The 136,910-nt window shown below is 47.3% G+C and overlaps 1 protein-coding gene and 1 non-coding gene across 5 annotated transcripts; one reads left to right on the top strand and one right to left on the bottom strand.

The window, feature by feature from the left end:
• Positions 1-960: 960 nt before the first annotated feature.
• On the bottom strand, positions 961-1,047 carry TRNASTOP-UCA (transfer RNA opal suppressor (anticodon UCA)). Its single transcript has one exon. It is a non-coding gene; the product is annotated as a tRNA-Sec (tRNA).
• An 18,513-nt stretch (positions 1,048-19,560) lies between these two features.
• LOC112995939 (uncharacterized) lies at positions 19,561-97,876 on the top strand. Of its 4 annotated transcripts, XM_026121202.2 has the most exons (6): positions 19,561-19,929; positions 37,208-37,352; positions 56,711-56,786; positions 58,109-58,599; positions 81,641-81,694; positions 95,382-97,876. In XM_026121202.2, exons 2-6 carry the CDS (start codon positions 37,290-37,292, stop codon positions 95,508-95,510), a joined length of 813 nt encoding a protein of 270 aa, XP_025976987.1. In that variant the 5' UTR covers positions 19,561-19,929; positions 37,208-37,289; the 3' UTR covers positions 95,511-97,876. The 4 variants fall into 4 exon arrangements, with proteins under 4 accessions (XP_025976987.1, XP_025976986.1, XP_025976984.1 ...); XM_026121201.2 differs by lacking the exons at positions 19,561-19,929; positions 37,208-37,352 and adding an exon at positions 38,410-39,112 and having other exon boundaries at positions 81,644-81,694; XM_026121199.2 differs by lacking the exons at positions 19,561-19,929; positions 37,208-37,352 and adding an exon at positions 38,410-39,112.
• Positions 97,877-136,910: the final 39,034 nt, after the last annotated feature.

Here is a 136,910-nt window from a genome sequence, read left to right as displayed (position 1 = left end):
CAGATAACTGACTCAGTATTTCTTCTGTCCCCTGCAGGATTCACCTGGCAGAATCCCCCTTCCTGGCAGTGGCACCAGGAAACGATGAGGACGTGTCCTCAAAAAAGCCCCCATAGTGGGGCGGTTCGGAGTCCTGTCCTAACGAGAAGTTCTGCACATCATCTGCTGGAGTCGTTGCAATAGGATATCACAGAATAACTGCCTTCTGCTCAAAGAATATGTTTTTTAGCTTCACACTAACCTTTATTTTTCATGGGGCTGGGTGACATTATTAGCACCAGTGCTTACTGCTGAAGTGAAGCATCTTTGTTGTAGCGTGGGTGGGAGATGGGTTACAGTCAATATGGAGCAGATCTAGAGAATGGCTTCTGTTATTTACTTTTTTTCTGTTCTTGTAGGACGTGTGACACTGTTTAAAAAGATCTGCTCAGTAGAATCTAATTAAAATCGGAATTGTCACCCAGACACCCTTGGGAGATTTTGCTTGCTTCGGCTGTGCTGAGCACACCGCTATTTCATCAGTCCAGCATGAACCTACTCCAAGGGGACAGTCAAAAACAAGGCACCAGGCTTAGGGAAAAACAATGCATGAAAATACTTGATTTGCCGAGATGTCCAAATCAAAACATTCATGGGAATGGTGGAGATACATCACCTGTATCTCTCTCTATTTCCCCTTAGTGCCCATCTGAGCAGAGGGAAAGCAACGATGGGGCCCTCAGCAGGGAGCTGGGACATGGACACGGCCTCTTGCCCCATGGTTCAGTGTGCACCAAGAGCGAGTGTTCATAAGCAAAAGCTTGCCACAAACCACCATACGAGGAACTGCCAGCAAAAAGTAAGAGAGTAGCAAAAGTCCCGCTGGGCAGCACCCGGTGGGTGACCCGGGGCTGCCCCCGCTAATGGCGACCGGCCGCAGCAGTTAAACAGTCCCCAACACGACAAAAGCAGCAGCAGCCCCGCCCGAAAGGTGGAATTGAACCACTCTGTCGCTAGACAGCTACAGGTTTGAAGCCTGCACCCCAGACCACTGAGGGTCATCCGGGCAACTGCAACAGTGCCGCTCCGGCGCTATATAAAGCCCCGGCGCTGTGACACTTCTATGTTACGGCGGCCGGCCCTGCCGGCGCCGCGCGCTGCTTTCTGCCCTCGGCCGCACAGGGAAGCCCCGCGGGCGCCGGGGCCGCTCGCCAAGGCGGGATGGGAGGGCGCCGTCCCGCCCGCCGCCGCGCCCGCTGCCTGCCCAGAAGCGCCCGGGCGCCTATGCAAATATGAGGGCGGCGATTGGCTGCCGCCCCCCCCCCCCCCGCGCGGGGAGCCGAGGCGGAAGGTGCCGGCGGCGGGCCGAGCCGGGGGGCGGCCCCGGGGGCTGCAGGAAGGGGCCGCGCCGGTCCCCTGGCGGCGCCCCTGGCCCGGGGCGGACGGTGACTCACGGCGCTTCCCAGAAGGAGCGGGGCCGTGCCAGCAGGGCTGCCTGCGTGCGTGTCCGCGGCGGCAGCCGCCCCCCGCCCGCGCCGCCCTTCCCGGATCTCGGGGTCCCTTACAACATCGGCCGCCGCGGCTTGTGCAACGGGCCGGGGGCGCCCCGCCGCCGCCCCCCCGCCGCCGCTGCTCGCCCGCCGCCGGCGAGGCCTGTGCCCAGGCCCCGCGGCCCGGGGAGCCCCGCTCTGCCGCCGTGCTGCTGCGAGGGGCGCGGAGCCTGGTAGCTGGGCCAGCGGCTGCCGCGGGGCCTGTGCTCTCCGAAGTGCCCGCCGCGGAGGCCTGTGGCGGCGGCCCTCGCCTGCCCCTCGCCCGCCGGGGCCGGGCCGAGCGGTGTCCGCTCTTCCTGGCACTTCATGGGGTAACAGAGGAGGGGAGGTCTCCCGGGCAGACACTGCACCTTTCATCTGCGTCTTATGACACCCCAGAACAGTGGGTGGAAATTGCCTGGGGTGCGAGCGAGCGCGACGCCGGCACACCTTCATACGAGCTGCTCGGGTACGACCAGCACCCCGCAGCCAGAGCCGTGTCTCGGTTTGTGCACACATCCGACCAGGAAGGTTTGACCAACTCCGGCTAAAACTAGAGCCTGGCTGTACGTGTCCAGGCTTTGCCGGGGTGGGGGTTCCCTCTTCTGAGTACTAAACCAGTTGAGTGGCACTCATGGCGTGTTAGGAGCGTCTCAGGTGGGTGAGGGCCCCCAGGTCATTCTTGGGGGTGGTTTGAAAGCGTCCTGCGCTGTTGAGCAAAGGATGGGAAGGAAAGGAGTGAGCTCATTAAAGTCCTGAAACTGGACCGTGTCAGCCAGGTCGGGCTGCCTGACGCACACCAACTGCGTGCGGGACTGGAAAGCAGTCAGCTCCTGGGAGCGCACAAGCACGGAAGCAGCGTACTCGGCAGCAGAGGCAGGGAGCTGAGCTCTGCGCCTGGCCTGCCCGCCGGATTTGGGGCAAGTTGGCATTGCCTCCCCATGCGCCAGTCTGCCCATGCGTGCTCTAGCACCATTGTCTCAGCCCGGGCCTCTAGGCACTGCGATGGCATAACAGCGTTTGGGCTGGATCCATGACGGGATCGCTCATTTTCTGTGGTCATTTACCCCCAGGCAGAGCACAAGGCAGTGCAGAATCAGGCTCTTTGTCTGTGATTCAGCACATGTAATGTTGTCTTCACACTTTGTGCATTTCTCTGACTCAGACCTGCTTCCCACATACGTTAGTTGCCAGAGTACAGGTCCACATTTTCTCTTTGTATCAGCGGGGCTGCCCAGTTACTTAAGACCATATAAATATGACACACAGTATTTATCAGAGGAGAACAGAGCAATAGCTCATTTTGAGAAGTATCTTCTTTTTTTTTTTTTTTTTTCTTTTTTTTACAGTGGCTAATGCCAGATACTTTGGAGGAAGATATGAGTCTCCCATGAGATACCTTGCAGAACAATAATATCCTCTGGGAGGAAATTCCTTCCTGACCCCCAGCTGAGTATCAGTTTATGCCCTGAAGTATGAGGATTGAAGACACTTGTAATTTTATCCTAGCGAGTGTGTAACTATGGAGGCTATTTTCATAAATGTCTAAACCCTTAAAAAATTACGAAGTTATTTGCCTCGAGAGATTTCTCTGAAGTGGAGCCATTTCTGCAAATGCATGTGGTTTCCAGTGATTTTTAATTAGATGATTCTTTTTGGTGTAAGCAACAAATAAAACCGTAGGCCTGTTCCCCCTCTTGCTTGCCTCAGGGAAGTTCAGACTTAAAACTGGTAGTCGGTGGAATAACACCAGGGTAAAACTAGTACAGAACAGTACCAGCACCACAGCCTGAAGTTGGAGCAGTTTTGCAGATGTCAGCAAAACAGAACAAAGAATATATGGTGGGGCAGTATTGTTCCCACTCGTATCCAAGCAACTCTGTGGGGGACACAGCTGTGCTTTCAGTACATCGGTTTAAGTCATAAATTACCCTCTTCGAACTTAACCAGCATTGGTATCATCTGGCCCACTGACTTCCAGACACATGCATGAGTGTATCTGAGGACTTACTGTTTGTAGTGAACAATTTCTTTAGCACCTTAACTGTGATTTTTAAAACACATTTTTAACTCCTCAACCCAGAAGTAGGGTTTTTATCAAAAAGAGCTAGTTGGAACACTGCTCCTCTTTCTTGCTAATATCAGACAGGAATCTTTCTTCTCTTCTGTGTTTTTTAGAGGGCATGCTCCCCCTGTACATTCCTATCTCTTTACCTGATCCTTACACCAGTAGCAGGTGGCATAATATAGCAAGTTTCTTTGAAATAAAAATGCACGGGGTGAGGAACTGGGGGTGTGTGGGAGGAGGTACAGGGAAATTAGTCATGGGGAGGAAGAGGTTAGCACGGGGGTTTGAGGAAATTGGGTGGCCGCAGCAATCCCTCAGGCTTCCAACCAAGCCTGTCCTGATGTCTTCTGGGAGAAGCACGTCAGCTCAAAGATATGTTCCTTTCAGCCCAACGGCATGTGACCTTGCTGACGGATTCAAGCTGAACAAGAATAGCTGCCAGGAGTCGGAGGAGAAATTCCTAGCTCGTGTATTTCTTTTTTAAGTCTCGGCTTTAAAAACTCTTTCACTTTCTCTTTGCTTTCCTCTCTAGCATCTACCTTTTCTGGATTGTTTCCACTGCAAAGAATCACTTCAGGGGAAAGCATGCTTTGTAGTGTGAAAATACTACACATCTTTCTCTTGTTGTCCCTCAGTTTTTTAAGCAGATACATCTATCTTGTCTGCTGATCAATCTCCCTGTGCTTTCCAGAAAAAAAAAAACTATGCCAATTATTCAAGTCCAAATGAAAAATAACAGCCAGGCAAAATACTCCAGCCAACTAACCAAAGGATCCATTGGAAAGGCCAGGTCCTAACGCTGCTTAATTTGCAGTAAAGGGACATGCTGAGATAAAGAAGGCAGCAGTTTCTAAAGATCAAGCACTAGAGGAATGTGCCACAAGAGGGACAGGCAAAAATATAGGAAATGATGCTGGACCTCAAAGTTGATGGGAAAGTGGTAGCAAAGAAATTTTGAGAATTTTCTTCTTGACCGGATGCTAGTCTGTCTAGGTTCAGACCTACTTATAGAACGGAAGTTGTCTTAGCCACTAACTTCCCCAGCAGTGGTTGAAAATGACATTTCCAGGACCTTTGTGCATCTGTTTTTTAAAGGCCTTTGTTAGCTCTGACCCGTGAGGGGTCGGTGACGGGTTGCTGCCCTTGCCAGAAGCCGGTGGATTACCTGGCAAGAGGTGCTGGTCTCCTCCTGCGTGCAGGGGACAGCGGGTAGCTCCAGGCAATAGTTAGTGCAGTACCTCTGAGGGTACCAGGTTGTCTCAGCTGCTGCTCAATGTGTTTATGAGCTCCCAGGCACTGATAAGGAATCAGTGGGTTGTCTGCTGTCTGCAAGTTAAGATTCATCTCGGCTCCAGCCCTAACTAACAATACTGAATGTGTTACTGGGATATGAGAACCAGGCTGATGCATGTGACAACTAAAGCCCCAGACTTTTATCAAGGGCTCGTGATTTACGACTAGATTTATAAGACTAACAAAAAGGCAAATAGATACCTACTGGGACTTTCAAAAGCATGTAAGGTAACAGACCTGTTGTTATCAAAGGCTCCTAAGCACCTAATTTTCCTTTAGACATTTTTTGGAAATCCTTTAAACAGCTTCATCTTTAGACCAAGTGTCTTTGAAAATCTGACTCTTTGCTATTAAAAATACAGAACAAATTCAGTTTATCGGTTTAATAATGGGAAAAAATCCCTATCTTCTCGGTAATGCTCTTAATTAAAGTATTTCTCAGTGTCTTTGGACCTGATTTTCTACCTTATGCAGACAACTACACTACGCCAAATGGATGCAAAGCACTGCCAATTTAGGTTTGATTCAATGCCCATTCAAGTTAATGGAAATCCTCCCACGGAAATCAATGGGATTTGGTTCAGGCCCCAAAGTCAACGGGGAATTCTGATTTGGCAGTGTTTTACGCCTAGGCTGCACCAGTATAAGCAAATATTCAAGGTACAAAGCCGTGAAGAATTTGGAAGGGGTTTTGTAAGTGGCTTCTGGGGCAACCCATAGCCTACGGTATTTAAACAATTTGTAATGCCTGAAACTGTCCACCACGGAAGGCTTAAAACAGGTCAGTCAGAACTTTTCCCATTAGTTTTTTAAAGCACTCTTACCTCTTTTGCTCTCAAGAGCAAAAATATACTCTTGATTTTTTTTCCCGCAGCCTGACAGAACATGTAAGCGTCTTCAGCGCTTTGTTCTTACTTCTTCTTTTAATGACCAGGACCTGATTTGTGTCAGGAAAGATAAGCCTAGATCCCTACTGTATTAATAAATAATTATTTGGTGTAAGGTGGGGGATGAGAAGGGCTGTTATTCTTAGCAGCAGCAATGAAATTTCAGCAGCTGATGACGTCAGTGCTAAAATGTCAGTGTGAAACAGACTGGAACAAATTAAGAGGGTAGTGTCGTCACTGTGAGAGCCACGCTGCCCTCCGGAGGGACTGTGGTTGGATACTGCAGATGCAGTTTAGGAGATGGGGGACAGAGGCTTGTGTGAGCTTCTCAGAAGCATTCAAAAAAGTAACAACAATAATCTCCGTCCCAGAAAGGTCAAAGAAGATGCTATTTGAACATCCCCGCCCACTTCATGGCGTGAGCTAACAGCAAGGGAAGGGCCGTGTCTACAAACCAGATTCCAGGAACTAGTACAGAAAAAAAAAAAAAAAGTCAAATTGCCCATCTTCTAGTCACTTAACATGCTGGGCTAAATCCATCTCTGATGTCACTCCTGTGACTCAAATCAAGGAGGAATTTGGCCTGGGATGCCTTTTGCCATGATGTGTTTCTTAAGTGAGGGTGATGTGCTTGGAGTAGAGGTGATCCTGAAGCATTTTATTACTTAATTTACTGAGCTATTGCATTTGAAGAATGTCTTTAGGCTATCCAAAAATGCTGAAGTAAAGGTACATAAAGCTTTAATCAAATAGGGTAAAATTCCAGAACAAATGCATTCATGCTTGTTCTCAAAGGGTCCCTTTTTACACATTTCTTGGCTAGTCTTAGAAGGTGGTGATGTACCCGCCCTGCTCCAGTGCAGGGCATGGACACTGGCAGCAAGGTGGTATCTTGGGGTCCCCTGGAGCCCTGCATCTCCCTGGTTCTGCAGAGAAATTGCTGAGTCTGCAGGGGTTGTTGGGCTGTGGGACATGCTCTGGTCTGAGGGGGTTGTGACCATCCTGCCCTCCTTCAGGAAGACCTGTGCTGTTTTTCTGTAAAAATATGGAAAAAGCTTAGATTCACTGCATTAGTCTTTCTAGAAAAGTAGTACTGGTAACAAAACTACTCTGTGTTGTTTCACTTCTTTATAGAACTGCTGTTGTAGTGTCTGTGGAGATGATGTTACAGCAGACAGAGAAAAATGCATTCAGACATGTGCTTATCTATCAATCATACCAGCTGTTTCTGGCATGTGGCAACTGACTGACCACAGTAAGGAAAACGGGATGTAATCAGTTAGCAAAAGCACTCCTTTCTTAGCAAGGACGATAAGGATTATTGGCAAATGCACAGAGAGTTACGGGAACAGAGGAATTGGTGTGCTGAAGTCACTTCCTACTACCCGGGAGTCCCTGTGCTCTGAGCATTGTGTTTGCTTTCCTATTATGGATCTAGGGGTTTGTCTGCATTGGTTCAGACTTGTAAGAGCACTGACCCTGTCTCGGCAAACACAAAACTTTCTCAGCGATTAGCAATTGCTGTAGTCTTTTATTGAGTTTTGCGGGGAGGATCCAGGCTGACTGTGAGCAGTGAGAGTGATTCTTTGCCACATCTGTATACCAGCAAAACACCTTGCTTCAGAAATATTTGCAAAGAAAAGCATGACTTAATCAATTGAGGGAAGAGGTGTATGCCAACAGAAACACTCTTTTGCCAATATAAACTGCACTGCCACTTGAGGGGTTGGCTGGTGAGTATCAGCAATGCCTCTCTTTTGTCAGTGTGTGCCACAGCTTCACTGATTAGGTGTTGTACCAGCAGACAGGGTAGGAGGTTCTCAGCCAATGAGATCACTCAAGACTTTGCACCTCTGTATGAGGTGAGCCCCAGATCCCTCATCTCAGGAGGAAGCAGCACGCATTTCAGCTGCACCTGTATCAACAAAGAATTTATGTGAGCTGGATGTGAGATCCCAAATGCATAGCCGGTTGCTGACGCAGTCTTTTGATGGGAAAGTTGTGTGCTGCCTTGTACATGGTCAACACAGGCCTCACCACGTGACAATGCCTAGGGAGTATCTGATGTCATCAGGGGTCTTGTCTTGTAGCTTTGAGAACGTTCCCACTTTAGCCCTGCATGCGACTAATTGCAGTCTAGCACTGAGGGTAGGAGAATGCTGCTAGAAGAAGGCCTCCTTACCAGGAGGGCTGGAGAGGCTTGAGAAGGATGAGGCAGATGGGCCCCATAAAGACCATGTTGTTCTGCAGTCAGCATCTCAGCTCTAGGTATGTGATCAGTAAAAGCAGGGAAGGCAAAGGTTTAATGCTACCTGCGCCACCTCTTGCTTAGTCCAGATTTACTAGAGCTTTGGCGATATAGGAATTAAATGTCCACATAAGGAAAAAAGACTTCTACTTTTTGCTAGCTTTTTGGTTTTTTTCTTGCTGTGAAATTGGCCCCTAATCTGAATCACTGACAGGGAGTCAGCAGAGACAGAATGATTTTTTTCTGGATGCATTTGTAAATAGCTGTCTATATTTCTAAGACTTACCACTGTAGGAGACCCAAGATGATCTGTGATTTCTGCAATCTCCTCTGAGAGAGCAAGAGAGTGATTCCATGTGGTAGAGCCATACAGCTCATGACTCACAGCCCTGAGTCACAGCATTGGGACACTTCAGCATTCAGAAACACTAGTAGTGACAGAAATCAGGATGATGAGCAAGCAGCTGTTACTCATTCTCAGCTGGACACTGTAAGCATGTTTGTACCAGTCAGTATGGCTCTGGCTCTTCTCTGTCTCCTCTTGCAGACTTGCAGTCATCTGGATAGCATGGTGACATAGCTCACTTAACATTTGCCTCTGGGCAAGAGATGATCAAGTCTAGTCTCTGGTTCCCAGACTGTCCTGCTTGACTCTGTTAGTCTCAGCATTGAGCTATCATGCTAGTTTTCACTTTAGATTACTTCTTTCTTTCATCTCTGGAGATCAGCTCACTTTACAAACATGAACGCATTGATCTGTCGCATGGGGTTAGAAAGTACCTGTACCCTATTTTATACCTGGGGGAACTGAGACACAAATCATATAGGTAACTTGCTTTTCGTGACAAAGGAGATTTGCAGCAGGGCCAGGAAGAGAACCAGAAGTCTTCAATACCTCACTTAATCTTTAACCACTGAACTGTATGCTACATTTCATCCATCTCTTCCTCATGACATGGCAGCTTTGATAAAAACAAGAGCCCAGGAAATCACCCTGTTTATTCTATCTTGGCCTCTAAATGCCTGTGAAACTTTTTTTTTTAATTGAATTCTTTTCATGACCATCATCTTTGGTGCGGAAATGATTCCAAAGGACAAAGACTTGGTTGTGTGTGTGCACGTGTGTGTGTGGTCAGGAGGGAGGAAGAATAAAAAATCCATTTCCAGATGGTTGAAAGGATGCATAGCACTTTGCTATTGGCAAAAACAACCTCTTTCGTTTTCAGGATGTGTAAGTCACAGAATTGCAGCTGGAAAAAAAAAGGCAGAAAGAGAAGCAGGGAGGTAAAAATAAGAATTACTAATGAAAAATAACCCAGTTGAAATTTGAAAATCCAAATTCTTCATTTTTATTTAAATGGGTAAAATGTGCTTGCTGAAGATGATCTTTGCAGAGCAGGTTCAAATATGTATCATATCATTTTCTTGTTAGCTTCTTTGCTTTCCATTCCCAACTCTAGCCTCACAGGAAATTCAGTCCCTGGCAAGCTTCAGCTCCAGACAGGAAACATTCTGAGGAATTTCTTCCATACAGGTACTATATTTGCTTGGAGGGATAACATGGTGGAGATATTTACCACAGCTGGATTTAACTAGCAGAATATTATACATGTTGATTGAGTTGCTGGGAGTGATCTCTGTCTGCAGCCACCAGCATGCCATGTTTAAACAAATCATACTGCTCTGCCTGCCTGTAGGAAGATATGCATCAGATCTGGGCCTGATTCTCCTTCCTCTGACAGCTGCACGTCCCAACTTATGTCAAAGATACTCACTGATGTAAGAGAGTATCAGAGAATCAGGTCTATGCAGCATGTTTTTAATCACTTGACAAATTTGGTCTTATGCTATTTGCATGCACCTAAGCAGATATTTTGATAGGAGGACTGACTGACTGGGAAGGAGTGCAGGCTTATGCCTTTTGTTCACAGATGAAGAAAGCCCTGCTCTCGCCTTTGCTCTCTGAGGGGACCAAATATTGAGAGGAGTGAGCTGTAGCACCACACTGCCTTTCAGATGAGTTAGAGGTACTGAGTGTGACCTGGTGATACACTGCCTTCCTGCAGCCTTTGCATATTTTCTTGTCACTCTGGACATTTTTCCACCTTTCTCTGCAAGTTCAGAGCAGGCCTGTTCTGCTCATTAGTTCTGAGGAGATCAGAGCAGTCTTAGGCAGCTAAAAAACAAGTACCAGATCTCGCTTGGCCACTTTTCTGGGTAACTTCAGAATCATCAAAGAACAGGTGGACTGGATGTTTCTCTTGGGTAGTTCCTTAATGTACCCAAAAGAAATATTCCCTCAGAAGAATATTTGGTAAGGAATATTCCTTTCATACCCCCCTTCCCCCCAAAAAAGTGAGTGCCTCCCCCCAGTCTTTAATACAGTTCTCAGGATATAGGATATGTAGAAGAAAGACTCATGAGCCTGTATCATTGCTTCCCAAGAGACATGTGAGGGATTAAATATATGGCTGGGAACAATCCTGCGCTGGCAGGCAAACGGACTGTATGACCTGTCTCAAAGATCTATGATTCACTGCAAATACACAGAGTGTGCATGAAAATGTGTAGTAACATGCACTGATACCTTGCCTGCTATTACAGCGCAGCCTCCAGCCAGAGACAACCCGACCACATTTACAGGTGTGCTCTGGGAACGGGCTTTTTCTGTGGGGAGCAATGAAAGACAGAAGAATGCCTTCAAAGCCTGAAAGGTCTCTGTTCCACCCTGCCAAGCCATAGAAATGTAACTGCGTGCGCAGCGCTGAAGCATGGGTATTTTTTTTTTGTTTCTGGGGCAGGAAGCGCAAGTGCAGATCCTCCCACTTAATGCTATGGGGGGAAGAAAAGATTCACAGACTCCCCTGCAGTGTTAGTGAAAATACAGCTCTGGCCTTTAGTGCCCTTTGTTACATAAACACAAGTAGCGTAGACATATTAATCACCCTGCCGTTGAGGGAGGAACAGAGCAGCAACCTCAAATGCCACCCACTCCCCATTCTCGCTCCCATTCGATGTTGCTATTTTAAGCCACACATTATTTCCTGCTGTGATTTTATTTTTTTACCCAGCTTCTAATTCTGGCTCTGAGGTAAGCTGTGACATACGTATCCCTCCTCTCCCCCTCCCTGCCTTCCTCCTCCCCCTGCACCCACGTCCTCTTTGTTGCTGCCTTTTAGAAATTCTCTCTCCATGTCTCGTAGGCAGCCAGGTCCCAGAGGTTAGGTATTGACTGGTTGGAATAAAAGCAAAAGGACTGATATTCCTGCTTTTGGACTTAAGGGTAAATGGTATTGGGGCCATAGTTTGCAGGTCAGACTGCTTTAAAAGTGCTATTCCTGGCTCCCCATCCCCAGAGAGCCTAGAGCCTCAGAGAGACAGGAAGAAAAGGGTGCTGCTCGGCAGCTAGCGATGGGCCACGGCCATGGCCAGTATACTTCTCTGATGAGAGCTGGTATTACATAAGGGCTGTGTGCTTTGCAGCTCAGAAGAGAGAGGACAGAGCTCAGCTACCATCCAAGGGGTTTTTCTCCTGAGCCTGCTTCTGCAGCAATGGTAAGCAGGCTTCTAGCCCCCAAATCAAGCTGACTTGTGTCACCGCACAGGGCAGGCAATTGCCTCATTTTGCCTGTGCCGGTTAGCAGTTTGTGTCTGTCCTGTTCTGCTGTACACATGTCTCCTGTGGCTAAGAGCTGCAACCAGGTCAGCCCCGAGGAAGCCTGTAACTGTGTCAGTCTAGGGCAGAAGTACAGAGCTGGCAATCCCAGGAAGGGCCCAGTGCACCAGGCAGAGGTGGCTCTTTTCCTTATGTGTGTGCACTGCTGAGCAGTGATAAGAGCTCTGCTGGGGTAAGTTTGAGCCCTAAGAGGAAATGTGAGGCCTGCTTCTGCACCACAATTGAGGAACATTACAAGTTTATCCTCTTCGACACCCACTTTCCCCTGCTCTCCCTGCCAAGCAACCTGTCCTGAAAATCTCCTCTGCCTGGATGTGCGGTGCTGCAGACACATCCCTGCCAGAATAACAGCACGGGCTGGGCGGCAGGCAGGCTGCTGGCAAAACCCTGGGCCTTGCTTCCAAATCACAGAGAACAGAGAGGTCTGCCCTGCCCTCAGCTAACCCTGGTGTATATATTTCACACAAACAATCTCACGCCTTTCCCTTCCTGCGAGTTGCTTTCAGAGCTGCTGCACGTGGCCTTTGTCTGCCTGGTATTAGCAATAGCTGTAGGAAATCCCAGGCTGGGCGTCTACGTGTTCTCCATCCTCCCCTTCCCCAGATAAGGATTCCCGTTATGCCCTTGCTGAGGTTCTCGGAGAGGGGGAGAGGCAGAGAGAGCGAGAGCGAGAAGGCCTTTGCCAAGTGGTTTAATGTTAGTCACAGCTGCTGGAATTCTTTGCTGTGCTCTTACCAGGACCGTTATTTTTATTTTCACAGCTTGGTTTCCATGCCGGTCCCTGGAGAAGGCTGGGGATTCACATCCCTTCCCAAAAGAGGCTACATGCTAGCTTTGCACATTTGCACAGTTTATCATTTGTTTCGAAGTAGCAAGGAGAGCACTCAAGCCTGCAGTGCTAGGCAACAGTCCTATCTTAGGCCAGATCCTGGCCCTCAAATCCTTGCCTGCAAAGGGCTTACAGTTGAATCAAGCATCCCACTTTCCAGTGGAAGGAAGGGAGGGGAAAGAGCCAGACTCACAAAATGGAGTGATCATACCAGAATCAAATGACTGTTTTTCCAGCATACTGTGTCCTCATGTGTAGCTATTTTAAAAGTTCTTGCAGAATAACTTATCCCACAACAGCAATGCTGGAGAATTTCTCCCTGGAGACAAGTCCTCAGAAAGGATTCTAGTAAATTGTCTTCACAGAAAGTCACCCTGCTCTCGATGTCACACCCAGTGCTATTCAGTAGGAACCAGTCAGCAGCTGACTGGCGTTTGGTGTCCTGGGGGAAATGCGTTTGATGAGGACAGCCCTCCAAGGACCAATGCCTACGTGACAGCCACCATCCTCTCTGGGGTCCATTCTCAGCATCTTGTTGGTGGTCTGTGCAGAGGAATGAGGAGCTCACTGGGCAGGAGGACTCAGGAATGGAGAAGAATTCAGTCTACGCTGAGTGTTGCCTACTTGCTGGAACTATCCAGCAGAGGCCAACACTGGTATTAGCTCTGGTGGTCACTGGAAAAATAGCAAGGCTGGGAAGGAGCCTGAGATCTACAGATAAAATGGCTACGGGGTGGCAGTAACTGAGGGAAACTGGTGCAGTATGCCATATTTGTCATGGTATTCGACGCATGTGATAAATAACCCAGCTTAGAGTTTGGTCAGACAGTCAGACTGAATATTGCAAAAAAAAAAAAAAAACCAAAAAACAAAAAAAACAGATAGATCTTCAATACCCACAGTTAGGCATCTGGAAATGGCACAAGATGGTGGAGACTGCAGGGCCTGTGGACTTGCTGATACTGTCCACACAGCCCCAAAGTCTTTCTTTCCTTGCACATCTGGCTTCTATGATCCGTCTTGCTTTATGCGCTCTGCACAGTGGCAACCAGAGACAGAGTGGTCCAGCTCGTGTGGGGCAGATTTGGCAGGAGCACTGATTCAGTGAAGAGCTCCCTTGCAGCCAGTCTGAAATTGTTCTTTGTCCTGGCACCTCAGCCGTGCCTCATCTAGGTCAAGAGACGTGACTCAGGAAGACGTTCCCTGTGAGCTCTGATTAGATCTGCTCCTCCCAGGGCCCTTCAGCTGGGCTTGCTCCTTTTTCTCATTCCACACAAGGTTTTAAAAAACTGTGTTTGTAAACACCAGTCTCCAACTCGCTGCCTCCAGGGCTCTGGGCGGAAGGCCAGGGAGGGATCTAAGAGACGGCAGACAGTTTTAAGAGGCTGCAGCGTCCGACCGTGCCTTGGAGAGGGCACGCCTTGCAGTTAATAACCATGGTGGCAGGAGTCACCTACAGCACCAGCAGGTCTCAGCACTATTTCCTGGCTCCCTGAGGCTGAGCTTGGGCTTTACTGAAATGACCTCCTCACATGCCAAGGTAAATTCTGGGCCTCTCGAGCTAGCTCTGCTGGAATTAGTGGGGAGCTAAGATGTGCTGCCTCAAATGCATGTCTGAGGCGGGTGCTCTGAGACAATAAACAATACAGTGGACACGTGTTTGCATTTGACACAGTGCTAGTTAAATATTCACTCTCTTCCATTTCTCCTTCCCACAGTTTGCTTCAGAGAGCCTGGTCACGTTCATGGACTTGGGCACTCCTGTCCTAGTGGGGAAACAAGCGCCGGCTGTGGGATAGCAGCTGGTCACTGAACACAAGCCAGCGTGACCAGCAGTCTGAGGTGCCTTGTGAAGAGGGTCTGCCCAGACCTCCCATTCAAGGAGCCTCCCAGGCTCCCTTTGCCTTAATCCTTTTGAATATTGATTAATAAATGCCTCTGTTTGGAGCAGTGACAGAGCATGACCATGGAGGGAAGGTTAGAGCTGGGTGGGGATCAGAGATGGGCCCATCTCTTCCCACCAGCTGAAGTGTGACTCTACAGCATTTTGTGGGTGAGAGAGGAGAGATCTTCACCCAAACACAAGCCTGAACCTGTCCATATATCCAGGATTGCTTCTGTCCACATATTTACCAGCAGACACATTCAGGCACAGATTTAGTTGGAGCTGTAAAGCTCCTGGAAAGGAGGGGGCCTGATGTGCTTCACAAGGTCTAGGCAGAGAGGGGAGCATCTAACAGTCTGAGTGCACATGCAGGTTTGGGGCTGAGCTATGGCTGGGAAGCGGCCAGCAGTCTGGACAGGCAGCTTGCGCACCATTGGGTCAGCCTGCCTATACTTGAGCTCATGCTTCACCGTACAGATGCCACCTTTGTGCTCTGCATCCTGAAGGCCCAGAGCAGTGGTGGCTTTTGTTTCCCTTGAGAGGGAAGGGCTCCCACAGTTTCACACCAGCTTGGGCTCCCACAGTTTCACACCTTGTGTGACAGCTTGCACCTGGGTCACACATTACACCACTGTGCAAAGGACTTCACAGAGTGCCTGGCAGTGGCAAATCAGGCCAGGCTGATGGGGCTGAGAGAGAAAAAGAAAAGTCATGGCTCCTTTAAGGGAGGAAGCAGGCAGGACTGCGAGGGAAGGGAGCACTGGAAGCTGTGCTTTTCTCTCAGCGCCTCAGGGGCTGGTTACTAAATCTGGTTACTGGGCTTAAATAATGCAGCGTGGCAGAGCCCAGTGGGTTTGAACATTGTCATATCCACATAATCCTCTCCTAGGTGGCTGAGATCTCTTGTTCTCTGCTGCCGCTATCTGCACAGGAGTTTGAATGTGATGTGAAACTTCATCTTAAATAATTATAACTAGCAGAGAAGAGCCAAAGCTGCAAAGTCTCATCTATTCCAGTGTGCTCTGTCTATCCATGTAATTTCTAAGGTGCCAATCACCAAAGCATCCAAGCACCGTCTAATCTGGATCCGAGCTCCCTTGGTGCTCATGGAGGCTTGAATCCTAGTGTTTCATGTGAGCTCATCTCTAATTAGCAAGCACAGGGACAGAGCTGCATAACATGGGCAAATAAACCTCCTATTGATGTCAAGGTCTTCATGATCTACTGACAAAACGTCGAGAGGCTGAAGGAGTCACACCAAGGTCAGTCCTGGTCCATGAAATATTAGATCCTCTTTCCATTACCCCAGAGAAGGCAGGGGCAGATTTACTGAGTGCAGGGAGCCACAGTTCCCTGCCCAGGGTGCTGGACCCTTTCCCTTGCGTGATGTGGAAGTTGCTGCAGATCTGTATAGCTTATGCCTCCCCATCTGCATCAAGGCTGCATCCAGCTCCGGGGCAAGGAGAGAGAAGGCTCTCTGCCATCCTTGGCTGTGGATCCAAGCCTCTCTGTGCAGAGACAAGGAAGAAGCAAGTGATAGGAACCAGTGACCCTACTTGTTCCATGTAGGAGAAGGGGGAGGGAATGATGTGCCCAGCTGTCCTCTTGGCTCACCTATTTCCCCATACTTTCTGCAGACTTTGGGAGGCAGATTAAAACCCGCTGGATTACCACTCACTGCTAGTGCGATGGTGAAGGGACTCACTGTACCAAAGCTACTCATCTGGAGTGAAATCGGATTAGACCTTTCCTTAATTGCCAGGGAAGCAGCATTTGTCTCTTTCTAACAAGAACCTGCCAGGTTCAGACAGTGCCACAGTACTGCAATTACTTCCCCTCCATCAAGCTGCACTTAGGAGACTGCCCACAGTCTTCCTGATTTGACTTGACACTTGACAGCAGGTTTTCATGGCAGAGGATACTCAGTACTTACTAGGAGAGAGCCTTTCCAAATCCTGTTTATAAGCATCACATTTCAGTTCTTACAAGCGTGCAGGTCCTTTCCCCCCTCCCCCATTGATCAGCCCTATCCACCTTCCCCCGCAACTGCTGGAGTATTTTTAGTGACATTGAATAAATACATGTTAAATCTTTCTCCATTAGTGACATGTCAGAAATTAAAGTGGCATCAGCTGTAAAGCCTGCAGCTAAGCCAGCTTCTTATAGAGCATTTGCACATGGTTGCCCAAGAGGCTAGGAACAATGGTACCAGAATTGCTTTTTCTTCAATCCATCCATATTCTCTGCACACCCTTTCTGCTCCTCTTCCCCCATAAATACCACTGCCACCTTCTCCTGTTATTTATGCACCACCCTATCCCTAAACCTCCCCAACTTTATGTCTGGAAAGAATCTCTGGGTCACAAAGTTTGAGCCTCTCCAGTCACAGGCATCATGTCACAGAACTCCTGTTAGAGATTTCTCAAGCCACACCTTAAAAGCAGTTGGAAGTTTTCGGCCCTCGCTAAGCCCACTGGATAGCGATTCCAAAACTCCTCCAGTAGCTAGGACTTAGCAGGTAGGAACTTAACCATATCCATAACTAGACCTTCCATCCATGCCCACAACTGTCTTCATCTTCTTCCACACAATCTCCAATCTTATAAACTGTCTCCTCAGCTAACCTTTATCTCTGACCCTAAGCCATCCCCACTCTCTCTGTCATGCCACTTTAGTTCAAGCTTCATCTTCTCAGACATCCTGCCTCTCCCCCACTGCTTGTCTCACTTCACTCTTCCCCTGCCACCTGCTCCCCCACCACCTCATGTTCCCTTCTCCTGACTACCCGTCCTGTCCCTTTCCTTTCCTATCCCCCTCTTCAGGCTACCCCATCTCTTCAGTTGCTTCCTCAGTCAGAGATGGACATCTGTACAATCTCTGATGGTTCAAACATTTATTTCTCCTTGAGTTGCCCAGGGCAGGAGTTTGCTCTCCTTTGATGTTCCTCCTTCAGGTACCTGGTATGGATCAGCTTGGCATCCAGAGCTGGAAAAAAAGTCTGTGCAGCACTCACAGCCTGTGCAGCTTAGAATCAACTCAGAAACTGTGTCACAAAGGAGCATGTGGATAATGGATGAGGTGAAGCTTGAGGTAGAAGATGCTGAAATACTACAGCTATTGGGCAAGACAAAATATTTATAGCTGTGACCTGCAGGGTTGAGTGATTGTGCAGGGTAGGGAAAAGCTGCCATTAAAGAAGAGGGAAATTGCAAAACAAACATTCCCTTTGGATATTTAGTAGCACACCCAAAAGATTAACATTGATTATATCTCTCTATTAAGAAGCAAGATACCGAGCTGCTTTAATTAACTATGTGGGTTCTCCATCTTCAATTGCCTCTTCACAAGTATCAGGTGAGACATCAGGGCTGGTATTCCTAATGGCATAAAGTTAGGCTCTTCCAGTTAGCAGACTAATCCTGAGGCCCTGCTCTTCAAAGGTGTTTAGATTTCAGACAGCTGACATTATTTAGATGCTTAAATCTTTTAAAGCTCTGAGTCTTAGGAGCTAAGAGGGTGTCTAGGAACCTCCAGATTGCCTGGTTCAAGTCTAGTTTATGTCAGTCCTGATGAATAAATGTTACTGTTAGACAGCTGCATGATGTCAAATCTTTCTCTAAGGCTAGGTCATTCTATGGTTGCCTGATGTAGATTTTTAAATTTACTTTTAATTTTTTTTGCCCTTTGCTTCTGGAGGAGTGGGTGTTAGCTAATGTCAGACTCCAGATAATGACTTTGACAGATGTGTGTAGAGCTCAGATTGTTTTATAGCTATTAATTCATCTAGATGTGCCAGCCTGCTGCTTGATGGGTAAGTGTTTTGTTTCACTTGGGGGAATGGGACACAGGGAGAGTTGGTGCCTTTCCCAGACTTGCACAATAGCAGGCTCAGAATTAGGCCCTGTGCAAGTCCAATTACTCTGAGTTGCAAGCATTAACTGCTGGGCTGCCCACTTTTTATTGTAGGAATGGAATGAGGTGTTGAGAGCAAATGGGATGTCCTGGTTTGGATATGGTGGAGGTGCTGTCAGATTTTAGCAATTCAGTGGCCTTTTCAGAACAGTGCTCGAAGTCACAGCTTTCCCAGCACTTGGCAGCAGGTAAAGGTTGTGCACAGGTAAGGACTCCTGCCTCATTGTGCAGGAAGTCTATGGTGAGGGGAGCAAGAAGACGAGGTTGCAGAGAGCTAATCTTTACTTACTAACCTCCTACTTAATAACCTGCCTGGATTTTTCTATTGAACTCAGACCTTTTCTCTGGGTCCAGGGCTTCCCAGAGGGAAGGGAGATAACTCAATAATGGAACAGGCTTCTTCCCTAGACTTGCAACCAGGCAATGACAGGCTCCTTCCTTCCCTCCCTCCCAGTTCAGCACCTCTAGTCCTTCTGGAGCCAAGCCAAGCTCCTCAGATCTAGAAAAGCAAGTGACACTTCGAATCTTTGAGAGAGAAGAAAATGCAGCTCTGGTACTTGGGCTCTTCCCATCACTCCAGACCAAACGCATTCTGCCATCAGCCTGGCAAGCCAAGCCTGTAGCAGGGAGTCAGACTGTGTTCTTTCTGCCTTGTACAGCTCATTTAAAAACAGTGGACAGTTTGATTGGAGACTCTTGAAGCAGGATGGGGCCGGATTGCACCCCAACTACCTGGAGGCAATAAAGTGCCTGAAATGCTGTCAGCTCTTCACTCATTTCCTGGGTTCCTGTACTTCTCCCAACCATCAGAGTGTGGTGTCAGAAATCTTCAACCAGTCCAGTGCTCCACAGCTTAAGCAGATGCTGGGGAAATCAGCACTGACAGACCTGCTCTTATACCATGAGTGCAAACTCCTACAGAAACCTGAGATTTTTCTCAGAAAAGGAAGAGCCCTGGGACTCTGGCAGTGCACTGGGTGATGCCAAAACTGGAGTAGGATTTACTTAGGAAGGGTGCATGGGGCTGTGAGGATGACTTCTTGTAGAAAAGAGCTTTAGATGGAGCTAGAGGCTTTGAGTTCACCCAGTCACACCCAGATCTTGCTGGGCTGTGTTACACTGCATATGCAATGCTATTGGAGTGCAGAGGACTCTGAACTGTGAGGCCAGAACTGGGTAAGATAAAGGCTATTCAAAAGGATTTTAAGATATTCCTGTGTGTATATCTTTGCTGGAATTAGGGAGAGAAGGAGGACTTCCTAACTGCCTTTCCAGTTTGCACTGCTACAGCATTGTACCACTGCTGGCTTGCTGTGTGCTCTTATGGTTGTGAAGGTGCAAGGCAGCTGGCTAGTGTCACTTAATGAGTCTCAGGCATCACGTCAGTGGAGGACTGCTGACATTTGACCTGCTGTAGAAAAGCAGTCAAAAGAGCACCTGAGCTTTGATTAAAACCCTACGGCTTATGCCCTCAGAATGGCCAGAAAAGGAAACCTTTAAGACATAGTTCCAGCAGGTTTTGCACCTGGATAGGTCTGACGGACTCTGCCCACCACACCACCTTTGCCTGTTCTTTTGCCTCCATTGTGGGAGGAAGGAAGCAGACATGCCTTAAGGATTCAGGTAAGGCCACAGGGGAAAGCCATTGTGGGGGTAAGATTTTTAGTTGACTGAGGGACTATAGCAATGAAAGCTGGCATGAACTGAGGTGCCTAAAGCCTTTTCATTATATAGTAAAAGCACCTAGTGTCTTTGCTCCTCAGGGAAGTGCTCAGAGATAGTTGTCAGTCTGGCTGGCCCCTGCCCTTTAATCTGAATGTGCCCACACAGGCCAGGGGCTTTATTTTTGTGTTATGTGCTGTTTTCTTCCCACTCACTTGTGCTTTCCTCTCACATGCCTGTGGCTTCTTTTGATGATTTTTTCCCCCCTGTTTTGGCCTCTCTGTTGGGCAAACTTTGTGGTTTGCCACCTTTCCTTGCTCTTTTTCCTATGCCTTTGATGGTACAAGAAGGCCCCTTGTTGTTTCTGTATGAATTTCACTTTTGCTATGGCTGTGTATGATGCGCTAGAAAAATAACGTGCTAGCCCTTTTGTGGCCTATTTAGCAGTAAATTCAATGTCCAGCAAGTAATGTTCAGCAAGCAAATCCAAGGAATAATGTTTAAAAAAAGGCTGTTTGTATTCCATACCTCTCAATGCCATAAAGACAAAGACATTTGGCATTTCCTTCATGATAAAGCTATCAGCCATATTTATTTTGTACTCTGTTCTTAGGTGACACATTTTATCTGACGATTTCCAAGAACCTTGCCAATGCTACTTAATTAAATAAATTTCACATTGTTCCTGTGCAGTAGGCATTTTCCTCCATTTTGCAGCTTGGGGAGCCAAGGCATTTAAATGAAAATTGACTTTTGCAGAGCCACAAAATAAAACAGCCTCAAGAAACAGAACAAGAACTTCAGAGTCCTGACTCACTACCGTCATTGTCTTAATTAATGGCATGTTGTCTGCCTCTAGTTAGTCAGCATTCTGATCTCCCCCCCCCCCCCCCCCATTGGGTCATCATCATAAAAAAAGATCCAACTGTCATCTTAACCATATAATTAAAATGCCTGCCTACAGAGTGGCTTTCATCAGAAGTCTCCAACCCTTACAAAGGTGGATAAGATGCTGCCATATTAAAAATAACAAGGCACAGAGGAGATTAAGAAATGTGACCGAGGACTTGAAAAATGAAAGCTCACCATGTAACCCAGAAGTTCTGATTCTTGTTGTCTTGTTCTGAATCTTGGACCACAGTGTTTCCTCAGCTATTTCTTCCTGCAGTTTCCTAAGGTTTGCAAGAAGGAGGAGACGCTCTCTAGGCAACCTGCATACCTGCTGGCTGGTCTGTAAGAAACCGCAGAAATGACAGTTCCCAGCTGGAGTGGGTTTTATATAGCCCAGGTTGGTCAGCTGTGACTGTGTCCTGGAGTTTGGAAAACACTGATTCACTAACTCTTTTTCTCTAGCAACTAATGCTGTCAAAACAGGTACCGCCCTTTTCAATAGGGGAGATGAAGCAGTTGCAAGTGGCAAAGTAGACGTCAAATGACACTGTACTGAGCAGTACGTCTAGTAAGTCCTAGAAAAAGCCCTTTCTGCCCAGGTGGCCTGAAGACACTGGTGTTAGCACTGCTGTTTTTCCAGTAACCCAGTAGGATTTGGTGGGTGGAGGAAGGGGAAGGAACTTGGCCAGCTGTGACAATGGAAGAATCTTGGCAGGGGCTTGCACAGAGTCTTGCAACTTGCCTTGATGTCCCAACTTCTACAAGATGAGATTGCACCAAAGTGAGTGAAGCTCAGAAAGGGGTGTGTGAAGGAAATGGGGAACCATGAATCCTGGCTCCATGCGGCTGGCTGAGGCCTTGGGGTAAGAAGAGGGCTGAGACTGTGTTGCCCTTAACAAGCTGTACGCTGCTGTGTGACCGCAGTGATAGGAGGTGCCAAGACACTTCTCAGTCCCTATCACTTGATGGAGTTGTTTTTTGCGAGGGACACCCTTAAAATGGTCACCAGGGCTGCGAGAGTGAGGACCAGCCCCCTTGAGGTGGCTTTTTTTGGAGGCAACGGTTCCCAGCAGTGAGGGCTGGGGACCCGAGTGGATGCATGAGTGACATGGGGCAGCTGCCTCCGCCCCACTGGGCCAGAGCCCCGCTCCTCGACCTGCCGGGCCGTCGCTGCGTCCCCACCCCGCCAAGCCGACCGCTCCCAGCGGAGGTGCTGGAGGGGCGGGCGGGGCGGGCGGGCGGCCCCGGCTGCAGCGCCGGGGGAAGGCGCCCGCCCAGCCGTTAGGGCCGTTGGTGCGCCGCGGCGCCGGGCGCGGGCAGCTGTAGGTGCGCGCGCCGCTGCTGCCCCCTGCGGGGCGCGGGCCGTCGCTGCCGCTGCGAGGAGCCCTGCACGTGTCCCCAACACTCACCGGAAGGCGACCACGCAGAGGCCGGCAGGCCACACGAGGACAAGGCTGTTGGCGCATTTCAGGCCACAAACTTCCTCCTCATCTTCCCGCCCGGATGCCGCCTCGTCCTTCCCGCACAGCACCCAGAGCTCCCTGAGAGGCACCCGGTGCTTGAGCAGGAAGGTGGAGCCACATCTGCCGGGACGAAGAGCAGGGAGCGCCTTGGAGGCTGCGTGGTGGGGGCAGCCCCAGCAGGCCTCCCGGGGAGAGCCACGTCCTGGGCGCAGAGCCTCGTGGCAGCCAGCGCGGGGCTCGGGTGGCAGAAAGCAGCCTCCATCCCCGCCGGCACACAGGGCACTTTGGACAAGGCGCTGCTGCAAAGCGATGCGGGCAGGCGCTTTTTCAGGGGCTGCCGAAGAGGGTGGCAACGCGCGGAGCCTGCCCCTTTCCTCTCACACCTCCGCGCATTAAAGGAAAGGGTGTCCCTCCCCACAGCGCAGGTGCACCCACGCAGGGGACTGCAGGTGCTTTGGACCACAAGTCGTCGTCGGGAGCAAAGGGCATCCAGCCTGGATGAGGCAGTGAGCAGAGGAGGAAGGGCTCCTTCCAGGCGACTGAGTGCTGGACGCTTTGACCAGCAGCGTTTGGCGGTATTGCTATTGGTGGTGGAGGGGTGCTGCTGAGAGAGGAAGCAGTGGAAAGAGCAGCGCCAAGGAGGCACTTTGTGCTCCGGCGGGAGCAGCTCCGGGAAGCAGCGGTGCCCGGGGACGGGTGGCAGAGGCGGTGGCGGGGGGGGAAGGACGGCTGTGGCTGCTCTTCTTACCTGAACCTGGCAACGGCGACGGTGTCGGGGAAGAGCAGCAGGTGCCTGTCCCTCGTCCACTGGTGCCGGGTCACCTGCACACGGTTGCTGAGGAGCAGCTGGGGGCTCCTGCACGACACGAAGGCGCCGAGCGGCGCCGGGGACCGGGAGGCCACCCTGCCCCAGAGCCCGAGGCGGGCGCCAGGACCCCCATGGCTGGGGGTCCCGGGCTGCGCCTGGGTGCCGGGAGCGGGAGTGCCCCGGGCGCCACAGCAGTTCACCTGTCCCATGCCGCTGTGGCCGGACAGACCTGCGCGAAGCGGCACGCGTGTCCCTTTGCCGAGCAGTACCACCGGGCTGAGAGCTGCCTCTGCCCGTGCTGCCCTACAATGGCACAGTGCCGCAATGGGGACATGCCGGTGGCCGTGGCCGGGGTCCCTGTGATGCCACTGTGGCACATTGTGATGCGCCAGCCGCGGCGCGGGGCAGCGCCGGGGCGTGGGCCGGGGCTGCGGGTGCAAAGGGGACTCTGCCCGGCACCCCGGCATCTCCAGCGCCGCACGATTTTCCCGTCTGCGGTGCGGCAGCGCAGCTGGTGGGGCCGGGCACCGCTGCTGGCTCCTGCCATGGCCCCTTTGCTCTCCGGGCCTGGGCCCCACATGCCCAGCGCCGGCTCCTGCCGTGAAGAGGGTCTAGAAGACGCGCTCAGAGACGCGGAGCTGCCTCTGCGTGTGCTGATGGTGGCTCCCGGGGGGAGGCGCGTGCTGCCTGGGAGAAGGGAGCACGTGGGCTTGGTGGTGGAGGAGCTGCCGGCTTCAGCAGCTGGCTCTGTGTCGAGGAAAACCCCCAACACATAGGGCTCCCCACACAGCTGCAGCCTCCCCTGTTGTTGCTGGGACAGGAGGACTCGAGCTTTGGAGGCGGCAAGCAGGAGGTCTCAGCAGGGCCCAGACGGTGCCCCAGCTCCCAAGTTTCACACTTCCTCTGCACTCAGTCACAGTAGTGGTCAGCTGAGATTAGAGACCTGCCCTCCAGGTGCCAAAAGGTGGCATCCCCATGGGAAGGGGGAATCTCAGCTCCAGTCACAGTCAGGAAAGAGGTTAGGGAAAGAGTCTGCTGCCTAAACACCAGGACCGGCATCTACTTGTGGTGCCTTCAAAAATGGCTGTCGGTGCCCCGGCATACCCAAATGCCTGCGGACACCGACTTTCGGGCAGCTGAATCCCTGACCTCGACTCGGGGCTGTGCCAGGAGTCTGCAGGCAGAGAAACCCAAAGGCAGGCTGCGCAGGAGATGAGGCAGGCTCCCGTAAACGCTTGCCTGCAGATACCAAAATGGAAGTAGCCATGTGTGCAGTCCGCATGGGAGTGCCAGTCCAAATGCCTGTGAAACCTGCAGGCATGGTCTTTCTCTCAGCCTTGTTACGACCCAGGGTCGTAGAGATCCAGGTTTCGTGATTCCCTTGGGCTAAATTAAGGTGAAACAACACCAAGTGATCAGTTACACACTTTATTCATTAACACGGACCTAGAAACAACATTAACTTGGAGGCAACCTGAACCTAAACGTAAATGTAAATGTAAAAAGGAGCAAAAGATGCAGAAAGAGACAGTCACCACCCTTGGATCCCACCACATCCACCCCAGCCACAACAACCCCCCAGTGCTGGGCACACGCCTGCTTGACCACGCCTGCCACCGCCATGCAGAACTTGCTTACAGAAACTTGTCTTGCGACAATGTTTGAGACGTTAACAACTGGCTCTTACAAGGAGTCAATCCAAAGTCCCCCTGCTCCTGGACCAGGGCTCCCCGGGGCCCTGGACGGGGAGCTCAGTGCTCACCACAGACCAGTTCCCACAGGTGAAAGCACACTGCCTGTCCCGGCAGCGTTCCCGTTGCTACAAGGGCATCAGGATGCTGCCAAGAGGCCTTTTCCTTTCCTTTTTGTTCTTTCCTTGTTCTCCTTGCGTTTTTTCTTTCCTTTTTCCTTTCCTTCGTCCCTTTTGTCTTTCCTTTTTTCTCTTTCCTTTTCCTTTTTTCCTGTCCTTTCCTTTCTTTTTCCCCCCTTTTCTTTCCCTTTCTTCCCCTCTCTTTTCTTCCCCTGGTTTTCTTCCCCTTCCTTTGCTTCCCCTCCTTTTTCTCCCCACTTCCTTATTGCCTCCCTGCTCATCTGCCCCCTTATCCCCCTTGCTGATGGTCCCATTTCCTTTCTCCTCCCTTTTTTCTCACCCTTTTCTCCTCCTTTCCCCCTCTTTCTATCTCCCCCCTTTGTTCTCCCATTTTTGTCTCCCTTCTCTTCTCCTCCCTTTTTCTTCTGCTTTTTTCCTCCCTCTTTTCTTTTCTCACCCTTTTCTCTCCCTTTTTTCCTCCCTTCTTTTGTGTTCTCCCCATTTTTCCTCACCTTTTTTCTCCTTTTTGTTCCCCCTGGTTTCGTTCCCCCTTTCCTCTCCCGCTTTTTTCCTCCTTTTCTTCTCCTTTCTTTTCTCCCCTTTTCTCCCCCTTTTTTCTCCCACTCCTCTCCTCCCTTTTCTTCCCCTTTTCCTTCCCCTTTTCCCTTCCCTCTTTTCTCATCTCCCCCTTTCCACCCCTTACTCCCCCATCTTTCCTCTGCCTTTCTTTTCTCCCTCTTTTCTCTTCCTTCTCCCCTTTCTTCTACTTTCCCCCTTTCTCCCTCTTTCTCTTCCCCCTTATTTCTTCCCCTTTTCTCCCTTTATTCTTTCTCCCCCTTTTGTTATCCCCTTTTTCCTCCCCCTTTTCTCTCCCCATTTATCACCTCTTTCTCCGCTTTTTTCTCCCCAATTTTTTTCTCTCCCTTTTCTCCATTTTCTCCTCCATTTCTACCTTTTTCTCTCTCCCCTTTTTCTCTTGCTTTCTTATCTCCCCCTTTTTTCTCCCCTTTCATCTTCCCCTCTTCCCTCTTTTCTTTTCTCCCTCTTTCACACCCTTTTTTCTCCCCTTTTTCTCCCCTCTCTCTTCTGCCTTCACCTATTTTCTCCCCATTTTTCTTCACTTTTTTCTCCCTTTTCCTCTCCTTTTTCTGTTTTTTTCTTACCACTTTTTCTCTCCCCATTTTTCTCCCCCTTCCTGCTCTGCCTTTTCCTCTCCCCCTCCTCCACCCCCCCCCTTTTCTCCCCCTTTTATCTCCCTTTTATCCTCCCTTCATTTTCTCCCCGGTTTTCCTCACCTTTTTTCTCCTCTCTTTTCTCCCCCGTTTTCTTCCCCTCTTTTTTGTTCTCCCTTTTTCTCTCACCCTTTCCTCCTCCTTTCTCTTCCCCTCTTTTTCTCCGGCTTTCTTTTCTTCCCCCCTTTTTCTTCCGTTTTCCTTCCCTTTTCGTCCCTCCTTTCTTATCTCCTCACCAACCCATTTTCTCCCCATGTTTGTTTTGCCTTTTCTACCCCTCCTATTTCTCCCATCTCTCCCCCCTTTCTTCTATTTTCCCCCTCTCTTCATCCCATCTTCTTCCCCCTTCTTTCTCCCCCTTTCTCCCTTTCTTTCTCCTCCTTTTCTTGTCCCCTTTTTCCTCTCCGCTTTGCCTCTCCCCTTTTCTCTCCCTTTTTATCACTCTTTTTCCTCCTCATTCTTTCTCCACCTTTATTCTCTCCCCCGTTTTACTCCCCTTATTCTTCCCCATTTTTTCTCCCTCCTTTTCTCTCGCCCCCTTTTCCACTTGCGTTATCTCCCCTCTTTTCATCTCCTCTTTTCTTCCCTCTTTTCTTATCTCCCCTTTTCCACCCCTTTTTCTCCTCATTTCTTTCTCTGCCTTTCTTTTCTCTCCCTTTTATTTCTTCCCCTTCCCCACCTTTGTTCTACTTCCCCCTCCTTTTCCCCCATTTTCTTCCCCCTTTTTTCTCCTCTTCTCCCTTTGCTTTACCTCATTTCTCTTCACTGTCTTCTCCCCCTTTTTTCTACCACCCATTTTCTCCCGCTTTATCTCCTCCTCCTCCTCCTCCCTCCCAGAGAGAAGGGGGGTTCTGAGAGAGGGAAAAATGTCGACCTGCCTGAGTTAACAAGTGAGTAAGGCCTGCCTCGTCCGTTCTCAGAGATTTGCTGTCAGGGTGAGCTGCACTCTCCTTGCTGACCCTGAATCTCCTTGCGGCTCGGCAGGGAATGGGTGTGCTGAGCCCCAGGTGCGATTTACAGATGCTTTCAGCTAGAGTGCCATGCTTGCCTGTGCACGTGTATGACTATGTCCTTAAAGCAGCTGCTGCAGTGCTGTCTAGGAGTAGGTCATTTCCTTTTGACTCAGATGCATCAGTCACGGAGTATATCTGCTCTAGTTTTAGGCTCAGACCTTCAGCCGTGAGGTTGTGTTCTCCCACTCACATGTGGGTTATGGGCAGATTTAGGTGTGCACCTGGAGACAAGGCTTGGACCTTTGCTTAGGGCCTCTTAGCGCCCAACAGGCACTAGCTACGGTCTGTGTGGGGGCTGTTCACAGCCTTCTCAGTTGCTATTACATATTCCCTGCTGACTTAAAGGTGTCGTTGTGACTCATATTGGCCAGGCAAACCAGCTTTGTGGTCCCTCCGAGCAGGCTTTCCAAGCTCTGCCTGACTTGGTAGCAGAGAAGGTACATTGCACAGAGCTGCAGACTTCCGTAAGTGTCCCAGCATCGCACACCATGTGGAGTCAGGTCTTAAGGCGCCTGGGTTTTAGCTCACAGATGCTTATGGTTACAGTGGAAACACAGCTTAACCTAGCTGTTGTCCAGTCTGTTTAATGGCCATCCCACACACCTAGAGGAGACAAGATATGTGCAGTACATGGCTTTGTATGGGCGTGTACACATCTGGGTTTTCTTCTTTCTTTACAGCAAGGGATTTTGACTTTCTAGCTCAGGTCCCTTTCTTTAAAAAGGCAAGGCCAGCTACTGCTTATACTCCATTTCTGAAGCAGGATTGTTGGATGGCAACAGGGTGCTATCTCTCCACAGAAAAATAGAAGTGGTCTGAAGGGGAGACCTGGAGATAAATTCCCTGTGCCTCCACTTTAACTTGCCTGGGGTAGCTTTAAAGAAAGCCGGTCATTACTGCCAGGAGGAACTTAGTGTACTCTGTAATTTAGAACACACGCAAGCAAGGTCCTAAATGTGCTATAGGAATCAGCCTGCGCTTGCTGTGTCAATCCCATCATCCCAGTGTGTCCTGTTTGCCTTTGCAAAGTGGTGTTATGTGACTAATGACAGGCAGACAGGACAGAAGAATGACTTTTTTGAACAGTTGCAGTGTTGTTTACCATAAGGAGCAGGTAGAGCTTGTAGTTCAAGACTGTCTTACAGGCAAGGTGGACACAAGGTGCTCAGTCACAGGGAAGCCCTGGGCTTCATACTGTTCCTGGGATCTGCCAGCTCATGTACAGCATAGGTGAAAGACAGTTTTGGTGGTTCACAGCAAATCTCAGAAGCAAAGGCCCTGTCCAGACGGACACACACTCCCAAGCGTGGAGGAATACACCCTCCAGTTTGTTTATGAGTGCGAAAATTGCCCTCATGTTTCAGTTATTCAGAATAAAATTCCGGTGTCTGAAAAGATAGAAATTGAAAGATAAAGTGGAAGGAAGGAAGACGCTTCAAAGTCAAAACTGCTGATTAGTTAGTCAACCAGTAACTTTAACACCTATCCCCCACACTTTTGCCAACAAATTCTTCCTACGCAAACCAAACTTGCTACTTTTAAGTATACTGTATAAGTGCATGCCATACTACATAGATGTGTGTATACATAGATAGAATGGAAGCATGTATATATAGGCACTGCATGTGTACATAAATACTATATGTGTCGGATCTGGATTTTTTGTCTGCATCTATACCAGCAAATTAAGCAGTGCCAGAGAATGATCTGAGGCACTAGAACCCCATTGTCTATTAAATTAATAGCTGACTCCTGTTAACTTATTCTTGCCATGGTTTTGGCCTTTGCAAGTTAACGCTCTTCCAAATGCTCTCCAGGCATGGCTGAGGGAGTTAGTATGGGCCAGGGGCCATTCCCAGTAACCTGTTTGGATCCAGCTGCCTTGTTTGGAGGATAAGAGTTTGATAGTATGGGTGCAAGCCATCCTGTGCCGGGGCCTCAGTGCCAGAGAACAGTCCTGGGCATGTTTAGTTTACTGGTATAGGCATAGTCTAGGAGCCCAAGGGATTAGGCAGAGTTTTAAGTGTTGCATGCCTGGACTTAGATACTTGATTTCTCCCAAGTCCCAATTTGTTGGATGACTTTTGTTTTTTAGTGGATGTGGGCCTTGTTCCTTTAACTCTTCTGTCACCTTAGCTAAAAAGCCTTGTTGACTGATGATAATGACTCTTTAGTGTTCTTCCAAAATAATAGATACCCTGCAGAAGGCCAAGTGGGTTGTAATTATACAGTTGTTATCACTGCCAGCATGACAGGTGCATATAACAACAATGAACTTTGTTTAGCATTTTAAAAATATTTTTTAGGGAGCAAGGCACACAAAACATAAGAGAAACAATAAAATCGTACAAAGCAGGGTAATTTTTCAAAGACTAGCCAATTTTCTTCAGACTTTGTAGAAAATAGTTTCCTTTGCTTTTGAGTTGAACCTGGAGATATTAAAATTAAGATAACTTTGCTAGATGAAATTATAGAGGGATTGATTAGATTTTGTAAAGGAACACCATTGCAAGTACATTCAGTTATACTGATTCTTGTGGTACAACATCTTGGGAATGATGCTACTGAGTTTTCACTAAGCAAAAGTACTTGAGAGTTTAGTTTTTGCATATCTTTTGAAAAATGGCACAGAAAGGTGTCTGACTGATAGCAGTACACCTATGTTCATATGGAGGAATATAACTTTCTTTAATAGGAGGTGCTAAGTACAGTGCTCTAAGTCACATACTTTTCCTGAACCATATATCTGGTCTAATCATAGCTCTCTTTCATAACCCTGGCTGTTGTTCTCTTACCCTGATTCTCTTTGTGGCTTGAGCTTCATTTCTATCAATATAACTACCACATTAGCATCAAAGTACCTAGTCCAGGGCTGAGAGATGATCTCTTGTTGCCTGTGTGACTCTTCCTGTTCAGGATTGTCACTGTGCTATGCAATATGTGACTGGAGTATCCGCATCTCAACCACAGCCAACTCAATGTGTGGGGAAGTGTTGGGGCAGCTCTGATACCGCAGTGCTGATATGATGTGACAGCAGCAAACGACTGAGCAGAAGTGTATTGAAAGGCCACTTATTTACAGATATGGCCAGTGTCTGCCATATATACAATGAATTTGGCTGGATCTCTAGAAGTCCTTCTTCATATTTACAAGGGGAGGGAAAAGGGAAGGGCTGAGGAGTGACTGAGATTAATGTCTCATCTTTTGGACTGAACCTGTCTTCCCCATTTTTCTCACAATTTGTTACACAGCTACAGAGGTCTCCTGGAGAGTGCCTCATGTGCCCCTGCTATGTGCACTACTTCAGGATATGTGAGCTGGTTATTTTGGGGGACAGATGCTATGTATCTGGGCCCATTACCCATTTAGAAGGAAGCCAGAAAACAGCTGATTAGATCTAGCTACAAAAAAGGAGAGATTTTCCAAAGACAAGCTCCAGGAAACTACTCTTTGATACCTCCAGGATTGCTGGCTGTGGTGTGGGAGCAAAGATGGAAAGAATTTTTCACATCGCCTAATCCTAATGCAATCAAGTTGTGCAGGCCATACTTTTGTTCTGCTTTGAGGGCTAAGAGACTGGTGGCAGGGTGCCACTAGTGTCAGACTTTACAGCGCATCCCTCAGACTTTCAGACCAGGAGAGGTCATCCTAGGACTGGGCCTGCCTCTGAATCCCACCCTCTCACTCTGGCCTTTCCTAGTGTCCTTGGGTTTAAGCACTGACAAGGGAGCGTACAGAACCTAGGATTTCCTCCCTGGCTGGCTATGTGAGACACACCTACACCTCTGGCTAATCCAAGCGTGACTTTCTGCTAGATATTGTACACGTGCTTATTGACCTGAAGCAGCTTATTGCTGCAGTGTAGCAGTCTCAGATCCTGCCCTCAGCAGATATGGAAGAACACAGAAGCAGGTCTGGAAAAACCCAAGAAACAGCCCAAACCCTCCAGCCTGCTCTCCCTTATCCTGGCAGCTCTGGGTTGCAAGGTGAGCTGGTACCAAGGCAAAGAGGTGGTCTCTTGTGCCCTCTGGGGACGGCTGGTGTATAGTACAGGCATAAGGAAGCATCAGAAACAATTTGTAGCTCTTCACACAGTTTCTCTTAGCCAGTCAGCCCATAGGTGAGGTTTATAGGACAGCAGGCCCATGGTTAATGTAGCTGTCACATCTGCATTGATCAGCCAAATCCTGCCTGTGTCCTGACAGCGCCGCTTGGCTGGAAAATCTTACTCTAGAAACACAGAAACAATAAGGGAGGGCTGTGTGATCAGATTTCTATAAAAACATCCCACTCTCACCCTTTATCTGCCCTTTGTCTTAGCTTGTATTCTCTTGTCCCCTTTTTCTACCATTTTTACTGCTAACATGCCTGCATGCAGAACTCATTCTTTCTGATCCCAAACTTTCTTCCTTCCCAAGGCCACTTTCATCCTTGTTTATACAGCCTTGCTGTGTGGAGAACTGTTCCAACTAAGATTTTCAGTGGATAGCTTGCAAATAACTTCCCTTAGTTGTGGGAAACTGATAAAGGTTTCAGCATTTGGCCTTGGCCTCCAGAGGAGCCTGAGAAATATACAGATGCAATTTGCATTCACAGAGTTCAGAAAGCAGAGGGTAAGTGACATGTGTGCTTTATTCTCATCACGACATCTTTTAAGGTTAAGGGCTCTCTCCTTCTTTGGCCCTTAGTGATCTGAACTTTTGAGGCGGAGATGTCTGAAGACAGTTTGTCTTGCTCTGTAGTTAAGAGTACCTTCAAAGTGCAGTTTTACTGGTTGCTGGGACCCCTTCTGTTGGCTTCCGACTGGTTCGTGGACAAATCCTGGGCCATTAGAGTCCTTTTCGTTTCTGTGCTTATTTTAAGAGCTGTATATATTACTTCCAGGTCTTTCTCTGAGGATTCTGCTGTACTGGCACTCCCACAGAGGCCTCAGGCAGGGTTCCTGCTCCTCTCCTCAGCCTCCTCGCCATGCTGGGAGCAGCTCAGTAGCACAGGTTTGCACAGTGACCTCAACAGACTCAGAACCATCTTCTCTCACCACTGGTGAACTGGTGCTTGGCAGCAGCTGGAGAAAGGGTGTAGGCTAATGGGAAGTCCTAACAGCTCTGTGAAACCTTGCAAGTGCCTGGCTGGTGTTTTTTGATCATCTGATGGCAATTTGAAAGGTCTGAGCTAGCCTGCAGTGAGGCACTGTGTCCAGGAGCCTCCTGAGCTGGCCCAGCCAGGATGCAGTGCGGGTGCAGCTTGGCTGTTGCTCTCCTTACCCACACACTGTGCTCACACCAGGGGTGGACTGCGAAGCAGCAAGTTCAGGCTTGCCTCCTCTTTGCTCTTCTTCCAAGGGATGGATTTTTTTTTTTCCCCAGTGATACTAACCTGGCTCCTTTTTCGTTTTCCTTGAAGCCCTGAAATAGATCACAACTAAAAACAGGCTCTAGATGGGATGCCATAACTAGAGGAACTGAGAAACCTCTTTGATGTTGAAAGCTGTGTCTTATTCATGGACTTGGGATAAGCCCAGGGGCTGTCTGGGCAGCCAGGAAGTTCCAGGAAGGAATTTCTCCCCCATCAAACCAGCAACCTTCATACTATTTTCTCTCTTCCTCTGTACAGGCAGAGTGTGCTCATTTCCTAGCACTTTTGCTTGAGAAATTTCCTGCTTTCACAGGAAGCTAGGCCCTTTCTCTCTAGAGTTGCCGTTCTAAGCAGTGTAGTTTGAAATTTCTTGTCTTTTGTCTGAAAGGCAGATGAGTGGCAGATGGAGTGGCTGTGTCATGCCTCTTTGGACTGACTGCTCCCCACTAGCTACAGGGCAGGGCTCAGAACCACTGCATGGTACCAGTTAGGGACTATTACCATGAGGGTGTTTGAAGAGACATTAGTGAGTTGCAGTGAATGAATTTAGGGGAAAAAAGGTCAGAGATCCTTTTGCCAGATGAGATGATTCGTCTCCTTCAAGGGCTAAAGCGAAGGAGCTATTAAAAGCAGGAGGACTCTTCACTTTCCTTTGCCTGTACTTCTGAGGAGCCAGACTGCTGAAGCTCTGGGCTGGCCAAGCTGAACTGCTAGTCCTCTGTGTGCTACCTGTGCAGCCCACTACCAAGTGGGTATTGTGGGTCTTCTTCTAGGGGTTTGCACAGGAGCAAATATTTGCAGCACCAGCTAGAGAAACATGGTGTAGGCTGTAATGGTAATCCCGCTCTCCCTCGTTCTCGGTGTGTTAGCCGCATGCTGACTCCGCAGTTAGCCCTAGCAATTTTCAGGGAGAGAATGGGCAGCAAGGGCATTATAACAAAGATGGGGCTGCCCAGCAGTGCTGTTAAGAGGATCGTCTCTTTTTCTTACTGTAGCCACGTGGCTTATACTGGCGTCGTCAGTGTTTCTGTATCAAATAGCAGGGATCAGTAATCTTTGAACACCTTTCTCTTATGTTTCTTTCCCACTCTTTTACTCTTCTCATGCCAGTCAGAAACTGTACCTTCAAAAACACACATCCGAGATAGATACACTCAGATATACTAGATATTGAATGGCTAGTGCTAGGCCAGACATTGCACAAAGGCAAAGTCACAGATGATCCCCTCTGGATGAGCCTACAGGCAAAGCAATTCATACACAGGGAGGAGAAATTTCCTGTGGTACCATTAATGATCAATGGCGAGCTGAGGAACAGAGCTCAGTGCCCTTTGCCACGCTGAACGCATGCTGTAGCTGTCTTTCTTCTGCCAGTCACACTGTTCTGGGAATCATTCTCACTGTTTTCGTGAACGGTCTTTGTACCTACAGGTACTGGGCTGTGGCTCAGACAACTGGTGGATGGATCTGCACAGTAGCACAACTCAAGGTGTGCCTGATTTTTGATCTGCATCTCTCTCCAAGTGATTTCTAGGCTCAGCTTTCATGCTTTTTCTGCCTTGCTGTTCTCTCTTAACATTGTGCTTGGCAAACCTTAGGGATGTTCTCCCCATGCCCGGGGCTGTATGTCGCTCTGATGTCCATCCCGGGCATTTACCCGGTTAAGATCATACACCAGAGGGGGTGGAAGGATTTTTTTCCAGCTCCTCATCCTTCAGTCTCCCTTGGTGTAATGAGGGAAGATGCCCAGCAGATGGCACTTGAACCTCTTGGCCAGAATGTTCCTGGCCTTTAGCTTTGGGGCATTCAGACCAGAGTCTGCACAGATGGAGCAGTTACGGCATAGGGCAGGATGTGGTGAGGGGAGGCGAAAGACTAGTTTCGTGTGTGAGATGGGCTGAGCAAATCCGCAGGTGATTTCCAACGGTGAAAACAGCATCTCTTCTCTTACGAGAAGACTTAGCCAGGCCTGCCTAATGGGGCCTTCTGCACCTACACACATTCCTGTTCTTGCATCTCACGGTGTCAGTGGTACCCCCAGGGGAGGATAAGCTGCAGAGGGTATTAGACTGTCCCCCAGGCACAATGGGAGACAGAACTCAAAGGATATGTGCCTTAAACGAATCCTAGCTGCATTGTCTTCACCCCTCCGCCCATCTCCCTTAACATGCTATTTAGCCAGGACTCCCAGAGAGGAGCCTCTCCAAACGAAAAGATGTGGCACACCGAGAGCTAAAGCAGTTCTCTGGGAGTGCCTTACCCATGACAGTAACAGGCAGCAACACTTGGATATCGTGGAAGTGAGCCGGGATCCTGGCTTAACTCATAGCCTCTTGCCTCCTCTGTCACTGCAATGCTGTGTGTGCTTGCACGGATAGCTTGCCATTTGCCTCCCCTTTACTCCTCACCCAGCTGTGAGGAATTTAAACAGATCTTAGAGCAATGCTGAAGCAGGTGTGGGGGCTTACCATAAATGTTCAGCAATGCATTTTTCATGTTTTTATTATATGACGTGAGGAAACTTGGCCCCTTTGTCTGATTTTTGAGATTTGGATTTGGTTTGAACCCACCATTCATATCAAAACTCCAGGGGTGAGAAACCCACAGGAACCAAAACCAAAGCAAAGAGATCACATGAGATGCTTGGGAAGTGAAACCACTGAATTTTGCATAGCTCCACCAGTGTGATCCAGTAACAGGCTAGATTACAGTCTGGGGTAGTCTGGGAGCATGCAGCTAGGAGACAGGAGACATAGCTTCTATTCTTGGATCTTCCACAGCTTTCCTCTGTGGCATTCGGAAAGTCAAGTAGTCTTCCCCGTCTTAGTTTTCTCCTTTGGGGATAATACTACTACTGAGCACTGGAAAATATTTTGCTATCCTTGAGTGGAAATCACTCTGATAATATTCTGCAACCCATATGAATGCTGAGGAACAACATCTCCAGACCTCTTGGAGAGCTTCCTTTCCAGTATATAGCACAGCATCATGACCTATCACATACTGGGAACCCATCTAGGGTGTCAGATCTCATCCTGGAGGCAGGGATCCCATGGGAACACATATGGGGAAGATGCGAGGCAGTAGGTTGTAGCCTTGCTTTCTGCAAGGGCTTCTTTAGCAATAGGGGTCTGCTAAGTTGCCTGTCTCTGGTTGCAGTACTGTGTTGCCATGTCTCTCTCACTTGGAGAAGATGCTGGGTGCTGTGGATCAATGGAGATCTTGTGAACTGTCAATCAGCGGCTCCTGACACTGTGGTTGTGGAGCAAGAGAGAGGCTGTGGTACTTTACCAGTGCAAGGGTGTGCAAGGAAAGGAACTTGAGTCTGTGAGTTTCTACTGAGCCTGCCTGGCTAAGCAAGTGGAGCTGAGGAATGCTTGTGGCTGCTCAGCTTGAGAAAACACTGGGAGCAAGTGTGTATAACTTGACCTGAGAAAGAACTGGGTGTATGGGAACTTGGTTTTCCTGGCTATTCTGGTTACATGAAATACAAAGCAGGAAAGAACTTGTTGCTCTGCGGGTATCTGCTGCAAAATACGGAGGCAAAGGTTGTTGAAACAGGGTTAATAGAAGGAATTACAGCATTAGTTTCTCTCATATCATAGGTGCTATGACAAAGTATCACTGGCATTTGCTTTTGCCCCTTTTCATTAGCAGCATTGGTCCAGGAACAGGTTAAGCAGCCCTGCACTGAACCCGCCAGGCTGGGGTCACTGCTGTTTTGCGCGTCAGCGGGGCTGCATGAGTTCATGTAGAGGCTCTAAGGTGTTTGCTGGTGGGATGGTAGGTTCTGCTGTTCTCTGCTTCAGGGAGCTTTTCAGCTTCTTATCTGTCCTGGGACAAACAACTGGGCCCTGGAATGTGCCTGTTCCAGCCCTTGAACCCAGAGAGCTCGAATACAGGAAAGCAGTCGTATCTGGTAGTTTAAGCAGACTGTGGTTTATGGGTCGTATCTTACAGACCATTGCAGAGAAAGCCAATGGCTCCAGCTCCTGAATATGGAATGAATGAAGGCCTTGGGAACTTGGCTGTGTATAAAAATATGAATCACCTTAAGTGACATTCACCAGGATAAAAGAGATTCTCACTTGTTAAGCTTTGGAGTGTACCTTGATTATCAGTGAGGGGTCAGGAGTAATTCTTGCCTAATGTGAGATATATGATTGCCTATCTATATGAAGGATTTATGCTTTCATCTGGCATTTTATTCTCCTCTCTTAAAGGAAGGATGCTAGACTAGCTAGGCTAGTGATTTGATATTGTACACTATTACCTGTTTTGCTGTATTCATGCAATAATGAAACCAGAAGTATCTAGAACCATGTATGGTGACTGAGAGTCATCAGATTGGATGATGATTTCAATTTGGTGTGAATGGGGGGGGAAATGAGTTGAGAATTAAGTCCACAGTGTGAATACAGAATACACTCAGTGAATATGGTTTAACAGATGTAAGCATTAGTCCACTTCTGCTGCCATTTTCTAAGAATACACTGTTAGGCAAAAAGGTTATTTTCTGGCTTGGATTCTGTGCCTGTTGTAGTCCTTCAAGAAAAATACTTTGCTAACTGGAGCTGAAGTGAGTCTCTTTCCTCTGAAACTAAGATGTCCCTTTTCTTTTCCCCAGTCAGCAGTTTATCAGTGCTTTTCCCTTATCTCATTACAGGCGTGCTGGCTGAGAAGAGAGAATTGATACGTTAACCAGCCTGTGCTGCTTTGGAATTTGTACACAAGCTGAGACCTCCTCAATGTTTCAGAACTTTTCCCAAAGGAAAGTCAGGACGAAAGGCTCGGTTGGCCCTAGGGGACAGGTAATAGGAGCCATTTACCTAGACACTGAAATTTTCTCTCTAGCATGTAGTTATACTAGTAGCTAAAAGCCCTTTCTTATTACTGCTGGATAGTGCCTCTCTGAAATGAGTTGGTGGCTTCCTGTGAGTTCAAAGTGGCTGGGATTGCATCAGTCAATTCCTGATAACTTTCCTGACTGTTTTGCCAGGGGGTTGCTGGAGAATGGGCCATAGAAATGGAGCACCTTGCTCTTGCCTTCAGAAGCAATTGCTGCAGATATGTAGGGCGGCTGGTGCAGTCACAATAGCTGGTGCTGTGCCATCCTGGCTCTGTGCTTGTTTGCTGTGAGAAGAGGCAGAGGTGCCAGCTTCCCTGCTTCTGCAGGCCTTTTATAAGTTGTTTGGGTGGCTTGAGGGCCTCCAGATAGGGTACAGAAACACTTTGCTCTAGATCACTGCCCCGAATCAGGGGACAGAATGGGCAGGTCATGGCACCTGTTGCTGTGAGCAGGCTGCAAGCGAGGATGCAGTACAGCACAGGCAGACGTGTGCACTGCATCCTGAGCAGAGCCCATTCAGGTCAGGGACCCAGGAAGTGTCACCAGGAGGGACTCCCAGCCATGCCACAGTAGACCTGTCCAAACCCATGCTCCACCGGTACAGTTCTACACAGCACATTACCACCCCGTACAGCACCCCCGTACCCTTCCTTGGTGAGGAGTGTCCCTGGGCTGGGCTTGCATCACCCCATTTGCCTAACTCTCCATCCAGGATGGAGCGGCTGCTCTCCAGCGAGAAAACCGGAGTCCCCAGTGTGCCTGCGGAGAGCCAGGGAGCAGAAGGGCCTCCCAGCTTTCCCGGGACCATAGCCTGGGGTTGCCCTAGGGCATCGCAGCTAGCCCCCCTCCGCGGCACGGGGCCCTGGAGAGAAGGAGCAGGGGCAGCTCCGGCAGAGCGCAACTTGGCCATGTCACTTCGCAGACTTCTGCCGCCTGGGGACAACAGCCCGCGCTGCCCGGCGCAGCCCCCCGAGGCGGGGGCGGCCGCGGGGCCCCTTTAAGCGGAGGCCCTGCCCCCGGCTTGACACGGCCCGCCCCGGCCGGCCAATGGGCGCCGCGGCTGCGGCGCTGTTTGTCGCGAGTTTCCCGTTGCGGGCAGAGGCACAGAGTGGCGGCGGGGCGCGGGGTGCCGGGCGGCGGCGGCGGGCGCGCAGCGGGCGGGACGCCGGCCGGGGCAGCGGGCAGCGGGCAGCGGGCACCGGCGGCCGCAGCGGCGGGCGCGTTAGACCGCTGCCATGAGTAGAGCCCGGGGCCTCGGCTGAGGAGCTTTGCCGTCTCTTAGTAAACACCCCGCACCAAATGTCCCCTCGGAGCGCCCTGCCAGCTGTTACCTCCGCTCTTTCGGAAGCGTAACGAGGGAAAGAAAAGCAAGGGAAGTTTTGTATTTATATTTTTTAGGCATTTAAAAAAGATTCTCCGCCCCTCCTGCCTCCCCCTCCCGCGCTGAGGGCTGTGAGACGGAGTGCAGTGGGGGAGGAAAGGCAGAGGGGCAGAGCCGAAACGGGCTGTCCGGAGCCTTGCCCCGCTGTGTACCTGAGGGTGCTGGATGCGAGCTCTGCGGAGCTTCTCCAAGCGTAGCAGCAGCAGCTCGGCAGATGTAGATGTGTGCGTGTGTGTATGCTTAACCCTTTCTTGGCTCTTCGGATTTATAACATGCTGAAGATCCTCACCAAAAAGCTCAGGAACCAGAGTTTGAATGAAATTCAGCCTTTCCAGCTAAAGGTAAGAACACCCAGTTTTGTCTTGGTTGTTTTTTGCACCCTTCAGGTAATTAATAATAGGGATAATAAAAGCTATTAACTTTTGATATTTATTATGCTGGGCCAGTTTCCTCTCATCCAGTGTGTTCAGTAGGAACTGGCCTAGACTATATTCCGGTTACTAAAGTCTTGTGCTTTGCATTCAGAGTTACCCTGCACAATTCAGTAGGTAACACAGAGGGGTGAATAAAAGCATACGTGTCTGAATTTTTTGAGTCTAGAAATATTTATTTTAATGAGGTTTACATTTAGCTACATAGGCATACGCCTGTATATCTAGTTATCTGTGTCTGTGTGTGTAATCTGTAGTTCCTAAAGACCTCAGCAGGCTAGAACCACGCTGTGCTAGGCACTGTACACAAACAATTTGCCTTAAATGCCTTTCTGTTTGTTATTTACGTTTCTCTCTCTTTTGGTTCTGAAGGCCAGGATTTCAGCTGAAGTTTGCAGTCTGGCTCACTGCATTGGCCTGTGGCTTTTCTAACTTTCCCTAGGTCCTTGTAAAATTTTTAAAAGGAATGCTAAGATCACAAATTCAGGATAAGGAATATCCAAGCCCTTCCTGCCAAATACAAGGAGGAATTTCTGAAGTGTATGCAATGGGATAAAAATGGAGTCGTGATGAACTAGTTAGAAAAAGTACCAGATTCTGATCTGGTGAAAGTGTTGTGAATCTGGAGGTACTGGCTCAAATCAGTGAAGTTACTCTGGACTGGCACTGGTGCTGCTGGAAGTGCAGTATCTGGCCCCAAATCAAAGAAGGGATATGGGAAAAGTAGCAGCCCTCATTGCTTGGAATGGGGGCTGGGGATCCACATACTTGACTCTAGTGGAGTCTTTTGTATGTGTTACACAGAGGCAGATTGCAGTGCGTCTGTACTTCTGCACGGTCACTCTGGCCAGGCTGATGGCAACTTTTTTAGAAATGGTGCTGGTATTTCCTCAAAGTGTTTTGTGTCCATGCACTTCTTTCTGCAAGGATTGCAGATTCTTCGTTTTTTAGGGGAGGTAGGATTAGATTTCTTTGGAAATAAAATAAAGGCATTGCTTTAGGTTGTGGTGGATGGATTCAGTGCAGAATATCTCTGTGCAGAGGCAGTGGGGGATTTCTTTTGAACATTACGTCTTTGGGCCTTGTGGCTGTGGTCACCTCTTCTATATTTACTGTTTTTCTCTTGGAACCTCAAGTTGTGAAACCGTAAGAGTTTTTGTAAAGAAATCTCAGGGGGATATATGCAGCCTTCAGGACGCTTTGGGGGCACACAAGAAAAACTGTAGGAGTGGCTATTTGTAGCCATTTTGTTCATATTAGTGCCAAGGTTTTGTGTTGCAAACAGGTGGGCTGCATTTTTGCAGCCTCAGCAGAGAAGACAGACGAAAGTTTGCAGTGTTTCTTCAAATTCTGATAATACAGACCGTCAGAGGTAGCCTTGCAGCCAGCCGTGGGAGTGGTACAATGACTGGTATACATGTGTATGGGCAGAAAGCCAGACTTTCAAACTCTGGATTTGCATATGTTTTGTAGGCCATTGGGGACCATGGGCGGCTGCCTCGGCTTACTCCAGCCTTGTGCCAGTGTACTAATTGCTTAATAGAGTGTGCAGTGCTCTGTCTTAAGTTTTGGGCCAGAACTCTTTACAGATGTGGACATGTGACAGGTATCACAAGGCGTGAGAAGGGTGGGAGCTCCCTATGGCTGGACTGGACACAGTGTGACAGGTCCCGGTTGCTGGTATGATCTCTCTCCACTGCCTTCAGATGCTTGTGGAACAGCTAGTCGCAAACTAGACTTTGGTGTTTTCAGCTTCCTCACAGACTGTCTGTGACCTATGCAGGTGTGTACGTATTCTGGCATGCATTATTTAATAGGCCTAGTTTTGCTGGCCTTGAACCTAGTGAAAAGTTAGTTAAGTGTGGGCATAAAATCAAGTCTGTAGTGGTGTCAGTGGAGAATGAGGGACTAATTTTGAAAGAATAAGAATGGATCTCCATTCATAGCCCAAAGTAAGAGCTTGCTGAGCTTTAAAAAACAGTATGCTTAGCTGCTTTTCTCTTTCATTACCCACTTGCTTTTGGACTTCATGACCTTTCTTAAAAGTTCCTAAATTCAAGGGAAAACAAGCTGCTGTTGTGTTTCTAGCTCCCAACAGTACTGCAGTCAGACAAAGTCCCGGGAGACTGTCCTTGGGTAAATTTTCAACTTATTTTTTGTAAACTTGGGAAATTTGGCAGACCTTGGATGGAGATCTGTGAAGATCTTTTTTTTTTTTGGTACCATCTATCTTGAATTGGTCTAGTGTGGCTGTGGTGGGTCTTTCTGGTCTTCCCCCACTTGGTAGAGCTAAGAGGCTGCCATTACCTCATGTAAATGAATTGAGGAGTTACACATGCTTTGGGTGCTGAGGTAATGGGTTTTTTTGTTTTTCTTTTGTTTGTTTTGTTCCGTTCTTTTTACTAATGTTAGTCTTTAGGCAGCTGACCACTAACTCTGCTCAGAGCGCTTTGGCTCAGAGGTCTGCTGGTTCATGCCAATGTTGCTGAAGAAGTAATTGTCCCTTTACTGCCCTTTCCTCAGATGTTACCATAGTGGGAGGGGAAGGACTGACTGATGTGTTCGCTCCTGGTATTTCACCCGCAGTTGGAGTAGCATGTACTGTTAGCAGTTTCTGCTTCTGGTGAGGATGGCTGGGCTGTGAAGTATGGCTGCCGGGGTTCAAATTTGCTTTAGCCTGGGAAGACTGGTCTTGGTGATCCAGCCGTCTCCTTGCTGGATGTTACTACCTCTGTTGCAGGGGTGGATCAATGGCAGCATGTTGGCTGTTGCAGTTCATAGGCCAGCCCATTGACTTTGAGTCCTTCAGCTGCTGCAGCTAAATCCAAGAAGGGATTGTGAATTGGAGCCTTATGCTTCAGCCTGTTGTTCAACCTCTTGCTTCAGTGGTCTGGTGTTACTTGGTAGAGATTAGGCCAGATTCAGAATTCTCGGATTTTTAGCTGACTGTTGGAAACTAAGAGGCAAAAGCAGATCTGAATTTGCAGGTTAGGGTTCATCTTCGATAACAGCTGGCAATTGGGTCTGTTCCAGAGCAGGCTTTGGGGCAGGACAAAGGAGTAAGAAAATGGGATTGTGCACACTGTAGTGAAATGCTTCAAATAAGGGAAGCAAAAAAGGCCTGTAACTCAAGGGCTGAATTTTTATCTGGGCCTCCAGTATTGCAGTCACTACACTTCCCCCGCCCCCGGTAGTTTTGGATTGGTTAGCACTGAGAGCCTCACCTGAAATGCAAGTCAAATTGTTCAAGGCAGCTTTTTAAATGTATGTCCTGGAGTTGCATGTGAGTTTGAGACCAGTATAGATTCTGAGCCCTCAGAAGTGCCCTCCAACCAGAGTCAGAGTGAGCTGTCTGCAAATGAAATGGCTTGTTCATCCCCACAGCTTGGGGGGCAGGGGTTTCTCACACAAATGCACCTTCTCCAAATCCTTCTACAGCTCCTGTGCCCTTGCGTATTTGTGTAGTGGATATAGTGTAGGTGTCTATTTTGTAAGCTTTGCTTGCAAGCAAGCTCCTTGGGGCAGGGAGCATCTGGCTGGAACAAGTCTGTGCATTGCCAGTCAAACTAAGCACTTAATTGGTGGTCCTGGGTGTTATCAGAATGAAACAGCTGGATTGTAGTGTATAAAAATTAACTGGCTGGAACATGTAGCTGAAGAAAGCTAAGTACTTTGAGGGTGGCAATTCCTTCCAGCTTTGCTCTTGACACAAACAGCTTTGGAGACAATGCGAGTGATGCTTTAGACTATAGGAGTTGTTAAATTACTTACGTACCTGGAATATTCCTTTTTGGCCTGGGCAGAGGTACTTAGGACATGTTTTGTCATTTCCTTAATGTCAATCAATGTAACAAAGTCTTATGTGGAATCTGTTTTGGTAATGGAGAACTGTATTTTTCTGCTGCTTAATTCTAGCCTTATGCTTGCCTAAAAGGGAAGTACGGACTAGGTTCTAATGAAGCCACCCTGTCGGCTCTTCTCATGTATCCTCACAGCCTGTGCACAGTGCATACACAGCCATAGGGACCAGCAAATCATGCCAGTTATTTTCTGCTGGCGCCTGCATGTAGAGTCGGCTGTGAGATTCTGTTCTGGCTTTCTGGCCTTGACGAGTGACTGGGAGTCATCCCAGTCCTGTGTGAAGAGGGTTCAGTCATCTGTGCGTAGTGAACCTTGGGCTGGCAGGCAGCGACTTCTGAGTCACTGTCCTGGTGGTAGCTGGTTACTTTGCAGAGCCAGGGGTGTGTTCCTTAAACTTTGTCTTCTCAGCTAAAAAAAGAGAAAATCGATGTCTTTATTACTGACCCAGAATGGTGCAGTTTCAAAGCTCTGTATAAGGGCTCATGATTTTTGTGAATGAAGGCAGAAGATTAATTTCCTCTGTTTCTTTGGGTTGACTGCTTGTCATGTGCTTGACCAGCCACCGGTCTCCAGATTGACTGAAGAAAGCTTTGCACGGTAAAAACTTAGCTGCTTCTGTCTCCTGTACTGTGTGAAGGTGTTCACTGCTTTGTGGACTTTCAACATACTCGGCAAATGGATTCATTCTTCCAGGACTGTAGGACTTGTTTTTAAATTTAAACTTTTCTTTTATTAGCTGGTGGTAACATTAGACTCTTTTGGTTCATCTTAATCTCACTCAGGATGGAGACAAGCACTTACATTCATGCAAGTGTGCAAGTACAGTTCTGGCTTTCAAAATGCCTACTAATATGCCTTAAGTTAGGCTTGTGATAATTTGGACTAAAATGGTGTTAGTTGGTAAAAAACACCATCATAGATGGCACTGATGGACTTAGCTGAGGCAAAGGGCAGTACCACTAACCCCAGACAGGCAGAAGGTATAAGCTATCGAGACCTCTGCCTGAGGCTTTGTAAAATAATGTTTGCATTTCTTTCTACTTGGCTTCTAAGTTCTGAATCTTCAGGGCTTGTCATCTTCTCTGTGCAATCATCCAACACTGATGATCTCCCATAATGACTTGATTACAGAGTGTGCGACTTCAGACAGATAGCAAATATTGCAAGTATGGCAAAATGGGAATTTCATTGACTTAGGGGTAGTTTAATGAGACATCCTGTGAGCTAGCCTCATTTATGACTAAGATGAAAATATGGAATAGATTTTTTTAAAAAATTCCATATGCCTGTGTTGCAAAGAAATCTCATTATTTTTCCTTGTATTTCCCAATTCTTGATGTTATTAAATGAAAAATTGAATTCCGAAAATGTAATCCTATTTATTTAATTTTTGTATTTCAGTGGAAACAGATTAGTCCACTTTGCTTTGCAGGACAGTGAAGTTCTACTTAATTTTTCTGTTGTCATGCACCATCTTATGGCTCCTGAATTTATGTTGAGATGCCAGAAGTTTACCCCAGCAGAAAAATGGCTTATATTTGCCTGGATCTGTTTTGTTTTTTTAATTCAATCATTTATATTAATTATGGCTCTTACAAAGCTGTGGTTCACTGGTGTGTTTTTTTCCTTTTTTCTTTTTTTTCTTTTTTTCCCCCCACCCCGAAGGCTCACATGCCCTTAGGACATCTCTGTGGGGTGCTGAGTGGGCAGGGCACCACCACTCTGCTGTAGCATGCCGGTCCAGCCAACTTCCCTGGCTGTCCTTGGGGCACAGGAGTGTTGTTGGGATGTCTCTGTGTGGGAACCAAGGGCCTATTTTGCTTTCTCAGTGGGAAATATACTCCCCCCCCCCCGCCCCAAGCGTAGGCAGCCTCAACCCCTCCTACCCCCATACATTTATCTGGAGCCCCTGTTTTCCTGTTCACTGGGATTTGGGTTGCCAGGTGACCCAAGTCTGCCTAGCAACCGATGTCACGGGTATGTGTGCTCTCAGGACTGTTTTCTTCTGCAGTAGCTGTTGTACGTGGCCATGATCACAGCCTGTTTGGCCTCCTCTTGCCACCACTGACCAGCAGAGTCAGCCAGCTAAGCTATTTTTGAATAGGTACCAGCACCACCCAGAACCACGCAGCATGAACACCCAGGCAGGGATTTAGAGGAAAGCCAATTAGCTATGACCTTTATTTGCATAGAAGGCATTCCCCATGTGGCATGGACTGTGCTGTTACACAGCCCCTCTCCTCCGTGACTCAGGCCTAAAAGTTGATAGAGAGGCCATGTGGCCCTATGTTACCTACACAGAGCTGTTTCCATGCCTGTCCAGGCACAGGTCTGCCTGAGCTGTGGGGACACACCACATATGTGAAGCACAGTTTGAAGACCAGTTTCTTCTGGATCTGCTTGGTCACTCCTTGAGGGTGGATAGCTCTGGGCATTTCTCCCCTCTCTTGCTGTTTTTCTCACTTCCCAACTCCATTATAACCTCCTCCCTACCATAGGTAGGTCTCTTTGGACACTGACCTGGCCTCTGTGTGTACCTTGGTCCATGCAAAGTCTGAATTGTTCCCTTGTTGTAGGACAGACATTCTGAGCTTAGGGCATCTCCCCAGGTGCTGACTGAGGCAGAGGAAGCAGATCTTATGTGGAGGGTGCCTCTTCCTTTTCTGTAATTACTGCAAGCATGCCAAGTGCTGGCCCAGATGGACTTCTGCTATTCTCTCTTTCAGACAGCCCCAGCAGAATGGGACTGCTTCAGCAGCGTACGCTTTGCCTATGTGGGCACATCTGTGAAGAGTTCCTATGGTAACCTTTCTGTTCCAGCCCTCATAGCTTCATAGAGGGTGAAATACTGTGGATACACGTGGAGACTTCCTGTTGGACCTGGATATGGGGAAGTATCTTGCCTGGAAGACTTGCAGCAAAGTTGCTGCATAACTGCTTGTGCAGTGTTCTGGATTTTCCTAGTTGCTCCAGGATTAGCATGGCAGAAAATCATCTGGGGGTGCAGGGGCTAAAAGCCCAAAGAAAGCTCTGTGAGTGACTATCAAATTCTCAGGCAGTTGGCGTGGGCCAGTCTCTATTTCCTCTTCTCCCCCAGCTTCTCTTAAACAGGCAGCCTGCCCACTATCCAGGCTCACTGCAGATGTTAGTCACTGCTGCAGAGCCCCTTCAGCTTGCCAAGGCTTGAGCTGTGGTGCTAGGAAGGGAGATCAATGCCTGTGCCCCACTGATGTGAGACCTTCCAAATGGGTGTTTTCAGTGAGGGGATGTGGTGAAACCTCAGGAGGTGCCTGGCAGGCTTGGCAGACTGTAGGGCCATGGCTTGTCTTCCTCAAATCAGGTGCCGTTGTACAGGGCTGGGATGACTGGGCTGGCTGGTCAATGTACACAGCACACACATGCCTGAGAAAAGACCTTTGCAGCCTTGCCAGAGATCACCTTGCAACCCTTGCTCCAGTGTCAGCCCATATGAGAACACCTAGGAGTTCAGGGTTGGAAAAGCCCTCTGAGGAAGAAAGGAACCAATGCCTCAGCCTAGGTGCTCTAAGGAGGTTGCCTGTTGGTCGTGTCTCCCATTTCAAGGACGTGTTGCCCTGAGGTTTGTTGCCTGACTGCAAGGCAGATCGTCTTTATCTGGATTTAGAACTACGAAAGGGCAAAAAATGTCTGGATAAAGTACTCCCATGTACTCCAATATTCAGTAATGTCCACAATGAGAGTAGACAGGCCTTGGTTTCTGACATTTCTAGGGAACAAGCTGTATTCATTGGCCTTGAGTAGCTGATTAATTGAGTTGAGTTGGCTACAAACCTTGTTCTGAGCCACTGTTTTCAAGATCAGAGAATTCAAGTAGATGATGGTGTAAAGGTCTTATCCACTCTCCCTCATTTTGCTCAGAAATCTGTCTCATTTTACCCCTTTCTAATGGGGTCACACTGTTTCTCTGATGCAGGTTTTCTTAGCTTTTTGTTCTTTTGGGGAGGTGTTTTGTTCTTTGACTGATGTCCTTCTTGGCACGAGAGGCCACAATCTGCAATGCTCTTTATGGGCATAAGACAAGAGAAGAAAATTTCCTTTGAGTGAAGGGGAGTTTTCTATCTTGAGGGAGAGTCCCAGACAGGCAGCTAAATGCACCAGTTTGCTGAGAGTCTGTCTGGATGTAAGCTGTCTGGAAGTAAGGGAAAATATCAAATAATGCTTCCATGTCCTGTCTCCCAGTTATTATGCATAAAGCCAAGTGTTTGCTCCAGGCAGTTGTCTGCAGCCAGACTGGTTTTTTTTGTGTGTGTGTGGGGGGGAGGGGTGCAAGAGGGGGTTGGTGGTGTTTTATTATTATTATTTCCTAGGAGTTGATTATTGACAAGAAATAAAAAGTTCTGTGGCCAAAGGCTGATGATTTAGAGGCTTAAAAAACAGCAGCTTCCATGTATGCATTTTTGTCCATAAAAAACCTTCATTCTGGCTTTGATAGAACAAGTCTTTCTTGAGGAAACTCCTCAGAGGTATTTTGCATTGGGCTGCAGTCCAATGCAAATTCCTCTGTCTTTCACCTGATATGGTATACAGGGTTGCCAGTTTAGTATGTGACACTTGGCTATCATGTCAGTAGTTGTCTGTATTGAGCGAGGTGAGTCTGATCTGCAAGAACACCATCAAGTTTTGTTTTGGGTATCCACTTGTATTGTAACATTGCACATAAATATTCATGCCCTATATGGCATATTTCTGTGAATGGACCTTAAGAATAACAATCCCACATTAGACCTGGAATCCTGTCTCTCGCAGTGGGTGCGTGAGAAAGACTACAAGAACAGAGCAAACATACTTTGGTCTTGTGAACTTGCAGAGACAGCAGTTCTGTCTCAGAATTAGTAATCCAGTGGACTTTTTTCTTGCACCTGTCCATCTCTCCCTGAATCTGTGTAGAGTCTTTGCATTCACAGAATACTGTGGCAATGAGTTCCACACCTTAACTACATGTTGTGGAAGGATCACCTTTTGCTTGTTTTGAACCTGCGTGTTATTAATTTAATTTGGTGCTCTCTGACTCTTATGTTGGAGGAGACAGTAAACATTCAAATGCTTTTTTTACAACGCTTATCTCTAACCCATCCCTCTGTGTGCGCGATGAGAAGACCACCTCTTTGGCCAGATTCTCCCAAGTGAGGACCACTGCAAATCACTTGGTGCCTACCAGGAAAGGATCTGGCACACTGAGAGCCATGGCAAGTTTTTGCATAATGCTGACTCTTACTTTAAAGACACCTGACCAGATGGATCACAGGTCTGAATCTTGAAGGATGATCCTATACTACTGGCTTGCTCCACGGTGAAACATCAAGTCTGATGTAAATCCATAGAGGTGGAACCCTGCTTGCCCTCGGAAGGGTTAACCTGGGATTTTTGGAGGGGAAGACGCCTGAAACATTTGTGTTCTGGCTCTTGAAATGCATTTTCCAGCCTTACTGTATGTAGGACATTGTTCCTTGTGTTTGTAAATCTGGCTAATGTAGTTCATTATGGCTGAGCAGAAGCGAGTGTTGAATGAGATCCCCCAACACAGGCAGCTTCTCCTCAGCTAATGAAGTATCTCACAATGATGGCAGTTGCCCTCTCTGCATCTTCTGAGGAGAGAATGGAAAAACTGTTACCAGATCTGTTATTTGTGCCAGCTCCTGTGTGGCTGTGCTTGCCTGGCTGAGGGGAGCCATGGAATGATGAGTACTCACTGTAAACTATCAGAGAAGCTGGATTGTGCAAAGGGACTTCTTCTCAGTGCCACAACTTAGTAACTGAGTTAGGCTAGTGGGAGTGGGATGCAAGTTGGGAGGGGTGGGGAGACATATATTCTTGTGGGCTAAGCAGGAATCATTGATCTGATAGCCATCTCTCATCCTCCCCTCTCCGTACCTGTGTGACAGATAAGATTGGCTATGCTATAGGGGTCCTTCCACTTCTGGATGTCCCTTGTACTGGCTTCCCCTTATGTCTGAGAGAGCTGTCTGCCTGTGATAAATAGCGTGTCTTTTAATCTGACAGTGTTCAGGGCTGAAGTTCAGCTGCATGTGGGCTGGAAATTACGGAGGGAACCAAGTCACTGTAGCTTAATGTAGGTGGATGAGGCCCAGGAGTGAAGGTGGAGCTACAGTTTTTAATCCTTCAGGCTCCTCCTTGTCTTTCTGGACTGCTGTGCTGTGTGGTGTTAACACTGCTGTGTGACACCGCTCCTTCAGGGTGCGAGCCAGGGGAATGCTAGGGCTCCCTGCTGTGAACTGTCAGAGGCGCTGACCTCCTTTGCAAAGGGATCTCTTCTCAGCACAACTGCTTTGTAGGTTGTGTCTTCCTCCTGCCATGTGTTTCTGACACTTTGCTAATTCCCTTCTGAATTATGTATGTAAAATGCTGTCTTCGGGCTTGTAGAATGAGAAATATAACAGGTGGATAGCAGTCTTCCAAGAGAGTCTTAGAAACTTGGATATGGATAAGCTATAAATCTCTTCATCACATCCACAAAGCCATGAGTGGAGTCACAGAGGTGGAGAGAAACCTACTGTGTGGCTCCTGCCACATGCAGGTGACTGCTGCCCAAGGCCAGACTAACTGGGCATTTTTACTGAGCAGAAACTGAATGGCAGGAGTAGGAAACTTGCCAGAGACTTGTTGGAAAGTGATGCATCTGGAAGCTTCACTTGCAGGTAGAATTGGAGTTGGAGGAGTGTGTGGTCTCTGTCACCATAATTAGTGTTGTAAACCTTAACCTGCCCCTTCAGCTAATGACACAGAGATAGTTTAGAGACATGCGAAAATTCTTGCTACCAGAAAGAACGATGTATATCACAGAATGGAACTGTAGCATTCCCCTGGCCCACGTACAGCAGAAGTATTATTATTCGGTAAAGCATAGTGGTCCAGGAGGACAAGAAGGAACTTAGAGGACTGAAGGCTGTATTTCCACCTTTGTTACCAGGCCACATCCATCTGCTGAGTGAGGGCTGTGGTGACTTATTACTGTCTCTAATTTCAGTCGTTGTGAGCTGCTGAACCCTGGCCCCAAACACAACTGCAGCAGTATTTATACAAAGAGGTTTTGGTTCATGTACTGGCTTGAGTTTATCTTGAGTGAGATTTAGTAGAGGGATCTTGGCTAGCCTGTTCTAAAAATATTTGCTCAGAGCTCCTGAGAACAGACCCATGGTGGACAGGAATCAAGGGAAGAAGCTGCTGCTGTGATTCATCTGATACAGGTGTGTAAGACCAGATCCCTAGCTGTTGTAAAAGAGTGTAGCTCAACTGCAGGCACCAGCTGAATTCCATTCCCTGTGATGTGAGACCATTATATCTCTGCCATTTCTGGTGACTTAGAGTGTACGTGATCATGCGCCATGAGCTAATCAGTGATGGTTACTGTGCTTCTTTGGAACAATGGTGAGGCACTGGGACTTGTTGCTCTTTTCCCAAAGCTCCTGGTGCTTTCATCCCTAGTCCTCCCTGCAGAATATTCCCAGCTTAGCCCTGGGATGGACAGGGAGAAATCTAAAAATGGATGTTTGATACGGATTCGGACTGCTGCAAGAGAACTGGTGTGGGGGAGATGGGAGTTGCAGAGAGTCCAGCTATGCTTTGTGGTTTTGGCATGAACAATATTTTGACCAGTCTTTTTGGGCCCCTTCCCAGTGCTGAACCCAGCCACTGTGCTTGGGAAGTTCACTCTGCATGAAGTTCTCTGATTCACTCTACTTGCAATTGAGTATCTCGAAGCCCAGGGCAGTGCCCTGTCTCCTCTGTGCTTCCAGTCAGGTTTGGCCACAATTGTGACTTCTTTCCAGGAGCCCTAGACATTATATAAACAAACTCACAATACAAACAGTGTCTTCAAAACATGTGTTAATTTTGTCCTTGGGAGTACAGGAGGGTGAAGGAGAAGACTTAAAGCAATAAACAGACAACATACATGTGTGTGTGTGTGTGTGCGCGTGTGTGTGTGCACACACTCACTCACTCACTCACACACTCACTGTCATGTGCATCCTTACTGTTCTCTGTAAGCCTAGCATTTTCCTCCCTCAAGATCTAGGTAGGCTGACTTAAGCCCGTGCTTCTGGAAATCAAGTTTCCTTCTGTCCCACTCTGAACAGAAGCTCAGTTTTCATGCTCTGTGGTTAAGAACTTCTACCACTTTTACCCTGAGAATTGCTAGTCACAGTGCTACTGAGTGTCTGTAGGGTAAGCATTCGATGAAAATGACATCTGTATTCTTTAAACATTGGGTACTGGGATATGTGGAGTGACCCTCTGCCCCCTTTAGGTATGTGAAACAGCTGAAGGTTAAATTAGACTCTAGGCCTATGCAGAAGATGACATGGTTGACTGAACTTACACCTTTCCTATAAAAATAGGAATGTCTTTGGCATGGGACAAGCCTGGGAAACAAGGATGTCAAGGAGTGCCATGCCCCACCAGCCCATCATTAGTTTGAGCCAGACAGATGCTTTATCAAGCTGGGCAATGTTTGAGGGTTATGAACCCTAGATTTGAATCCTAGCGATTGGCAAGAAAATGGGGAAAGACATTTGGAGGCAGAGCTATTATGAAAATAAAGTAAATAATAATAATAGAAAGAAGGACTTTAAAAAGTTTTTCCAAACTGGGACTGTTCTGACTGGCAGTCTAGCTGCTGAAGAACTCCAGCTTTAAAGTCCCAGTCTGGTCTGGGCATTCAGATCTCACTTGCAGATGCTTGAAGGCTGAACTGAAGCTTTCCTGTAGTCTCTAACTCTGCTGCTTTACTAGAGTAGAGAACATGTATTACAGCCAGTTTTGCTAGAGTAAATGGTGCCCATAATGCTGAACATCTCTAAAATAAAAGTTAAAGGAGAGCTTGGGAGAGAAGGAAAATTAGATGTTCATTTGAAGGTCTGTTTGACTCACTCCTTCCTTCTTCCTCCTGTTGTTCCATAGGTCAAAGCTACCTTTCAGTGTTTCATAGTCTCCCCTGCATTCCCACTCTCTCTAATTCAGAGTTTTGTCAGTGCTTTTATTGAATGGAGGGCACCTCCTTCATTCAAGATGCAACAGTGTCCCATGGCAACTGCAGCAATTGTTTACCTGTAAAAATAACAGTGGGGAAATTTAGTAAAGTGTTTTCATTAAAGCCAAGCAGTTGGAAAGGAGAAGATCCAGCAGCAGAGCTCTGTACTGTAGTTGCCTGTGTCTCTAGCAGCTGTTCTGTAGACGGTGCAGCAGGCAGAAGATATGTCTTAAGTGAGTACGAGTTTCATTTCTCCAGTTTGAAGTCTGAAGAAATGGAAATCAGCTCCCCATAGCAGAGATTTAAGCAGTCGTTGATGAGCTCTTCATCTCTTTCTAGTTCTTTGCCAGGAACCAGTGAGTGACACCGACTCAGCAAAGTCTTGTTCCAGAACACACAGATGGGGCATCACTTAGTGGCAGGGATGCCCTGGAGTCCCAGGCTCAATGGAGTGAGCCTGTGCAGTGAAGAGCCCCTCCCCCGGTAGGGGGAGGCAGTATTGGCTTCTCCCAGGGAAGCCCTCTCCCTGGAGGCAGACTGCTCCCAGACATAGGTTGGGAATGATACCCTGCAGCCTACGTGCATTCTTGATGCAGGCTGGGAAGGAAGGGAGCGAGGAAGGAGGGAACCCTGCTGCTTCAGCTGGTTTAGAAAAAAACTTCAGTGGTGGAATAACAGGATTTTTCCAGCTTGAGGGGAACGAGTGAGTGAGTGAAGAGGCTCTTCCAGTTCATGGAATAACTTCTCCCCTTACCTTTTTCTGTCACAGAACAGCTTGTGTCACAGATGTGTTTAAGTATCTTCAATAACTGAATCGTGGGGTATCCTGCAAACAGTAGGAGCAGACTCTGCAATCAGCTCAGGAGAAGGAACTTCGTGATTCCCTCTCTCTCTTCCCCAGTGGCATGGAAACATACTTCCCCCCAAATTTTGCACATCCAGATTGATGCTTATTGAAATGGGTAGGCACATGGTTCTTCATTTACACCTACATGCTCACCAGTGTTGCTTCTATGCTCACAGATGTTCCCATGTGCATGTTTCCACAACAGGCTACTGCTTCGTTCAGTGGAATGCTTTTGAGGAGAGAAAGTGTTATTGTTAAAGGCCGGGGGTAGTCAAGGAAGAGTACTTATCTCTAACTAGTCAGAGGATTGTCTTTTGGTTCCCTGTATCCTTTTAGTCTCTGGAAATTCTTGTTATCCCTAGACAAATGTCTAGTTCCCTTCTCAATCTTCCAGTAAGCTTTGTCTGTGCGGTATGGCAAGGAGTTTCACGTGTTAAATTTGAACTCTACGAGGTTAATATTCAGTCTGCTATGAACGCTGGTGTTCTCTTAGGCTTGGAACACAGGAGCTAGGGTCTCGTATGTGGGAGCTGGTGGAGTTTGGAATAATTCAGTTTGCAAAACCATAATACAGTTTTTGAAGAATTTAATAAAAGGAGAATTTAACACTACTAAAATAGAAGACCTTGCTAAATGACAAATGAGAGGAAATCATGGTGTCTGTTTGAAAGACAAGAAGACCAAGCAGGAGGGTATTGTATGTGCATGTATATAACCCACACCATAAAACACCCCACAAAATCAGAAATGAGAGGACTTATGAAAGACAGTGTATCTTATGGGACATCAGAGGCAGTATGACTTTTGAGTCTCGTCTTCTTTTAACTTCATATATGTGTAAACTGCACAGTTGATAGATTTTTAAGGCTTTTTTGTAGTTAGCCTGTGATCTATATTTTGAAAATATGGCAATTTCTTATGGGTAATCTATAGCAAGGATATAATAAACCCAGTGGGAATAATGAGATTAAATTGAGATAAGTAGAAATCAAGCCTGAATGTCAGGAGAAATGGGCGAGATTTTCTTCTAAGAGAAATGGTGGGAGTTAGGAAGAATAGGTGTCTCTAGTTGCCTTGATTCTGAAAACAGTGCTTAATATGTTGCTCATAAAAATCGCAGTTGGTTAGAAGAGTGGGTGCTTTTTCTTTTTTCCCCCAAGGCTAGCCTCAGGAAGATGATTAGCATGACCGTGGGAGCCCCATTTTTCTATGAAGCCTTTTATTGTCCTATTCACTTTAATTTCTTTGGGATATACAACGTGATCAAATCCACAGGTTCAGTTTCTTCTTATTTGAAAGAGATTTGTCTTCTCTCTTGCAGGTGCTCTGAACCTCTAAAGAAGTGTTCAAGGCAGCTCAGAGTGAATTAGTCTTCAGCTGGCCTGTGAGACCAGGGAGAGCTTAGTGGACATGAGTTGTCCATGACGAGACTTAGGGCTGGCTGTGTTGCACTTGTACGGGGAGAATTGTATATATTGGAAACCCAGGACCAGTAGATACAAAGACCTTCAAAATGTCAATCATTGACTCAAATCCAGCTCTTGATTTTAATCATTTCAAGCCAGTGATATTGTGTGGTAGCTCTTTGACCTGCATATGCTAGATGTTGCTCCCTCATTTTTGGAAGCAATGCCATGCCCAGTATTGACATACACACAGTGCAAACAGTGGAGCTGGTGGGTTTCCCTTGCAGTACTGTCAGAGCCATTAAACCTCACTGAAAAACCTGTCGCATCCAAGGGAAGGGTTTTTATGTGGGAACGAGCCACAGACTAAAGTCAGTACCTCTCAAGTTAGAATTGGAGCCTTAACTTTTATGTTGAAGACCAGGCCTCTGTCTCTTTGTACAGCACCTAGCATAATGGCATCTCAGGCTCAGCTGGCACCTCTGTAAACTACCATGACATAAACAAGGTATTATATGTGCTCTGGGGACAACTAGAAGCTGTTAATTTGGTAATATTCCTCAGCACCAGCTGCCTTTATTAAATAACATATGTGTGTGAATACATACAATAAAATTGTAGTTACTGTGGAAAAATAATCCTCTGCACTTACTTCAAGAATATTAGAAATGAGGATAAATCTGTGCTACTTTCCCCATTCATGATTTGAGAGCTGGAAAAACAGTTTAAAGGAGACCAACAAGATAGGAAAATATTTTCCTGCTTCTTACAGGGCAATGTAAATATAGAAGGACAAAAGGTAGCTCTAAAAGGGGAGGAGGAAAAAGGTGGCAACAAACTTTTGCATTAAAAAACCCTGGAGGACAGTGCAAAGTAGGTGGGTTGACTTAACAGCTGTCAAACTCTGTGTCAGCCAGGATTTCTCTGCTATTCCTGTTACTTTTCTGTATTCACTATACATGTCTTCCCCTCACAAGCACCCAGTTAAGTGTAGTTGCTCTTTCAGGTGCCAGTGAGGCCAAAACACTCCAAGGACGTTTCCTTAGGAACAATGGTGGAGGTGAAATGGGTTTGTATCAGTGTAATGGCTGCATGCTGCCTCACCTTCTATAAAAGTTAGGGACAGCATATCAAACACTTTTAAAATGGAAACACAGCATGTAACCTTTTGAAACCTATTGCCACTGGATAGTGTTGTGGGCAAATAACTTGTGAGACTCAGACAAAGCTATGAATGATGGGAATGTCTTGTTATTTTTGATAAAAAGGCATAAGGGATAAAAAGCTCATCTTGCAGTGATCGTGTTATTCCAGAATTGTCTCTTGTAAGGGTTTCTTTTAAAGTAATACTTTTTCCTTTGGCTCATTTGGTTTTGACCGCTGCCAGAGACGTATGCTAAGCAGCATAGTTCAGAGGTTTGATCTGATATAGTAACTAGTAACTTCCAGGTATGCTTAATGCATCGGAACAAAAGTCGCTATGAACAATACAGGTAGGATTTCTTCTACATAGGGAACTCAGCAGGAGTTGGATTTATCTTACTTGAAAAACTTGACTTCAGAACTCTCAACCCATCTCGAGAAGAAGGTACCAAGTTTGTTCAGTGTTAGAGTGGGTATTTGGGTATAAGGTGAGTGGTTTGATCAGGTCCATTGGCAAGTCCCAAAGCAAATGTTCCTGAAAATTCCTATTACACAAAATGAGAGTTCTCTGTACTCTTGGAGCATCTAAGAGTATTCAGGGATATTGCAAGAATCAGTGCTGACAGGGAGAGCATACTGTTATTGTTTACATTTCTGTGAAATTGTTTCTTTTTTTATTACATTCTTCAGAGCTGTCTTGTATAAAAGCAAGGCAGTAAAGATGCTTTGGTGGCTTGCGTATGTGTCTTCAAGGGGGATGCGTGGGCACATACGTAAGATGGCTAAAGTGACATGCCACATCCATTTGTGGGTGCCTTACAAGATGGTAGTGCTGTTGACAGGATGTGTCTTTGTTTCAGAGGTGGGTTTTGGAGGTTTGGTTGTCCACGTGAGGTGGGTGTGGTAGGCCGTGATGGTTACAACCTATGTGTCTGGAGCGCTAAGGGCAGGGTATATTCATTTGTACTTGGGAAAGAGTTGGCTGTGTGGTAAGGTGGAAATAGTGGTAGATTGTGTGTTTTGTGTTGCTGCGAGTAAGAGGGGTGCAATGAGAGTTTGAGGTTGGGAGATGAGGATGTGTATTCAGGGAGGTGCTATGACAGGGTGTGTGTGGTTAGTTGGGTGGACGCCTGCAGGATATGGGTGGGGGAAGTGGCTTTGGCAGCAGCAGGGGCAATATTCAGTGTTCACAATGCAGCCTTTTCTTTCCACTTGTCCTCTAGATCTCCTACCCCCCAAGTGATGAGGACAGCGACGACTCTGAGGGAGAGAACCAGGAACTTGCTCAGATTGACAGAGGTAAAGGGACGAGATAGGAGGGTCCTGGGATGCTACAGTAGAAGTGCGTTTTGCTTTTTGCCTCTGCTTGTGGAAGTGCCTCCTTCCCAGTCCCGACTGTATCACAACCAGGTTCATTAAGTCAGTCAGTTTGAAGTCTTTGGGACAACACCAGCTTCTCCCTGTGAGATCAGATGCTACAGTCACACTTTGTCTGAAAAAGGTAGAGGTCATTAACCACAGGTTAAGATGCCGCAGACCTGGGGTAGCAAAGGTCTCCAGTCAGGTCAGCAGCAGAGCTGGGACCAGCACTCCAGCTCCTATTCTGTGCTTGTGCATTTCCATCATCTCGTTCCAGGTTTCCTCTTCCTTGCCATTTCCAGGCTTGACCTTCCCTTCCCCCATCCCTGGACTCATGCATCAGATTAGCTCTCTCCCTCCCTCCTGTACCACTGATATTGGGCAGCTCTATCCTTGGACCTAGCTGGGGATCTTTGACAGAGGAGAGACAGGTGCTTTGCCATAGTTTTTTGGACCTGGCACGTAGCAGCTTAGAGCTTCATTGAAAGGGAAAATTCCGCTTGGCCCCATGTTGAAGCATGTTTAGTGTCATGAAATCTGCAGTTAATGTGCCTGTTGCGCTCTGCTAAGTCTCTGCCCTTTGTGCATGCCCTGTGTTTTATCTGGAGCTCATAATCTGGCCAAATTTAGGCAGATTTTTAAGCAAGGGTGGGAGAAGTTAAATTCCTGACCCACAGGACACGTCCTGCCAGAATTCTAATCCCTGCTCCAGACATTTAACCTAGAAAAAGTTCAGCAGAACAGTTAAAAAGGTGCACAGCTTGTGGTTGAAGGCAGGCTCTTTTATCTGGCAAACTTTGTAATTGAGGCCCTTTACCTCCAAAGTCCCAAATCTTTGCTATTTGAGCTATAGACATGCTTCTTAGAGTAACGTAATGTACTTAACCTTATCTTTCGTGAGAGCTGGTCACTAGAATGTAATGTTTCTGGATAGAAGCAAGTGACTAATAGTACATTTTCTAAGATAACATCTTCTGCAGATTCATGGAATGAGGTGGGCAACAGATCCATGTTCTTGCCATACAACTAGCCTTCCAGGTGACAATTTGCAAGGTGGTATCTAGCAGACTGGTCTAAATTGAGATCTGGGGACTTCCAAAGGGGAGCATTCAGCAGGAAAGTGTTTTTTTCAGGGGAAGAAAAGGAGGGAAACAGTTCAGAAATTTGCTTGGGAAGAAGTAAAGAAAACAGATTGGGAGAGCAGGCCTGGTTTGATAGGCCATGAATACAGATTTCTCTTCTATTTCTCTTCTTCCCACCAGAGAGAAGACGGAATTGTACCTTGACCCCTCTGGCCACCAACCAGCTTCAGAATCAGGAGAATCAATGCTGCAAGGTTCGGGCTCTTTTCCATGCGAGCCTGGATCGCCACAGCTCAGAAGAGGAGCTAGAGCGTATCAACCGAGAATTCGCTGCTGAGAAACGAAAGTGGTCCCAGGTCAGCAGGCTTGCCTGCTGCAGTGACAACAACAACACATCCTCCAGTGACGAAGAAGTGAAGAACTTGTGCGCCATGTCCTTCCGGCCTGTAGCAGAACAGGCTGATAGCCTACATGCTAGCCCAAGCCCTGTGCTCTTCAGTGCCTCCCCTCCTAAGAGACTCCAGCCCCTGGTGCGGAACCCAGCCTCCAGACCTTTAATCTTCACGAGCGTCGGGGCAGGCTTTGAGCAAGTCATGCCTTGTAAAAGACATCGACAAGGATACGGGGATAAGGTCAGCAGGCCCAGCCTGGACCTGGAAAAAATGCAGCAGGTAAGATGGAACTTTGCACAAGGAAAGCAACATCACTTGGGAGCAAGTGTTGTGAGCAAAGGGGAAAAACAGTTATTGAGGCAGGGTTCAGACAATTCATAAGGCTGCTTCTTCTTATGATCACGTTTTCAGAGCCATAATCAGTACTTCTGCTCTCTGTCTAGGATAAACTAGGCCTAAGTTTAAGAAGGACTTCTCTTTAGTAATGAAGCCTCTGCTAATTGAGTGTTTCTTGCCAGAGTTGGGCTGTTCTCTTTCTACCCGTTAAGAAGGAAGCATCTGTACTGGCCAATATATCACATGACAGAGAAACAAAATCCCTGGAGTTCACTGCAGTGGAGTTACCCCTGATGCCATGAGCTGACCCATAACATTCACTCCCAAAAGAAATGGTTGCTCGATGCTGTATAAAGAAATATCTGAGAGGTGAAAGTAGTCTTAGATGTGATGATGATGGATATCACTCCACATTTCTTGACCTGCTTGGCACTGGGTCTCCTTTTTTCTCCTAGGGGTTTTACAGCAGTGCAAAACAGTGTTTGTTACGTTCTTACCAGTTTGCAAATAAAAACTGTTTACCGTTTGCTCTGGATGCAGTTATCCTTGATTTTGGAGGATTTTCGGAGGGTGCTGGAATTGAGCTGTGTAAATGCTTGGAGGCTGGGAAATGCGGTAAGGAATAGAGCAGTGGCCTGCCTGGTACTGGTGGGGTGAGCTGGCCTGTGCAGTGCCTGTCCAGCACCTCTCTTTCAGAAGGCATTGTTGCAGAGTTAATATTTCAGCTCTTCATTATTTAATCTTTCATCTTGCGCTGGTATAGTGTCTATCTGAAAGAGTATCTGCAGACATCTGCTGACCCTGGTAAATTGCAGTAAGTTAAAGACAGTTATTTTCAGTTCTGATTTCCTCTCGTTAGGGAAGAATTTCCCTGGTTCTGTTTGGTTGGATGTACCAAATTTAACCTCATTAACATCCCCTTTAAGCCTGTGAGACAGTCCCACTAAAAGAAAGGACTGTGTATTTATTTTCCAAGATCTATAAAAGTGAGCCCCCTCCATTTCCCCATTACATAGCTGCCTGTTCTCAATCCTGTTGGCAGCATACATCTCATGAATGCATAATGCAGAGTCTTGTGGTTTCAGTACAGTTTTCCTCACCCCCTCCTTTCTCTTCTTGCCAAGTTTCTGCTCATAGAACATTGAAAAGGCCCAGTCCTGCATTTCACATCACCCAAATCTTCCACTGATACTGACAGACTTTTAAAATTAGTCTCTTATTGTAATGAGAGGAGAAAAAAGCTGAAGAGCCTGTGCCCGGTTTTTTTTTTTTTTGAGAGTGTATGTGAGTACACAGAGAAATTTACCTTTCAGCCCAGATGCATTCTCTGATTCAGATTCTAGGTTAGCATCTACCTGCTCTGCCTTAAGTCCCCTTCAGCAGTGTGTTTGGGAGTGTGCTGGCAACACAGACATTGAGCAGGTTAGAGGCTAATTTGCATAAGCTTTCCTAACTGTTCTGTTTTTTCTGGGAAACCTTATGAGAATGGTTTGCTTCCTGGGCCTTCTGCTTGCTACACTTCTGTGCTAATCGTGGCAATGATTCTTGCAAGAACAGTTGAAATCTGATCTTTTTTTAATAACATTTTTATTGTAAATGTCATTAACACTTCTAGGTTTTGGAGTCCCAGCTTTAATGAAAGGAAATTCAGCTCATGGTTTTGATTTAAAAGTATGTACTTTTTTTTTTTTTTTGCCCCTCCCCCCCCACCCCCGCAGCCTGAATTCTGTAACAAGGAGTGTGGTCATTTGTTTTGGGCTCTTTTTTGGTTAATTTTCAACCAGTAAAAGCTTGAAGCTTTATGATTAGTTCTTGCTTGATCTAGAAGGTCTTGTTCCCTGCATGCTTTTGCTTGCTACCTGTACTTGTTTCTGTTACAAAAATCGTGACAGAAGTAATCAATGATCTTGTTTCTTATGGCAGTGATCTGAAATCTGGGTTCAGTTTTGAATTCTGCCACAGAATCCTTGTGTCGTGAAGTTAGGCAAATTATGTTTAGTACCTCTATTCCCCATCTATAAAATGGGGCCAGGGTGTTCCTTTCTTGATCTGTCTGCATTCTCCAAAAAAAATGATTGTTTCTTGCTAAATATCTGGGCAACAGTTGGCATCATGCATTTTTTAGTCATGAATACAGTGCAGATGAGGAATGATAATATTAACTGGCTACTCCAAGGTTCTACCTGGGCTCTGACCATCAAACTATTCTTGCTTTGTAATTCTTATCCTGATTGTAATGTGCTTGGCCATGAGAATACAGCTGATAAACCTGATATATGGAAATTATTTTGAGCATCAGGTGCAGTCTCCACTCTTGTCCCTGAGCCTTACTTCCCATTCCTGCAGTTCTGTGGAGCTGACAGTAGATGACAAAGAATATCAGGCGAGATTCACTTGTGCTGTGAGAAAATGTGTTCTGAGACAAGAAGGTACTTCTGGGCACGCGATATGGAATGAGTTGCGCAAGAGTGGGTGAAGAGATGCAAAGTGCATTGCCATTGCATCAAATCCCGTCTGTGTTGGATGGTGATGGAAAATGGGTCCAGAGAGCTGTGGTGTGGACAGGGACTGTGTTCAGACTTTTCAGCAATTCTTAGGGTTGAAGAAACAAGGTAGCCTTTGCAGGAAGGCCATGGATCGGTGGCATGTGCTGTCAAAATGTCTTCCTGTGCTCCAGTGATGTGATGTCTTTTGGTAAGGGAGAGGGGTAAATTTGGGAGAGATATGTGGGTTGGGGGCAGTCTGAGTGCATTTAACGGAGCAGGGAATTGCTCTGTTTCTACCTCTCTGGCCTGTTGATAAATGGAGATGGTTCTGTCATTTGGGCTGTGCAGTTCAACCTTCCTCAGCAGAAGAGGCTCAACAGGAGCAGGCTTAAAATTCCCACTCTGGTTAGATGCCAGACCGTGCCTTTCCAGCTTCACAGGGCAGTGTGATGCTGCCCTTTTGTGCCACAGCTGTGAGTTTGGACAGTTGACGGGTTTATTTCCCGCCCCAGCTGGCTAGTCGTCCAGCCAGCCACCTATCCTCTTCCCTACTGAGGCTGAGCAAGGGGAATTCAATACATTCTTTTCTTCGCTCCTCCAAAGGACCAGAAAATTAGCTCAGAAGACTTCTTCCTTTCTTTCCCTTAATTGGGCTGAAATGCCCTGGCTCGTGCAGACACATGCATTGCTCCAGTGAATGCCCTCTCCCAGCTGCCCCTTGATCTCAGTCCTTGGACAGCAATCTAATTACACACAGGCCCTGCTGCCAGCCCTTTGCTATTTAATGAAGGTCGTGCATGTTCCAGAAAGACTGGGGCTGCTGCCACCCTGTGAACATGAGTGGGTCTGGCTTTTTTGGCAGTGCCAAGGGCACCAGGTCAAGGAGGGCGGAGAGATGCTTTGATGGCTTGAGCTGAAGGCTGCAGGGGATGCTGGGGTTAGCTGAGGCATGAGGAAGTCCAGGATGCTGCAAAGGCTCCTTGGAGCTGCTGAGCTGGTTCCCAGGGGATGAGACTAATTGTTCTTGACATGGTGTGTAAACAGTAAAAGGGAAGCAAAGGATCCATCCTCCTGCACTGTGTAATGAGACTTGCTGGAGCTCTTTGGTTTTTCAAGCAGCTGAAGGTGGATTTTAGAGTGCAATTTGCAGGGAGGTAGATCATGATCCAAGGAGACTAGCTTTGGAGTGGTGGGGCGAGAAATCCAAATTGCCCTCATTTAAGTGTGGGTAGGTGGCTGGCAGGGAAATCATGGCTTTAAAGTACAAGGCAAAGAGTTTGGGTACCTGAGGTATGCTCCCAGTTATGCTCCTAACTCACTAGGTAGTTCTCAGCAAGTTGTGAAGCCCCTCTGCCATGGTTTCCCTGCTCGTATGGGTAGATAATACTAGACTTGCATTGTGTAATGGAGGCTTAATGTGTTATTTAAAATGTTTTAAGATGCAAGGATGAGAAAGGCTACTACAGATGAGGAAATATGTCCTGTGCTAACATTTGGATTTGTCATTGTGAACACTGTATCCTTTTGGTGGGTGAATGTGGTTTCAGTGCACGGTGGGTGGAGTAGAGCTTCATTTTTGCTTGATACTGAAGGTGACCTGTCTGCTCCTTTGGCCTGGGGCAGGGTGAGTACTGATCTGGGCTTAGAATATCAGGCCTTACAGTCCTTTTGCTGAATATTTGAATATTGACATTTTAGTTAGATTGGACCTGATAGGGTAGTCAGCACTCAAAGCCATCTTTGGGCCTATGCTGGCCACATGGAGGCTGCAGGAAGCCAGATGGTTGACATTCTCAATATGTGACCAAGGAGCAGTGTGTGACTCCTGGTACTCTGGGATGTGGGTTTCTGGCACCTGCCTGCTGATTTGTGAGTTGGACTGCAGTGATGACTCTAGGGTGAGATTACTGTCTCCTTAGCACAGCTGGGGTTTGCCCTTGCCTGCCTTTCCAGGACTTGACAAATAGCCTCCAGATAGAGAACGTGTGAGCTCGTGAGCCCTTTTCACCTCTAGGCTTCCAGTTTGAATCCAGCCCTTGTCAGTTACTGAAAATTGTTATCATCTGTTCACTCCTCTGAGCTTGTCTCTCTGTTCTCATGGGATGCTGGAAAACCCACTGCTGATGCTGGTGATAGTTTCATTGCTGTCTCTGCCCTGGGCCACAGTATTCCAGAATGACTGAGCAGAGTTCACGGGCCTGTGCTGAGCATAACATCAGACAGAAGAAGCATAACAGTTGTTCCTCGCCTTAAGCTCTTTGACTCTCTTCCCTGCTGCTTCAGATTTTTTTCTATGACACATAGGACATCTGAGATTTACACCATTTCTTAAGGGGGCTAATGCCAGAACTTCTCTCCCAGGTGTGAAAAGTTGGGCCATAGCAACTCTTTGTTCCCCAATGCAGTAGTCTGCTGGTTGAGGCAATATAATAAGGAAACTGTTGAAGAGACGGATTGCGCCATTACAGAATGAGAAATCCTGCTTCTGGTAACCTCCTGCAATTCTGCTTTTGTTTTTCACCCCCAGAAAATATTCTACAGCTGCTGTTTTTCCAGCAGGGAAGCCCTGTCCCTCTCACTCCTGCCAGCACTTGGCAATGAAGTAGCCAGTGAAACAAATGGTATGCTACTGTGAGGCAATTCTAGCATGGAAAAATTTGGGGCTGAAAAAGATTTATTAGATTGTCTGGTCTACCTGCCTGCAAGGACATAGTTCTGTGGCAGGAGGCTGTGAGACTCTAGACAGGTACGGCATCAGTGGGTGATGGGGCGCAATAGAGGTATCTTGTTCTTTGCCTCTTTGGAGGAGGTGAGGAGATGTTCTCTTCAGGTTTGATGTCTATTGTGAAGACTCTTTGGCTCAGTGCCCCCCACCTGATGTGTGGTTTGCTGATTAAGGCATTTGCAGTCTGATAGTGACAGAGGGAGGGAAGGAAGGAGGAGGCCTTTTAAGAGCACCCAGGTCTGGGAAGTAGAGAGACTCAATAGGGAGGGAAGGTGTGAAGAACCCCACCCTGCTTCAAGCAGGTGATTTTGACTCTGCCAGGCAGCAGATATCTTTCTCTTCTTTGCATCCCCTAATTGCTCTCTCTGTTATCTAAATTCTGAAAGATGTTTTCTATGCAAAGACACGCTGCAATGGAAGCTCCTGCATGCTGCCAGGGCTGGATGAGTTGGAGCAGAAGAGAGCTGGTAACCCATCTAGAGTTCAGCCCGGCTTTTTCCTAGAAAGGGTAATGATTTCCTTGGGTTTCCTGAAGGAGGCAAGCTGAGTATGTCTTAACTTCAGTGACAGTAAGACCAAAGTTCACCTGCTGCCTGTTTCTAAATGCCAAGGGCAAGGCAGGTAGGACAAACTAGTCCTACTCCTAAGCTTCCAACAGAGATCAGCACAGTAGAAATTAGAGTATTGTCTGTATTTTGTTGAGGTACAGAAGTAATTTCTTTGCAAGTCAACCCCAGTTCTCTGTGGCATTTCTCTCCTGTGCCATGGCATCTCTCGATACTGTGTTCACCTTTCAGGTGTGCTGCTAACAGACTTCTCTTCTGATCACACATCCCTCTGAACCTTGCCCACCATGCCAGGCTTGTGTCAGCTCTGGCACAGAGTGTGTTGGCCCATTCTTAGGGCCAAACACTTATGCTGTTCTCCCTTAATCCCTTCCTTCTTTACCTGAGTGCTTTGAGATCTGGCTTTGTAATGCATACAAAGGGACAAGAATTTGAGGGGGGAGACGGATGAGTTAGTGTATGGGTGCATCTGTCTCGAGATACTCATCTGTCTCTTTCCCCCTGGGTACCTAGCCATGCAACTTCACCCTTTCTTCCTGGGAGTCTGCGTGTTGGTGAATATAGCTGTTTGGAGTATCATGGGGCCTAAGTGTGGGCTGTCTCCAAGCATGAACCAGTAGCTAGAACATCTGCTGGAACATCTGAAACCTGGTTCTTTGTTGTGCTGCTTTGGATCCTGAAAGAGAGTCTGAAGATTGGGTTGGTCAGAATGATTTTGAGTGCACCATAGGGCTTAGAGGAGGAAAAGGAGGATAAGAGAAGGAAATCCGATGTGGCTGAAGTTTGGGAGACTAGGTATTGAAAAGAAGAATAGGTCTGTGGGAGGGGAGAGAGAGAAGTGGGTAGGAAGGGGCAGAGACAGAGCTAGAGAGACAGCCATTTTGTTGTATTAAGATTCCCAAAGGGACAGTAATAGCACCTGACACCAGTGGCAGTAAATTATGAGCCTGAGGTTAAAGCCAAAGGCTTATCATTTAGATTGGCAGGCTGCCTGGCTACCTTCCCAGTCCTGCTGTCTTTCTTTTTTCTCAAAGCTCTAAAGCCTGGTAAGAAGGTATTAGGCTAAAGCTGGTTCTTTGGCTGCAGACCAGGGAGAGGAGATCAAGTGGGCATACGGCACCATTGGCATGTGTCCCTAGGAAGTGGCTCAGGGAGATGTCTTGGGGGATGCTGGTGACGTTGTGTGAGGCCTGAGCTCCTGGTTTGACTCTGAAGAGTAGGTAGGCCTGGAGGGAGCCAATTTGGGCAAGGGAGTCCTTGATGGGCCATCCCAGAGTACTTGGGAGAGATGCGATAACTCAGCAAGTGAGTGGCAGGCAATGTTGCCTTAATGAGAAGAACCTGAACATGGCACCTCCAAGCAGAAAGAGAAGGTGCTCCCACAGCAGCTGCCACAATCTGCACATGAATGGACAGGGCTGGACTCTTGACCTCTTTATCATCTTTACCTCTCTGAGTGCTTCAGAGATTAATTCCTACTGAACAGCAGAAGGTAAAGCCCACTGCCAGTAGAAATAGGAGACTGGTTTATGGTGGGCTGCCAGCAAGCCACAGAGAGCATCATTCAGCAAAGCCTACAGACCCTAACTGCAGCAATGACAGGGCTGGTCTAAATGTGATTTGAGGTGGGGTGAAAGGCTGCCCCAGCATGGACATTGGGTAGCCAAGGGCAACTGTCCTGCAGCATCTCCCTGCTGTATGTCTCACATTACCTGTTGTGTGTCCTTTTTGCGGAAGGTTACCAAAGGCTGTTTTGTTTCTTGTTTTGACACAGTACAGCGTAGAGGGAGAGTGCTGGCACACTCTCTTTCACTGAATTTAGCCCAAGTAGCCTCAAGGGCTTGGCAGATTAAGAAGTTTTGCTGCAACCTGTTTATGCTTTCCAGCAAGACCAGTTAGTAGATGCTGCTTGGAAGTGAATAGAGAAGGTCAGGACCTTCTCTGCATTGCCCCCTTGAATAGGGAAGCATTGTCCTCACCTCCCTTGTCCTTGCTGTGTGTGGACTGCCTGGGTTGGGTCCCAAAGTGACTGTTTGGTTGGCCAGATACCTCTCCCTGCCCACTCCTCCCTCAGCATGTGGCTCATTGTGATACAAATATCTCGCCGTTGCCTGGGGAGAAAAGGAGTTTGCAGGCAGTTTCACCATATGCTGTTGCTGCCCATGTTGTATTTGGTCTGTGGATGAATGGATCTTCAGGCCTGGTAAGGTACATCTTTTGCGTATGGTAACATCCACTGAGAAGGAGAAAGCCTTACAGTTAACTTCTTTGGACGAACTGTGAGGTGAGTTTGAGGAGATTGGAAAGGGTAAATGGTTGTTTGTAACCAATCCCCCGTATTCCTCATGTTGTCCAGAGGGTTTGTGAGAGTGGTGTCTGTTTTTCGCTCTCCTTTCTGGCTTTGTTATATGGACTGAGAAATTGAAACAAGCGGGAGAGACAGATTTAGGCTATTGTTTTTGTTACCCCCTACCACCACTGCCACCACCAAGTGTTGAATTCCCAGCTTAAGTGCTTACGGAAATGACCAGTCTTTTAGAAGTCAGCACCCACAAGATAGCAGGGTCTGCTACTGAGTATGCTTAAAAAACAGTTTGTAAGAGACTTGGTCAAAGCACTACACAAAGAGGATGGTAGCCAGAAATGGAAAGCAAGAGCCCGTTTGTCTCTCTCCCTTCCCCTTGCACGGCAAAGCACCATATCTCTGAAGTAGGACACCTTCCTCATTCAGCACTGCTTGGCACTGGTGTTTGAGAGGCAACACAGATGCGTTTTGGACCCCGCGGTCTTCCTGTGGGGCAATGCCAGTGAGTGAGAAAGAAGAAGGGGAGGTGGTAATGCGGGTTCGGAAGCAGCAGAAACAGAGTAGTCATGTGATGATGGAGATTAACTATTAACGCTGGGCTTTTGTGCTCCAGTTTTGCCACCGCAGACTGCAAGCAGGAAGCTTGTCCCACAGTGCGTCTGAGAGACTTGAGAACACAGCAGCCATTACCGTTCACCGGGCAGTAGTTGGCTGAGCTTTTAGAGCCTTCAAGTCTGTGATTAGAGTAAACACTGTAGGAAATGCTGGTTTTGGGAAAAGCTTTGGTTTAGTAGAATAGCCAGCCTGGCTGTCAACAACACAGCTGTCCTTGGCGTGGGCTGGGGTTTAGCTCTGATTTTCTGCCTTAGCTCTGAATAGCCTCTCCTTTGTTGGCTCACATGAGAACTGCACTGCCGGGCTCTGTTCTCGCTTTCCTTAAGCCTGTTGATGTCAATGGGAGTTTTGGGCACTGGTCCATAGCTCATCTCACAGGAAGAGGTACTCAATAGAGGCAGCATTTCTCATGTAGATGGGGACAGGGTTAAACCAACGTAGGTTCACCTCTAGAACTCTCTGCCTTTCTCCTCCAGAGCTGACTTCCCACATACACACTTCTTGTTGGGCTGCAATTAATTTCGAAGAGATGATGATAAACGTGTCAGAGTTTGTTTTTTTTAAATGCAAGGTTTCTAAAGGATAGGTGTTTTGAGGGCCACAGGTAAACTAAAAAACACAAATGAAGATACTTCAAAGGAACTCTATTAAGTTTGCCCTCTTTCATCATTGAAAATGATCTTTTTCAGTCTTCTATTGGACTTTGCTTGCTCACACAAAATACTTTCTGTAGGAATGAATTTGAAAAACTGAGGATTCTCTAAACAGTGTTAGGAACTTTACGTAACTGAAAGTCTGTGATTGTGTCTATGTTAGGACAGAAACTGTATTTTTAGTAAAAAAAAATATATATGTGTGTGTTTTAAAATCTTGGCATAACCTCTCAAGCTATCATTTTGTCTTGGTGTGTTTGATTATGGAGAAACTAGGTTAACCAGTTATACAAAGGACGAAACCCTGTCCAGTACTCTGCAAGTTGCTTTGCAGTCTTGCTGTAGGCCTGCCTGTTTTTGACAGCATAGGTATGTCTTTTGCCTACCTTTGGACAATTTAGAAGCTCCCTAGCTTGCATATCACTTCACAGGCTCATCAGACACTCCTACAGGCTCTGGCGTGACAGTATGTGGGGATGATGTGATTAAGAAACAAGGAACAGTTTTAAAAAATCTTTTCCAAAATGCAAAGCTAGTGGATCTGTGCAGTTCCTAGTATAGGCGTAGATAATCTTAAAGTGAAAGCAACTCACATGCCTGTTTTTTTTAATGCTGTAAATCCATACTAATTACACTGTAGGTGATATGGTTGGAAGCTGGGGAACCCACCATGGGTCAGGGAATGCAACTGAGTTTATTCAGCAAAGTCTGTTGCCACTATTTGCTCTATGTGTACAGGAAAGACAGACAAGCCTCATGCAAGAACATGGTGTACCTGACTAGATGATAAGGCTGTATATTGAGTATATATTAAGGTAAGTCTCAAAAATCTAAGCTGCAGTGCTTTGTTCAGAACACTCTGATTGAAATAGTACAGTGACTTTGTGATACGTATATTTTCATAACAGGTCCGAATTTAGTGTGTTATAAAATAAAACTCTTAGCTTGTTGTTTTCAACTTAATATAATTTCCTGTTGAATCACATGGCCAGCTCTCTTATCTTTAAATGGTTTTAGAGGACTGAGTGTAATTGTGCGCAGTGAAAGTGGTGCTCTTGGAAAATGCGTTTGAAGCAGAGGGAGGTACTCCTGGTGCTGCATCTTTTTTGTATTCTTATGTCTCTTCTTCCATCATATCCCTGATATTCTTTTCAAGTCTCTAATGACTGATGAAAGAAGCGTGAAAGGCATTTTTTGATGTGCTAATTTTTCCTGTTTGCATTTTGCAGCCTCTTCTACTATGGACAGTTAGGCTAAATATCTTATGGAAAGACCCTAGAGATGGGTGAAATGGTAAACCACAAGAAGCTGAAAAAATCAGATGGCTATCTCACAGTGGGGCTGCTGGTAGGATTAGAAGTTGAAAGCAGCAGTAACTACTGCTGCAGCTTTGAACCTTGCCTGTGTTGCTTGGTCCACGGTATAAAACTCTACTGAATTGAAATACTGGTTTATTTGCTTTCCAGATGCAAGCACCCAAATCGCTCAAACACCCTCAAAGCTATTCATATAAATGTGGTATAAATTCTTGCTTTTATTACCAACCTTTCTCTGTCCAGAGGATCTTAATGAATTTGGACTTGAGACACTCAGGTCTGCCTTTGTACTCTGCTTTTTCTTCTTTTAATGAGACGATCTGAACTTTTGCCCTCCTCCGGTGTGGTGGATGAACAAGCCCTCTTGGTCCTAGGATGTGACCATTCCATAAGTATGAGGTGGGCTGAAATCCTGCATGAAAAAAAGAAAGACCTAAACGATTTGTGTGTTAAAGTTGATATGTGTGTTATGAGCACTGGTGTGTTCTATACAAGCTGTGGTATTTAGCTTACAGGTGATTAAGTTGAAGGTTTATTTCCACGTATTTGGAGAGTGGAGCTAGATGCAGACAATGGACTGGCATACGCTAAGTGAGCAGTTCTTCAGCTTTGTCATAGTGGGTGCAGCTCTAAGGGTTACTGTACCCTTCTGCTGCCTCTTGGGAAGTGTAGTGGCCTGCCTCTGGCTCTGAGAAGGCACATTGCTGCACCTGCATGGGGGAGGTTTGAAATGTTAGCAGGAGTGATGCGTGTCCAGTGCTGGCACCCATGGACAAGTGGAGATGCTGAAACTCAGTGCATTGAAATGTCCAAGGAAAAGTACTGCTTGCTGAACTGATTCCATTGCTCCTCACATCATGCAGATTTCCCTGGACCAGCCTCTGTGACCTCTTGGGCCATGTACAGCCACGAGGACTTGGGCAAAGGATGCAAAAGGGTATCAAAAATGCTCATCAGCAGTGCTGAAGGGAGTCATATACCTACATAGGAGGAAGGACAAAGCACCAGGCAGGGGCTGTGGACTCCTCTGAAATCCTTGCAAGCTGCTCACCTGGGTGCTGGCTTAGGCCAGCCCTCTCAATGGTGGTAGCTTGAATTCTGTCACAAGCTCTGAGCTTCGTGCGTGCTGTGAGACAGGTGTGGGCAGGCAGTGTTGCACTGGGGCCGGGTGCAGGTTGCAGGCACAGGAGAATGTTCTCCGACTGCCGTAGTTAATTACGTGGTATATAAATGGATTGGCTTCCTGGAGTAAGAGGCTTTTATCCTATTACCAGCCAGCCACTTCAGTGTGCTGCTCCCTTGTCCCTAACGTATACATGAGGTTCAAGGGGGGAAGAAGCAGGGGGACAAGTAGGTTGTAAGGTGGAGATTGTGGGAACAGTTGGGTTATTTCATCATTTCTTTCTGTAGTTATTAATATTCTACTATTCCCACCTCCTGGATACTCATATGAGGACAAAAAATGGTCTTTCTGGCCTGCTCTGTCTGTTGATCATCTGGCCTGTAACTTCTAATACAGTACTTATTTATGTAAAATTATTTTCATGTGCCTGTGCAAACAAATAGAATCTCTCAAAAATAGGCAGAGTCATGTGAAAGCAGAAGACTCTGAAATACGCTGCAGGGCTCTGCAGACATGATGTGCACATGTGTGTTGGAGGGGCAGGGCAAAAGAGTGTGACTTTGCCGTGTGTTCAGACTCCATGGAGCCCGAGCAGGCCCCGTGGCCCAGGGTTTCTGTCTGTTTGTTTTAGACAGACTTGTTTTGGCTTCCTAGAGCTGTTTATGCAGTCAGTCTGCATTTGGCTTCTTCAAAGTTTCCCCACCATCCACAAAACAAAGTTCTCATATGAAGATGTGACTGTGTATGTTTTCTGTTTAAAATTGCCTTTGCAGGTGCCCCCAGCAGTGCTGACTGAGCCCAAGGCAAAGGTTCCCAAGGGGTAAGATTCTTTGCTGTACTTAAATGGAGAGAGGACAGGAGGCAATTCAAAGTCACCTTTTGAGGTTTCCATTCTGAAAAACAGGCTATGCTTGCCTTCCATGCCACTGAAAAATCCTTTCCATGATTTAGTGCAATGCATATACCCATGTTGCTCTATTTTGAGAAGTCCCATTAAGACCACCCCTCTAGCTAAGAGTCAGCTGAAAATATGCATACTCCAGGTTCTCCCCAGACAAAACCATTGCTTTCCATTGGGCATTTTCTGTGGATGATTAGATAGTGTGGTTCTTTTACCTCCTGGCAAGTCCTGTGTGCTAGCTATATCCTTTAAGGCAAGTTTTCAGGCTGACAAGCAGGCAGTTGGGCCCAAGAACTTATCCTGTTAACCACAAATACTTGATATCGCCATCTAAAACATTCAGGTTGACTCTAAAATATGAAGAAATTAGCTTAGAGACTTGAAACAATCTTGGGCTGCTTTTTCTTTTGCTGTCCATGTATACAGCTATACTTTTGTCTGATGGGGAGAACCTGTGTGAGTGCGCAGGACTCTTCTGGAAACCTGATGTCCCAGATTTCCAGGCTGTCCCTGTTTGGTATGCATGAGGCCGTGTTGACTGGTCCGTGAAACCATATAGCCTTTCTAGCGTCTTGTAGTGTTCTCAGTTAGCTAAGGACAGTGTTAAGGTAGTCTGGGATACACTTTGATAGTGCCCGTGTGCTTTGGGTTTGCAGCAGCAGTCTGTGAACCCTGTTTTTCCTTGTGTCCCAGTAACATCACAGTTGACAAGAGGCTGTACCTGTCACTTCTTTTTTCTTTTTCCCATTGGTACAGAGCTGTGTGTCTTTCAGAGCCCTCTCTATGCCTTTCTGCTTAAAAGGAAACTGTATTTATTCTATTGCCTGAGTTGTACTAATGTTTTAACTCCTTCTTGGTGTGCTCAGGGGACAGTGTTTGAACAGCAAACAAGCAGAAGCATCTGGGGCTGCTTGTTTCGAACCTTGCAGAGGATATCAGCCCCCAGCAGCGCTGTCTCCCATGTGTTGCAGCAGTGCTCTGAAGGGAATGGGATAATGGCGCAGGAGGCAGAACGCCTTCTAGCCTAACTCTGCCAACAGCAAAAATCAGTGGGGAGGGAGGGGTTTGTAGTCACATCCAAGCCAGGACTTCAGTTAACAGTCACAGACTGTGAAAGTGAGACAAACTGTAGAGACATCAGATGATATGTTAGACTAGACTGGACATTCCCTGTGGACAGCTTTGGAGCCAAGACCAGGAATCAAGGGAGGAAACAGTCACGTTGGCAACTCTGAATTAAAAGCCTTGTAAGCTTTTTCTCAGGAGCCTCTACCATGCCTGCCAGCTGTGAAACTAGAACCTCCCATCCCTTCACACTCTTCCGTTTGCTAAGCTCTAGTGAACGGGAGGGGTTAGCCCAGCATTTGAACTTTGGTAATTTTATCGTGTGTAGATGAGTGGTAGGGAATTAACGAATCCTGCCCCTTCCTCATATTTTTGTTATTTCACAGGTGCTGGAGTTTTCAGTCAGGTCTGTTTCCTGCACAAATGGAGTTCTGCATTTTTCAGGCCTCAAAGAAAACTCAGCAAGGGATTTGGATTGGCGAGGAGTGAATAGATGAACCATCTGATGTACCCTGCAGATCAGCAGACTCAGACTCTGCCAGACCAGCAGGGGAAACGGCTGCTGAGCCAGACACTCTCCATATAGTGTGTTCAGTTCCCTGGTCCCCAAATTCAAATCAAAGGGCTAATAGCAAAAGTGCCAGGGTGAATCTGGCCCATTTCATCTCTGCCTAGGGAAGCAAGACTTCCGTACAGATCCAGAGCATATCGGCAAACCGTATGCCACAGAGATGACCCAGGAGCAGTACAAAGCCAGAGTCATCTACAGACGGGCACAAAATCTGTTTGCTTAGATCGTAAATGTGTAAGCAGGTACCTACATTAGCTGTGGTTTTACTGTCATCTTTGGGGAGTGCTCCAAAAAACAGCCTGTAAACTGAATAATGTTATCTGCTCTCTGGGCCTTGGGAGTAGTGGGAATCCAGATGCTCTGCCAGATGGCAGGCCTTCCTGAGCAGGCTTTGGCTCAAACTCTTCTGTAGCAGACATCAGCCAGACCCAGCAGCCTGGTGCCACTCTGTTATGATCACCTGCTCATCTTTCTAGATGGAGATTCAACTGGCTCACTCTCATTTGCAGAGCAATCCCTAGTAGAAAGACTTGCTGTTCCTATGGTTAAGACCAACCTGTGAATCAGTAAATTTGGGTCAGTCTTTCTCCCCTCTCTTCCCCCCCTCCCCCCCCCCCCCATATTTGCCATAGGTACTTAACCATTTCTCCTCAGCAGTGATAGTGAGCCCCTCCCAGCAGTGCATAAAATCAGGTGACTAATGACTCCATGTTGGAGGAAATTTTGTGACCACAGAAGTTATTTTGTTGTGGTTTTCATTCTTCACCATCTACCAAGTGTGTGATCCCAGACACGTCCCTGGTGTACACACAGTTTTGGTCTTTTTTTTAATAAATTTAATTTGAATTTATTCTGAGTATTGATCACTATGTGATCAGCACTTCCTCTGCTGCCCTGTCCAGAGGTACTAAGAAGTCAGTATTCACTCTAAAGTCAAGGCCATTGGTTCATAGCACTTGCTGGCCAGATGTGCTGCCTGGAAAACTGAGGTCTTACATGAAAGTGTCAGGAGACTAAATGTGTTGATGTTTTGAAGGGATTTCTCATAGAGTAAGGACAAATATGGCATAAAAATGCATTAATAACTAGTAATAGTTAAAAAAAAAATGAAATAGAAATAACTTCTAAAGAGTTCAGAGGCTTTTTAGAGTATTCCACGGTACCACCATGGCTTACAGTCTTTGGATACTCCAGTTTGTTTTTATAGGGAGGGACTATTGGCCAAAACACTTGAATCAGCCAGTATTTTAGAGTGATGTGAGGTTGTTTAACTTCTTGTGAAGCACTCTCCAGACTATGATAGATGATAATTGTGATTTAAGACTGTAGCCAAAATACAGCTCTCCTAATGTTGTCCTGCTGGGGACAGACTGAGCAGAGACCTAGTGTCCAAGTATGACATGGGAACATGTTGGGCACCACAGCCTTACACCCTTGAGTCTGGGCAATCGGACATTCGTCAGGCACAGGGCAGTCCATGGCTGGCGTAGCACTGTACAGAGGGCAAGGCAAATGCAGAATACCCTCAGGTGACATCTGGGGAAGGCCTGGGCCCCTAGTTTCTGTGCTGATCAGAAATCATATGCGTCTGAGAGTTGGAGCCCTGACTTTTCTTGGCTCAGAGATGGCTAGGTAGTGATCAGTATCAAGTAGATGTGCCTGCCTGTCTCTGCAATATCCCTTCTCTCTGAAGCACCTTTTGATTTTGCCCAACTAGGGTAAGTCCATTTGTTGGAGTTGCTTCAGCTTTACAGCAGCAAAGAGAAGTCTGTGACCTACTCTTCTTCCTTACAGTTTTTGTATTGCAGAGCTACAAGGTGATGCCCAAATCCTAGTACCAGTGCTCAGTGCCAAGAACTTAAAAAAAGATCCAAAATTAGCCTACAAAATAGCTCCCAAAGTTTTTTCACTTGTTGTCCCTAAACTGATCAGGAGGGAAGACCCAGCTTTGCTTTTGCAGGGTGCCCAACACTGTATCAGTGGAATGGCAGTAGAGCCAGGGCCCCATTCCCTTATCCCTCGTGCCCTGCTGGGTGGGCATAAAGCACAGCTCTGCTGGGGGGTTATTTTGCACCACTTTGCTAGGTAGGAGGTGACTGCACAAGCACAGGGCATCAGCCATGACGTTTTCTTGTGGAGATGCCTGTGGCGGTCAGGTCAGGGAGATGCTGGAAGATTCAGCCTCACTGCTGAGCTCTGGTGGGGCCCTGAAGGTGTTTCAAACCTGGCTTCTGGCAGGGCAGGCAGTGTGGGGCAGAGCCACCCATGGGGACAGCCGACCCCCTTCCTTTAGTTCAACCAGTGCTTCAGAAAAGGCCGCTTTGAAATACCCAGCTTTTTGATGGTGTGAGGCTGCTACCAGTTTGCCTGCCTGCACGTGTCCCTCCCTCTGCACGATCTTTTCTGTGGCTAGCCCCTGCCCCCGGCCAGGCTGGCCTGCCCCATGCCACGCGGTGGGATGGAGGGTGGGACTCGGTCAAGCAGAAGGCTGGAGCCGCAGCGTGCCACACAATAGCCACTTTGTGCTGCGGCCTGACCTCATCTGCTCACCGCGCTGCAGCTGTACCCCTGGCCCACGCACCATTAACCCTCAGCACGCTGTCCCCAGCTGCACAACGGCAGGGCAGGGGCCAGGCTTTGTTCCGGGGCTGGGCCGGCCGGTGGGAAGGCCGCTGTTCCCAGCCCAAGGCCAGCTCTGGGGGCTGGAGAGGGGTGGCCAGGCAGGCCCCTGGCTTCTTGAACGCCTGTCTGGGACAGAAGGGCTGTGGGGCAGCGCTGCTTCAGCCAGCTCGGCATGGGCATAAGGAGTGGCGTTGGGCAAGAGCTTGTGCACCAGGAGTGGTGTTGAACTGGAGCTCGCACATAGGCATTGCTTCTGATGGTGTCCGCTTCACCTTGCTGTCACAGGAGAGGTTTCTTTGTGGCCTCTTCACCCCTCCACTTCTCAGGTGGCAAAGCCAATTCATCATTGTGGCTTTGTTTCTTTTTTTATCTGTGTGTACTTCACATCACCGGGCACAATTTCTTCCTCCCTGTCCTCATCTCTGCCACAGGTGAGGAGGAGTGGCTCCTGTTACTGGTTCCCGATGCTGAATTCAACCTGTCTTTTGTTACAGAGCTGCGCTGAGTAAACTATTCCTTGGGGTAGTCTGTCCTTTTGGTAGATTTCCCCTTTCTTTTTGGTTACCAATTCCCGTCTGAAAACTTGTGCTATGATTTAAAGAGTGCAGTGTCTCTTTACATTGTACTGTTTCCTGGGGCATTGTAATGTTTCCTCCTTTGGTTCTTTTTTTTTCCCCAAACAAACAAAGCAGCATCTTCAATCTATTTTTGTATTTATTTTTTATGATAGACATTCAGACATTAATTTTTTATTTGGTCTACTTAAAACTTTGTTTCCTGGCAAAGGCTATAAAATTGCCATGTGACAATCAAAGTGCACCAACCCTTCTCTGAAGGGTCCTCAGCAAAACCAGAGAAAGGCAAACTTCTGGCATGGCTGACGTTCTCCTGAGTGCCTGGTCTTTCAGTCAAGGCACAGCACGTTTACTGAACAACGACTTTTTCTATTTTGAAGTCTTTTTCATTAAATTAGTGCAAAACCTTGCAAAATCCTTAAATCTGAATGAGGCTGCTGCACATCAATATATAGCATTTGATGAAGCTTGCTAGTTTAATGTAATTAGTAGAATGATGGTAGGTAGACAGATAGAAGCTGGATTGAGAGTTCCTATGCACACTTGCACCTAATCAACTAAATTTGTTTGGAAAGATAGTAATAGTGAAACAGCATCTCACTGAAGACAGATCCATAGGTTTAAAACTACCACTAGACGATAAAATTAAAGAAAAAAATCAGCAAACAAAAGAACTGTTGCTCTGTCCTATGGAGGCAGTGACAATGAAAACATTATAAAAATAGAAAAGTGTATATAAAAAGCAGGCATAAGAGGAAGGGTGTTTATTAATATACAGGATGATATTTTGCATTGTACACTTAAGAGATGTCCATACTCTTAAATGTTTGAAAATTAAGCTATGATTAAGCCTTTAAACTTTCCATTGCTGGTTTTAAATACTTACTTTTGAACTGCAGTAATGTGACACAAATTCGTGCTTCTTAAGAATTATACTATTCCTAGAGTGAATTTGCCTTAAGATTAGCTGTATTTTGTTTGTTAATATATTTTATAATACAGTTTGTGCATACACCACTTACTCCCTGAGTTAGGTTCAGAACTGTTCAAATCAGTGTTAGAGGACTTAGAGCACTACTACTTAACTGGAGATTTCACCTGAAGTAAGGCTGAATTAGAGGGCTGTGCTTTCAGAGAAGCAGGGATGGTGTTTCATCTCTGCTGTTAATGTGGTATTTTGATGTGGCAGTGATGTGTAGCAAAGCTATATCAGCTCAGGGGTTCGTTACAGCATTTTATTCAGCAAATATGCAACCATCTAAGGGATCATTTCCAATCCCTGCAACTTTCTTTTAAATCCAGGTCCAGGATGGAGAGAGTCACTGGGTTATGAGCAGAAAGTGTTTGTGTAACAGGAGGTGGGATTGGTGGGAGGGTTCTTAGACTGAGTTGATTCTGCTGTGTTCAGGGAGTTTAACCCTAAAATGTTCTAATTCAGCCTTATTTTTAAAGCAAGGCACAACCCCTGTACCCTCAAAAAGACTTTCCACATTTCTTTAGTCATTTCATTTCCTCCTTTTAAGCAGAAGCCATGGTAAATTATAAAATAAATTTTCCACCCTGCAAATAATAGTACTTTCAAGTTCTAAGTTTTGGCTCTAATGCCAGCAGTTCTGTCTGAGACCAACAGGAGGGACTTTTTAATTGAAATAAGGAGGCTGAGCACTGACGCTGCCTCTTTTTCTTCCATTTCCTTTTCTGCAGGTGGAAGAAAAGGTTTCAGAAACCAAACCCTGCAGTTTATTCTCAACTCTGCAACTAATATTCTCTGTGACCTTGGGCAGATCACTGCTCCTCTTCTTGTCACAGCTCCCAGAAAATAACTTGAGAAACTACAACTGCGCTTCCAGACTAGCCTAGTAATTAGGGGTAATCCCACAGTTACTAAACTGAGTACATTACCTTTTTTATAGACCATTCTCCCTGGATTCAGGCTACTAAGAATCCTGTAGGCAAATAAATGTTATTTCTGCTATCTATGTGAATAGGAATTAATGAGTTGCTGCATCTCGTGGCTGGCTTGTGATGTGGAAATCTCTAGAGAGTTAGGATGAGAACAGGCTGCCTTGGAAAGTCCCTGGGCTGTTGCTAGGCAGCACTATGTTTTAGCTTCCTAATCTGAAAGTCTGTACTCAGATTTGGGAAGGAATTGTCTCTGGAAAGGGAAAACTGAGGGATGGAAAACGGTACAGATACTTGACTTTTTGTAAATCATGGCTTTACCCTGCTGGGTGCGTTGTGCAGAGAGCGTGTGACTGCAAGTGAAATAGAAGCGATTTGGTTTGATAAAGTAACATTTGGGAACTGGCCTTTTAAATTTTCATTTTTAGCTGCCGGATTGTGTGGGTAGCTTGTTCTGTGTTCTGTCCTTCTCCCTCTATTTTGTTTCTTCTGAAGCTCTTGGATCCTTGTAGTGAAGCTGGAAGAGTAGAACATAAGTGCTGTTGCTCTGCTTCCAGTCTAAGTGGAAGTAGGAACACCTGGTAATTTCAGAAAGCCTACTCTGCTGAGGTTTATGATGCAGCTTTACATGTGTATGTATTGCCCTGTGAAAGAGGGGATGTCATGCCTTGATTTTACTACTAAGTCCATCAAAAAGCACACCAGAGATTGTTATTAACCAACACACATTCCTGTCATCTAGGACATCCCACTTTTGCTGTACGCTTTGACCTGTTTGAACTGTAACAATAGTGGGAATAGCGTTAAGATCCTCACGGGGATCACTCATCACTACAGTATCAGCTAAAAGAGCACTTCCATTTTCTTCTGCCAGTAGTGTAGGACTTAGGATAAAGCTGAGCACTTGAATTCCTCTTGGTGAAGTCTGACTGGTTGTCCATCTATCCATAGGCTAATTCGAACTCTTCAGTCAATCTTTGTCATCTTCTCTAAAGGTAACTGCACAGCTGCAATTGTTGTTCTCTGTTGTTCCTCCCTATGCATTTTAATAGGAGGCCAGGGTGAGTAAAATTAAGGCCTTGGTGCCTCTGCTAATTTGTAGTTGGGATACCATGTCTTTGTGGCACCCTGATGGAGTCATCACAGGAGCTATGGATAGAACCTCCCTGGTCAGTGGATCTAGCTGGGTTGGACTGGAAGGTGCTGTACTTGCTCCCTGGCTGACAAAGTCCTGGCGGAGCTGAGAGTCTCACCCAGAACCACGCAGCTTGTTGTCGAGTGGGATGTGGCAAGGTATGTTCTCATTGTCCAGGCCCTGCTGTAACAGTGCTGTTCTCCAAACGATAGGGTTTGAAACCAGGAATCCTGATTCCCACTTTCATTGCTCCACCCCACTCTTTCTCTCACAGACTTTATCCCGTCAGTGAGCTTTTGGCTTGTACTATCTAGCTTACCTTTCCTCATCCCCACCAGACAGCATTTCACAGTGGTTTATACAAAACACTTATGGTGAGACCAGAGCTTTGCAAGACTCCACGACTGTTGGGTTTGTCCTTCCCTACACCTACGAGATTTGTCAGCCCCGCCAGGTTCTCACTTCCCCCGACTCTTTTTCACTGAGTAGTTGCGGAGGGACTTAAAAAAAGGCAGTAACCTCACAGTAAAAGCCAGTCTTACAATAACTGCCTTGCAGCACAGCTGGGAACAGAGCTCTGCGTTGTTTTATGGGAATTAGCAGAGAATTACTTGTGTAGTAGCACAGGCTTGGGTTAGTCTAGTTCAGCAGTTCTTTGTCTCCTTCCACCAGGTTTTTGCAAAGACCTGTTGGAGTCCTTTCAGGTTAGAGAGCTTGAGGCTGTGCTGACAAGGGAGCTTGTGTTTCCAAGACAGACCTGAGGGGCAGAGGCATCAGGGATGGCCACAGGGGAGCCCTTTGATGAATAATGAAGGCGGCAGTAAGATTCGCCTGCCAAAGGATTGAAAGAAAGAGCTCAAAATCCTTGCAGCATCACCCTTCTCCCTGACGCGTGCTTGGACAGTGAAGTGCACTTTCCTAAGGCCGCAAACTACTCGCAAGTTTCAAGACGTGCTGCAATGCCTGTTTGTTTTCCAGACACACAGTGGGCTGTGACTGTGCTGGGGATTGGATTTGGGGTCTGATAGGCTGGTGCACATAGAAGTAGCAAGTGGGTTTTCAGTCCCCTTTCCAAGGCCTGGGCGGCTGTGTGGGCGAGCACTGCAAAGATGTGTTCATGTGATGTAAAATGATGGAAGCTGGTAGAGGAATGGGATTTTTTCCTCCAGCTGAACTTTGGCCTGGAAACAAAATAATTTTTCTTCACCTGAATTTTGGCTTCAGTTTTGTTTCTTGTAAGAGGGTTTTTTTTTTGTTGTTTTTTTTTTTTTAGAAAACAAACAAACAAAAAAAAGCTTTTTGAGTTTCCATGGCTCCCTTCAGTGCGTTGCTTTTGTCTTGTTTTCTACTGGAAAAAGAAGGAAGACTACAAATAAAAGGGAGTGATGAAGCAGTAAGGCCTCACTGTTTACCCTCCACTTTCTAGGATGATGGGACATTTTTCCTCAAGTCTTCTGTCTTAAGAATTCCAGCTGAAAAAAACCTCAATTGCTTTGTTAGAATGAGGGGGGGAAAAGTGCTTTCCCACACTTCACATAGTTTTCCAACTGTGAAGGATAGAAAGCAGTCAGGAGCTAGGAAAATCCATTATTTCTTTCAAAAGATGATGGAGAAGTTTCTTCCTGACATGTCCCCACCAGCAAGTTTTTCACTGTGAAAAAAGTAGTTGAAGTACTTTTTATGGAATTACTGTTTTCTGTTGAAGCCTTGTTTTTTCACTTTAAGTGAAGGTTTTTGAAGGAAAAAATTATTTTGCTTGCCAGCTTTCAAAATGCTGCCTCAGAACTGGGATAGAGCTGCAACTCACCTGTTCATTTCTGTAGTTACACAGAATAATTGCTGTTTTAAGTATGTCCTGTTTGCTAAACTGTGCGGTTCATATGTTATGACAACTTTAATAGCTCTTACGGTATATAGCAAAGGCATTTAGGACTGTGGGCAGGTGCTTTTTACCTTGTTTTGTAATTCTAAATAAATAAACATAAAATAAATATTAAATAATGGGAACATCCACATTTACATTAAATAGACTTTTTTTTCCTTCATGAAAGGAAGAAAAATTCACCTGCTGCAGGGCAGAGTATAACCACTAATTGACAGAAATTAGGAGGAAGCTTCCTTTTAGGCAGTTGTTCCACTGCTTTCTCTGTGGAATTTCTTGTACTTTATTTTAAAACATGGAGTACTATGTCCAGAAGGCTACAAGCTGGGCTGCTGGGCTAGAGAATCTCAAATTAGGTTGATTGCTTGATGGTCATGTCTGGTAATTCTTATAGTCCTGTCTTTCATATTTCACCTAACCATCCATCTGTCTTTTTTTTTTTTTTTTTTAATTACACATTGGTGAAAGGACATCCACAACCTCCCTCTCTCCTGTTCCCTCCTCCTACTGCTACTAATCCCTGGATTCTGCTTCTCTTTCAGAAGATGCTGCTCAAGAAGAATTGTGGAGTGAAGACTAGAGTTATTAAAATTCGTGTAAGTTGTTGTTTTCTAGTGCAGTTCCTTCATCTTTCCACATATTTCTAAATGTGGTGGTTCTCTTTGAACCTTTGAGCCCAGGAGATGATTTCTGAAGGTTTCCTTTGGCTTGATCAGCTGCATAACAACAGCCTCTAATCTGGAGTATTGACAGGAGTTACAATTTAGGGTGGGTGCTGATGAGGCTAGTAATACACTGGTCTTTCCCTTTTGGAGACTGTAGGTCCAAAGATTCCTTGGAGTTAAGGTCTACATCCCTTGCTGTGAGCACATACAGTTAAGCATATCTGCCCTGTAGGTTGTCATTTGGATCCTTCTTGACTGAGAGAAGTGTTGATCTGTGGTAGTAAGTGTTGTTCAGTAGGTGTGAGAGGTACTGGTAGATAGCTCTGGAAAGAGACTGTAGCTGCATGCTGCACTGGCATCTGCAGAACTATATGGGACGTGGGACTGGATGAGCCAGAGGAGAGAGCTAGGTTGCTTGGATGACTTTGCAGCTGGGATGCTGCCGCAGTGTTTGAGCATCTCCTGCATTTGAGTGCCAACATACCTAGCAGGGCTAGGTCCACTCAAGACTCTTCTGGTTGTACTTCATGCTGTCTGCACCTCTTAGTCCTTGTCTCTAGCACCTCACTCCCTGACTCTTCAGCCAACCTTTATCTCCTTCGTGGGCACCATGGCTCTGTGTCAGTCAGTTCTCTGTGGCATTGTGGGATATCTGTGTGTGAGCTTGCATGTTGCAGCCAAACCACATGCCTCAGTCCACTGGGTCCCCTGTGATCTTCCACATTTTTGTGATACATGGACAAAAACAGCTCAGGGAGAAGAAAACAGATGTCCCTCGTGATAGAACTGCTAGTTTCACAGCAGGAATTATAGCCAGAAATGATGCCTTGAACGAGGGATGAATGACAGAACTAGATCCTTCAGGGCGTACAGTTTGCCCAACAGAAAATGGGACTAATGCCCTTGTGTGCCTAGAAGTGCTACTGTGCCTCTCCATGCTGTTGGGTGCCCTTCCCCATCACTACTTTGTGGGTTAATTTGGGAGGAGGAGCAGATAGGGCTGGCCAGAGTCTTGTGCAGAGCTGGATGGTATTTTTCTACTCCTGCTATGTATTCTGCCAGGGCACTTCAGTCCTGTCTTCTAGTAGCCCCACCATGACCCGATACCTGATTGTACATATTAATCCTGCTCTGTTATGTATTCTCTTGTGCGCCTGCCTGAATTGCTATCAATGGAGCTACCTCCTCTTGTGCCTTGTAAGCTCTCCCCAGACTGTGGCCTGTCCTTCAGACCTCCTGATAGTCTAATCCTGCCACTGTGTTTTAGTACAACTTGTTTATCACCTTCCTTTATCCCTGCCCCACATGCTTTCAGTCTTGTCTTTTCTTGATGTCCCTGGACTGCAGTTACTTCCAGTGCAGGTTGATAGCAGTCCCCCAGTCGCTAGGCTTTCAGTGACACCTCGGTGGGGTGATTTCCCCTGACACTGTGAGCTCATTATTCCAGCTTGGTCTGTGCCCCTGGAGAATCTGAGAGACTTGAGTTATCCCTTTGCTCCCTGTTGAGCCCACATCAGCTCGCACTAAAGTAAATAGCAGAAACTGAGAGCAGGCCCTTCTGACAGATGGCACAAAATCCATGTTTCTCTAGCCAACCTTGCCAAGCTGAGACAATGCATCTCTCTACCTGAGGTGCCCATGTGGTTTCCATGACAATAGCACGCGATACTTCACAGTCTCTAGTTGGTTTTTCATGGTGGTAGAGCTGTAAGGTAAAGGAACATTTTTACTTCCATTTTTTGAAGTGATTGCAAATCCCCACTTTATGTACCCAGCATAGAAAGGAGACAGCTGGTCCTTGGCAGAATACCTTTCTGAGGTGCCTCAGCTCTGGAAATAGCTGAGAGAGGTCAGTACCTCTGAAGGATGATGCTGTGCTCCCACCTCAAGCCAGCCAGTAAGACCTGCTTGGCAGTGTTTCTTCTCAGTTGTGTCCAGTGATGGGACAAGAGGCGATGGGCATAACTTGAAACACAGAAAATTCTGTCTCTAAACATAAAAACCCACTTTTTTGCTGTGAGGGTAGTTGAACACTTGAACAGGTTTCCCAGAGAGGCTGTGGAGTCTCCATCCTTGGAGATGCTCAAAACCCGACTAGAGACAGTCCTGGGCAACCTGCTCTGAGCAGAGAGTTGGACTAGACGATCTCCAGAGGCGCTTTCTAACCTTAGCGATTCTGCGATGCTGGGCTCTTGCTCAACACTCATTAACGGAGTCAGAGCCCAGTTGCCCAGGCACCTTAGTTGACTAGGGAGGGCTGTTCTGAGCTCTGTGGTGTAAAACCTTTTTGAAGGGACAGCAGGAGGCAAGGTGAGACACTTGGTTCTCTGCTGCTGGGGGTCTTTTGACACAGGTTCACTGTTGCAACTTTGGCACTGTGGTTAGAGTGGAGAAAATGAAGATGGACCTCTCATAGCAAGTGGGCTGACAAGCTATGACAGGAGGAACCTGACAACTGTCTGCACGTTTGAACATGAAACGTCACCATGCGCACGAGTTTGGTTGTTGCTTGTGTCGTTGAAGCCATACTATACCAGCACTTCTTTCTCGGCATAAGTAAAGAGCATGCAGTCTCTTTCTGAACTCACCTGGGCAGCAAAATCCAGACAGCGTAGAAGCGGATGGAGAGGCAGTGAATGAACTGATCGAAGGAGCAGGCAGAGAAAGAAGCAGTGATCAGTGATGCCTAATGGTTTGTGCAGGGGGTTTGAATCAAGGATCCCTGCTTCCTCCCCACTTTTCTGCTGCAGAACAGCTTGATGGGGAAAGGATTATGCTTCCCTCATGGCTTGCTTTCCCCTCCTGTGTGAGGGCAATGGTGACAGTGACTTGTCAGCCAGGAGACATGCTCAGCATAGTAATGTCAATGAAGCATTTTCATACTGCTCTTGATGAGGACACTGTCTCATGTGGTTATGAGATAAGGTTGACTTTAAAAATACCATCCTGACTGATACTTTTGTTGCCCTGACATCTTTGGGCTTTGCTGGTGTGTCAAGACACAAGGTGATGCTGTCTCATGCATCTTCCCAGCCATGCTGTTTGTCCCTCTCCTGCCAGAAGAGCCTTCCATGGGAATATTAGGTGGAGAGGCAGTATCTTTGTCCCCTGGTGCTGGAACATTGTTTCAGCCTTTGAAAATGTTCATGCTCCTTGGGAGTCTTTCTGGAGCAGGTGACCTGGGCTGGATTTTTTTGCATGTGCTGCTTTAACACTAAGATGCCGCTCTGTTACTGTTCCCTGTACTTCAGCTTCCTGTTGGCCAGCTCAGGCAGTGTTAGCCTACAGCCTTTCCACTCACTCAGCAGTTCTTCTTAAGCAGGATGCTGGGACAGTGATGTGACAAGTTTAAGAACCTGGACAGATTAAGGTAGAGAGATTAATAAACCTCTTAAATATTCAGTGGCTCAATCATCTTTGAAACATTTTCAGGAGCAGCAACTGTGAGATGTCGCAGCCGGCCATTGGCAGGGGCAAGGGGCGGGGGGTAGTCTCCTCCCTTCTGTTCCTCCCCCCTCCCCCCGTAGTTTGTAGATAATGAAACGGGAGGATCAGCCCCAGTGGGCAGGCAAGCAGAGATAAATCAGAGGTGACAGTACACATATGAAGTATGGATTTGTGCCTAATGGATACATATAGCATAGCACATGTCAGTGCAGGGTGTGGGGTAGGAGTGGGCCTGCATGGGCGTTATGTGGGGAAGCAGGCAATATGTGTGTGCAGATGTGGTTACTGGTGCCCCAAAGTGTCAGCCAGTATAATGTGTGTAAGTAGAAGCAGGGATATTAAATATGGGTGAGAGGGGCACATGCATATGTGCAGGTATTTTAACATCCAGAGCCTGTATGTGTGGTGCAGTGGGATGTTGTGCGGAGATACTTTCTCAGCTCTAGAAGGACAGTGACTGTATGAGCATGTGCTCATGGGGCATAACTGCCTCAGTCCTGGACCAGGCACAGTCAGCTGCAATTTTTCATGCAGCACTCTACTGGGCTATGTGGAAATGTCCACCACAAGTCAGCTCTGAGAATGTATAGAGACCTATTTTCCAGAATCTTTCAATAATACAAGTCTTTAATTCCCCAGACTGTCTTGGGATGAAGGTTACGATTCTGTCATCTAACTCTATTTTTGTTCTTCCTTCACATACTCCTGCATGGAGTCTCTGAATGGGATCAGTGGATCTGTGTTTATCTCAGCAGCAGTAGGTGGGCGGAAGACACAACTGGCAAGCCCCTGGTTATCCTGAGAGCTCTTGTTGGGGCAGGCAGAGAAGGAGTAAGGATTTCAAGGCTGATCTGATAAAAAGCCTGATGAGAGAGGTGTTTTCTGCTATGAAAAAATAAAATAAGAATTCTAAATCAGAACATAAACCTCTTGTGCTCTTGCCTTGATCTTATCAGTGCATGAGAACGCCCTCTGCTTGGACAGGGGCCAGATCCCTGGAATAACTTCCCAGTCTCTTATCTCTAGTGTCTGCATCCTAAAAGGCCAGGGCAGAAACATGCTGGGTTTTCTTCTCTTAAAACGAGAGACCTTTTCAGCTTGGAGCTGAGCAGGAGAAATGCTGGCCTGAGCCTTCTTGGCAAGGGCCTGAGCTATTTACAAATGCAAGGCACAGCAGGTGACAGAGCAATATTGGTGCAAATTGGTTCTGGCTGCAGAGTAAGGAGCAAAGAATTCAAAAAGTCAGAGGACTCTGTGCAACCCCCCCCCCCCCACACACCCCCATGTGTTGCCCCTTCCATCAGAGGCTCCCAAAGTGCGTTGCAAGCATTGCTGAATATAGCATCTTGGGTGCAGATAAATGTGATTGCAATTTCAGAGTGAATTAAACTGAGAAACCAGCAGAGAAAGTGACTTGCCCAAAGTGAGACAGTGTGAGGAAAACTGAGGTTTGGACTTTGATCCTTGGACCGTGTTTCTTGAAATCCATCTGTATTCATACATATCAACAGCCCTGACATCTCAGGCAGCAGAGATCCCAAACTGCAGCTTGCCAACAGTGTGTCAAACCCTTCTGATTGTCTTTACTGTGTGACTGAGTGCTTACACCCAAACTTGCCCTTGGAAGCAACCAGAGCGCCTCATCATGCTGGCCAGTTGTGTCCTTGGGTTACTTGCTGGGCAAAATCCTTTCATGGAAATTGTAGTGCTCCAGTAAACTAGACAAAATACAGGCTCTTTGTCCCCTGTTGATGGGCACGTCTCTGCTGAGCTCAATGGAGCATGTCCTCAGCTAAATCATGGCATGAATGGGTATTTGCCTGTTGGGGCAACCAGCACCTCCCATGCTCCTCTCAGCCAAGCCAAATGTCTGGCTCTAGACATTGATCTATTTAGGACTGCTTTTATTGGGTTTAACGGCAAAGCCCAGCCAACCTTCAGCCTGTCCATAGCTGCTAGAGTAGAGACTGCCATGTGTCTCTTTCTTCGGCTTCATTAAAGAACATTTAATGCTACCTGCTTTTCATAAATTCCTGCCATGCATGCCCTTATCCCTGTTACATTATATAAGTGCTTGCATAATAGCCATTGTGGAGTGACTGAGAGCTCTGTAAACCAGACAGCACTGGGAAAACAGCTAGGGGTGAGTTAGAACTCCAAAATCCTGTTTTCAGCTCTGCCCTTGCCTTGTGGGGTGATTGGGGTTGCGTGGCTGGTTTAGGGATGGGGGGTGGGGGGAATGCGAGGTAGAAGGGTGATTAAGACTGAGGTGCAGCCCCATGACCAGATGCCCTGGAGGCAGCCCTGTGTGTCTGTGGCAGCCGTGGCTGGCTGTGCTGTGGTTCAGGGGTCAGTGAGCACTGGCTAGGAAGGGCTGTGGAGTGGCAAGGCAAGTTCCACAGAGAGAGGGTGCCAGGGATTCGGTAGCTTTTGGGTCATGCCTGGGTGATGGAGCAGAAAGGGAGGGGTAAGAGACAGTTGAAGGTCACAACACAGTGGCAGAGCCACTGTGTTTTCTGGCAAGAATGTCAAGTCCAAGATGGTAGGTCAGGCACATCCTTTTACTGCCACCTCTAGGGCCACTGCAGTTGTTCCCTGCTCCCCTCTGTTCACATGGCTGTGAGAACCTGGCGCCCATTCCCTCTCCCAGTCCTTAGTGCTATAATCCTCTTTTCCCACACACCTCTTCCATAATACACCCACTTCCTGCACTTGGCTTCCAAGGCTGGAGTGTTTCATCCAGAGGCAAGTGCACTGTGTCAGCGTGTGTTCACAGCCTGCTCATGCCAGGATAATTAATACTCACTTTGCAGTTTTAATTTGGGTTCCCTTTAAGTTGAAAGCATAGTGCTGCTCTATGTCAGGCTGTCTGGCTGGAGGGAATCAAGTTGCCCTGGCCGCCCACAAACTGGAGGCTTCACATATCCAAGTATGCTCCACGCACCAGCTTTGTGAGAGCTCAGTGACTTGGGGTTCCCAGCCTGAATAGAGAAGAACTGAGGGGCAGGCAGTTTTAATTCCTCTGGAGGGAGGGAGGATATTCCTGCTGCACAAGGGAGGATTAGACAGGAAGGTGAGGAGGAAGCAAAGGACACGGTCATGTCGCTTCTGTACAATTCAAAACTCATGAAGACTCTACTCAGGTATAGTTGAGAGAATAAGGGCCAGATTGTGCCATGCCTGTGTCTGTGTTTACTGGGAGCTTCCCTTTTGTGCCTACACCTGCTCCTGCTCAGGCATACATGAATCCTGGGGCTTGTGCAGGGACTGCTGCAGGTGTGAATATGTAGGGAAGCACAGGCCATATTGGATCAGAGAAGGTAGGGGTTGCATTCACATTTTCACAAGATATTTGTGTGATATTTAGAGTGTGATCTGCACTGGGACTCTGGGGCAGTGAATTCCACAAGTTAACCACTGAGCACTGAAAAGCCTGCCCCTCTGAGTGATCCTTCTGTCCCCTTTCATCATGCAGCCTCTGTCCTTCAGATTGTCAGGCAGGCAGAATCAAAGCTTGCAATCAGCTTTTTCAAAGACACATCTCACAGATGTGTGAAAGAGAGAAGACGAAAGGCTTGTTACACTGGTACCAGCAGGGACCCATAGCTGGCCTATTTCTGCTTTTGGGCAAGTGACCAGCAAGCATCTGTTAGGCACTTTGAAGTGCCTTCCAAAAAAGTTTAGTGTTGTCTGTCCAGTGGCACCTCTTTAGGTCTGGTAGTTGCCATCTGACAACTCTGCACACACATTTGCAAATGTTGATGGATTTTATTTTTTTCCTTTTAAGAGGAACAGTGATGTGTTTGTAGACTATTGAACTGGTCTTAGCAATATGGTTGCACAGAAGGAAGTAGGTGTTAAGCAGCCTTATGTTGGTGGAGAAAGACAGGCCTTCCTCTCACCCTTTTAGGGAAGGGTAATGGAGAAAACAGAAAAACAGTGCAAGCTGCAAAGTTCTGCTCTCCCTCATCAGAACAGCATTTGGAGTTGATCTTTCTTTTCCTTGGAAGAGAAGAAAGGAGAGTGGTCCCAAAGTGAAGTTCTGTCATTCTCTGTCTTCTGCCTGTTCCCTAAAATTAAGCTGTATAAAAAACCTGAGGGTGAAGGAGAGACTTTCAAGAGGGGAGTGGTATGCATTTGAAAAGTTATTCTTTGAGCCACTCCAGGTTTGTGATTGGAATAAATAGTCAGAGCCCTACTGGAGTTAATGAAGAAGCAGTGAGATGTGAATTGCTGCTCCGCTGGAGGAGCCAGTCCTGCTTGTCAATGACTATGTCTTGAAAACTGCCTGAAGAGAGACTATAATTGAAAGGAAATTACCTCTCATCAGAAGGTCGCAACGTGTAGCTGTTAATTCATCCTGGCTGCATGAATGCAGTGTATATTTTTTACCGCTGTTCTACAGAGGAGAAACTGAGGCACAGATGAAGGAAGTAGCTTGGTCAGGACTATGCCCTGATTTGGAGATGTAGTTAGGAGCAGGCCTTGAGGTCCCCCTCCCTTGCTCACTGTTGATGGTTTCAAACATCAAAATTGAAGTGTCACCAGTTTCTTTTTAATTACCTGTCGTGGTGAAAGGAAGGAGGACAAAGTGGAATTAAAAATGTTGTATCTGTAAATGCTCTGCTGTGCAGTCAGACAGCCTTCATTCTCTGTGTCCTGAATATTGGCACTACCTCTGTCTGTGTCCACTCCTGGGCAAGGCGGCCGTCTCACGAACAGGCAGCATCATGGGCAGACATCTGTCTTTGCCAAGGCTCTTCTGGGGATTTATTCCTTTCCACACAGGGAGGTGGTGGGAATCGGATGCGCCTTTACAACTTGCAATTACATGGTGCCTTTCATCCCAGAGGACTTTAACAAGAGTGTCTGCAGACTGCAAAGGAATCACTAACCCACCACTGAGAGATCCACCACTGGAAGGCAGCAGCCTTTCAGCAGAGTTCAGCAGCGTTTCCTAACTGCATAGGCCCAAGAGTAGAAAAGGAGGGACTCCTGTGTTGGATTGGCCCTGTGTAGGAAATGGGTTGGCAGGGTGCCCAAACTGATCCAGTTTTGAATCATGCCAGGATACTAGAGCTGACGCCCTCCCTCTTATGAAAGAAGACTAAAGAGCATGAAGCAGAGCTTGGTTTCGTGTCACCCTTAACATACCATTCCCTTCTAGCACATTGTTGTGTTAGGTAACTTCATTTCCCCCCCTCCTTTGGGGATTGGCATTCCCACCGCTGAAACTGTGCTTGAAGCTATGCTTACCTTCTCTTCATCCAAAGAAGAGAACTGTGTTTCTGTGGAGTCATGAGTCCAAAATTAAGTTATTTCACAATCTGCACTTTGGGTATTTTCCCAGACTTCACAGGGGTAAGGGAGGGGTATTTAAGAACAAATGTGGGTTTATATTAGTAAGTTTACTCCTTACCTGTTTATCTTCTTTCTATGTACTTTTTCCTTGCTGAAATGTACTGTTATGTTACAAATGGATTTATGGGGCAGTTGCCCATTCTTCTGTTTTCTGAGAGTTGCTAGTATGATTGAAGAGCGAAGCTCTGATTTTCTTCTGTATTATTTAATTTCTATGGTTTTCTTTGGGGCAACTGGATCCAGTCACCATCCATACCATCTTCTTCGTTAATGTGTTTCAGATATGTTTCAAACCTGGCTGCTTGTTTACCACCTGTATTTAATGGTGATAATACAATTGGGGACTATAGTACAGATCTGCAAGAATGTGCATGTAGGGGTGCATATATGAAGGGGGGAATGTGTGTGTTCCTGTGTGTATGCTGATAAGCATCCATAACTGAGGCCCTCTGTGCATAGTTACCTCAAATGTGGGTAACACAAATTAGCTCTCTTTGGAGTTAATTGAACTCAAATGGAGCGTGCAATGAAGTAGTCTGAGTGTCCACAGGTACTGAAACTAGCTTGCTGCTCAGGGCAGTTGTACAAGCAAGTGATGAGCTGTGCTCTCTTCAGCTGTCCTCTGTATGCTGGTACAGCTCAGTCCCATCCAAGGCCCCACTTGGCTTGAGTTAAGGTGTGAGTGGACAGGATTCATATGAGCAGAGGCAGCTCTTCTTGTAATTTTGAAGTCAGGATGTCATTGGCGAGTGCATGGAGGAGTGTAACAAGTAACCAGGGAAGTACTCATGTATCAGGGAGAACATGAGGCTTGTAAGAGCAGATAGGCATGTGCACAGAAACATGTGCAAGTGAACATGAGTGTGTTTGATGGAGCACATATCCAAGCATGTATGCCCTCCTGCCAGCAGCCAAGTGGTTGTATCTCAGGCTGTTATCCAGCTGTGTAAATACATTGCTTAACAAATTGAGGGCTCCGGTTAATGATTGCCGTTAGCACAGGCCCCATATTAGGCTCCATTTTGTGCGAGTTACCCAGCTGCCTGAATGCCATTAGAGTGAACACACTGGCCTTTAATGTCAAGCGTGGAGTATTTGCTCTCCGAGGAGCCTCTGCAGGAGCTGGCCTGGGGTTGCTCAGCAGGAGCTGTCAAGCAGGTTTGTGGAAAGCTCTCCAGAGGCCTGCTATGGCAGGAGCAACTCAAACAGCCTTCCTTAGTAAAACTGACGTCCCCAGCATCGCAGGCTGTTCCTGAGTGCCCAAGGGGAAGGACAGGCTGGCTAGGACACTTTCCTTGACTACAGGGAGGCAGCTGGCCCAAGCAACAGGGTGAGAGGAATGTGTTCACCTCTCTGGCAGCCTCCCTAGCTCTCATCTTTCTGGGAACAAATCCACAGAGTTTTGCCTTGCGCTACTCATCAGAGCCATACCACCACATGCTGTGATCCCAAATGGTGTCATGGACTAAGCCAGATCAGGGTTGGTCATCCCTGGAGCAGGATATGAGCTCCAAAGAAAACATATATTTCTGCAAGAAGAGAGTCAAGTGATTTGGTGCTGGTGTTCTGGGACTCTCTCTTCCCTCCAGCAGGGCCTCTATAGTAGAGGTGCTGTCCTGAGTGTCTGGGAGTAGGTATAAGACAGACCTCTCAAGGTTATTAATGGTTGCAGATCAGTCAGGCTGTTCTCGCAAGGGCAGTTGTGTTACTGCCTCCCCTGTACCTGTAGTTGGACACAGGGCTGTTGTTGTGCCCTCGCCTGTTATTGTGGTGGTCGGGCTGTTGAAAGCCATTGTCTTGCTGTTACCTGGGTGTTGCCACAATGAGGAGATAGGATCGGGTGCAGTGTGAAGCAGTACTTGCAGCTGTCCAACTGCCTGTGAATCTCTCCATCCTCCGGTGTTTTCTCATGTCCCCGTCCTTTACCTTGGCCCTTGTTCTGCGTTGTTCCCCTTTGCAGTGTCCTGGGAAGGCACTCTGCCCCACACATTGGCCCCAGAAGGCACAGAGAGTGACCCCAGGGCTCCTTCTTATCCAAAGCCTGATGAGTTTTGTGGATGACCTTCATCCTTCCCCAGGACACCTCTTTCCTCAGCCTCCTCTCCATCTGCCCTCCGCCAGAAATCAACTGATTCAGCTGCCTTCCTTAATCCTGTCTGGCATTTCAAAATGGAGGGGACTGCCAGGTTCTTTGTTCCCTTTCCCTCTTGGCACTGACAGGGAACCTTCTCTGTTCTGGAGAAGGACAAATGTGCTGATTTATTCTGCCCCTTAGCTTTGAATAGGGGTTGCTATGTTACCCTCCAGCTCTGAGGCTTGCCAGAGCACACACCATATATAACCCCACAGCAGGTGGCTATTGAGTAAAGGACCTTAAATCTGCCTCTCTTGTTTCTTACGCTGCTGGCCAAGGTGTCAGGGGGATGTAGCAGGGCATGATTTGCTGGCCAAAACTCTAGGCACAGCTGATGCCAAGCATCATGTTGGCATTTTCCATTTTCAAGTGCCCATCTTAATTTGAAGAGGAAGGATCAAGTAGGCAGCAATACTCTGCCCACACTGGCTTTTAAACAGGCCCTTTTTAGAAGGAAAGCTGTTTCGTGGGGCCAAACTGTGACCAAGGTCCCAGAGGTACAAGCTTCCAGATCCTGCTGCAGTAACTGCAGCATCTGGGGCCTGGCTTTGACACTTTCATAGTTCTCTCTAATTTCGCATGACTGGGTGAGCCTGACCATTTGGTCAGCTTGCTGGGAAAACTTGTGTGTGCCTGTCCTGTGATGACAAGTAAAAGTCCAGCCAGAGTAGAGGCAGGTGGCATCAAAAGGCTGATATGTGGTTGCAGCTATATGTTAGATCTGACCTTGAAGTGTCAAAATGATTATCTTTCTTAGAGGAGATGGCAGAGTTGATAATTCTTTGAGAAAAGGTCCCTTCGTGCAGTCTGGGCATGGGACACCAGGGATGTTCCTAGGAAAGGCCTAGAAGAGGTAGCAGGGAGATAATCTTAAAGCAGAGCCCAGGGCTAAAGGAGAGCAGCCAGCTCCCCTTTCTCTCAGCCTTTCCCATCCTCCATGAAAACAATGGTAAAACCCTTCCTGGCAGAGATGGGAGCAATATGAGAGTGGGGAGCATTTGTGTGCATTTCTGAGCCACTGAACTCTCCAGCACGTGGCATTCGGTAGCTCGCTCCTATCCCTGGGGAGTGAGCTCTGAGATGGTCTGTGCAGGAGCATGATAAAATACTCTGCTGGCCAGGAGACCAGTGGGACCTCCTCTCCTGGCCAGAGCATGTTTGTGAAGCAGCCACCCTGCTGGTGCTTCTGTTTGCCAAATGCAAAAAAGAAAATAGAGTCTCCAAGATGTAAATGGAAAACCTTTCCTATGTAATGGGGTGTAAATGCGTCTTTGGTATCGTAGTTCCTGCCCTAGTGGATCCATAGATCCCAGCTCAGCCTAGCAGAGAACAACATTTCTAACCTGTCATGGCATGGGTACGTGGGTATTTCTGGCCTCCTCACTCTGGATTTGCTCTGACCATACTCTGGGGACAGGGAGGAGGAAGGGAAGAGAGTGAGCTTTGGAGACCATGGTACAAACCAGACTGTGAGGCCTTCAGGCGGGCTCCAAGCATATCTGAGCCATTCCTCAGTCTTTTGGGAATGTGTTGGCTATAACACGTGACAGATTATCCCAGAGCTCTGCAGATAACATCAGCTATTTGTAGGTCCCACATGCGTGTATCCACCTCGCAGCCAGGACTATTCTGGGATTCTCTCTCCATTTATTTTTCCTTTATTTGTAAACCATGCTCGTTCAGGGGAATTCCCTTGCAGGAGGCCTGGATGGCAACTCCAGCATGAGAAAGAGGGCTGGCTCGGGTGTCTCCTTCTATCCTAGACCTAAACCTAGGGAAGGCCTGATTTCCGAAAGTGTCAAGCATCTGGCCCTTTGGCTGATTTCCACAGGAGCTGGAAGAGCTCCAGAGCTCCTGAAAATCAAGCCTGCCAATGAGGAGCTTCCCCCAAAAGCCAGTCAGACGCTTCTGGATGTGAAGTGACTTCAGGAGAGAAAATTCTGGTCGTGCATTACAGTGTAGAAAGAGCAGAGAGACTGTAAGTGGATTAGAAGTGAGAGAATTTAAGTAGAAAATGCAATTCATTAGAGGGAAAATAAAACCAGATAAGGAGATGCAATGGATAAAATGGGAGAAGAAGCAGTGATGAAGCCCAAGCTGGAGACTGCAGCCAAAACTCTGGAGAGTTTCAGTGTGCCTAGGACTTTATAGATTGGGAGAGGGTGATTTGTAAATCCGTATTAGACAGTTGTCAGAACATAGGACTGAAGAATGAGTCTTCAGAGGTAACCTAGTTTGTCTCCCTACTTAAAGTGTAGTAGATCCTACTTTAAGGCCAAGTGAATGTGAATTTAGCCCTTCCATGTGATACTTTCTGGCAGCTATGCTGTTCTGGCTGTGGGACTCCAAATGGATTACTGTATATCCTCACCCCATTTTACATGCCTGAGTGGCTGCAGGTAGCCATGGGTCCTGGTCATGTAGGTCCCAGGGACTTCAGTCTTGAAGGCGGTGATATGCTTTTCTTGAGAAGAGTAGGAGCGAGGCAATGAGGAAAGCACTTAATTGCTTATGCTAGTGTCATTGCTGCAAGTACCAAATGGATGTGTGGATGATCACACATTCAAGGAGGTGTGACTGTACCAGAGAGTGGGGTATCAGGCCATTGAAGCAAGAACTTCACTGCCGCCAGCTTATGTGAGCACTGACTTCATCCCTTTTTGTATTCCCCTGCAGAGCATCAACGGAGGCCGCCCGCCACCCCACTTTGTGTATGATCCGTCCACCTTTGCCTTCCGTTCCCTCAGCACCTTGAAGCCGCTGAGCCCAATAGCTCCAGTGGAAGAACCGTCATGTGCCTACTGAAGGAGTTTCTCCAAAAACCTCAGGAACTGTCAACCAACTGCCTGCCTGGCAGGGAGAAGGGGAGGGAGTGATGCCCAAGGGGATGGGTGGGGGGAGAAGGGGACAGTGGCATGTCTTTGCAATACAACCTCTCTGGCAGCAGGAAACAGATGGCTCTGCAGCAGTGCCTGGTTTCATACCATTGCCACATCTGTGTGGTAGCAAATGGGGAGATTTGTCTTTCAGGGCAAAATGAGCCAGTCAGGTTCACAAACCACACAGGTGGCCATCAAGGCAGTGTCAAACGTGGATGTGGTAGTTGAAGATATCCCTGAGAGGTTCAGTGGCTATCATGGCCTACATGGCAGCAGTGATGAGGAGTCAGGTTGTAAAAGCAAGTCCAGTTGGTTTCCCAGGAGCCTACAGTGGTTTGCTATAGACCAAACCCTTCTTCTACTCAGAAACAGCCTCAGGATTGGAGACAGGTGTTAGACAGGGCAGCCTGCAAAGCAAGGAAGGCTACTTTTTCAGATTGTTAAAATTCCGTTCACTTTAAGCTGTCTTGAGTGGAAGACTCTGGGAGATGGAGGTGGAGGGGGTAACGGGCAAATCTGTAGGTGCATGTCCCAGTTGGTGTGCTGACAACTCACTGATCTCATCTAAAAGTGGATTCAAATGAGAGACTTGAGCAAATGAATGGTCTGTGTTCAGCCATCCAAGGAAACACAGCACTCACCTTCAGTCCTCTCATGGCACTGTCAGAGAGAAGGACTTGGGGGTGACTGTGTGCTCCTGGGTCTCATCTCTGTTGAGGCTGTCTCTGTTCTAGGATATGTAATGTTTATCCGTAGCATTATCCCTATACTCAGCTGCTCCTAAGTGATGCTGATTGTAGCTGGTATCAGCAGACTCAACCAAATCAAATGTATCTGGCAGGCCTTCTAAACCCCTGTTATACTGGCTATTAAATTCAGATTGACTCCCAGTGGAGCATGTATACCCAGATACAGCATGAAGTGGGAGAATGGGGTCTCCAACTTGTAGCTGACTTGTAGCCATCTGTTGGTAGAAGAAACAGGAGGAAGGTTTGGATGATGCTGTGGGCCACTTCCTTTCTGTAGACACAGTCCTAAGGCAGTTGGGACCATGCTAGGCCTCATTGCCACTGGAACTTGATTGGGTTCTGGCCTTGAGACACATGCATGCTTTGTGCTACAAGGCAGCAGCAGCTAATGAGAGAAGCTCTCAGCTCCCTTGGTGAGGCATAGGAACAAGGCATTTCCCCTTGCTGCACCTGACTGGTCCGTGTTGCCAGCCTCTGGTGAAGAGAGTAACCTCTTCTTCTAGGCATTCCTCGCCTTGAGCCTGTATCTGGCTGGGTGCAAGGGGGAGCAAGGAGTTTACTCCTTGTCTGGATCAAGAGGAGCAACTGTGAGTAATAGAAATCAATTTTATTTTTAAATATTCTCCAGTGTGGAGGTCTTTGATGCCACTATTTGGATGAGACAAATAGTCAGTCCAGCTCCCCATAGGAGGGCCACACAGTGATCCAGCATTGCATCTGGTACTTTCTGGGCCCTTCGTTGCATAGAGACCCTTGGGGAAAAGCCCAAAGGCCTTATAGGCCTGGGAACCTGAATTCCCCACCCCTGCCCTCCTCCCTCCCCACTGCCTCTCACTCAGGCAGGCAGAACAGCTGGGCAAGGCGGTGAGGGGATGCATGTCCCGATGCTGCCCTGACTCTGCCTGCCCTTTTGCTGAAGACCTTCACAGCTGTGCTACCCCCTGCACCAGCACCACCTCCAAGGGGGCTGCTTTGGTTTGTTGGTGAGGTGCCTCTGGCAAAGCCTATGTGAGTCCCTGCAGAATTCACTTCCTCCAAAACAAGGCTGATTCCTTTCTTGATTCCTCCCACCCCTGTAGAGACTCTGCTTATCTCATTTTGATGACACATCTCAGCTTTTTAACTGCTGCCAGATCAAACTGACCATTGCAGGACAGGAACTGTTACCTCCTTGGACCAAACCTCTGTGCTCAAAAGAAGGGACAGCCGTAGTCTAGTTGGTACCCATCTTGAGAGGTATGTTTCACATGCAGATGGCTGGAGTGACAGCTCCCTGCCTCTTGCTGGTGCTCCCAGGCTTCACTCAGTGCTGCTGAAACGGGAGCTGCAGAGGTGCTTGGCCCAGGAGACATGTTGCTACCAGCCTACAGGTGCTGCAGGCTGCCTTCTCCTGGAAGGGGCCCAGGAAGTGGGAGCAGGGAACAAAGATGTCCTGCCAATATTGTTGCCTTCTAGTACTTTTGTAACTTTTCTCTGTCTTTTCTTTTTCAATCAGAAGGAAAAATAAAAATAATGAAATAAAGTGTAACAGCTGCTATATTCACACCTCTGGTGAGTCTCATGCATTCGTCATCTTTGGTGTTGGTGGGTGGGGGCATAGGAGGGCATGGAGTGTGGCAAGTTATGACAGGGCACTGCCAATCCAAAGCACTACAAAATCACAAGCTATGCCTGCAAGAGACTGGCTTTAAAAATAAACTATTAGGAGCTTTTCAAAAAAAAAAAAAAAAGCCAGGTTCTTTGCATATAAGAGGAGCTCACTCTGCAGCTGCTCCCTTTGAGGCTGGGCCTGGTGCAGTATATTGGCCATCACTGGTGCTGCCCCTCAGAAGCTGCTTCAGCTTTTAAGTGACCTGCCTATTGCCTGGGGGTTGAATGTGAGCTGCTGGAGGTCTCAGTTCTCCAAACAAAAGGGCAGGTGACCACACAGCTGGTCTTTGGTTCACAGTTTTAGTCTTAATGAGTCTTACATCTCTTTCACCAGTTTCTCAGTAGTCCTTTTCCTTAAGACCAGAGCCCTCATGCTGCTCTCCTCAGTGGCCGGTAGCTCACCCCTTCCTCTGGATCTTGCTGTAAAGGTATTTGTAGGTCATTGAGTGACTTGTAGGTCACTCAGGTACTTGTAGTCTGCATTCCCCTTTCCTTGCTCTCTCCCTAGGCTAATTTATCTCTTCCCCACATTGTCAGCTTTTTATCTTAACCATTATCTCAAAAGACTATTACCTAAAGACCTGGCCCCTTTTCCAAGGCTCCCCAGAAATACCAGCTTTAATTCCCTTGCAGTCCCACTTAAGCTCATTCCTAGGAGGCCTTTTCTGCTCTTCCCTCCTAGTTCCCATCTCCCCTCGGCTTCTTGCCATCCCTCTTATCTTGAAATCCTCTCCTTCCTGTCAGCTGCAGCTTGTTGCTAATTGGCCTTGGGCCATTTTCCAAGGGTTGTAAGGTGCACTTGCTGGCTCCCAGCAAGCTCTCTGCACTCGTATCTCCCATGCAGAATTGCCTCTCTCAGTCATGTTTCTTCCAAAACAGCTTGATTACTCAGTACGTTCAGGTTTGGGGCCCTAAATGTGGTTGAAAAACACGGTGGCCTGCAACACTAATCATCTGTAGACTTCTGTCAGATCAAATGTATTTATAAGTATATACATATATAGAACAGGATGTGTTGACCTTTTATCAGCCACATCGTATATATAGACACCTGTCCTGCTGAAGCCAGAGTACCACAGACATAACAGCAGAAACCTGACATAAAGCTCTGCAGTGTGCTGTCGGGCTAATTGGCCCGAGTGAGCTGGCGGGGCAGAGGGCTATTTTTAATGCTCCTAGAGCTTAGTCTAGGCCACTGGCATGTGCTTGGTTTAAATTAGATTTACGTCCCCTCATGTCTTCTTGCAAGTTGAGCCTCTGAGTTAACTACAAAACACAGCAGTTCTTATGGTAAAACATGGTGGTAAGCCTTGACAGTGACAATTCTGAAGCTAAAAGAAAACAGGCTAGTGGTATACACTAAGATCTTACGTAGCAGTCTTTAGCTGTAGTTACCAGTGTACCTTACAGAAGAGGTTAAGGACATCAGCCTCATCTGGATTCCAGACTCAGGCATGGGGAAAGGATTTGCTAAAGACTATTCAGGAAACCAGTGAAACAGAGCTGTGGTCTTCCAAAGGCCACTCATTGCTCTAGCCACTGCACCCCTTTGCTTCCTGTGGTGTACATTTGTACAGTGCTTTTCACCTCTGTGGCTTCCAACATACCTTAGGCAAACATTCCCTCCACAGCTGGCATGGGCAGGGGTGAGGGCTGGGCTGTGAGCACAGCACTCTGAGCATGGTCAGCTCAGCGTAGGTCTTTCAGGACCTCTGAGTTGCTGGAGCTCCTGGCTCCAGGGTGAGTCCTCTCAACTAGATTTGGGTTATGGCTTGGCTGGAGGGGGAGCCTGTAACTTCTAAGCTGAGATGTTTCTCTCTTCTCAGCTGATCTCACTGGAGATGTGCAGGTGTTTCCCTTCAGAGCAGAAAACAAACCCTGCAAAGAAAGCAGGACTGTTGTGCCAAGGTGCAGCCCAGAAGCTCTGAACTTGTCTGAGTTAACCATCTGCAGGAAAGTGAATGGAGACAGGCAGTTATCTGAAGAACTTGACCATGGCTTCTCTGTGATTTAGGTGGGCCTGTTTAGGTTAATACCATTCTTCAATTAAAGTCAATTAATTGGGTGAATACTGTTACCATATAAAAAATGAGAGAGGAGAACTCAGTCCAGAGAAATGGCAGAATGGGTGGTTATATGGGTACCCTGAACCTCAAACAGTCTCTTTCTAGGTAAGAGTACAAGATCCGTTCTTACATTGTCTAAACATTTTCATATATGTATGTATATATGTACACACACACGCACACACACACACACACGTATGTTTCATTTGACTGTGTGGAAATCTCTGTATTCCTACAGTTGCCCACAAGTAGGGTGCCCTGTGCCTACCTGGGTCTTTGAAGAGGCTGGATGTGAAGCCCATCTGCAGGACACTCACCATCTGTGTGGCAGAAAACATGATGATGCTTAGAAAACATGCCTATCACCCTGTTTCCAACTGAGAGCTGAATGTTGACCTATCTGCCTACCCCCTAGATAGACTAGGAAAACAGGCAAAATCAGAAGTGCTTCTAAGGCCAGGGTTGTACCCCGGGTGAGATGTGTGAAAGAGGCTGTGTGTTGAGGCGCATTTGCAGGTGTGTGCAGCTAGTGAGACATGGAGGATGTACATATAGGTTATATATGTGAAAGCAAGAGGGGAGAGAGGCATTTCTCTGCTATTTCTGCAGTCTGAACTATTTGTGGTAACAACGAGCAGACTTTTGCAACGTGTCATGCCAATAACGTTTAGGAAAAGTGAAGAAAAAAATTACGAATGCCTGACCCGTGACCTTGAACTATTTGGGAGCTTTCACCATTGAATTAAAAAGAAGCAGGCACCTGGATAACAGAGACTCAAAACAAAGCTCCTTCATTACAAAATGGGCAGTGATTGTACACTGTTCCTCCTCAGATGAGAACTTCAGGGACATCAAATAAAACTAGCAGGTGGCAGGTTCAAAGCAAACAACTGGAGGCAGTTCTCCACGGAGCACAGGGGGAGCACTGGGGAACCCTGTGCCACAGGACGCTGTGGCTGCTAAATATTGGCACAGATACAAACATGAAAAGGAAGAAAGAAAAACATCCCCCAAGAAACACTGCATGCACAAATGCCACCTCTGGTTGTGAAAAGCGTAAGGTGGGAGGGTTTTCTGGTGAAGGTTGCTGTATGCCTGTCCCGTCTCACCCTCCTCTGGGGCAGTGTCTGCTCCTGCCAGGGTTCAAGGTGGGCTAGCACCTCCAACAAGGCTCCAAGAAGGTATGGCCACTCCGATTTCTTATAAAGTGCACTCTGTGTTATTAAATAAAAGTAGCTTAACTGTATTTTGTTTTCTCAGATGTCTTGGGTTGACAATGAATGGTCTAGATTAAGTCCAATCCTGCTTCCATTGAGGCCAGGGGCAAAATCCTCATTCCCCTCCCAGGAAGTGGTATGAGGCCTTGATAGTCACTTGAACCCCATGTCTTTGTTGGTGAGGCTGGGGACATCCTGGTGGGGCTACTGAGCTGCTGGTATCAGGGCATAGCCTGGACCTCTTGCTGATCTATTCACATAGCTGCATATGGGCAGCCTACAGATTCCACGGGTCCTCGGTGTGGGAGACACTCAGGCTCTTCTAGAAGAAGCCCAGGCTATCATGGCTGCCTCACATCAGTCATGTCCCTCACCACAGCAGTTAATGGTACAGCTGAGGGGCAGGCTTGGCTGAACCACCCCCACTGAGCATCCACAGCTGCTGAGGCCACTTGCAGGGGGATGCCTCAGGCTTCAAGTTTCCCAAATACTCTCGTCTTAGTGGGTCAGATCTGTATGAGATGGCAGGCTAGTGTCCATGTGAGATAGTAACAAAGTGAGTCTGGTTTGAGCACAGCCTCAGCTTTACTATATATATTATATATGAAATACGCTTTAGGGGTGTAGGAACAACTCAGAAAAGCAAGGATGAGTGTCCTCTGGTGATTGGTAACCCCCATGCTGCAATGAGAGAGCCAGAGTGAGGAGGCAGCCAAAACAGCAAAGCTCCGCAGGAGGAGCAGTAGCCTCAGTGACGTGAAGGCATACATTCAGGCATGTTGGTATCTCACCATTTCCTGCACTAGATTTTAGTAGGCTTATTCAAGAAAGGCAGTAAGGAAATAGAGAATTGAGACACTTTGAGAGTTAGCTGATGCTGTAGCTGCAAGCCAGCCTGACAGCACTTGACCACATGTTTTCAGTTAACCCGGGACAGGATGTGCAGATAGCTCCGGACATATGAGGAGCCCAAAAATCTGTTTTCCTTTTTGTGGCTGCTCACATCATTGCCTGCTGTAATAATAGCTCGGTCTGTTAGTGGGTTGGCCAGTATTGATTGCATGTTCCCTCCTGACACGTTCACAGCATAGTAGCTCCGAGGTCAAAAGAGTGGAGGAACTGAAAGTGCCATGAGAGCTGAGTGCCAAGTGGAGAGAGAGAGACAACAAAGCCCCTTTTACAAGAAAAGTAGTCATCATCTGCAACAGGAGGAAATTTGCTTTCTACAGAATGGTCCCCTGGGCACTTCACTCTTCTCACTCTGATACATATTGCAGATACCCTGAAATGGGTTCGCTGAGACCACCTGCAGGCTTTTGGCCTCTATGTAGAGTAGCCTTAGAGGATGCTGGTGCGCTAAACCAGTGGGTCTCACAGGTATTCGCTGACCACTGAGGGGCAGTAAGACTTTGGTGCCCTGTCTTGCATTCCTGGCTGTGTGAGAACTGACCTTGTCCCCCCAGAGCTCTCTTGTTTTGTCCACCTGGGCCTATTCCTCTTTTTCCCTGACCTCCTTGAATGCCTCTCCTCCATCTGAACCATATCTTTGTCCAGTCTTCCCCTCTTTCTTCACCCTCTCTCCTGGTTTCAGGTTCCTCTAAGAAACTGCACTGAGCCAGCTCAAAGGCTTCAACACTGGGATCTTGGTGCAATTTCTTTCTCCTCACAAACGTTCTCCTCCCTGTTTCCTTCCTTGGCCACCTTGTTTCAGTCCTCAGTCTCAGTGACATGAAAGTATTAATGTAGACAAAACTATGTCCCACTTTTAGAAATGGCTGAAGCATCTTTGACAATTTTTTATGAAAAGGATACCAAGAGTCATCCACCCTGGACAATTTCATGGCAAATAGGTGTCATTTGGCAATGATGTCAGCAAGGGTCTTGCTTGACATAAGACTGCTCAGCAAACCTGGATTTAGGCAGTGCGACCAAACCAAATACAGTAGGACAAACCCTTGGTTATATAAAGCTGTTTTGAATCCTGAAAGCCTTTGTTAGGTCTTCAGTGGAGAGCGTGTACAGGCCCTGTTTTGAAGAGACATGTTTTGTCCTTTTCTAGCTTTAAACAGTTCCCCCAAATAAACCCACTGCTATTTACTGGCATTGTTTTCTTTCTTGTGTTCAATGCTGATAAATAATCAAACCAATTATATTATATTTGTGTCTGCTCTGGTAGAAAATAATTACAACAATTACTACCAAATCAGAATGCTTCTGTTTCTCCTGGTGTCATTAGCATGTCCCAAACATTTTGTTCTTGTGGTTTAAAGTGCAATAATAACATAGTCCAAGTGCAATACCCAGTTCAATGGAGCTTCCCAGCACAGCAAGCTTTCCAGCCATGATTGCCTCTGAGATGCTGCTAATTTTCAATCATGGTGTCAGATCCTCTTCTACCGCAGGGAGAGCAACTGCTTAGCCTGTGATTTACCCAATTTATTCCAGTAATAACACGGCTGGCTGTGTAGCCATCTGTCTGCTTTGCATGCCTCTCCTGCCCCCCACCCTCCACCACCGTGCAGACAGAGTGGTGTCTCTGTCTTTGTGACAGCAAAGAAAGAAGACATCGTTTTACCTTGCTTATGAAATGGGTCTCTGTGCACTCAAAGTGAAGGGCACTAATGTTCCCCCCTCTTCTCTGACCAGAGAAAACAAGCAGTGCAGCCCCTTCCTTCTAACCTCTGGATGCCAGGACTGCCAGGCTTGTGGCCAGCAATGATGCTTTCTGGGTATATTTCCACCAGGCAGGGAAGGAAAAACCCCACCGACTCGGTTTAGGTAAGGCATGGCGGGTTGTCAAGTTTTCAGTGCCATGCTGGCCTCAGCCTGGGCTGGCCCCATGGCAGAGCGGCCAGAGGTCCTCTCCTGGGCAGCTGCCTCCACAAGGTGTGGGCTCCTTGCCCTTTCAGATATGCTGAAGCCTGCCATTTGCACGGATTTGCTCCAGCCCTTCACCGAGAGAAGTTGGGGATTTGCACATGCACTCTAAAGTCTATTGCAGCTTAGACTTCAGGGAGGACTAGCAACCATCTTCCTTGCCAGGCAGTGGCCACGTCGAGTACTTGGCTGTGAGCAAGATGGAGGGTTGGGATGGAGAAAGAGACATCCTAGTTCTGCTTGCTTTTGCATGGAGTGAAACTGTGGCGCTGCATTCGTTCAGCTGAGGGCAGAATCTGGTCTCACAGCCTACCCCACAGCCCATCAAAAGCAGAGGAAAGAGATACATTAGCCTTAAACTGGGTCCATAAATATGAAAGCCATTGTGGTCACATGCTTTTGTCTGTGAAGATAAACACTGTATTGACTGGATCATTATAAAGCCTTTAATTGAAAAGCCAAGTCCTCTGTGCCCTATATAATGTTATTCAAACAGACCTGCACAAAACTCCTTCGAAGCAGATGTTAGACAAGGTACAGCCCTAGATCAACAGTCATTCAGTATCAGAATTGCTTGAAACTACTGGGTAAAATCAAATACAAACAGAGCAGAGAGCATTTGAAGCAATTATGGTCTCAGGGGGGATTCATTCCCCCTAACAAAGCCAAGAAAAGGGGAGATGATGCATCATTTTTGTAATGCAGCGAGGACATGCAGAAGCTGGATTACTCAGAAAGCTCTGAGTAGCACGTATGGTTCATATTAAACAACCTAACCTTTCTGTTTCCAATGGTATTTCTATGGCTCTCATTAGTGCAGTGCTCTACAGACTGTGGCTTTGTGATTTCTTTCGGGAAACAGCGCAATAGTTAAGGTAAATAGGGTTTATACACTTCTTGTACATACCAAAATAGTGCATTTTCCTGCTATTTTTGAACTGCTATAGTGCTGTACAGAGGAAAGAACCTCACTTTGGAGCTGAAATGCAAAACAGATTAAGCAAATCATTTAGATCCTTACAGAAAACTGTTGGTAGCAGGAAGACTTTACCCTGCATCTTTGGAGCCTGTCTTGATGGTCATACTACAAGGTAAGTCTTTTTCTTAGAGGCGGAGGGTGCTTTTCCCCTAGCTCCCAAAGTCGTTTGTCCATAAATACAGTATTTGCTACCAAAGTTACCAACTCTCGGATCCAATGAATTTGATTTCCCGAGGCACTGAGCACCTCAGTCACCTCCAGCCGACATAAGGGGGAACAGCGATTTCCTCAGCACGCCCTCCACAGTCACCCCGGCACCCCGACCCTGGTCAGTGGCAGGGGCCCCTTCCAGCTCCGTGGGACAGACTGCAAGGCCTGATGCAGGATGAGGCCTCACTGTGTCTTGCTGGCCTTTCCCGGGGCTTGCTGGCTCCCTGCGGGAGGGGACACCCTTCGTGGAGGAACAGGAAGGCTCCGACTGTCCCACCGTGGCCGTGGGGGCAGCTGAGTCGGCGGTTTGGGCACAGAGATGCACTAGCAGAGCTCTGGTTAGCACTGCCCAAGATTTTTGGCCAGATCCCTGGCTCTCTGTCACCAGGGTGGTTGCCCGGGGCCTCGGAGGCCAGGTCCTGCGAGGTGCCAGGCCATGAGACGCCCAGGGGCAGCTCGGAGCAGCATGGGGAGCAGAGCGAGCTGCTGCTTGTATCTCGGAGCAAGCTGGGGTGCTCAACTCAGCAACGGAGGGGCCTGGTCTGTCTGCGCAGAGCTTTCCCGGCTCCTTGGCGCTGTGTGCTCGTGCCCGCACTGTCAGCTGCTGGCAATGAACCCTTCGGCTTTCAGGGATGCTCACGAAACAGTCTGGAAAAAAATCAGAAAGGGAGTGGTGTTGTTTCTTCCTGCTTATTCTTGGGCAAAAGGAGACCAGGGGTTGCTGTGACCTGCACTAAATGTCACAGCAAGTCCATGGCATAGTCAGGCAAGGAAACACAGGTTCCTGTTTGCCAGGACCTTGCTCCCCTGCCTGGGCAATGCCAGCCCCTGCTTTTCCCAGTGCTGCCTGCTGCAGAGCACCTGTGGTGCACACCATGGTGTGAGAGCGCACAGAGCACCTATGGCAGCACCTTGGCAGGAGGGGCCTGGGATGACCACTCCCAGGAGCATCACTTGCTTTTAGAGCTGGTGTCACCCTGTGCTGCCCACCACAGATCACACGCTGCGTGTGGCAGGAGGGCTCTTAAAGGGCTGGAAAGCAAATCACGTTTTTGCTGACACGTGAAGGGAATTTTACATGAGGAGATGCAGCGCTGGCTGCGCGTTGGGCACAACTGGCCAAACCCAAGAGGTCCAAGGCTGATGTTTTCTGGCTGAGTTTCTGCCAGAGACTGCCTTGGAGTTTGCAGCTGGGAAGGGAACTGGATGGCTGCAGGGTCTGAGCTACCCAGGGAGCTCGAGGTAGATACTGCAGGGCAATTAACCACCCAAATCAATTCCAGATAACTGGCAGCATCTGTAGCTGGAGTTAAAAGGAAAACACGTATGATAATTTGTGGATCATGGGAATCCTATTTCCTTGTGCCTCTGCCCATACTTTTTTTGGCTTACAGCAGCGCTGTCTGAATATCTAACTATGAACACAGTATTTAGACAGACTTCACACACTGCACTGCTCCCTCAAGGAGCCCGGCCTGCATGCCACGGTGTGTTATAACTGCTGTGTAGCAGAGGGGGAAACTGGGGCTTGTGGTAGTTGAACGGCTGTGCCCAAGGCTGTGTCTGACCTGTGGGACTGCAGCCCCATGCGGGTTGTGCACTCATGTATCCCTCCACACCTCTCCAGCTTCTCCCATGAGTGATGGCAAACCTGGGCCCATAGGCCAGGAGGCAGCATGGGCTGCTCCATCGAGCTCCTGCCTTGTGGCTGACCAGGGGTCCCAGGAGGTCGAGGTGGGCCACCCAGGGCACCTCGTGGTGCTGAGCGGGGGGTACTGCCAAGGGCTTCTGCACTCCCCAGCCTTTGCTCTGTAGACGATGGTGCTCCTTTGCAGAGGTGAGACCAACTGAGGGCTTGTTGCAGGGTGCCAGAAGTGTCCTGGCCACGTGCCACAGGCTTTGGTCATCTCAGCTAGGGCCACCTTCTGCAACTGCAAGTGGCTGCACACCACAAAGTGGTAACCCCTTCTCATCCCACCTTCCTGTGGCATGTTGCAACTGCCTGGCAAAGCTGTAACTCTATTCTTACAGCAGCCACACAGAAACTCAGCTTTCAAGACTTGTTAGGCTTACCGACCCCTTCCTTTTCTCTGTCTAACGTCTTTTCTGGAGCTACATTTTGGATATATATTCTTCTTCTTGCTGTAGCTGCAGTTCCCACTGAGGTCGGCCCTTGGCCTGAGGGCTCCAGGTCTGCGTCCGCGTAGAGGAGGGAGGCAACAGCCCCTTCCAGCTAACCGCATCCTCGAGCGGTGCGAATGGAGGTGGAGCGACAACTCACTTGGTGATGATGTGGTGCTCTGTGGCCATCGGGGAGGTGCCCACCATGCTTTGCAGAGCTCCTCCGGGGCTGGCATTGCCCCAGCCGATCGCTGGGTCTCCTGAACAGAGCCTGGCGATGGCTGGTGCCTCAACCTCTCAGCAACATGAGGCAACAACACATTTCCTTTCGGTGTTGGCATGGCTGGATGGTTTGCATGCTGCAAAGAGCGGGGCAATATTTCTTCCCACTGAAAAAGCAAAAGTCTCTTGATCTCTGAATTATTCCCTGTCCCCTCCCTCCGTATCTGGTAAATCATCTCAGCTTCCTGGGCTTGGGTCAGAAAGAGCAGGGATGGAAACACACAGGCTGTAGCTCAAGTTGTCCTTGCATGCCGCAGGCTGGGCCGGGCCAGGATGCCTGGCATAGGGGCCGCGGCACAGCAGCGCTGGGGGGGCAGCACCGGGGCAGTGAGGCCCTTTGCTGCCCTCGAGGCTGTCGTCCTTGAGGGGTCCCGACACAGCACCCTGGGTTTGCAAAAGGGACAAAAAAGCCAACACAAATGCTGGCAGATGGGGCTGTGCCATAGCCGATCTGACCCTAACCCAGGACCTCTGTTACGAGCAATATCCCCTGAAAAAAGGTGTATTGAGGGGCCAAGCGGTGCCCCTGCCACGGCTCTCCTGCGCAGGCAGGCTCCTCGCTGCGGGCAGCTCTCAGCCCCCCGGCACGGCCCTCCCACTCCTTGGGGACCTGCCGGGGCCCGGCAGCAAGGTCTCCTGTAGCGACCGTTTTGCTGAGTCTGGGGCAAGACAGGGGAGGGCAGGAGGCCGAGGCTGGCTGGGGTGACAAGCTGCCGTCCCCGAAGGATTTCCCGTTGTGTAATCAGTTCCTGGGGAAGAAAAACAAGCAGCAAAGAGCCGTTTGATTTTTCTTTTCTTTTTTCTTTTTTCTTTTTTTTTTTTAAGAAGGAAAGGAAGACGAAAGAGCAGCAGAGGACCATGTGCAGCTCAGAGGTGCACAGCAAGCCCCGCCACTGGCGTGGGGCTGGCACAAAACAGGCCACGGCGGTGCCAGGAGGAAGAGGAGGGAGGCGCTTCTCCCTGGAGAGTTTGTAAATGTTCAGACTCTTGGCTTGCAAAGCAGGAGGACAAAGTGCGCCGCCAAAACGGCATCACGCTTGATGTCTGGGTCACAGAAGCTCCAGCTGGGCCTCGGCAGCCCTTTCCACCTCCCCACCCCTGAGAAATGGCAGCCGGGGGTCAAACTGGCACCTCACTCCGGCGCAGACGGGAAGGTGCCGGGACCGTGGGAAAGCCAGGCTGTGGCTGGCTGCTCTCAGCCCGACAGCCGTCGCAATATAAAAAAAAAAATACCTCCTGCCCCGCGGCCGCCCTGGCCCCGCTGAGGGCTGCCCTGGCTGTGCCGTCACTGCCATCAGCGGCAGCGCTGGAGGATGGGAGGCAGCAATGCCTGGGGCAGACACTGTGCGAGGCAGGAGTAGGCACAGTGGAAACACCTTGCGGTGCAGTCTGCTATTGCAGTAAAAACCCAGCAGCCTCTTTCGGTCAAAGCAAACAGACCCTCTTGGAAAAGCCTGCCCTAACAGGAGGTGCTACTCCGAGAGCATCCTGTGGCCTACCAGGTAGTAATGCTACAAGCTTTGTCAGTGCAAACAATGAACAGATACAGTATTACCCACCCCAGACATTTCAAAATCCCAGGTAAGGCCCAAAATCTCACAGCACTGGCTTAAAAAACAGGAAATTAAAAAAAAATACAGCAGTTTGATGTCTAACCAATTATATTCTCTCTTTTTAAAAAAAGCTTTTAAATGCAGCTGAATTACATTTTCATCTTTTCTTTGCAATTGCAAGGTAAAAAAAATTACCTTACAATCTGAAGGAAGCTGAGATTCCTGTATATTTATATTTACATTTACAGGGATGGGGTTTTAACAGTTCTCTAGATATTAAGAGCCTGTTAAAAACTGCAAGAGCCACTGATGTTGTACCAGATTAATTTGAGACCAAGTTACTGAGTGTGTTACTGATCCCTGGTCTAAATATGCTTATTGCAAAAAGTGGACTTTCCTTCTGGAAGGACTCTGCAGGTTCAAAGCCATGCTGATGAAGCATGCATTCCCAATGGCAGCAGTGGCAAGGAGTGAATCTCAGTGCATTGGAAGGCATAAAGGCAGACTGATAAATAAAGAGGTGGCAAATCAAATACTTTTGAATAAGTGGTGAGGCAATCACAACGCAGTGAGGGCTGGCAAAGAAGTGTGATGGCGTGCATAGATCTGCTTTGCAAAAGTGCAGAAAATTGCGAAGAACTATAAAAACAAAAGGCATTTGTGTCTCAGCTGGAGACTGAGGTGATAATTGTTATGGTGAAGGAGCAACAGAGCTTTTGGTTGGACATCTCAGTTCTCCAAAGGAAGCTCTGTCACAGTTTGGTCCAGGATGCAGGAAGCTGTGACACGGAATAAACATAGCCACCTCTTTTGCACTCCAGCCTCTGAGCTGCTTTGGGGCTGAAGAAAATTTTAAGGGATATCCCACAGGGCTGTCTCTGTTTTGCAGCTTGGGCTCCACAGTTTTCAGTGTGATGGTCCTCACTCTCTCCTCCCCCAGTTCCTCCATGTACAAGCTGAGATTGAGTCCTCAGGAGATGCTCAGTACAATGTCTCTGTTGAGGAAATTCATCATCAGCATTTTGCTGCCTATTTTTGGCCCCTAGATACTGCTCTAGATTTGAATGGTAAAAAAGGGGGAGCAAGAAGTTAAAATAAAAAGGAGGGACAGCTCTGACAGGACAAAGTGGGAGTAGCCCCCACACTATATTGGCACTATACTGAAGGTAAGGCTCCCATACCCTGCCTTGACACCACCAAGCAGCAAGGTCCAACCTGTCTTTTAGCCAGAGGTCTCTGGCTGAGCCGGTCTCCTTGTTTTTGCCTGGGACGCAGCCACACTCCCCCGTGCATGTGTTTGCAGAGGGGCTCAGAGGAAGCTGTTCATTTGTTTTCCCGTTTAAACACAAAATGCGTTCCCCTAACCACAACCAAAGGGGGAGGCAGTCACTCTGGGCAAACAGAGCCACGTTAGGCGCATTTGCTGGAAATGTTTCGGCATTTGTCTGAACAGGATCCTAAGTGTAATAAACCTCAGCTTTGGCCACAGGCAGTGCAGTGTGTTTGGGGGGGGGGGGGGGGCGAAGAGCTCATGTCTGAGGTGTCCAGGGGACACAGGGGGAAGAAAATTTGCACAGTGGTCCATTGCAAAGGCAGGAACAAATGTGCTCAGTGAAAGTGCAAGTATCTGGCTTTTAGAGCCCCAGAGATGGGTTTGCAATGTGCAGGGAGGGAAGCAACAATCAAAGACTGGGAAATCTTCCCAAACTCCCTTCAGGCTTAGTGGCAGGATAGCCAAAAGCATCTTCCTGCAGGGCAGTGCCACCTTTGCCCGGACAGCCCTTCCCAGGGCCCTGAGCAGCAGGTGTAAGTAAGTCTTCCCCTCTGAGCCAACACTTGTGATTTGGGGGATTTTTTTTTTCTTCTATTTACCTACTTTCAAAGTACCCACTGCTATCATGTCTTGAAACTCTTACCCTGCCAGGCCGAGCAGGACTTCTGTGTCTCTTTACAGACCCAGCACTGAGGCCTGTGAAGAGATGGGAGTCAGAGGGCCAGATCCAGAGTGGAGGGTGAAAACCGAGGGTGACATGCAAGCGAATCCTTCACTCCATATGATTTGCTTCTGATCTGAGGGGGAGCCTATTGCTGAGCAGGAAATAACCTGAGCACCACACTAACTGCTGGGCTGAGGTTGGTATAAGCAGAGGTGATGTAAGAATGAGGTAATAACACCTTATGACACCCACATCTGAGACTGCAACTATTAACACCCCTTTCCCAGGCCAGCTCGAGCCCAGCTCTGGCATTCTGTTTCCTTAAAATTCCCTTTGTAGCCCCAGCGGGAGCCCTCGGCTGACATTTCCTGGGGAGAGCCATGCATGTCTGCATTTGGTAGCCTGCCCCAAACCTCTAAGGTTTAGAAAGTGAAGCGTCAGAGTGGCCTGAGAAACAGGGCTTTTAAAGGTGTGTTTTTTTTTTTTTTTTTCCCCCTGGGAATCCCCCACGACTGCCAGCCTCTGGCCCCAAACTGCTGCTGTGTGGAGCACCCTGCAAGCGCTGCCAGCTCCCACCCCAGAGACGGTTGCTTCGGCTGTGGGTGATGGGCTCTCCCTCAGCATCACTTTGGGGCAAATTACAGAAATGTGAGATTGTTACAGTGATTCCACTGCTTCTAGGAAAGACTTCCAAAAGCTTCTGACTAATCCAGTTTGACTTTGCTCTTTCTCCTTCACCATTTCTGGTCAGAAAACAGCACCAGGCTGTTAATGGCAGGGTGGCAAGGCTAACTCACACTCCTGCAGTCTGGATTAAAAAAGCAAATCAGAACATAACTCTTTGAAACAAAACAAAAAATCCTTTAAAGGAGAAAAAAAAAAAAAAAGCCCAGCAACCCGTGTTTAAGATGTTATGAACTGCTTTTCAAAGAGCTTGTTTGCTTGCATAAAACCCAAGGTACCTTCCCCTAACAAAGCTGTAGAAAAAAAAATACTGTCCCCTGAGTTCAGGGTGCTCTGGAGGGCAGCCATGGTGAAATTGTGATTAAGTGTTTTGGGCCATGCCTTTCACTGCAGCCTGCCAGATAAATATTTACAGCTGACCACGGAAAAGGAGGGGGGAGAAGGAGGAGGAGAGGAGAGACATCTGTACATTCTTTGGAGCCTTGCTGCTTTTTAATTTTAATTTGATTTTCTTTTGCTGCTTTTCCATCCACACATCATTGTCCTTTTTTCTCAGCCCATGGATAGCTAAAGAAGAGATTTTTTTTTTTTTGAGAGAAAGAGGTTATTTCTAAAACCTCAGGGGCCAGATCCTGATCTCAATGACTGTTGTGTGAAATCCAGAGCTGTGATAAACCAATATTGAGAAGAGCCGACTGTAACCTTTGGCTTCCTAATCAGCATAAATCTGATGTAATGTTATTGATCTCTGTGGACTTACTCTGAGGCCCATTGTCTCCTGCCTTGTTTTCTTTACAGTTGTCCCTACCCATGCAGAGTCAGTGCCTCTGTGGCTGTAATATGCCAGTAAATCACAGTGTTACACCCTTTTCTCACTGGTGTAAATGATCCCCAGTTTGGCCTCTATTTTCAAAGCAATTCTCGGGTGCCCAGTGGGAGAGCTGATTGTCAGCAGCGCGGCGCGTCTCCTCCAGCCAGCACTAAGCCCTTGGAGGTGTCTTCGCTGAGCGCTGCAGAGAAGGGCAAACCCAGAGCGACTGAGGTAAATAAGGGCTCACAACCTTGGGGCTCTCTGCATTTTGACGTTTGAATATATATGTCCTGCTCAGAAACATATGCAGGAATCTGGAGCTATAAAAGCCACTGCACCACCCTGTAATCCAGCCCAGATGTGCTTCTCCCTTCATGGTGCACTCAGGGGACTCTTCCAAGCCGAAGCAGGCAGTGATTGAAAGCATTACTCACATTTACTCACCCAAATGAAAAGACACCCACAGCAGTGATAGCAGAGGTCCAGAGCGAGGAGGCTAGTAGCAAGGACTGACATCAGGAAGGGGACCAGTGCTTGAACCATCTGAACCTGGACTATGCAGTCACCAGAGAGCTTCGAGGTCATCAGCGCAAGTCGGGAGCCTGGTGAGTGCAGGGTCTCTCGGAGAGACAAGCTTTAAAGCATGCAGAGCAAGTCATGCTTTTGCTGGAGCTCCAAAAGCTTGGTACAAAGATCTGTGCAGATAGCTGAGTCTCTGGTGGTACTATGTGAGGGCTACTCACCTCATTCAAGGCTTTAAACAGGGGAAATATAAACTGAGTAATGAGATGCTGGAGTGGACTTTTATGCTGACCCGTGTGGGAGAACAGGGCAAAGACTTTATGGTTTGTTGTAGGTCCTATTTGCAAGCAAGCCACCAGGATTTCCTCCTCCCCATGTGGTAGCAGCTAGGGCTTGTGGGAGGAAGGCCAGAGATTTATCCCCGCTCTTATCAGTGACGTTCTAAGTAGCCAAAAAGAAACATTTCAGAAACTTCTGCACTCACTGCAGTGTCATCTGGGAAGTTACTCTTTCTATTAGTGTCATAAAGCTTCATAGCTCTAAATAGAAAGCTCGGAGGCAAAGGTCTTGTCCCAAGGGCTTTGCAGTCTCAGCACAAAGAGTGTGGTTATAAAGCAAGTCAGAGTCCAGGAAGCAAATTTATGGCTGGGAAGATGGATAAATAATATGCCAAGATCAACAGTAGTGTTAATGTGAAAGTGTATTGAACAGGGTTACACCGTTTTTACAGTGCTATAACCACTACGAAAACTTGGACTTAAACAAGCCAATTGCCTAAGAGCTGCTATGAAAAGTCAAGGCCCTGACATTTATGCTACCAACATCTGATGACCCGAAGAGAATCAGACTGTTTCAATGGGAAGAAGCAATATCACATGTCAGTGACCAATTTTCGCAAAGCGATCTTATACTTGGGGTCAGCGCTGGGTTCTGGCAAAGACTGGGGTTTTATAGTCACATGCTCACGCATTACCTCCCCAAAGCTCCCAGTGGTGATATTACCTCATGCAGTGCTGACTTGGATGTGAGTCTTCATTTGTAGACCATCTAGAAGCCTCTCAGGCCTCCAGATGTGATGAGAGAAGGATGGAGCTTTGTGTAGCTCTGGGAGGTTTGAAGGAAACAAGATTGAAAAAATCTCTATAGTTTTTTGCTTCTGCTCTCAGCTTCACCATCCTTCTCCTTGCATCTGTTTGACTTTGCTCACTTCTCTCAGTCTGGAAAGTAAAGTCACCCCAGTGATTACTTTCTCTATTCCTTGCCCAATTTGTTCAGCACGTCCTAGGTCATTCCTACTAATAAATCACATAGGGAAGTGATGGCAATCCATTAGTGGAGATGTTTTAAAGAAGTGGTTGGACAAATGTCTGTCAGGAGCAGAGCAGGAATAGCTGATACTGTCTTGGAGATGGTGTTGGATGAGACAACCTCCTGAGGGTCTTTCCAGCCCTAATTTCTGAGCTCTTCTGATCCTGAACAGAGAGCACAACAGCCAGGACCTGGGAATGCTCTTCAGGTGGCAGCACCTGGCCGTGCTCTGCCATCTGCTCTGTGCTGACAGGCCCCGCACCCTCACTGTGGGACACCCGGTCACCACACTGCAATGGCTTGGTGGGCTGCGGTGGGACCTGAGGGGCTAACTGTGAGCAGGGAGGGTCAAAAGCTACATCTCCCTGAAGTGTACGCCACACAGACGATGTAGGCAGTGGCTGGTGCTTAGTCCCATGCTTATTCTCCACTTGAACAGTTTGAAAACAGAATTAATTGTTTGGAGGAAAATACTGAGCACCCCCAAGCACCCCTAGTTGCTATACATCCAGCTCTGCTATGCTACCTGAGCTACCAGAGACAAACTCACCCACCTTCCCTAACCCTTGTGATTTTCTCTTTGACTATTCCTGAAGCTCCAGCTTCTGGAGTCCTGTGACTACATGTGGCTCTTGTCTTTCACTTCCTAACAGTAGTGATAACAGAGCTCCTAAATGGAGAGGAGATCTTGCACGTAGCCTTACAAACAAGAAAACAAAGCAAAGAACTCAGTCCTTTAAAACTCTCATGTTTTAAGAACGATCTTCTGATTGTGAGGGGAGAGTGGCCTGAAGCTTGGTGTTGGCAGTCCTGGCAGGTTAAAAGACCTAGATTGCAGTCTAGGCTTTCTTGGTGGTTTTTCAGCTGTAGCTCACTACAGAGGGGCATCTGAGCTGCAAAATTCAGTGTTCGGGCCCTGAAGACTGTTGTTTCTTTGAACTCTGGAAGCAATATGGGAAAGCCTGAAACACATTTTTTTAAGACCCTGCCTTCAGTAGCGCCTCTTCAAAGCATCTCCTCTGCATTAATGTGCCGGGTGTCATGGTCCCCCCCCTCCCCAAGGAAGCGGGTCAGCCCTCTCCAACAGCCAGTCAGTGCCAAGCGATTTCCCAGGTGGCAAGTGCATGGCAGCCTGGGGCCAAAGCACCCTTGGACCTTGGAGGCCATGTCGGGGCCTGGGTATGATTCGCTTGGCCCCAACAGATATTACACAGAAGGAAAAAAAAAAAACCTTCCTGTGGCAGCTAGGTTTGGCTGATTCCCAGGGCACAGAGGCTGAGGATCAGAGGGCAGTCCAGAGCCTGAATCGCTTCTTGCTGCTGCCCCGGCAAAGCAGGGGTGTCTCCCATGAAATCTGCGGTGTCGCACCCGTGCAGGGGGCACTTGGGCCTCCTGTGTCCTTGACGACCCTCCAGACCCAACACCGGGGACCTTGTGCTATCTGCACGTGGCTGGTCCCAGCCTGGTGCCTTCTGAGCCATCAGCATTTGTGGCGAGTTTATTTCTAGGTGGCCAAGAGGGAACCTGGGGCTGGTGGCTGCATCGGCCCAACCAGGAGCACCCACCGGCACGTGCTGTGTCCGCACGCCCTTCCCCCGCGGTACCCAGCTGAAGCTGGAGGGAAAGCTAAAAGAAACTTGAAAAATTGCCCTGGGGGGAGGCAACCGTAAGAGGCAGCTGGTGACTTGGTGCTGTGCGCAGCCCTTCTGCCTGTGACATGCCACCTGCTCCTGCCAAAACACGAGTCCTTCCCTCCGCTGGCCCAGGCGACCCAGCAGGCTGCATGCTGGCACGCGGGGTGCCCTGGCACCCCCCGGCCCGGCATGGCTGCTCACTGCTCGCCCTGGGTCGGGTTTCAGGGTTTGGGCTGTGCGCGTGCGCACGCGTATGCTTTTAACTCACTCAGCAGTCTTTACAGGAAATTAATTTGTGTCAGATGATTTGTTTCTGTCCTTCCTTTGCTTTTTGGAGGGCGGCAGTTGGAGGAAGCAGCAGAGTCAAGGCGCTGCAGCTCTCCTCCGGTTATTCTGGCCCCGCTGCTGCACCTGGGCCATCCCTTCCCTCGGCAGCAAATAAGTGAGGGTCACATTCTTGGTGACAGCCCAGCCCTTTGGGGCACAGGTGGAAGGAACGAGCCCAAAACACATCTTGGTCCTGGGACAGGGTGCAGGCATCCGTCTCCCTCCCTTCTCCCCCGCCCCTGCACTCCTTTGGCTGGGTCCATGTTTCCATGTTTTGACCCAGTGCCAGACTGGTGCATTGGCAAACTGTATCTCTATTAAAAATCGCAGGGGAGAAACTGAAGATCTTGTTACTGAGCAAGAGGCGATTGAGGCTTTATGGCAGCAGGGAAAGTGTAGATTATTTAAAGCCTGGCATGGGCACCTGAGCTGGATATTTCTACTAAAATGCTAGTGAGTCAAACAGCTAAAGCAATAGTGATAGTTAAATCGTCAACTGTGCTGTCAGAATCAACAAATTTTTGCAGAATACAGGCCTTTACACCTCTCAGATCTGTTGTTTCAGGCTCTCTTCAGGTTCAAGAAGACAGCAGTGCTTAAATTAACCTCATTGCACACTTTGAGTGTGGTTTCTTATAGGCACGAGAGCTGAACTCTTTATTTTCACTAAAAAAAAGGTATTCTGGAGTCTGAATCACTGCTTACAAAACAGCAGATTACATAGAGGTTGGATTATTAAGAAACTGAATGAGAGGCAGTGACCTCCTCTGGGGTCCCCAGGCTTTAACACCATGCTTTGATCTCCAAGATATACAGCGAACAGAAAGTCTTGTAGTTTATCCATTTACAGCTTCGATAATATGCTCCTAGGTCTCCCAGCTTCTACTGTGACCCTGCCAGTCCATGTGAGCCAAGGAAGATCGGTCCAGATCAGCTCTTGGATGAAAGTCCTCAGAAGAAAAGCATGGATATTGCACATGGTGACAAGGCTATGTTTTTTCTGGCTCAGCAGGAATGATCACCCTGCCCTACTTCTAGATGGCCCTATCAGTATTGGTCTTGACACTGTAAGGACTTCTGGAGACTGGTTTGAGGAAATAAGGACTTTACCATGCTTGGGAAATTTGAGTGTGGGCCATATATTTCTCCAACATCAAATTTCATGCTGTTTCTTTAAGCTATGGATTTTTTTAAATTTCTTGTCCCAAATTGCTGTACCTGGAGGTCATGTTTGCTTGATAAACTACAGCCATATTGCTGGTCCAGGGGAGCTGCATTTGGCAAGTAGGTGGGTAATCTCCCAGTGAGTAACAAGTTTGTAAAACACTTCGCATCACTCCAGCTGGATGGCCGTGGGAGGCATGTGTTGACTCAGATGTACAGGTACCACAGTGACAGTACAAGTCTGAAACTAAGATAAACTAGGGAGAAATAGTGTCTTCTTCTCTAAACTGCAAGGCTGCAGAGGCTGTGAATGGTTGAAGGGTAGCTGGGATGCCCTCCATGGGATGCATTCAGCAGGGAGAAGGTTCCTCCTTGGAGAATCCCTTGAGGAGACAAGCCCAGCCAGGGGCAGTGGAGCTGGGGGCTGCTGGGGGAGAAAACTGGAGTGGTGAACTGATTGCTGCCTCATTATTTTTTCACTGTCAACAACTGTCTATGAAACCCACAGGTAAAGTGTCCGGGGAAGGCTTACACAAAGGATGACAAATAGCTATCACCCTTGCTTGTTCTGCTAGTTCAAGGGCTGAAGTCTGCATTGTAGATCTCACGGATGTGATCCTGCTGATGGTCCCTGGGGATGTGAGAAAGATATCATGCAATAAGATTTCTTTCCTTTTTTCTCACTGTGCCTTAAAAAAATAAACAAACTCTAAAACTGCTTACAACCACTCCCTGCCCCCATTACTGAACAATTAATTCCTTCATTATAAGCTTAAATTCTACCGTTTCCTAGTTTTCAAGTGGTTACATATTTAATAATGTTTTTGCACCAAAGAGGTTTTGTGCACATATGTATCTGCGTGAGGGTGTGTGTTGTCTATTATGTCCTGCTTGGATCTCTCTGATGTCCATCATTAGTGGCAGGGAAACAATAGGCTATGCCATGGTGGGTTCAGCAGGATGTGTGCGTGTGCGTGTGTGTATACGTATGCAGTGGAGGTACCATGCTGCACATCAAAGGGAAAACAAATCTCTAAAATGTTTAGTTTATAAAGCATATTGTTGTTACAGTGCAGCCCAAGGTCTTCAAAGGGGCCCAGATTTATTGTCTCGGCACAGTTCACAGATATTTGTTGCAGATTAAAAATGGATGAAACAAGGAAGGGGGCCAGGCGTGTAACTTACTGAGTGAAAATGGGAGCTGTTACATTTTCTGGCTATATGAATTTGGATTTTGTTGTTTTCTTTTTCCTTGCTAGTGTTTTTTTTACCCTTCCCCCTTAGAGTTGTTCCTGAGAGCCAAGGGGTCACGTCTGTGTTTTCTTGAGTGGCCACATGGAGTATGTCCTGACAGCTCTGCTATCTCTTAGGTAAAAACTGAGATTATCCAGGCACGGCTCTCGGAAAGGAAAACTCACTGCAGGCAAATCTGCTTTGCTTTTATTACTGGAGGTACCGTTTAATCTCAGCCCCTGACTGTTTCTCTCCCCACAACTCTTTTGCTAGGAGGAAAGTCATCGGCTCAGTATTGAGAAGGAAATTAACTCTCCTCTGTGGCCGCAGATTTTAAAGAGAGAAGCAGCCATCTGGATACTGCTCAGCTGGCTGGGTAATACAGCCCAGAGAGCCTGACCTGTGATTTCCAGCCGACAGGCACAGTGAGGTTTCTGTCCCCTGGGCGGGAGGTGCCCAGGTGATGGCACATGCAGCCTGGCGCAGCGGACATCCACCATCCGGACAATCCTCTGTCTCTTCTGAGCTGGTTGTTTGCCCAGGGCTCCAGCCCACATTAAGCCTCCCCAAAAGGGACCATTTGCACCTGATACTGGTGCCTTGCGGCCTGTGGGTCTGGGGTGGAGCGGGAAGCCCTCCTCGCAGTCCCGACTCCCTCCTTTCAGCCCCACGGCTGGGATGATGGTAGGGGTGTCATGGCAAAGGCATGGGTTGTGATGTGGAGAGCTGAAAAGCACTAAAAATGACTTCTTTCTGGCTGTACTTGCCCACATTGAGCTCCTTCTCCCAGTTCCAGTGAAAAGGCAGAAGCTTGTTCAAGCCATTGCGATTTGACTTTGCCCTTGGAGGGAGGAGGGCTGTTCACATGCTGGACTGATAGAAAACTTCAGGTCTTAAGATACTCCTTACTGCTGCTTATTGATTATCTCTAGACAAAACACATGCTGGCTGTATCCCTACTGGGATACTGGCTATGGTTTGCTAGGCTAAATGCTGGATCAAACATTCAGGGTAGACAGCTGCTTTCTCTGAAAGTTTGTGTTGTGGATGGAGAAGACAGTCACAGGGTGGAAGGTGTGAGTCCAGAGAGGGAAAGTGAGGTGCTGGAGGCTTTTTATCCAGAACTGGTATGGAGCCACTTGAGCCTGGTTTATGGCTGTTGTTCACTGAATCACACTGTCTTTGGCTGTTCTTTGAAATTCTCCCTGGTCATCAGAAATGTCTGTTTCGCAAGGTAAATTCCTCTGCGCAACTCTGAGCCTCTCATAGTAGGTCTAGGGAATTTTAAAGGGTCAAGATTCATAATCTTACTTCCTCTTGCTCCATGCTCGAGGGGAGCATTCATGATAAATGTGAGCCCAACTGTGTGAATTTCACAGCCACCACCACCAGGATAGACACTTCACATGTGCTGTGACCGTGCTTGGTTTCGTGACTCCTATTCTGGGACACCATACTGGAGGAAAACACGGTTGCACACACCAGGAGCTAGCTCAGTGCATGGATCTCCCATTAGTGCTTGTCTTACAGCAACTTCAGCTAGCTGTCCAGGAGCCTTCAGCTCAAGGGGTGCCCTTCTTGCCAGACCTCAGGGTTCAAGCCACGCTCAGCTGTGTTTGTATTGCTGGTTAACTGTATGGGAGCTCTCACCACATCCATCTTGGCATCTCTTACCTTTGCATCCTGCTGTCAGTTGCAAAGACCGCATACATTAAGAGATAGTTGTCTCCAGTGAGGTTTGTGTATAGATTTAATATCACAATTATGGCATGTAAACAAAATACCACTTGATTATTAAAACCATATTCACTAAAACCAAGCTCCCATATGAGAGATACATATGCATTTAATTGCTGTTAAACTTTTGCAAATGTACTTTCAGTAAGACACTGGTATTATTTAACACACAGATCATAACAACTACTGAAACCTAGAGCTGATGCTGGAGATTAATCAGACTGGGTTTTGGCCATTTCACTGTACAACTGATTATCCACGGTCTGTTTTCTGCATTTTGGCAGCTGGCAGGACTGTGCCTTGTCTGTTCCGGCCGACTCCAGCCACCGATCCTCGCTTCAAACTCATCCAGTCCTGCTGGATGGAAGGCTCCATGAGCTGTCCTTCTCACAGGAGACAGATGAATTGTAGCTCCTCTTGACAGCCAGGGGCCTGGTCCTCTCTCATACTGACACTGTCAAAGCTGGGAATAGCACTACAAATGCTAGTGAGGCTCCAGCAATGTAACGGGCCCTCTGTGAAGGGAGAATTAGGGCGATGCTGCCTTTGCCTGGGATACTCACCCTGCCTGGTCAGTATGCCCTTGACCGCTCTACCATCTCTCCAGCTGGTCATTGCTACCAGCTTAGTTGTTCAGTTTTGCTGATAATGTCTGGAGCAAAGACATATACAACAGGCACAAGATTAGGTTCTTTAGAGCATCTACCAGGCCCAGCCTCCCTCAGAGCTCTTTTCTATGTTTTGCTTTGTGCACTGAGAAGAAAAGAGCTTGGTTAGAGATTAAAGAAGAAGTTATTTTATAGATTAATGAAGCCCAAGAAATCTGGATCCGATCTAGGTGCTACTTCCCAGGTCTTTTCAAACTCCAGGGTCATCAGAAGATGTTTTACAGAGTAACCTCCAAGCCACATTGATGCTTTAGCATAGCAGAGCCCAGACTTTGTTGGGGAAGCCTGGGGTATTATAAACTAGTGATTTCCTTGGCTTTTCCAACACGACAGTCCAAAGATGGTTGCCTTTGGCTAATTGTGTCAGGGCTTCTCCAAAAGCACTGAGCTGCTGAAGAAGTCTTCTGGCTTGAGGATGTGAATATGAAGTTTGCTGGACTGCAGCACAGCAAGTGTGGTGGCACGGAGAGCGCAGCTACCTGGGCTGCTGGATGCCTGGTTCAGGTGTTCCCTGTCACAGCACCGTGAAGAGCTCCCAGGAAAGAAGGGCAATGCACCTAATGATAAATTTCTATTTCTGCCAGTGCTGTGTACCTCACCAGATGAGGTTATTTTTTTCCTGCCCACAAAACCTCTGTGAGAATTTGAGGTGCTGTTATCCTCATTTTACAGACAGATCCACAGAGCCTCAAAAGTGTTTATTCGTCAAACTCCCAATTAAATCTATGAGCATTGAGTACCTAAATACCTACCTGGATCTAAGTGATCTGCTGATAACACACTGGAAATTAGATTTGGACCTTCCAAACGTCTGTCTGGTGACCTAGGCCCAAACCACCTTTGTCTGCCAGAGGACAGGTCAGTTCTCACCCAAGAGCCAGCCAAATAGCTTGTGGCTGTTTTACAGGGCTCTCCTTTGACTCCAGCCTAGTCTGGAAACTCCTGTGGCAATCAGAGGACCTGGGAGGCTGGCAGAGGGGGAGGCTGAGGAGAAGGGTTGTGTTTAGAAGAGATGTAACATCAAAGTCCTGACCACACACAGCAGTTAGATATTCTACAACTTTTTTTCACAGAAATGGGGTGCCACCCTTGTTGTTTTTTGGCAGTTCCCAGTGGGAATAATTACATTGTACGTGCCTTAAGTTCCGTCTTTTGCAATGACAACTGGATGCAATTTCCTTAAGAGTCTCAGAAACGAAGCACTCACATTGTTGGAAGCCATTCAGTGAGTGCTGCAATGTTTCCAGAGGTGGCTGTATCTCAGCAGAACTCCAAGCGATTTCTAGAAACCGTTCCATAGTCTATCATGCACTTTGGGACTCAGTCAGTGGGCAATGTGTGAGAGTCCTGGGCAGGATCTTTTTGATAAATGCACGCTTTTTATTTTGACACTGCAGATTACCAAAATAGCCTGGTTGGAGGCACGTACTCTTGCAGGCCAGAATTTGAAATGCAAGCCTGAAGTTTTAAAGATTTCATATGTTCTTGGGATTTTGGTCAGGAAATGTCAAACCAGAACTGAAACCTGCCCTTGAGGTTTGATTCTGGTTCATGCTCAACATAAATATTACTTTTGCTAACCAAATGCTCCCTGAATAACTCCAAGTAGCCCTTGACTCAAAGTCTCAAAGGATTTTATGACATGGTTCTGTCTGCTAGCAAAGGACTAGATACAGCCCAGCAGATCCCCACCTGTATTGTTCGGTGATTAAAGAGCAAGACTCGCGGGAGAGGGTTGCTTAGGGAATCCTCCATACAGAGGCAAAAAGTTTCAATGGTTGCTTTTGCAGGGAAATAATTTGGAGGCCACATGCAGATGCACTAAGGTAGGATATTCGGCAGGAAGAGGCAATGCTCCTTTTGGTCTGAAGACACAGAGGAATTAATAAATACTTCCCATAGAAAAGGCTGGAGGGCATGGAGCAAAATGCCCCTCTGACAAGGGAAACTACCGTCTCTCGCCTGCTTGAACACTGCTCTGTGCTTGTGAAGATCACCAGCATTTGATGATACTTATTTTTCAGACTGTTCTTATTTGTAGACAGGTGGCTTGTGAAGACCTTCCTGCCAACACCCCACCAAAGTGTTTGACCACTGAGGACAGCCTGCGACATGCTGCCAGTGTGCCTTTGGGTAGCTAATGAAAGAGCACGCTATCTAAAAAGATCTAATGAAGTTCAGCTCCTGCCAAGTGCGTGTTTGGGTGATCTGTGAAATGTTCAGTGCATGAGGAGAAGAGGGAGGATCAGGAGAAAAGCCAGTGCAGCAAGGACTTGAAAAGCAAGGTCCAGGAGAGGGAGGCTTACACTCCTGGCTGCCACCATTTCCACAGGGAACTGCAGTTTCCTCTCCTGAAAGCCCAGGATTTCCTTGGAAATGGCCCTGGGCTTGTGCGCGAGCGGCTGTTAGCCGAAAGCAGCTGAGGCTCCCCCCACTCCCCATGGCCGGGACAACCGTCCACGTGACACCAGCAGGGCTGTGCCTGAGGGACGGGGGCAGCCCACTTCTCCGGCTGCCTCGGTCAGCAGCTCGTGCCATGACACCTGGCCTGGGGTTTCCTCGTTTCTCTGTGATGCCTCCTGGCCCTGCTTTTGCTTTTCCTCCCCAGGGCCAATGTGCCCCAGGCCCCAGCGCCGCTGTGGGAGCTGGGGCTCCCGCTGACCAGCCACCCATCACTTCAGACAAGGTACTAGTATTTCACAGGCCAGATGTTAAAATAATCTCCCCCTCCTCCTCTGGGTTTTAATTGATCCCTCCAATCGCCCCAGCTCCCCTGGAAAGGACTGGAGGTCTTTGCTGAGATTAATGAATCCCAGAGCAGGCTTTTCATGCCTTCAGCTGTAGGTCGTTAGGAGCTGTTACGGTCTCTTAATGAGAATGTACCCCCCACCGCCCCTTGCTACCCCACACGTCATCCTCTCCCACAACGCCATGGGATTCAATGTGCCTTTTTATCCCCTTTTTTGGGGGTGCCCCTTCCATGCCTCCCACAACCACTTAGTGCCCCCGTGGTGTGGCGAGGTCTCACGGCCATGCTCCCTGGCACGGCCTTGCCATCGTCACGCCCCACAGATGCCTACCCATGTCCCACACGCACGTGGACATCTCTTGCTTACACTTGCACGTGTCGCCTTAACTGTGGGAACTCCAGGAAGTCAGGCATGCAGAGCAATGGGCAGTGTTTCTGAGCAGGCTTGATTTCTGTCTGTGCCATAGGTTTCCTGATTTAAGATGGTGCTGACCATATTTCTCCCCAACCTTTCCTTCAGTGCTTGTGGCAGTGTGTTGTTTCTTAGAGGATCTCCCCAACTTAGGTGCTAAAGGTGCTGCCTGTTTCCTGAGAGAACAAATCTTGGCCCCTTGGCAAGTGACTAGGGAAACCCTCTCCTGGGGTGAACACATGAAGGCTCCCCTTCCCCTTGGTTTCCTTCCTCATGGGAGGTGGGACTCCCATCTACACATGTCGATCTAATGTCACGCTGATGCTTGATGCGGCTGTAGGAAGGGAGCTGGAGCCCAGGCAGGTGCCCTTTGATGAATAGCACTATCCTTCCAGCAGCTATGGGTAGAGCACAGAGGTGGCTTGAAGGCACTTTTGTCTTCCTGTTGCTATTTTCCCCTCTTTTTCTAACTGTGGTAATTCCTTAGGTGTCCTTATGGCAGGGCAGTCATCCTTCCCCTCACCTTACATAGCACAGTATTTTCCAACTCAGTCCATGCCATTTGTGAGGCAGCCAAAGCTGGTCAGGGAATGGTTTGGAAAACAATACAGACCATAACCTTCCTACACACACATTTTCATGCATGCAATCAAAACAGGAGGAAACACAAAAAAATAAACAGATGCTCAAAGCTGAGCTCAATTTTTACTTGGATCTAAGTACAAATCACTGTGGTGACTGCACCATATGATCCCTTCAGTTTATTTAAACAAGGCTAGGCAGACATTTGAGTAAAACACATTGAGAAATGCTTGTCTAATGCCCATGAGGCACTGAGGAAACTAGGCAGAACTTGCAGGAAACAAGGTAAGCATACGTTCCGGAGGTGAACTAGGTGCTAAGAACCAAACCCTGCCCTGTCATGTAAAGCTGTGCAATGTTGAAGGGCTGCCGTTGGCCTCTGAGGAGTTCATCAAGGCCATACTGCATTTTTGGGGATGCTGTGGGAGCATATTCTGCACAACACTGCAGACTGGTGCCCTGGGATATTGGTGGGTTAGGATTTATGGAGCTCTGAGAACAAGGGAACGATGTCTCAAACTCCATACATCCAGTAGACAAAACACCTTTCTGTCTACAGGATTGGAGAGGAAAGCTGCTAGCCACACTAAAACCCACGAGCGGCTACATAGTCTACATGCAAAGAGGGAATTTGCCCCTAGAAGAGGGAACCAGTCTTGGGGGCAGAGAGCTAGAAAGAAAACTGGCAAGTGCTACAACTTCAATACTCACTGCCTGCCTGGTCATGAGTGAGTTATGCTTAACTGCATTTGCCTATATCCTTCAGTGCTGTTTTTTTATTCTTCGGGAGCAACATTAGCTATTCAGTCATCAAAGCATCAGGTACTGGTAGCCAAAGTCGTGGCCTAGGATCACCACAGCTTAAAATGGAGAGTTCACTCTTCTGTGCCCCTCTTGGGTTTTGGCAATATTTGGAGATACAGCTCCACGTAGATGGTGCCTGTGTGGTCTAATTACCCTTCATTGCTACTCTTGCCTTCCTGCTTACTTGCATGTTACTTTATTTGTCCCAAGATGCGCTTGTGCATCTGTTCCTTATTTCCTGTGTATGCTTTTGTTTTCTTGCTAAATCTGAAAGGAAATGAGATGAAATGTATTGAAGATCTTGATTTACAGCTTCAGTCTTTCACTAAATCTGTTAAGAACTGTCTTCTCTTCTCCTTCTCCTCTCTATCCTTTGTGATAGAAGGAAGACATCCAGTAAAAGCACAGCAAGCTGTAACATAGGCACTAAAGCAGAGACAGACCCTTGTCATTTCACAGACCACAGCAGATGGGAATTCCAGGCCCCAAGCTGATCCCAGGCATGTTTTTCATGATATCTTTACCCACTAGAGCAGTATCATACGCTCACAATTTGATTCTTCCACAAACTCTCTTATGTCACTTCAGAGTTAGTGATAGCTGTGGTGGCGATGTATAGAGCTAGCTCAAGACACAGGTTGTCTAAAGTAATAAAGAAAAGACAGGAGCAGAACAGAGTATCTACTTGAGAAGTCAGCTCGAACCACTGGAGGTCTGCCCATCCGACGTGCACTCAACCACCCTCTCCCCTGTGAAACTCTGTTGTCAGCTGGCAGTCTGTATCAGTGGAGCAGACCTAACCTGACTCCATGACTTGCTTCAGCATATTCCTCCTTCACTTACTGTGCTCTGGCCATCAATTCCTCACTTGTGCGTATGTCCTAGTGAGCGTGTGCCACCTGAGGGGAAGGGCAGAGTCACAAGGCAAGGTAAGGAGAGGACAGTTCACTGAGCAGATGTGACGCCTAGTGTACTTCAAGAGGTCATGGCCTAGATTCAACTTTCCTCTTCTCATAGTGAGATGGCGAGGCAGACTGAGCTGCTTTGGGACAGGACCGAGTCCTCCTACTCCCATTGCAGGATGAGGAAATGAGAGGATAAAAGACCTCTCACTCCAGTGATTTCCTTTAGCAAACCTTTTTAGTTTACTCAGTCCAGTCAGCATTATGGGGAAGAGGAAGAGTTAACAGCTGCTGGTCAAGCTGGAAGGTTGCTGTATTGCATCTTGGGGAGGGATAGCTATACGAGCAACCAGCTGACTCCCAGCCCCTTGAAACGTGACTTCTTTCGGGTGGGTAATGTCTCTCTTAAAACCTTGTACCTGGCAAACCATGCTGCCTCTTGGTTCAGCAGTGCTGCTGGGATGAGTGGGATTTGATTCAGCTAGGACAAGAGCGCCTTCAAGGAAGGTCACTGAGATCCCTGTCCTGTCACAACTGAAGACCTGTGTGAAGAGTAACAAGCTTTCACTCAGCAGAAATTACTCCACTTTCTAGTCTACCAAACAATTTCTCACTCATATACCTCAGGCCTTGCCTCACAAAGCCCTGAAACCTTGAATATCATGGAAATGGTGTTTCTCAGCTTCTCGAAAGACCTTTACCTTGAGTTTATGATGCAGCTTGTTTGAACAGGCTATACTTTATCACTCACCTTATTTGACACCTGCCTGGGCTTTGAATGCAGAAGCAAAAAGAGAGACCAGCTTGTGCCCACTGACTATACGTGGCTGCTTTGACACATCCTGCTACTGCGTGGGTCAAACCAGCATGCTCAGTCCTCCAGGGACAGGTGGCCACATCACATGTGTGGAGGTGGGAGCAGCTCACCTCTGAATGAGGCAGCAGAGTTGCCTTAATCCAGCAGTCCTGGCCAGGCCAATTCCTGGCGGTGGGACGGAGACCCTCAGGCAAACACCTCTAATGTTCAATTTTGCTGGTAAAGGAAGATGACAAGCACCTTGCAGAAGCTGCTCTCTTGCCCACAGGATACAAAACTCACCTACTAGGCTGACAACCGCAGCACACCGCTTGGTTAGAGGCAGGACTGCTGCAGGTCGCTGGTGTGCCGCCTGGGAAAGCCAGTGCGAATCGTTCATGTAGGCACACCCTTTGAAGACCACTGTGAGGCACACTTTCAGCTTCCCCACTCTGGCTTGCCCGAGGAGGCTGTCCCTGCTGGATGTGGCCCATTTCATGGAAAACCACTGACTCTGGCATGGGACAAAGTGAAATATCATTTCCCAGCTTAACAGACAGATTTGTTATGTATACAATGAATTACTAGCTCTTTCAGTGTAGTAATTGTTCACACATTGTTTCTCTGCCTCTTTCACTGTTTTTTATGATTCATGCTGTTTGGTTGCCCAGTTAACATTTCCAAAAACAAGTTTTTAAGCCCCAGCCTTTCCCCCCCCCCCCCCCCCCTTCCTTTTTGTTTGCTTGGTTTATGGGCCTGAGAGAAGTGTTTCCAATCATGATAATATCTTCATGTTTTGTTGACAAAAGGTCAATCTAGGAATAAGCCAAACTGGTTTTAGGAAAAATATTTGCTTATTTAGTAAGGGGATGTGTGTTGGAGATCAAATTTATGAGGGTGAAATTGAGTCTGGTTATTTAAAGGATTCTGAAATAGGAGCTTCCCACCCACTCACAAGGGGAAGAACGAGAGCTATAAATTGCTTTAAGCTGAAGGGAATGTAGAAATAAACTAAGTTTCTGTGCAAAAGGTAATAGTATCCAAAGCAAGAAATAAAAAGAGAGACTAACAGAAAACAGCTTGCTCACTCTTTCACACACAGCACTCATTTCATACTAGCATTCCTTACAGAAGAAATGTCACAATTTGTCCCAATATCTGACCTTCCAGTTCCACAACGACCATCCGTTATTGGCCAAATGCTTGTTCAGACTCACAAAAGAAAGATCCATCAATTTAGCTGGTCATGCAAATCCAGTTTGTAGCATGCTCTTTGCTGCTTTCTCTAGCTTGACTTTAAATTATTAGTTCTAAGTCATACTCTGCAAACACTTAAATGAATATACATATATATACATATGCACACATACACGTATATATATGTGTGTGTATATATATACATACAATCACACACATATACACATACACAGACACATAATTTCTTAAGCTTCTTCCTCTATGCACTAGCTACCATTCAATAGACAACAAGCTAAATGGAGCCATGATCTGACCCACTAGAGCTATTCTTATTTCTAGTAAATTCTGCATGGCTGTGGAAAGAATCTGACATTTTCCCCTTTCTCCTGCCATTGCACAGCTCCAGTTGCTTTGTATTATTTAGACACACGCCCTCATCATGGCTTCGGACATGAAATGTTTTTCCTCTTTAAACATGATTGTTACAAAATACAAATTGGAGCAAGAACTGTAATTAAAAAAAATCTTTCTCATCGTCTCATTGAACTGGTTGCTTGTTAGAAAACACAACAGAACATAAAGCAAATCTTTGCAGCTAGCACAGACAGAGACAAGTCATTCTCAAAGACTTTAACTGGTTTAGGTTAATGCTACAGTCATTATAGATTTCAGCAAATTCCAGATGGAGCAGAACTAGGATGAAACAATGAAATCTCATTTGCTGTAAATTTTGTATTGTGTTTAAACAAGATCACAATACTGTTTATAAATATCCTGTGTCTCTCTATATAGCCACCATAGATCAGCTCCTCAGAACCGAGGAAGAGCTAGTGCAAAATGCTGCTGGATACACTACTTTGGAAGTTATGCACACCCTCATTTATAGGCCCCTTACAGTCCTAAGAAGAATGAAGCCCAATTAGGTCCCAGCGTAGAGGCAAAAGCAAGGAAGCTGTTTGGTTGCTGGGCAATCCTCTTGGTGGGGCAGCCATTCCAGATTTCCTACCCTTGCTGTTCCCTAAAACAGCTCATGTGATCTAGCCCGTGAATGGAAGATTAGAGAGAAATAGATGGCCAGTGCTTACAGGCATGCAGGCTATTTCTGATAGAGTATAAAGGAGATTAAAACATCTGTACCTGTGGGCCACATGGCTAATTCTCTCCCTAATGAATGTTAGAGGTCTTTTCATTCATGCTTTTCTTATTTTATAAAATGACAGCAGTTATTCAGTCAGAGCTGAAACCCCTTACCATTGCTTTGTATCCTGAAAAGAACGCATCTTCACATTTGTCTCTGGGAAGCAATGCGGGTACTAATCCAAGACAGGATTTTAATTACCCTAGTGCCACAACAGTTAACCAGGATAAATTTTTGGCACAATAACATTACATTTCCTGCCCATTTGCTATCTCTCAGTGGCCCATCCAAGTATCTAGAAAGCTTTTCTGTAGACAGATGTTGTTCAAATTCTTCTGTTTCCTACACAATAAAGATCCAGTCATCTTCCCCTGCCTATCTCCCACCCCAGACATCTCCCACATCTCCTTTGCCAGCGGGCAAGACATCTGATGACACCTTTCAATCCAGGCTGCCAAAGCTCTCCACATAGTGAAGTCCTAGACCTGGTAAAGGAGATAAGAGTTTGCCAGTGTCTTTTAGAGAGATCATGATTTCACTTATTAAGTGCTTCCGTGTTCCTGTGAAGTTAACTGCATTTTACTGGTGGGCAAATTGGGCAGCAAGAGGTAAATGCCGTAGGAAAGATATGAGGTTGCAAGTGAGTCAGGATAAAAGCTCAGTAGTTGATTCTGCTTGGGCCTGAGCCTAAACCGTTTAATACTTATCTACATAATTTGAACAACAGAAGAGAATCTGCAGATCATCAGTGCTTCACGGTATGTTTCCTTGTATGACTGCTTCACAAGAACAGATGACAGTTCTCAGGCAAATCTGCTAATTTGGAGAGAGAAAACAGTTTCATCTGTTTTGTGGTGAGACACACCTGAGAAGCCAAGAGAGCTGTTTCAGGAGAAAGCACAAAGAAGGTCTGGGTACTTACAGCTGTGCTTTCAATTCTGGAAAACAAATCATCATTCCAGCACCGACCCCATTATAATTACACACTCTAGTGTGTAAGAGCCATTAGGATGTTACTGGCTTGCTGTTATGGAACAGTCTGGGTTGTGTTTTCTTGAAGAAGTGTAAAGGGAATGGAGGTGGTAATTTATGATTGGGGAATAAAGAGATGAATGAGTAAATTATGAGGATTTCACATCAATATCCCCCTGTTCTTTTGCAAAGAAACATCATGCCTACTCAATCGTGAGCCAATGGCTCTGCCATTTGCTAGCTGAAGTTCATGAGCGCAAATCTCAGCACTTCCCTGACGCTGCTCCAATTAGGGAGAACAAAGAGGGAGAGGTGTAGCCAGCTCCCCGCCCCCGGCTCTTTTGCACCATGCCATTTCTGACTGCCAGCTCAGTACCCAGCAGCCTGCACATCTCGCTTCAAAGGGCAAACATACCTCCTGCCCAAAACAGCTTACAGTCTGGGAGCCATCCCTAGCAGCTGACTGCTGGCAGAGGTAGGACTCCAGTCTGCAAAATCAGTTTGGACCTGGACCTAAACCAGGCAAAACCTGGCTTAGCCAGAGATATGACCTACTTTGTTTTGCAATTTTATCTTTGATGTCTCGTCAGTGAAATGCTCCAAAAGAAAAGGGGCAGCTGAAAGAGAGGCACCCAACAAAAAATTTTTGGTTCAGGTTCCACCGGGACTGAAGGTCCCATGCAAGTTCAACAAAACTTCAAAGTACGGATTCAAGTTCAGTTCCTGTTTGGGGGCAGAAGAGAGAAAACCATGGTCCAGACTGGTTTCTGGTTAAGTTCAACTCCCTGAAAAATTGCTTGCTCAACTCAGGAGCAAGACAGAAGTACCAAGGGAGTTTGGGAGGAAGGCTGAGTTGGGGGTGGACCTGAGGATGAAAATTAGCAGAGGAACCGGCTCAGCACAATGCGATTCTGTCCCACAGGGAGCAATGAAGCTTGAACTGAATTCAAAATACAAGAGAAATAATGGCAGGACAGAGGAAGGCCAGCAGAAACAAAGCAGACTAGACTGAGTCTGGTGGGAAAAACAATACAAGATCAAATTAAAGCAGGAAAAGCTATTTTCAAGGGAAGACTTCAGAAGGGGTCTGCTAGTCTCTGCCTTCTGTGTGGACAGAAAATAATCAATTGCCAGACAGAAGAAACTGTAACAATCTACTCACTAAACCTTTCTCTCTGGAACTGCTTTGAGTCTGCTCCATTTTTATGACAGAGGCTTGTTCTTAAAAATTTCCTTAGCATAAAGATGTATGAAGATTTTGCAGTTCATATGGACACTATGTTTTGTCACAGTCCATGTGTTACGTTTAAACCAAAGTACTGCACACATTAGATACTGACCATATGGTCAAGACTTCAGTAAGACAATTATATTTCTACATATATATGTATATATATAGGAGTAGAAACATGATCTGTATAAAAAGGGAGGATTAGTGTTTTTGCCTAGAGTCAGCGGGGCTGATGAGCCGTCCAAGCACTCTTCACCTCGGTCAGTGCAGATGAGTTTTGACCTGCTGTTCCACAGCCTAATCTCAACTAGATTTCCTCTGAGTAATCATCTGCCAGATGGATTCATATCATATGCTATTCTTAGCAGGCTAAACTCATTTCTAGGTGTTAACGAGAAACTGGATTTGAAACAGGTACTCAGCATAAACAGACAAGGGACTTGACATGCCCTAAGACTGCAGTTTCAGCAGACCGCATCCAGCAAAAGCATAAACTTGAGTTTGAAGTGGTTTAACAGGTCAAAGCAGAGAAACAAAGCGATATATTCATGTTTGAAAGTGTGCGTACACCTGCATATACATCCACACAGCTGCATAATCAGCAAACCACTTCCACAATTTAAAAGCATAATTAAGCAAAGTAGGCTGATATATAAGCTTTTCCTTTAACTCACAGAACACCTCTGACATCTTACCTCACTTTCATTCTGAAAATGAAATTGAGAGCTCCTAAGACAACACTTTATTATCAGAATGTAAAAAATAAATCTAAAAAGCCCTCATATAATTTCTACAGCTACACTAAGTGTGTATGTATATTCTGTGCCCTAAAATGTGTTGCTATACAGATATCAAAGTACATATTGCGTTACTTGTAGAACTGCAAATCAAAATATCTTGCAGCCAGCTGCCCAAATATTAGGTGCTTGTGGGCCTTAGAGAACTGATGCCCTATAAATTTAAGAGTATTTATTAGGTGAATACAGAACTGGAAGTTTTGTAGCAGAGGAAAGTAAGGATGATAATGAGGTAAACACATGTTGCAAAGAATATACCAACTAATTGCATGCTCTGCACAGGAAATAGCAGTGTTAAACAATCGCTTCTTGAACGTGGAAGCAAGCCCCGCACGCTGGCTACAGGATGGTATACTTATTAATAACAACTCTCAGGGTCCTGTACTTTCTTATAATACTGTAAACTCAGTTCAACAAGTAGGTGACCAAATAGGTTGGCAGGAATGCTCCTTTCCACTCCAGAAAAAGCAATGTTACATGCATGAATGCAGCTTCAGTTTTCTTTAGCTAAATAAGAGGAGACAGTCTTCAGGGCACCGTACTCTAAATTACGTCAAGGATTCCTTTCTTGAAGGTGGAAAAGGCATAGGGTGCAGTAAAATCTGTGCATCATGAGCTCCATCTGGAGGTTATTTGCTCTAATCTGTGGTTTTGGAAGTGGAAAGGAAATGCTGTGGTGCCTGAGTCAAAATCACTAAGCCCCTGAGCGATCCTGAAAAATGACCAAGCGCACCAGAAGAAATGGCCGATGGGCCTCTGAATCAGAAACTGTATTTTGTGTTAAGTTCCACATAGAGAATGGCAGAGACAGAAACCCAGGCATGCAAGCAAGATTGTCCTGCTAGAGCATGATTAGTGACCCAGACCCAGGCATGGGTGCTCTTAGAGACCACCACTGTTGCAGAAAGAGCAAGGGGAGCAGTAAGAGCAATGGGGGTGCTGTGGAGTAGAAAGACCATAATTATTTTGGGGTACAGAGGGAAAGGTGAGAAGGAGGGCATAAAAGGGCTGGTGGCCCTGATAATTCAGGGCCCTGCCCTCACAGGCTAGCGAAACAGAAAATACTGCTGCAGTGAAGACTGCTAATTAGAAAAGCTAGGCAAATTTTGCATCACAATGAACATCTTGTTGGGAAAGGGTTACAGGGGCCATGAGGACCCTTAAATACAAACTGCTTTTCTAAATGCAAACTGATGGGGCAGTGAACATGTTTCCTACGAGGGCAGAAGATGATGTCTCTAGGGAGTAAGAGTGTGTGTGCTTTCACCAGTGAACTTCAGCCTTTACCAGCCAGAGAGAAGGAAGGGGACATGGCTATCAATACTTACGTTTTATGTGAGTTCTGGTAGTGTTAGAAGTGGGTGTTGTTGAGGGAGCATCTTGTCTGTGGTGGTTTGTGCAGCCGGGCGTATTAGTGTCCTCTCTGTGTCTGTCTGGGATATGCACTCAACCGGTTGAACCTGCAAATGGGAGTGCAGCAGCCACATCCGTGGGTCTGGGCTGGAGAGACATCTGGGTCCCCAGGTGCACGAGGCTGGGCTCCAGAGGCTGGGCAGGAGGGATCCCTGGGTCCCAGAGCTGGCCAGAGGCAATGGTCCTATATATCCCTTAAGACCTGCGTTGCTACTGAGGCAGACTCAGGAGCATTGTGTCCCATGTCTAAAGAGCAACTTGTCCTTCCTGGAGCTATTGATCCATTCCTTCCCTTGGCAGAGGAAAGCAACACTCTGCACTGTGTGTGATGCCCTGATAAGGCCATTTCTGAAAATGCCCCAAACACCTTGAAGAGGACCATTCCATTAACATCCCACCAGATATGTTTGCTGAAAAATGGGGAGGGGAGAGAATTCAATAAAAGCCTGAGTAGTACAGGTGTGCTCTTCAAAAGAAAGTAGCTGCTGGGGAAGCAAGCTGGCAGGTTTATTGGGCCTCTTCTAAGTTTTGCTTTTCAGCTTATCATAGGGCTTTTGGTAAAGCAGTGATGGAATATGGGGAATATGCAGTTTTGAACATCCTGTTAAAATGCTCTGTGACAGAGGCTTTTACTTCATTGCTAGTAATGAAATGGTGAACATTAAATAGCTTTAAGAGCATGTTTAAAGGCTGATTTTAAAAGTTTTTCCTCCAGTCAGGCTGTAATTTGTAAGAAGTGTGCTGCCTGCTGAAAATGGTTTTAAAAGCCCTGGTTATTTCACAATCTGTTTTGCCTTTTAGACCAATGGCCCGGGCATGTTTGGTTAATATGTCTGTCACCATTCAGATGTACATAACACCATGATTATGTTTGGAAAACTGTTGCATATCCACCAAGTTTGCCTGCCATTGCACATCGATCTCTGCTACAATTACCTAGTGTCCTGTGAAGTGCTCTCTTGCCACCTCGTGTAAGCATCCTTGTTTGCAAGCCAGGTTGCCTCAGCTTCTGTTCAGATCAGCAGTTTGCCTTTTAGCAGCTCCAAATTTATGGATTTTAATGGATTTTATAGCCCCAAAGCTTCCCACCTCCCCAGGTGCATAGTAAATGCCTTTTAACAGAAGGCCCAGAGTGGGCAGGGACAGGGAGGGTGGGGGTGCCTGCAGAGCCAGGCCTCAGGGCCCCTTGGTGGCTCTCAGGCATGCTCTAGCTTGTTCATGGCCTCCCCCCTCCCCCCCCCACACTTTTGGCAGCACGCAGCCCTATGGAATTCCTCCTCCCCATATATCTTAGGGCTTCTTCAGTAGCCTCGTAAAGTAGGGGGCCCTGAACCTGTCTTTTATTTAATTACTCCTATTCACATTAAAACTTTAATTATTCATTTCTTTAGCTTTCATTATACATTTGACACCTACACTTTTATGGACATATATCACTGAATAACAGAATAGGTGGGGTTGGCAGGGACCTCTGGAGATCATCTACACCAACCCCCCTGCTCAGGCAGGGCAGCTTGAGCAGGTTGCTCAGGACCATGTCCAGTCAGGTTTTAGTATCTCCAAGGATGGAGACTCCACAACCTCTGTGGGCAACCTCCTCCAGCGCTCAACCACCCTCACACTAAAGAATTGTTTTCTTACATTCAAATGGAATTTCATGCATTTCAGTTTGTGCCTGTTGCCTCCTGTGCTGTCCTGTCCTGTCCTGTCCCTGGGCATCACCAAGACAAGTCTCCACCTTTACTTCCTCCCATCTGGTATTTATAAACATTGATAAGATCCCCCTCAGCCTTTCCTTCTCCAGGCTGAACAGACCCTCCTCCTATGAGAGATGCTCCAGTCCCTTAATCTTCCTGGCCCCCTCACTGGACTTGCACTGGTGTGCCCATGTCTCTCCTGCACTGGGGAGCCCAGACCTGGACCCAGCTCTCCAGGTGTGGCCTCACCAGGCTAAGCCAAGGGAAAGGAGCACCTGCCTCAGCTTGCTGGCAATGCTCTGCCTAACACAGTCCAGGATACCTATGGCCTTCTTTGCCATATATATATGTATATATATATATATATATGTGTGTGTGTGTGTGTGTGTGTGTGTATGTATGTATACACACATGTGTGTGTATATATATATATATACACACATACATGCACACACCTGTGTGTGTTTGTATATATATAGGGCAAAAAAAATGTATCTTTATGTATACAGAAATATGTATGCTAGATGTACAAATATTTTATAAATATATGTAGAAATATATATATATAGAGAGACAGAGAATAACATCTTTTTATACAAGAATGAACACTTCCTGGCTCAAAGGAAACATGTAGCCAATCAGAGGGTGATCTGAGATGACATGGGTATTACGGTGTCAAAAAATGGTAACTAGCCAGTCATTAGAGCTGTATAAAAAAAAAAAAAACCACAGGAGTATAGCATTGTCAAAAATGGTGGCCTCTGTGGAGGTAGGGGGAGGGGGACTTCCTCTTCACAGGGTCTTCTAGGTAAACTGGAAGGGGCAGCTGGTCAGGGCAACCAGTCACTAGGCTGCCTGAGAACATGTGGGGCCTGCAAGCATCATATACAGCAGTCAACCAATCCCA

This window comes from Dromaius novaehollandiae, chromosome 3, assembly GCF_036370855.1.
Source record: "Dromaius novaehollandiae isolate bDroNov1 chromosome 3, bDroNov1.hap1, whole genome shotgun sequence".
NCBI lineage: Eukaryota > Metazoa > Chordata > Aves > Casuariiformes > Dromaiidae > Dromaius > Dromaius novaehollandiae.
The sequence above is the reverse complement of the archived record's forward strand: the minus strand, read 5'-3'. Positions and strand labels throughout refer to the sequence as shown.

Bases quoted from the DNA above. Each gene is read 5' to 3' on its own strand.
- LOC112995939 (XM_026121199.2), top strand. From the start codon at position 39,008: ATGCTTAACCCTTTCTTGGCTCTTCGGATTTATAACATGCTGAAGATC. The intron at 39,113-56,710 runs GTAAGAACACCC...CTTGTCCTCTAG, and splicing joins TTCAGCCTTTCCAGCTAAAG to ATCTCCTACCCCCCAAGTGA. The intron at 58,600-81,640 runs GTAAGATGGAAC...CTTCTCTTTCAG, and splicing joins ACCTGGAAAAAATGCAGCAG to AAGATGCTGCTCAAGAAGAA.